Source organism: Canis lupus, chromosome 3, assembly GCF_011100685.1.
Source record: "Canis lupus familiaris isolate Mischka breed German Shepherd chromosome 3, alternate assembly UU_Cfam_GSD_1.0, whole genome shotgun sequence".
Taxonomy (NCBI): domain Eukaryota; kingdom Metazoa; phylum Chordata; class Mammalia; order Carnivora; family Canidae; genus Canis; species Canis lupus.
In genome coordinates, this window is record NC_049224.1 from 52479386 (window position 1) to 52621543 (window position 142158).

The window sequence follows — 142158 nt, forward strand, 5'->3', positions numbered from 1 at the left end:
TGAAATCAGGTGCATTCAACAGTTATGATCAGTCTTAAACTCACCACTCCTTCCATTCCAAACTTAACCCAGAAGGGACATTGCCCATTCATTAAGAGCCATCCATTCATTTATTCAATGAATATTTCTTGTTTACCTACTATGTGCCAGGCATTGTTCTAGGCGCTGGAAATATAGTAGTGAGCAAAACAGACCAAAGTCCCTGCCTTCATGGAGTGTATACTCTAATAGGGGAAACAGATAACCAACAAACAGGAAAGGACAATAATTTCGTATCCCATCATCATCTAACTAAAATTGGGTGGGGGTGAAGGAACAGGGTGGTCAGGGAAGGGACATTTGGGCTGAGCCTGGAATGCCGAAAAGTGGCCAGCTAGGGAAAGATCCACAGGTGTGTGCCAGAGAGAAGGAAGAGCAGGTACAAAAAGCCCTTAGAAGGAAACAAGATTTTGTGATCAAGGAACAGCTAGAATATAGCTGGAAATAGAAGTACAAGACATGATATGAGCAGGGACAGGAGCAGATCATGTAGGGCCTCGCAGGCCATGGGAGAGGAGGACTGGCTTTCACTCCAAGAACATTCATCCTGCCACGAAGTACATAGGCCAAGCTTCCCTTTGCCTTAGCCATCCCTTCTGACTTCAGCCTTCAATGTGATACAAGCTCCCTTTCTCCTCACCCCTCCTGCCGCCTCACCCCACAGGGTCAGACTACCTGGGGGACATAGACACTTCTGTTGTGATTTGGAAGGAACAAGAGGAAGTTTAGGATATGGTTCCCTCCCTCTTCTCCTAACTGGAAATAAGCCATTTCGAGAGACTTCATCCATGGATTTTTTTTGGCCAGAGATGCCAAGAAACTTGCTCATCTTCACCCAAAAAGCAAGTTGTAGGCCAAAGGTATGAATTCAAGTTGCATTTTCAAGGTATTCATCTTCTCCCATACCTTATATTTCCCGGAAAACTTGAGAAGAGGCCACTTCAGGAAACTGCACAAAGACTGTATTCACAGTAGACCCCAGAGAGCAGATGGAGAACAACATATCTCTTGTCACAAGAGATTCAAATCAGTTATCAGCTAAATGTTCCCAGTAAGGACATTTATCAGTGGGTCAAGGAAATCAAGGCTGAAACGCCAGAGAGGAAAGAAATGGATGTCTTCTAAGGTATTGTATGGGCTTCATTCCTTGACCAGGGCCTGCTCCTTCCACTTAGTTCCCTATTATGCTCACCACCTACTTCCACAGGCAAGGGTTTTGTTTTTTGTTTTTTGTTGTTTTTTTTTTTACTGTGGAACCAGCACCCTCCTAGCCCCTGGTGGGGGCAGTGAGGTTGGCCACAGATTAGCATTGGCAGAAACAGCTCCTTGGGCTAATTTCTGAAGCTGAAGTTCAGAAAGGACTTCCTTCCCTTAGCTGCCCCTTCCCTGTGATCAGAGGCACAGGAAGCAGCAAGGAGCTGGCCAGCTCTTCCAGCTGCCAAAGGTGAGGGTCCTCACATGGCATGGTGGGACATTAGAAAGATCCAGAAGACCCAACTCAACGGAGGGATCTGCTGGCGTTTCTTCTAAGTTGGCTGATGGGCATTCAGACACTGCTGAGCAAGTGATATTCATGTTTTTGCAGGTCCTGGCTAAGACATGACCCATTTAATCAGGAATGGCTTGGTTCGAGCTTTTTAGAAATGCATCCTGAAAATCCCTGGAAGGAGGTTAGCAAGAACTGCCTGCAGTTCTACAGAGCAGAAGTGGATTCCTGTAGCAGCCATCTTTTTCCCTCGGGCACCTGCTCTGACAGACTTTGGGGAGGAGTGCCATGCTGGGCTGCAGGAACCAGTCCTCTTTGGGCTTCTGGGGGTACCAGGAGAGCCAGGAGCTGGGACACCTGCAGGGTTCCTCCCTACTGATGGAAGGTCCAGGAGTGGGTTGGGACTTTTGCTTGGGAACTCACACCAACCCCCAGCTGGACCCTGCATTAATGATTGTCAAGAATTGAAGATGCTTCAGTGACAACAGAGCAGATAACAAAATAGGAATAAGGGAATTAATGATATGGAAAAAGACAAAGAGAGAAAACAAGGAATAGGAGGAAGAGGGAGAGAAGAGAAAATACAAAAAGAATATTTGCATTCACACACAAAAAAATACCTTCACAATTCCCACAGGGGTGAAGCTTATGTTGTGATTCTAGCTTACAGACGGGAAAAATGAGGGCTTCCATGAGTTCCCCAGTGACTTAGGACAGAGCTAGGACTACAATCAGCTGCCTGGTTCCCCCTTTCCACACCATCCTAACATGTCTGTTTAGAGTATGTGGAAAATTAGCAGCAGCAGTTGGGATCACTCTGGCTAGATGCGTCCCTGGTGTGGGATCCCTGCCCCTTTCTCTATGCTAGGTTTGAAATCCCAATCTCAAGTGCATCCACCATCATTACATGCATCATTACATGCAGATTTAGGATGGGTCTTGTCCATGAACAACCAGAAAAGAGGTGCTGCTGTGAAATTAGCCCGCAAATAAGTGATTTGCTGGAGGTTAATGGCTGGGGGAATGGGTAGCTTTGGTCATTTTAAATCCGTCCCCCAGGATTGTCTTGGATACAGAGCCACTCAGTTACTGACAAATCCTACTGGTCAACCAGTCTACCAAATTCCAATGTCCCCTGGTTCATCAATAAGTAGGTATTGAATACCATTTTTTTTGTATTTTTCCTGGCACTGCATGAGTTAACATGGAGGGAATTTTTTTTTTTTAACTTAGGCTTTGACTTTCAGCCCTAAAGAGGTCACAATCTGCGTGGTGAGGCAGAGCTAGCATACATAGCAGAAAAAGTAAGTGCTAACATGGCTATAGAAGCAGTCCCAGTCAGGAGAGGCAAACTAGCCTTAGTCTTTATTAAGTATTGTTACTTCCAGTAGTGTGGTGGTAAGCCCACTCCCAAAAAGGCAGAGAAAGATGAAAGCCCTCATTTGTAGTCTTTCCTCATTTCTGTGCTGGAAATAGTCCCATCGTGACCAATTTCAAGATACCAATGTGACATCACTGAACACAGAGTTGGGAAGAGATATCTAAAGTTATCTCTGACCAGCCAGTGTAGGCTGGCTCTGGTACCCTACGGGTTCTCCCTGGGGCCCTGGGAAGGGAAGGCCCTACTTGTTACACCCATGGGCGGCACATGGGCTGTGACCTTCCCAAAGTCACTGGCATGCCGGCTATGTACATCACACGCATGCAGTATGTATCTCTCTGAGATTTATTGAATGCAGAATGGGAGTGGTCAACAAATGTGAGCCTCTAGCACCCCTTCTCCTTCCTCAGAGGCCTGGGGTGCTTGAGCCTCCATTTGTTCATTTATTCACTCAGCACGTATTTCCTGATTGACCTCTCTCTGTGCTGGGCGTTCTGCTGGGGGGCTGTGGAGATGGAGAGGCATCAGACAGACGTGTTGAGCTGGAAACACAGGACAATGATGACTGGGGCTCTAGAACTGAGTACTGGTCCTGGCTTCATCTCCAACTTACTGTGTGGCCTCGAGCAAATCACTTAACTTCTTTGGGCCTTAGTTTCTTGATCTGTAAAATGAAGGAGTTGAACTTGACATTCACTAATGTCTATTCAAGCTCTGGCCTTCTGTGGCTCCAGGAAAGGAGGTGAGATCTGGAAGGTACATGAGGAATAGTTGAAGGAACAGAACAGCTCTGTGGAAGAAAGCAGACAGTCGAGCAGGCGGGACCCCTGAAGATCTGGCATGAGTCCCTTGAAAGAGGAATGGACCTCGTTAGTGTGGTTCTTGAAGGAGGAGCTCAGAGGTGGAAATTATAATGGGTTGGGTCATCCAACTCCAGCTTGAAGGATGTCGAACACCATCCCAGCCACCTAGCCACGGCATGAGCCACCTTGTGAAGGAATGGGCACCTCCTATTCAGTTAGAGACTACAGACCCCTGTCTCAGCCACGTGGACAGGATCTCTGGCAGGGAGGTCATGGCTGTAAAACCCCAGCCACAGGACCCTCTTCCAGTCCACACATCTTGAGAGGCTCCTCCAGTCTTGCCCCCAGGGACGTGAGGGGGCTGGCTGGCTGGATGCCTACTGAGTGCCAGACCCTGTGCCAGCTTCCAAACCAGAAACACAGTTCCCACTCTGGAGAGGGGAACCTGACTGGCCCATGATCTCACTTACTCAGGCTTGAAACAGCCATGGGGTTGGGTTCTGGGGTTGTTAAAGTAGTAGATGGCTGAGCCAGGACTGGAAGTAGGGGTCTCCCATTTGAGGGGTGGGGGCTCTCAGGTCTAGGGGCCTCCACTGTATGCTGCTGGAAGAGGAATTCAAAGCAAGTGGGTGAGCTTCCCATCCAGTCTCTTAATTTGGTGGAGTAAAGGAGGCCAAAGCCCTGCCAGGTCGGCAACCCTGAGACAGAGCCTAGCTAATGAAGAGGTAGAGGGTTTCCCTATCTCCAACTATGGGGCGTGCACATTTGCCCACGCACACATATGCATACACATACACACACTCACACACACACCCAGCTTAGTTCAAGAGCACTACTAAGCATACTCTCCCCTGGTCAGGTCTCCTAGTACTTCTCTCCTGAGAAAGCCATTTCCTTGGTGACCAACCCAAGCACACTCAGAACCCCTCAACCCCAGTCTTCATCCAGCACCCGATTCCTGCTCCCCTAAACTCCTGTTTTCACTTCATTTCAGACACCCCTGTCCCTTTCCTCTGCCACCATCCCCTTGCCACCACCTCGCCATGCTTCCCATGGAGAAAGGCCTCCCTGTCAACAGGCTGGCAAAGTCCATCCCCTCCCATGAAAGACTCAGTGAGTCCTGGAGACACTTGGAAGCTGGACAGAATGGGATTTCTCCCTATTTTCTTTACAGCTGAGAAAATACAAACACAAGAGCATATTTATTGCAATGTTTCTATCCCAAAGTTTGTCTTAAAAAAAGAAGAAGAAATAAAATTAGCTTCTCTGCCCAGTACCCCCCTACCTACCCCAAACCCCTGCCCTTTCCATTCCTGGTGGAGGCCAGGGAGAAAAACAGAGCAGGCCCAAGCCCCACAGAGAGGCACTGCATCCCAGACAATGTGGGGCTTGTTCACAGAGTTTGGGAAGAAACACAACTCCAAAAACATACCCAAAACTTCCCAGTGGAGCATGTTCCGAGGGAAGAAACAGGCGGGTCCTGTGTCTGGACATGGTATCGCTGAGGCTCTGGGAAGAGAGGAGCCCACCAGTCTAGCCCCCTCCCCAGACTGGAGGGAATGCCTCACCCTTTTAGCCTCTGGAGGACTCTTTCCTGTGACTGGTCCCACTGGGTCTGAACAAGAGTGCCACAACTCAGTGGCCCCTCCATGCCAGGCCCTGGAACCCCAGAGATCGCTGTTTGAAGGCAGCATCAGGCAGCATCGAAGGAGAAGACTTGAGGAGAAGCAAAGGGACTGCTTGTTAGGTCTTTGGTATTTTTCAGACTTCCTATGATGTGAGGGAAACATGCCTCATGCATTCGTCTCTGTCCCCCGAGCAGGGCCCACACAGCCAGCCCTACTTCTCTCAGGTGACCAATGTATGTGGCATGAATGGCAGCGATGGAAAGAAAGGTCACTTAAAACAACAGGCCAGGTCACCCAAATGAGTTCCCCAAAGTCCCAGGCCCCGCCCACCCCTCCACTGAGCATTCCTGGGACTGGAGCCCCCCAGCTGTTGGTGACTAAGCCAACAGCGACACCTGCTGGGCCGTCAGACTGACACAGCTGGGAACCCCCAGGAGCACCACTCCCAAAGCCCCATGCTTGTCTTTAGTTCCAAATATTCAATCCCCTCTGCCTCCCTCCTCTCCAAGGAGCAGTGTAGTTCCAACCTGAGTCTGAAGACTCAAGACCTAGGAAGAGCCCATGTTTCAGTTCAAATCAGAAGGCAGTTTTAAGGTCATCAGGCAGGAGGAATTTTCTCTCTCGGGGGAGGTTTAGTCTTTTTGTTTTATTTATGCCTTCAACTGATAGGATGAGGCCCACCCACATCATCAGGGCAATCTGCTCTAGTTAGTCTACCAACTTAAATATTCACCTCATCCAAAAACACTCTCACAGACGCACCCAGAATAGTGTTTGAACAAATATCTGAGCACCCCAGGGCCCAGTCAAGTCAACACAAAACCAACCATCACAGGATGGATCCTTCAGAATGAGCCTTTTCAGGTTAGAAGATGGGAAGCACCCTAAAAGAGACAGGAGGAGGTTTCTGGCCTAACACGTTTAATTAAACTAAGAAATCTGTGAAAGCTTTGTGAAGAGAGGATTCTTGGAGAAGACAACCCCAGAACTACACACAGCCTCTTTATCTTGATGCAATTTTAGCAACTTGCACATAGAATTGATCACCTTGTGTCACATGCCATGTGACCCTCAGCCTCACTGTATCTGAACCTCCAACTAACACCTCTGCCTCCCTTCTTCCAGGTGAACTATGACCACTTTACTTTTGGTGTTTGTGACTCTGAGGGTCATCACAGCAGCCAGCTCACTAGAAGCTTCAGGTAAGGACACTCCCATGCATGTCTCATGTAGCCAGCGGACACAAAAAACTGGATTCTGGGTAAATGGGTCCTGCCTGAACTTAGTGCTGCTAGTTCCGAGGTTATAATCTCCCCTCTCCTGGCCTTTTCGTGGCCCTGCTTGCCCCTTCTCTATCTCTATCTATCTATCTACCTTGCAGATCTGATCACAAGAGGAGAGTGCCCGTGCATGTGAACACACACACACACACACACACACACACACACACGTGTGTCTGGGAGCCCTTGCTCAGGTAATACTGCTCCCGACAGCCCTCTAGGATGGACAGCTGAGGGGGAGAGCTCCTGGCAGGTGCCCATCTTCCCAATCCTCCCTCTGTGCATCTTACCCAAAACTGCCACACACCAAGCTTGGGGCTGGGGCAGGATTATAGACAAGCCCAAAGAGGAAAAGCTGCCAAGAGAGGATCAGCTGGAACACCAAAGATGAGGAAATTCCTTGAGAAATGAAAAGAAGTCCCCAACAAATCACACAGGGCTTTGTTTTTCTTGGCAAGCCATCCTTGGGAAGACCCTGCATGGTGTCTTGCATATGGTAGGCATGAAGTAGGTTTCTGAATATCAAGCCCTAAACCAAATGAACAAACTATCCAGTGAGTGCAGGATGGGTTTGCCCCAAGGTGAGCTGTATCTCCCTTAGAGTGAGGCAAGAGAGGCCCCTGCTCTTCACTTTTAGAGACTTCCCTCTGGCCTTCCTCCTGCCCCAGTACTCTTTAAACAATGAGGAGTCTGTAGGGCCAATGAGACATGTCCACTCAGATCTATGCTCACCCTTTAGACCCCACCAGATAGCCAGGATGCCCAAAATTCCCTGCCCAAGTGGACCCAAGCCACTTTCAAGGCCACATAGGTCTCTCCTCTGGGCCCATCCTCCTAGAGCAGGGGGACCATGCCCTTGATGAGAGCCATCTCAGGCCTGAGAGAAAAGTCCAGGGGTGGCTGTTTGTATGTGGTGTGGACAGAGCTGAGGTGTGAGGCCTGGGATAAGCCCAGACCCCTCCCAGTCCAGAAAACTGGCAGAGAGAAAGACAGCCTCCTGCTTGACCACCATAGCCCAATGCAAAACTCTAAGGAATCCAAGACTTCTAAATTTGAATCTGGCTTTTCATTTTGAAAGGTATCATTGTCGAATAGGAAGATAGAACATATTTTATTTAACATTTTGTGGACTTGATTTATAACTTTTAAATATTTATACATAGGATATATGGGTCTCCATCTGTACCCTTGCTCTGGGACCCACAGATATCCAGCCCCTGGCTGTAACCTGGGTGGTTTGCCCACACAGGCAACCCAGTTCATAGGGTTGGTGAAGAGCTTTAAAAACTGCAGGGTTAGGCACTACAGTCACTTTTAGCTCTCCCCATAGAACCGGAGAACTGCCAGCTCTAAAACCATGCTGTATTGTGGGGCTAGGGCTGAGCATCCAGAGGGAGATTTTTGTGGAAGGACCTGGTAGTGATCAAAAGGTTAGGGCTGGACCCCCAAACATTCCTGGCTCCCTGTTCCTTGCCCTGTCATGGTATCTACCACCCACAAATATCTGAAACATTTTTATTTTCAACCTGTAAGCCCTCCTGGAACAAGAGTCCCCATAAGTGTGTGACTTACCATGAAAGGAACTATTTTTGCAAAAGCTGTCTCTTTCCCATTCCAGGAAGATCTTTTCCTTCTAACTGGATTTAGTAAAGACGTTGCATCTTCCCTACCAATACTCTCCATGATTTTTTGTGAAGCTAATCATACACCACACTTCAACCCCCACCCCCCTCTTTACCTCTAACTTTTTGGGGACCTTTTACATAAATATCTGCTCTTCTCTGATGCTTCTCCAACCAGCTCCCCTGCCCTCAATTCCCCAACAGCAGAAGAGAATGCCTTGTCCCTCAGCAAAGCCAGGATGGAGTCCAAAGCAGACCTCAAGTGGGACACGTCTGTGTAGTTTTGCATCTGAGCTTTAAACATTGTGTGGATGTGTTTATTCTTCCTCATAACAATTTTTCCTGCCGTAAAATGATTTTTTTCCCAAAATCTTTGAGTCAAGCCGTCACTTCAGGAAGATGGGTCCTGTTTCTCTTATGGTTTGGTATCTCCTGGGGTACCTGAGTTTGAGAAACAGAGAGTGGGGCAGGGTGGAGGGGCTCAGCTCTAAAGTTGTCCTCGACCTCCTCTGCAATTCTTTTCTGGTTCCATAGTTCCAGTCTTGGGGTACAGAGACCAGAGATCTTGAGAAATGTTGCTCTGGAAAAGGTGTGGCAAAGCTTCCTGGGAATTCTGGATAGAACAGGAGTATCCCCCTACAACCCTCTGCCATAATACAAACAGGGTCATGGGATCTGGTCATTTCCAGAAGGACTGACAGGGAGGCTGGGTGGTCTTCTCCAGGCACTAACAGTTCTGTCCCTGCCCCACAGACCCAGACAACTCACTGAGTGTCAGCATCCCCGAACCGTCCCCAATGCGGGTCCTCCTGGGGAGCTCCCTCACCATCCCCTGCTACTTCATCGACCCCATGCACCCTGTGACCACCGCCCCCTCCACCGCCCCCCTCGCCCCAAGAATCAAGTGGAGCCGCATTACCAAGGAGAAGGAGGTGGTGCTGCTGGTAGCCACTGAAGGGCAGGTGAGGATCAACAGTGCTTACCAAGACAAAGTCTCGCTACCCAACTACCCGGCCATCCCCAGCGATGCCACCTTGGAAATCCAGAACCTGCGCTCCAACGACTCTGGGATCTATCGCTGTGAGGTTATGCACGGCATTGAGGACAGTGAGGCTACCCTGGAGGTCGTGGTGAAAGGTGAGAACGTCCCACAGGGACACTGCTTTACCTGGGAAAAGAACCAGAATGGTAGCCTCACGAGAGTGGGCTGAGGCAGTCTGGTTTTCAAAGCCCAGTTCCTCCCCCTCCAGCTTGCACACATCTGAGTCAAGTCACTTAGCTTCAGTTGTGTTTCTGTAACTTGGAGCTGGTGTTTCCATTCTCTCTGGACTTTGAGGGAATTAAACACATCCTGGCCACAGTCACATGTAAATGAAAGTTTGTGTTTGTGCTTTGCAGCAATCCCATGATTTGGTAGGTCTTGCGATCATCCCCACTTTACAGACAAGCAAACTGAGGTTAAGTGATCTGTCTGAAGTTTTCCTGGAAGTGAGCCAGAGCAGTCTCCTGACTCTTCGTCCAGATAAATGTCTTTACCTCCCTCACCTCCCACCCCAGCCCCATTCTCAGTTCCAGAAGCCAAAGGGATGAAGCCTCCCTGGTTCATTTCTCTCAATGGTGCAAGGAGAGTGGTTGTGTCCATGGGTGACTTAAGGATGGGTTTCCCATTAGGATGCCCCAGGCTGAGGATACATGGGGCTCTAAGTGTCTCTTTCCCCCAAAAAAACATGGGGCCCGGAAGTGCCAAGAAAAAATTAACAGGAGGCAGATTTTAGTTCAATTCAAAGAACTTTATGATTATCAGAATTATCATAGATGTTGAAAAAAGATACTCTATGAGGTAGTGAGGTCCCCGTCACTGGAGGTGTTTCAGTAAAGGCAGAAGGAACACATGCAATTATGGGGAGATCTGTGTATCAGAGAGAGCCCAGACCGATGTCCCTAAGGCCCCTTTGACCATAGCCATAATTCTTCGAGGACTGATGACAGGAGGCTGTGCCTGACCTGCTCTCCCACCCACACGTGTCTTGCAGGCATTGTGTTCCATTACAGAGCCATCTCCACGCGCTACACGCTGGACTTTGACAGGGCACAGCGTGCCTGCCTGCAGAACAGTGCCATCATTGCTACACCCGAACAGCTGCAGGCCGCCTATGAGGACGGCTTTCACCAGTGTGACGCCGGCTGGCTGGCCGACCAGACTGTCAGGTGAGCCCCTGGGTGGGCGCTGGGCTATAACCCCGGCCAGCATGGAGTTGATGCCAGCGTGGGTTGGGGCTGGAGTAATGCCTGGGCCAACTCTAACAATCCTCATATCATTGCTCAGAAACAGACATTCATTTTGGGATTGTTCGGTTGTGCTACGAGGAAAGATATAATAATGTCTCATGTTTCGGGAATTCTGCAAGCAAAAAATTGATCATGTGCGTTTCTAGATAGCTCTAGTGCTACAGTGAGAATAATCTTATTAGCTGATAGGAATTTTAAAATAATATAGAACTTGCACAGTAGGCCTTTATGTGCCTTACTTATTTTTTTTTAAAGGGGGCTTATGGTATTCATTTGAAGATGCAGCCTGAGCAATAAAGCAAATGTGCCCCTTGTCTCAGACCATCTCAGACATGCTCAGGCGGGAGCTCCCCTGGGGCTAGGACACATTCCGGAGTGTCTGGTGTCTCTGCTTATAGAAATGACGTGGCACCCCATGACCTGTCCAAATCCTTGTTACTCTGCCCTGCAGCAGAGTGAGAGCTCCTAGCAACTTTGCCCTCTGTGTTCTCTGTGCAAATTACACATCATTACTCTTCCTGCCCATGTTCTCCTTTGCCACGGTTTCTTCACTGTTTCCTGAAAGTTTGGTGCTTTGTGTATTTTTATGTAAACCGCTTGCGGGTTTTTTTGTCGTTTTGTTTTTTAATAGGCAAAGCAAGACATACATAAGTTTAGCTTTTTGGCGTCTTTTTCCCTGAGTGCAGCTGCTGAGGGATGGGTAACCCAAAAGGACAGATAGCGCTCTGCCCTCAAGGGATCTCAGCCCATGAGAGAGAGAGCCTGGTAAGGCAAGATGAGACATTGCTTCAGGGTGGAGAGAACTCTGAACGGAAAAGCCAGAAGTGCAAAACCTCTGGAAGAAAACAAAGGAAAATATCTTTACAATCCTGGGATAGATCTTTGAGATCTTAGGACACAAAAGCTACCAAGAGGAAAACAAAATGAGACAGCAGCCTAGAGGAATGCAAGACCCACATCAAACCCACACAGAAAGAGCTGTGTGACCTTGGACAAATTGCTTAACGTCTCTGGTCCCACCCCCACCCACCCCCGTTTCTTCCAGGTTAAAATGGAGTGTTTATAGCACTTGCCTCATTAGGTTGACATGAGATTCAAATGATAGTCAGCAAATGACGGCCCACGGGCCAAATCCAACCCACCCTTGTTTCCTTACGTAAAGTTGTGTGGGAACTCTGTGGCTGCTTCACACTACAGTGGCAAAGTTGAGGGGTCAAGATGAGACCCTAGGAGCTGCAAGACCTAGAATATTTACTATCTGGCTTTTCTGCAGAAAAGGTTTGCAGGCCCGGGATAGAACATGTTCAGTATTGATAAGTATTCGGTAAAGGGAGCTGCCTGTAAATCACCTATAACTGTGGTAACATTTATCTCAATGAAGTGCAGGAAAAGGTGTAAAAATAAATAGTGTGCGTATCTAGGGCAGATACTGGCAAATGTGTCCATGAGTCACTGTTTCCTCCCACATGGGAGGAGGATACAAGGCCACAGACCACAGGCCCCTTTCTGTTCTCTTCTGTCCCCTGATGCCCACTCTGGGTTCCTGACAGGTACCCCATCCACACCCCGAGGGAAGGCTGCTATGGAGACAAGGATGAGTTCCCAGGCGTGAGGACCTATGGCATCCGAGACACCAATGAGACTTATGATGTGTACTGCTTCGCTGAGGAGATGGAGGGTGAGGTCCTGCCCTCCCCCCCATTCCCAGGACCCTTGCCTGTCCCCTTCCCCCCACAGATACCAGGGATCACATGGGCCTTCTCCGGGGCAGAGCACTAACCCAGGGCAGCACACACCAGACCTACCCTCTTTGCCATGCCCAGAGAGGGTGGGGGAGGGAGGAGGGAAGGAAGGGGCCCACAGATCCCTCACTCTCCACTTTGGGAAGGGCCTCAGTAGCCATGGGCACCTGCCAACTGTCTGGCATGACTGCTTGGCCCAAGACTATCTCTGTTTCTGGACTGGGACTGCCCCTCCCAGCCAGGATCCCCGCTGCTCTGACCAGCCCATCACTCCCGAGGTTCATTGTACCAGTAAAGCCCAGCCCAGTCTTGTCACCCTCACAGAGGACATCCCAGGACACTCCAGGGTGGGCCCATCAGAAATGGAGTTCTAGGGCACCTGGGTGTCTCAGTTGGTTAAGTGTCTGCCTTTGGCTGAGGTCATGATCCCAGGGTCCTGGTATTGGACCCCACAAAGAGCTCCCTGCTCAGCGGGGAGCCTGCTTCTCCCTTTCCTTCTGCCTGCTGCTCCCCTGCTTGTGCTCTCTTGCTCTCTCTCTCTTTCTCTGTCAGATAAATAATAAAATCTTTTAAAAGAAAAGAAAAGAAATGTAGTTCCCAGGAGAGCTGGCTGCCCTAGCACCCTCTCTGGCTTCCCTTCTTCCAGCCCCCAGCACCATCCAGTCTGGCCCAATGGGCTCTTCTGGAGAGCCCTGGCAGTAGCAAGAAGGAAACGAGTCTTTCTCTGCTTTGTAAAGGGTGCTATTTTGGTCCAAGCAGAGCTTCTCCAGTTACCCAGGCATGTGGGTGACGCCCCTTCTCCCATTGGCACCCATCACCCCTTTTGACATTCCAGGCTCTGCTGCCTCAGCCCCCACCCCCACCTAAGTTCACAGCTCTCCCCCACCCCACCCCCCCAGCTGGGGATAAGACCTGACAACCTGGCTCATTCTGAGGCAGGTACATTCCCCTGCTTTCTCACCCCCAGGCTCCCTTTCCTGATTCTCACCCCTGGGCCCAGAGCCTTTAAAGCAGCAAGTATTTGTGTTCCCACTCTTGACTAACCAAAGACACGACCAATCAGAGTTGCCACTAAGCAAGGACAGCCAGTGCCTTCCCCAGGAACAGATGCCCACCACCCACCCCTACCCCGCATACAACCTTCTTAGGTTTTGGAAATAGTACAAAGAGTTCGCAAGCCCCCACTATGCCCTTATGGACGCTTCGGGGCCTAGAGACCCTGTTTTGGGAACCACTGCTCTGAATGTCAAAGTCTAATGCCTGCTCTTCCCATCACAATTTGAATCTTTTTAAAGGATTGCTTGCGTGGGCAATGCTTAACACATAGGAAAGATGGAAAGATGCCCTGGGAGAGGGCATGTTTCACAGCAGGGCATGACCCAGGATGCTTTGGAGCAGGAGTATGGAACCTAGGAACCCTGTGGATTCGCTGGGGATGCACAGCAGGAGTGGGGATGGAGGTCCTCACCCTGGTGGCCATGTCCTTCGCAGGTGAGGTCTTCTATGCGACATCTCCGGAGAAGTTCACCTTCCAAGAGGCAGCCAACGAGTGCCGGCGGCTGGGCGCCCGGCTGGCCACCACGGGCCAGCTCTACCTGGCCTGGCAGGGCGGCATGGACATGTGCAGTGCCGGCTGGCTGGCTGACCGCAGTGTGCGCTACCCCATCTCCAAGGCCCGGCCCAACTGCGGAGGCAACCTCCTAGGCGTGCGGACCGTCTACCTGCACGCCAACCAGACAGGCTACCCGGACCCCTCATCCCGCTATGACGCCATCTGCTACACAGGTGGGGGCAGGAGCCAGGGGGCAGGCGTAGCACCACGGAAATTGGGGCCCAGAGGAGGGGAGCTTAGAATGGAGGTTGGTTTCTACCCCCTCAAGGGGCCACAGGGTAGCTGAACCCCATGTCTCAGCAGCCCTTGTTTTCACTAGCTCCTAGAAGAGCTAAGGTAGCAGCGCTGTAGGGGCAGGATCCAGCCCATCTCGTCTGCTCAGAATAGGGTTAAAAGCATGAGCTTTAGAGTCTGTATTTGCTCAGGTTTGAATCACAGCTCTGCCACATGCGACTGTGCAACCAGGGAAAGCCTCCCTGTCCCCCTCCATCTGAGGGGCAGGTGGCAGGGCCCTGATGCGAAACCATGCCCCACCCAGGTGGGCGCTGTTACCCATCCTCTTGAATCCAGTGTGCTTAAAAGAAGGGCCATGTTGTTATTGAAAAGAGTCAGTGTGGTGGGGAGAGTGGGGGGGGGCAGTTTTGACCAGCAACTTATTTTGAAAATTTAGATTACAACTTTTAAAAATAGAAGATTTTTTTCTTCTATTTTACACAGTCGAGGTTATAATTACAATTACATGCTGATTTTTAGAGGAAAATTTGGGTCATAGGGAGCTGCATCACATTTGTGACAAAATTGGTGACAGCCCAATGGCCTAGCTGACTTCATGTTTGGCTCTCGCAGCGTGACTTTACATGAAGAGGGGTGCTTTTGCAAAAGTAAGGAGGATTTTCCCCAAAGCCTCTCTTAACCTTTCAATATCCTAACCAGGCTTTTTGAAGTGGTAGCACGCTTGTGGGTTTCCTCTTTCTTAAATTATTGACTGGCTTGTGCCTGCCAGACCCTCATTTACTCACGACCGAGGCAGGCAATGCCCTTATGTCACTTTCATCCATGTCATGGGCTCCCACATCTTTGGCAGGATTTTTCAATTCTACTTTGTAACTGATTTACACTGTCCTGCTGGCTAGTTACAACTTCAGAGCCCAGAAGATAGGGAGGGAGGCGGTGGACATTGATCAAGAGGGGATGTTGGAGCCAGACTGGTTGGTTATATAAGCTGTGAGCCGCTTGGTCAGTATGTCATGCTATGATGACTTTGCACTATTTTGCAACATGGGAACTGAGGCCTTCTAGAATGAGTACTCTACGGCATAGTTGAGGCCACCTGCAATGGGCCCAGCCAGGCACACAGTAGGTGCTTTCCATCCCCGGCAGGGAAGGAGGTGGATCTGATGCCCATCTGCCTCAAGCCAGCCCCAGGTTGAGCCACTAAAGTTCATCTTTTCCCCTACCCCAGGTGAAGACTTTGTGGACATCCCAGAAAACTTCTTTGGGGTGGGTGGTGAGGAGGACATCACCATCCAGACAGTGACCTGGCCTGATGTGGAGCTGCCCCTGCCCCGAAACATTACTGAGGGTGAAGCCCGAGGCAACGTGATCCTCACTGTGAAACCCATCTTTGACCTCTCTCCCACTGCCCCGGAGCCTGAGGAGCCTTTCACATTTGTCCCGGAGCCCGAGAAGCCCTTCACTTTCGCCACCGATGTAGGGGTCACTGCTTTCCCTGAGGCCGAGAACAGGACTGGAGAGGCCACCAGGCCCTGGGGTGTTCCCAAGGAGTCCACACATGGCCCAGCCTTCACCGCCTTCACCAGTGAGGACCATGTCGTGCAGGTGACTGCAGTTCCAGGTGCGGCCGAGGTGCCCGGGCAGCCACGATTGCCGGGGGGTAAGTGCCCGCCCCTCGGGGGGCTGCATGGGGGTTGGGGGCCACATAGAAAGAAGTAAGGATCTATACCTTTAACTTAGCCTGAGACCTGGGCCAAATATTTCTTCTCTCATACTCAGTTCTCCTTGCTTATAAAACAAGGGGGTGGGCCAGACAGTGATTTCCATGCTCCTTTGCCACAAAGCATTTTCTTCAAATGAAGTCCTTGGTGGAAACCAGAGTAGACATCAAACCAGTAAAGATGCCACATGGGTCTAGGTGAAGTGGAGAAAAGAATTGGGGCTCTTGGGTCCAGGCACCATCCCCCATCCCATCAGTCACTGCCACAGGACAGAGGCCACTTGAGAACTGCTATGTGAGGTGACCCTGGGGCTTCTTACTGAGCTGACCTTCCAGGACAGGGGTCAGCAAACCAAGCTCTGACAGCCATATCGGCTTGCCACTTGTTTTGTTTTCTTTTAATTTAATTTATTTATTTATTCATAAGAGACACAGAGAGAGAGAGAGAGGCAGAGACATAGGCAGAGGCAGAAGCAGACTCCCTTCAGGGAACTCGATGCAGAACTCAATTCCAGGACCCCTGGATCACAAACTGAGCCAAAGGCAGATGCTCAACCACTGAGCCACCCAAGTGCCCCATTGCCACCTGTTTTTATATGGCCCACGAACTAAGGATAGTTTTACAGTTTTTTTTTTTAAGATTTTATTTATTTATTAGAGAAACAAAGAGAGAGAGAGAGACAGGCAGAGGGAGAAGCAGGCTCCATGTAGGGAGCTCGACGTGGGACTGGAGCCCGGGTCTCCAGGATCACACCCTGGGCTGAAGGTGGCGCTAAACTGCTAAGCCACCAGGGCTGCCCAGTTTTACAATTTTATTTTTTTTTAAAATAAATTTATTTTTTATTGTTCAATTTGCCAACATATAGAATAACACCCAGTGCTCATCCCGTCAAGTGCCCACCTCAGTGCCCGTCACCCAGTCACCCCCACCCCCCGCCCACCTTCCCTTCCCTCACCCCTAGTTCGTTTCCCAGAGTTAGGAGTCCCTCATGTTCCGTCTCCCTTTCTGATATTCCCCACTTATTTTTTCTCCTTTCCCCTTTATTCCCTTTCACTATTTTTTATATTCCCCAAATGAATGAGACCATATAATGTTTGTCCTTCTCTGATTGACTTATTTCACTCAGCAATTTTAAATAATTGGCAGACAGGGGCTTCTGCGTGGCTCAGTGGTTGAGCATCTGCCTTCGGCTCAGGGCATTATCCCAGAGTCCTGGGATTGAGTCCCACATCGGGCTCCCCGCAGGGAGCCTGCTTCTCCCTCTGCCGATGCCTCTGCCTCTCTCTCTGTGTGTCTCTCATGAATAAATAAATAGAATCTTTAAAAAAATAAAAATAAATGAATAGTTAGCAAAGTCAAAGTAAGAATAATATTTTGTGACATATAATGAAAATTACGTAAAATTCAAGAGTCGGTGTCCACAAATAAAGTTTGATTGGAACAAAGCCACACTGGCTTGTCAATGCGCTGTCTGTGGCTCATTTAGGGCTGTCACGGCAGAGTTGAATAGCTGTGACAGAAACCATTGAGCCCACCAAGGCTAAAATCTGTCCTGGCTGGCTCTTTCCAGAAAATGCTTGCCAGCCCCTGTTCTAAGATAGGGGCGTTCCAGGGATTTACTCAAGGTCTGGGGCTCAGGATGTCATGTCCCAGAGAGCCCAGCTGTTCCCCAGACTCCAATCCAAGAAAAGGAAGGACATTCTGGGGTGGCTCTCATAAGGGCCTTGGTGGTGCCCTCTTCTGGGGGAAGAGCAAGTGGACACTGCCATCCACCATCACATCCACGATGCCACCAAGTGGAATTTCAGCCTGAATTGCCAAATACAATGTGTTGGGGAAGTTTTGGGGTAACACCTGTGATGGCTGGGTCCCAGGATTAGCCCAGGACTGGAAAGAGTGCCACTGGCACCATGTGGGAAGGTGCCAATGGACAGATGAGCATCTGCTACAGGACAGGATAAGGGATTTGGGACAGTATCAGACCAGGGATATGAAGCTGTGACATAACCTGGCCAATCACCCAGGGAAGTGTCAGAAATAGAAACAAATGTGTATGTAGCCAAATACAAGAGAGGCAGAGTAAGTGGGCAGCTCAAGGAAGGGCTCTAACCCTTTGAGAACTTGGTAAATGCTACAAGGCCACATCCCAGAATGTGTCCAGGGCACACCCATAAAAACTCTGGCAGACACTCTTAGGGCAACCCCCACCCCCACCCCCAGGGCCCTGGGCCAGATGGAAGAAATTCCATTCATTGTTTGATGTATTCCTTAGCCTTTTCTGTATTTTCCTAATGTTCTGTAATGAATGTGCATTCTTTTTATCATGAGAAAAAATGCATTTGTTTTAAAGAGTAAAGGAACAAATGAGCAGCCTAGAAGTGAGGAGCCCAGAGAGGAGAGTTGGGGACACCCAGGGCAGAAGAGTCCTCAAAGGCTCTTTCAGGGAGATGGATTTCAGAAACAGCTTGAATAAGCAGAGGGAACCAGGTTGGTTGAGAATAGGAATGGAAGTAGGAAAGGAAGGAGGGGACGAAGGGAAGTCATTCCCTGAAGTCATTCCCAAGTCTCTCTCACTGCCCTCAAAGCCAAAGAACCATGCCCCACGGGCACCTGCATTGTGCTATCCAGTCCATGCCCTGAGCCTACCTTGTCTTTCCTTCTCTTCCTCTCCTCCCCACCCAGGGGTTGTGTTCCACTACCGCCCAGGCTCCGCCCGCTACTCACTGACCTTTGAGGAGGCTCAGCAGGCCTGCCTACGCACTGGGGCTGTCATCGCCTCTCCTGAGCAGCTCCAGGCTGCCTATGAAGCTGGCTACGAACAATGTGATGCTGGTTGGCTGCAGGACCAGACTGTCAGGTGAAGGACGAGCCGCCCCCCACCCCGACCCCTGCCAGCCCAAAGCCAACCATGAGAGGTTGGGCTTGGGGAGCCAGAACCCGTCACGCACCCAGCAGAGCGGGCACCTGCTACACTGCAGTAATTAATGACTCCATGGCTACTCCCCTAATTACCCCCCCCCAGAACCAAGCATATTCTGAGCTAGTAGGGAAGGGCTCCAGGTGACATTAAGTCCTTGGTCATTTACCCCCAAGAGACAGAGAGGGAGAATCTCAGAGGCCCCTGCCCTCGTCCCCTCCAGCTTGACCCAGTGCCCTTCCATATAACAAGCTCTCTTCTGAAGCCAAGAATCCCCTACGGGCTTCCAGACCCTTCCCCCAGCCACATAGGTTGCTTATTGCATGAGAACCTCCCTTCCGGTGTGAATCCCACCAGACAACTGAAGATACACCTTGCTTGAGCCTCCGAGAGACCTGCCAGCCTCTGCCTGGGCCCTGTGTCCCCCAACCCCTGGAATAGGCCTTCATGTGTCCCTCCTGCCCTCCATTACAGATACCCCATTGTGAGCCCACGGACCCCGTGTGTGGGTGACAAGGACAGCAGCCCGGGGGTCAGGACCTATGGTGTGCGGCCACCATCAGAAACCTACGATGTCTACTGCTATGTGGACAAGCTTGAGGGTATGGACCACATTCTCGAATTTTGGGGAGACACAAAAAGGAGGGGGAATTACCATCTACCCAGTTCTGTTCCTGTTTGAGAAAGGCCGGCCTAGGAACAGAAAAGCTCCTTTTCTTCTTCCTGCATGGTTCCTGTGGGTTCCCCCAGCACTGCAGGCAAGCATCGGTTCCTTAAAAAAGCAATGAGTTCTGCTGATAAATGAGTCTTTACTTATTACAAATAAATGCTACATATGCCATCTGCCTCATGGAGAGTCCTGATGGCCAGGAACAAATCAAAGGCTCTGAGAAGTCCTGCAGTAGAAAGCCTCTTTAACGCTGTTTAACCTTAACCACAGGCCTTTAATTTTGTTTCATCTCATTTCTTTTAATTTCAATTATAGTCACCAAATTACTATCCTAGTGAACCAAATTTTGGAAATGCTGGTGTTCTGGAAAGATTTCATCATACCCACTCACTTGTTTTGGGACCTGGAGCAAGTTACCTAACCATTCTGGGCCTTAGTATCCTCATCTATAAAATATGAGCTGATTGTGTGCATATCAGAGACTCTTGTGAACATTAAATGAGATACATATGAGAAGTTTCTGGTACAAGCAGGTATTTAGTAAATATGAACTTCCTTCCCCCGAATCAGTCAGGCACCTGGGAACCATTCTGGATGTGGGGATCCAAACCACAAGAGTGGCTACAGGACCCACTCTCCCCTCGATAAGCTCCCAGGGGTGGGGATGGGGGACTGCAGGCCCACAGCATATAGATGCTCCGTGCTTCAGTGCTGTGGTATAGGGGAGCACGGGGGGTCAGAGGGAGGGTTAGAGGGAGGGTGCCGACAATCTGCCGACCAGACAATCTAGAGAAGAGGGAAGGAGGGAAGGTTGCTTCCACGTAGAGTGACCAACTGGTCTCAATTCAGTTGTCCTGCACCCCACCCCCTGCCCCTGGTGAGCAGAGGCTGCTTTGGCAAGAGGGTCACACCTGCCACCTCCTTCTGCCCCCAGGGGAGGTGTTCTTCATCACACGCCTGGAGCAGTTCACCTTCCAGGAAGCCCTGGCATTCTGCGAATCTCATAACGCCACCCTGGCCTCCACTGGCCAGCTCTATGCTGCCTGGAGCCAAGGCCTGGACAAGTGCTATGCCGGCTGGCTATCAGATGGCAGCCTCCGTTACCCCATTGTGACCCCGAGGCCCTCCTGCGGTGGAGACAAGCCAGGCGTGAGAACTGTCTACCTCTACCCCAACCAGACAGGCCTCCCAGACCCGCTGTCCCGGCACCATGCCTTCTGCTTCCGAGGTATGTGTTCTCCCCTCTCCTCCAGCCTCCCTTCAGGCTGGGGCATGACTCCTCTGGGTTCACCCTTTCTGGCTCCTGTCCACTATCCCCATCTATCAGAGCAAGGAGGAAAAAGTCAGCCCCTCTGGAGCAGGGGCAGCTTTGGAGCTAGCATGACCTTAGCCATTGACCCCAAAGCAAGTGCATCCTTCTAAAGGTCCCCAGAGACAAGCAGAGAGAAATGAGTGAGAACTGGGGCTCTCAAATCAGGCAGACCTGAATTTTAATTATAGTTCTGCTGCTTAGTAGCTGTATAACCCAGGACAAGTTACTTAACCTCTCTGTTCCTCTGCTTCGTCTATAAAATAGTGATATAATAGTTTCTACCTCAAAGAGTTGCTCTGCAGATCAACTGGGGTAACGTACAAAACACTTGGCATTGTGCCTGGGACATAGTAAATTCTCGGTAATGTTAGCCTTAATATTAAAAATAACACACACACACACAAAAATAAAAATAACACACACACACACATACATATATACTGTTTTCATGTGTACACCCTTGCCAAATTTTCTCCTGCTTGTAAATATGTTTGTGGTGAGTTGAGTCAAAGTATTCTATGACTCTTTGCTAAGCGCCAGAAATTCAGGTTTTTAATTGACCCACGCTGAGGACCTTGTCACATCAGTCAATCCTCATTACCTGTCAGAGTTCTGAGAGTGATGTCATCAAACAGACCAGGGGGTGTGGCCAGGGCATGGCCAAGGCCGTGCTGGGCTCTGACCAGATGAGATCCTCAGGTCTTCACCTACTGGAATATAGATTGTAGTCACAGCTTGTGCCATGTTTTATATATTATACATCAAAACTGAGTGTCTTTTTAACTTCCTGCGAATGTATAGTTATTTCAAAACAAAGTTAACAAAAAATAAAACCTGAGCTGTCCCCAGCTTCTCAGACTTCCAGGGTCACCTTTTAAAACCCAATTCAAAGGAAGTTCAGCCCCACTCCGCCAGCCTCAAGAAAGCCAAACCCCTCCCAGAGGATGTGTTGAGGCTCCTGGCCAGTATCACTCTCCCTGCTCTGGACAGCAGAAGCCGAACCAGTTAGCCTCCCAGTACATTCTTAGCCATGCACTCTCACTATCCCCCGACCCTCAGAGCCCACCTGCTGGTTTTCCCCTAAATCCAGTTACCCACCTTCAATAAATCCTGCCTTCAACCTCCAGTGCCAGGATGGCTTCATGGATTTTAAATAGCAGCCTCCTATATTTGACCCAGACACGCTTGGTACATAATTTCTGTCCCCAAGAAAAGCAGCATCATGCCATAGTTGAGAGCAGAGTCTGGCACGGATGCTTGCGTTTGGAGACTAGATCTGCCACTATAAGCCACTGACCCTGGGCAAGTCATTTAACTCTGTGCCTTAGTTTTCCTATCTGCAAATGAAATCATAGTATCTGTGTCATAAGGTTGTTATGGGATAAAATGATTTAATTTACATAACACCTTTAAACAATGCCTGACATATGTAATACATTCTGCAGAAGGGAGATCCGGGACCACCCTGAAATAATGTGTATGTGCTGATGGTGTGTGCATATCAGTATTGTGCAAGTGAGGCAATCAACCCTCATTGAGGAAGATGAGAGCCATCTCACTAAGCTTGGGGAAGGGGCATTGAGGTCCAGCAAGGTTTTTGCACCAGTCTGATACCCCTCAAAATCCCCTAGTCCCCCTGCAGAAGGGCCTGGGATGGGTCACTGGCAGGAAGGAATGCTCACAGCCTACCTCTTTTTAGGTGTCTCAGCAGTACCCTCTCCAGGAGAAGAGGAAGGTGGCACACCCACCCCCTCTGTAGTGGAGGACTGGATCGCTACCCAGGTGGGGCCTGGTGTGGCTGCTGTCCCCATGGGGGAGGAGACGACTGCAATCCTGGACTTCACCATTGAGCCTGAAAACCAGACGGAATGGGAACCAGCCTACAGCCCAGCAGGCACTTCCCCACTGCCAGGTCTGTGCAGCTAGGTCTCTGGGGCATGTCCTGAAGTCTGTCCTATCTGCCTAGGATATGCCACAGGGGAGCTCTGTCTCACCAGCCCTGACACTAGCTGGATGTGCTGCCGTGGACAGTGTCAGCCACCTCAACTGGCCTCTAGGACAACCGCCAAGGGAATGGACACCCTTGTTCACAAAACACATCTCTCTCTCTCTCCCTCTCTCTCTGCACTCCCCAACTCACTGTACCCATCTTTTTCTTTCTCTCACTTCGCACTGCAGTGCCCATCACTGAGCCAATCAGAGGGCTCTCATTCTATCTTCCTACATTTACACCGTTACCCTCTAACCTTTTAAAATCTCTCTTTAGGAAGATCTTCAATAGAGGGGAAAGGGGAAAGGGGTAGTTGGAAGTATGACCTGTCTCCTTGCTTCACTCCTCCTTCTATGTCCTCTTTTGGGCCAGGCATCCCCAACCAGCTCTTCCAGCCTCATCTATCCTGTGCAATGGGACATGATGGGATGAAAGCTTCAGTCCCCTAGCCTTGTCAGAAAAAGTGTTTAGTGGTTATACGGTTTGGGACATGCTGGCTTACAGAAAGATTAACAGGTTTCTTCACTACAGACCTTCTCAGTGCCTTTGATATGCTAATATGTGCTGTAATGCAGAGGGGCTGATGTATTCAAAGTGTTCCAAATGAATCTGACCAAAGGCTTTTTTCTTCCCCATGGAACATTCATATATGGCCCAGTTTGGGTAAGGCTGAATTAAAGCAATGCACAATAATGTGTGTGTGCTTACTAAAAAGCTCCCCCAGGGGCATGTTCATTTGAAGAAATGGTATACCAGAGCCTTCCACTACTTTATCTAGTTGCTCATTCAGTGCACTGTTCCCAAGCAATTCAGCCACCCTGGGCACTCCTCTGGGTGCCGGAAATGCAAAGCCCACCGTCTCTCCATGCTAGAAGGTGAGGTGGGATTTAACCCAGAGACCTAGCCCAGCAGCCACACCTGCCTGTGACCTTCCTCACCCTCAGCAAGACAAGCACAACCGAGTCCTGTTTGCTTGAGTTTGTGGCTTGGCACAGGATCCTGGCAACAACTAGTAGGAGTTTCCATGGGAAGGGGCTCTAACGGGCCCATAGAAATATTTTCCATGCTTCAGTTCCCTACCACCCTTGGCCATATCAGGAACCATCTGTACTGTTGTTAATTCTATGTCTCTTTCTTTAAATTGACTTGCTTTTAAAAAGAACCCTAAATGTATTTAAAAGAGAAATGTTAGATCATGATTGTAAGTGGCCATCCCAGAGTGTTTCTGGTATATATATATATATATCTCCACCTAAAATCCTCTTGTCTGCCACCACTGCTATCCTGAACCCCCCACCCACTTCCAGTATTTACCTTTAAGCCAGAATAGGCTGTGAGCCTGCCCAGTGGACTAGCACCTGCTTGTCTCAGGTCTCTACCTAAGAAATAAGCCCCAAAGAACATGCAAGGTCCAATCCCAGCTAGGTGGGGTTATTTTTTTTAAGATCTATTCATTTACTTGAGAGAGAGAATGTGTGGGAAGTGGGGGGAGGGGCAAAGGGAGAGAATTTTAAACAGACTCTGTACTGAGCATGGAGCCCAACGTGGGGCTCAATCTTATGACCCTGAGATCATGGCCTGAGCTGAAACCAAGAGTCAGACTGAGCCACCCAGGCACCCCAGCCAGCAAGGTTATTTTTAAATGCCAAAGGAACAAGATGGAAAGAAAATAGCGCAACTGTGATTATTTAGAATGATGAGACTTTTTCCCTCTGTTTTCCAAATCCTCTGTAACAACACTCTCAGAATTGAAAAAGTTCATATATTTTTCCAAACAGCACTACCTGGGCTCCCCTGCCTCAGAGGGATGGCTTTGGATGAATGATTCTCAAAGTCAGGAGGGGCCTCAGCATTGTCAGGGTTCCAGGATGGGGGAAGTAGGAAAGGGACTTCGTAAAAGACAACATGCTGGGGGTACCTGAGTGGCTTAGTTGGTTGAGCATCTGACTCTTGATTTTAGCTCAGGTCATGACCTCGGGGTCCTATAATCAAGCCCTGCATCCAGCTCCCCACTCAAGAGGGGGGGTCTGCTTGTCTCTCTCTCTCTGCCCCTCTCCCTCCTTGTGCATGTGCATTTCTCTCTCTCTCTCTCTCTCTCTCTCTCTCTCTCTCTCTCATAAATAAACCTTTAAAAAAATTTTAAAAACAAAAGACAACATGCTGCCCCTACCCTAGAGTTCCTGATTCAGTGGAACTAGGATGGGGTCTGAGAATTTGCTTTATCTGCCAAGCTCCCAGGTAATGCTGGTGTTGCTGGTAATTCTGATGTTGCCAGTCCAGGGACCACACTTTGAAAATCATGGGTTTAGACAAATGAGATGATCATGTGGAGGTACTTGAGAGGTGATCTTGAATACTTTACATGGGAACCAGACTGCTACTTGCTACTTGCATGGGTTGTGTGGATGGTGCCCCCTGGAGTCTCAAAGAGCACAGTTTCCTGGTCCCCTCCCTCCTTCCTTCCCCAGACACTGTGTAGGGTTCCAGCAGAAAATATCCGAGCATACCTCTGAAGAAAAGTTTTACCGTAGAAGGAATGAGTGAGCTTAAAAGAGAGCAGAGTTACTAAAGACACACCTCATCTTTTTCCTTTCTTCCAGGGATCCCTCCAACATGGCCTCCCACCAGCACAGCAACAGAGGAGAGCACAGAAGGCCCTTCTGGAACGGAAGTGCCCTCAGTCTCAGAGGAGCCATCCCCCTCAGAGGAGCCATTCCCCTGGGAGGAGTTGTCCACACTTTCACCCCCAGGGCCCAGTGGGACTGAGCTGCCAGGCTCTGGGGAGGCATCTGGGGTACCTGAAGTCAGTGGTGACTTCACAGGCAGTGGAGAAGTTTCGGGACATCCAGACTCCAGTGGGCAACTCTCAGGGGAAAGTGCAAGTGGACTGCCCTCTGAAGATCTTGACTCCAGTGGGCTCACCTCTGCTGTGGGAAGTGGACTGGCCTCAGGGGATGAAGATAGAATTACATTGTCCAGCATTCCTAAAGTAGAAGGTGAGGGCCTAGAGACCTCTGCCTCTGGAGTCGAGGACCTCAGCGGGCTGCCTTCTGGAAGAGAAGGTCTAGAGACTTCTACCTCTGGAGTCGGGGATCTCAGTGGGTTGCCTTCTGGAGAAGGTCTAGAAGTCTCTGCCTCTGGAGTTGAGGACCTCAGTGGATTGCCTTCTGGAGAGGGTCCAGAAACATCTGCCTCTGGAGTTGGGGACCTCAGCAGGCTGCCTTCTGGAGAAGGTCCAGAAGTCTCTGCCTCTGGAGTAGGAGACCTCAGTGGACTTCCTTCTGGAAGAGAAGGTCTAGAGACCTCTACCTCTGGTGTAGAGGACCTCAGTGGGTTGCCTTCTGGAGAAGGTCCAGAAGCCTCCACCTCTGGAGTTGGGGATCTCAGCAGGCTGCCTTCTGGAGAAGGTCCAGAAGTCTCTGCCTCTGGAGTAGAGGACCTCAGTGGATTACCTTCTGGAGAGGGTCTAGAAGCTTCTGCCTCTGGAGTTGGGGACCTCAGTGGGTTGCCTTCTGGAGAAGGTCCAGAAGCCTCTGCCTCTGGAGTCGGGGATCTCAGCAGGCTGCCTTCTGGAGAAGGTCCAGAAGTCTCTGCCTCTGGAGTAGAGGACCTCAGTGGATTATCTTCTGGAGAGAGTCCAGAAGCTTCTGCCTCTGGAGTTGGGGACCTTAGTGGGTTGCCTTCTGGAAGAGAAGGTCTAGAGACCTCTGCCTCTGGTGTAGGGGACCTCAGTGGGTTGCCTTCCGGAGAAGGTCAGGAAGCCTCTGCCTCTGGAGTAGAAGACCTCAGCAGATTGCCTTCTGGAGAAGGTCCAGAAGCCTCTGCCTCTGGAGTAGGGGAGCTCAGCGGGTTGCCTTCTGGAAGAGAAGGTCTAGAGACCTCTGCCTCTGGTGTAGGGGACCTCAGTGGGTTGCCTTCTGGAGAAGGTCCAGAAGCCTTTGCCTCTGGAGTAGAGGACCTCAGCATATTACCTTCTGGAGAAGGTCCAGAAGCCTCTGCCTCTGGAGTAGGGGACCTCAGCGGGTTGCCTTCTGGGAGAGAAGGTCTAGAGACCTCTACCTCTGGAGTAGGGGACCTCAGCGGGTTGCCTTCTGGGAGAGAAGGTCTAGAGACCTCTACCTCTGGTGTAGGGGACCTCAGCGGGTTGCCTTCTGGAGAAGGTCCGGAAGCCTCTGCCTCTGGTATAGGGGACATCAGTGGGCTGCCTTCTGGAAGAGAAGGTCTAGAGACCTCTTCCTCTGGAGTAGAGGATCATCCAGAGACTTCTGCCTCTGGAGTAGAGGACCTCAGTGGATTGCCTTCTGGAGTAGAGGGTCATCCAGAGACTTCTGCTTCTGGAGTGGAGGATCTCAGTGAACTTTCTTCTGGAGGAGAGGGTCTAGAGACCTCTGCTTCTGGAGCTGAGGATCTCAGTGGGTTGCCCTCTGGAAAAGAAGACTTGATTGGGTCAGCTTCTGGAGCCTTGGACTTTGGCAGAATACCTTCTGGAACTCTGGGAAGTGGGCAAGCTCCAGAAGCAAGTAGCCTCCCCTCTGGATTTAGTGGTGAGTATTCAGGGGTGGACTTTGGGAGTGGCCCATCCTCTGGCCTACCTGACTTTAGTGGACTTCCCTCTGGATTCCCAACTATCTCCCTCGTGGATACCACATTGGTGGAAGTGATCACAACCACCTCTGCAAGTGAACTGGAAGGGAGGGGAACTATTGGCATCAGTGGTGCTGGAGAAACATCTGGGCTGCCCGTCAGCGAGCTGGACATTAGTGGGGCAGTTAGTGGACTCCCTTCAGGAGCTGAACTCAGCGGCCAAGCATCTGGGTCTCCTGATATGAGTGGGGAAACATCTGGGTTCTTTGGTGTCAGTGGACAGCCATCAGGGTTTCCTGACATCAGTGGGGGTACATCTGGGCTTTTTGAGGTCAGTGGGCAGCCATCAGGGTTTTCTGGGGAAACATCTGGAGTGACTGAGCTTAGTGGACTGTACTCTGGACAACCAGATGTCAGTGGAGAAGCCTCTGGAGTTCCTTCTGGCAGTGGTCAACCATTTGGCATGACTGACCTGAGTGGAGAAACATCTGGGGTCCCTGATATCAGCGGGCAGCCATCGGGGTTGCCAGAGTTCAGTGGGACAACCTCTGGAATCCCTGACCTGGTTTCTAGTACCATGAGTGGCAGTGGTGAATCTTCTGGCATTACGTTTGTGGACACCAGTTTGGTCGAAGTGACCCCAACTACATTTAAAGAAGAAGAAGGTTTAGGGTCTGTGGAACTCAGTGGACTCCCTTCAGGGGAGGTGGATCTCTCGGGCGCATCTGGGACAATGGATATCAGTGGACAATCTTCTGGAGCAACTGACTCCAGTGGGTTGACATCCCAGCTTCCAGAATTCAGTGGCCTGCCAAGTGGAGCTGCTGAGGTCAGTGGAGAATCCTCTGGAGCAGAGATTGGGAGCAGCCTGCCCTCAGGAACCTATGAGGGTAGTGGACTTCCATCCAGCTTCCCCACTGTATCTCTTGTAGACAGAACTTTGGTGGAATCTGTAACCCAGGCTCCGACAGCCCAAGAAGCAGGAGAAGGGCCTTCAGGCATTTTGGAACTCAGTGGTGCCCATTCTGGAGCACCAGACGTGTCTGGAGACCATTCAGGATCTTTGGACCTAAGTGGGATGCAGTCCGGGCTGGTGGAGCCCAGTGGAGAGCCATCAAGTACTCCATATTTTAGTGGGGACTTTTCTGGCACCATGGATGTCACTGGAGAACCCTCTACAGCCATGAGCGCCAGTGGGGAAGCCTCAGGACTTTTAGAAGTGACTTTAATCACTTCCGAGTTTGTGGAGGGTGTCACTGAACCAACTGTTTCCCAGGAACTTGCCCAAAGACCCCCTGTGACACACACCCCTCAGCTTTTTGAGTCCAGTGGAGAAGCCTCTGCATCCGGGGAAATTAGTGGAGCTACACCAGCGTTCCCCGGGTCTGGGCTGGAAGCGTCATCAGTCCCAGAATCTAGCAGCGAGACATCTGACTTTCCTGAGCGTGCAGTGGGGGTGTCTGCTGCCCCTGAGGCCAGTGGAGGAGCTTCTGGTGCCCCTGATGTAAGCGAAGCCACCTCCACCTTCCCTGAAGCCGATGTGGAGGGAGCCTCAGGCTTGGGAGTGAGTGGTGGCACCTCAGCCTTTCCTGAAGGCCCCAGGGAGGGCTCAGCCACCCCAGAAGTCCAGGAGGAGCCAACCACATCCTATGATGTGGGCCGAGAGGCGTTGGGCTGGCCTTCAGCCACTCCAACAGCATCTGGAGACAGGATTGAAGTCAGTGGAGACCTGTCTGGTCACACGTCGGGGCTGGATGTTGTCATCAGCACTAGCGTCCCAGAGTCTGAGTGGATCCAGCAGACCCAGCGCCCTGCAGAGGCGCATTTAGAAATCGAGGCCTCAAGCCCCTTGCACTCAGGAGAGGAGACCCAAACAGGCGAGACAGCCACCTCCCCTACAGATGATGCTTCCATCCCAACTTCTCCATCAGGGACAGATGAGTCAGCACCAGCCATTCCAGGTACTGTCAGGATTTCTTTCCTTTAAATGTGTTCGGGGCGTTCAGGCTATAGTGCAGTGGGAGGAGTGTAAATTCAAGCTCCACCGCAGAACAGCTGTGCAGCCTCAGGGCAAGTGTCTTAACCTCTCTGAGCCTCATCGGTAAGATGGGAATAGTAGCAGGGACCTGTTTATATTAAACAGGATATAAATATATGTGGAACAAGCACTTAGTATCACACCTTACACACAGCACACACTTAGAGATAAGTGATTACTATTGTTACAGTGGAATAACATCACAAGAGCATTTATATGTGAATCCAAGTATCTGTACTTGGTGCAGGGAGAGAGAAGGATGATTATTTAGATAGTGTTAGAAATTCTACTCACACTCCTTTCCCGTGGAGTGAGTGTGAGATGAGAGAATGAACCTAGTGACCTCTATGCCAAACATTGACTTCATGTAGGGTTAAGACCCTGCACAATTTAAGGAACTCTGAAGGATTATTTGGGGGTCCTGACTTTAGCCTTCACCCCCACCTTGGCACAGGTGACTGCTCTGCACCATAGAGCCTGTCTCACCAGGCACAGGAAGCTGATGATTGTCCTCTATTTTTTACCTTGGGATCCCTTGTACCTCCCTCTAGGCCAAGAAACCTTTCCCAGTCAGAGAGCCTCCCCCGACACCAGTGAGATGCTAGGACCAGGTGTTCAAGAGGCATAGAGTCCCTAGAAACATGCTCACCCAGAGCCAGCCTCGTAGGCTTCATGGGCCTTATACCCCAAGCTCGAGGTCTGAGTTCTTGATGCTCATAGTCCCCCTGGGAGCTGCAGCCCCCACTAGGTCCTTTGCCAAGGAGCCATGCGGGACCTGTCAGCAGATGAAGGGACACATCATAGGTCTGTGCCCCCCTGGCCACACTGGCCAGCACTGCAATGTAGGTAAGCCCCTCACTGGCCATGGGGGGACAGGCAGGGGAAGGAGGGGCACAGGACTTTTATCCTCAGAATGGGCCACAAGCAGGAGGAGGTGACCAAAGGCAGCTGAGGCCCAGGCTTCTCAGACCGAGAAGGAGGGGTACACAGTGATGCATCAGTGTAGAAGCCACAGGATAATCGTGGTGCATCTCTCTAGAGAGTCTATTCTACATGGCACTTTAGAAGAACAAAGTTCAAGTAATTAAACTGAGAAATAGTTCATTTTGTGTTAAGTCAATGGTCATTCTATGAGTCAAATGCCAAATATGCTTGAATTTCCTTTGAAATTCAAAACTTGTGAATTTCAAGAAGTGGGGGAGCTAGGATGTAAATGAGGTAGAGCCGGTTGTACCTCACAGGCCCTGGGAGGGTAACTCCGAGGGGGGCTGGTCTTGCATCATGCAGAGCTTCTCCAGGAAAGCCCCTCCATGCTTGGACCTGGGTGAGATTTGGGTCCCCTTCTTGCCCTGGAGGAAATGACAGGCAGTGTCTGCCACCCGCAGCTCCAGGATTCACGGCTGCGGGTCAGCTGTGACTTTGAAGTGCCCTGCCCCTTGGCACCCACCACTCTGGGGTCTCTGTCCTTAGCCATGGGTCAAACAGCTTGTGGGGTAGGTGAGGAGTCTGGGAAGTCCTCTAATTGGAGGTGGCCCCCAGAACGAGAGATGATGAGGATCTTCCTGTGTTCCCTGAACACTTTGAGGCCTGTGGCCATGAGGACGTTTCATCTCATCAGATGACCACCCTTAAGAGAACTGATGCCCTGTTACCTCCAAGCTCATATGCTTGGGGGCAGCTCTCTGCACTGCCCCCACACCCTCACCCCAGCCTCTGTCCCAGAATCGTTCATAAAAGGGCTTCATTCCTATGACACAGGCAGAATCAGAGCCACAAATCCTGGGGGAAGGCAGATGCCACCAGACAAATAGGCCAGGCAGCTATCTTCCAATAGCCATTGCATCATACACAAAGAAAGATTTTGTGTTTGTGTATATTAACATATACGCAAATTAATATATATGTAAATAATATATGTGCAAATATATGTGAGCAAAATAATACATGCTTACATCATATAAATATGCTGTACACTTGGCACTTACACAGGAAATGCTCCATGTAAACAGGCAGTGGGGGTGACTGTGATTCACTCTTTTCCTCCACTGGGGTCAGCGTCTGACCTTATGTATGCTTTCCAGCAAGTGAGGCTCCGAGTCCTCAGTCAGCAGGGGGAATGGCTCTGCTGTTTCTTCCCAAACAGCTCTGTGGGTAGCTTGGCAGTTATCCCCATCTGAAACTGCGGCACAGAAAAGTTGAGGGATTTGCCTAGCTCCTGACTCCTCTGGAGTCAAATCCAGAACTGGGGTCTTCATTCACTTGTTCAACGCACTCAACTAAATCAGAAGCTCCCTCTTGAACATATTCTCAGGTGCTGGTCTTAACTCAGGAGGTGAACTTCAGGGCAACCAGAACAGAGAGAGGTTCTAGAAGTGGGGCTTAGCCAAGCCCTCAGGACCTCATTTGTAATAGGGTCAAAGGTGCTGGTTCTCAGCTTTAAGAATATCCTGATGCCTGGGGTCTCACTCCAAAGATTCTGATTGAAATGGTCCTGTGGCCATGGCACGGGGGTTTTTAAGGCTGCCCAGGTGAGTCTAGTGTGCAACCAGGGCTTAGGAACTGCTGTATGGGTTAAGAACAATTTATGTACAGCACCTGGCCCCAAGACGCATTAATAAAGATTACTTCCCCTTCCCGATCTCTCACTCCAATGTTTAGGAAAAACAGATCTTTTTAGTGGTTGAAAAAGCAGGGCTATCCTATTCTGATCCACTTAAAAAGCACCAGCATACTCCCCACCTCTGTTGCTGACATTTGCAGAGACATTTCCTGGCTCTTAGGTTTTAATCCTCATTGCTCCTTAGAATCAGCTGGGTGCTTGTAACTAGCACCACACCTGGGCCCCACCTGGACCTACCCCAATGCAATTGGTCTGAAGAGGGACTCTGACGCTGGTATATTTTTTAAAACCTTTAAAAATTTTTTTGTTAACTACCGCAGTGACTCTGATGCACCGCTAAGGTTGAGACATTCTCTTCTAATCACATCTCACATCCAATTTTCCAGCAATCAATGGTGCTGGGTAGATTTCTTCTCTAAACTCCTGGGTTAGAAAGTCATGAACTTAAAATTCAGCCTCTTTTCTATCTTACTGCCATTCTTCACTTTGTAGGCTTGAGGCTCTGACCTATGATCTGACACTGTCTCTTCCCCTAGAGTGGAGAGGTTTACGTTTCAGTGAAATCTTACCCCCAGGGCAGGTGGGGGTGGGGGGTGGGGACACTTTCAAAGGGAGTGAAAATACAGGGTTATAAGTACAAATACCAATCACACCTTCATGACTTGACAGAACCGAAAATTCTATGGGCAGATTTGAACAGGGAACTATAGTCGACCCTTGAACAGCCCTGGGGGGTTAAGGGTGTCAGCTTCCGCAAAGTCAAAAACCTGCATATAAATTCTGACTACCCAAATACTTAACTAGTAATAGCCACCTGTTGACCAGAAGCCTGAGTGATAACAGAAAGTCCATTAATACTTATTTTGTAAGTTGTATGTATCATATACTGTATTCTTATAATAAAGTAAGCTAGAGACAAGAAAACATTATTCAGAAAATCATAAGGACGGGCATCTGACTGGCTCAGTCGGTAGAACATGAGACTCTTGATCTCAGGTCATGAGTTCAAGCCTCACAATGGAGATAGAGCTTACTTAATTAAAAAAAAGAAAGAAAATCATAAGGAAGAGGAAATACATTTATGATACTAAACTGTAAAACATCTGCATAAAAAATCTGCGTATAAGCAGACCCACACACAAACCCATGTTGTTCGAAGGCCAACTGTCATTGATTTAAGAAGCATGATATTAAAGTTACATTCAAGATCAAACTTTAAAAATATAAAAGACTTAATAGTATAATTATAACATACTATTTAATTTGATGATGTTTATTTTAAAAGCAAATTGGAACTGATAAATATGTTCTTATAACCCTTCTGTCCATTGTGATACACCAGAAAGCAAATGTATTTACTCAGGTCTGTCCATCTGATTGATCCTAGGTCTTTGCAGGGTTTAGGACATCCACTGAGCTAAGAAATTGTCTCTGTGCTTCTTGAGGGGATTTTCTCTCATCTTTGTCTAGGAAAGTTATGTCCAGGGTCACCACATACAACTGCACAGGTTGTGCACTGAACTTGAGTACCCTTCATATCATGCTCTTTATGATTGGCAACCTTTTTAGTTGGGTGTCATTTGAGTCAAAGTACCTGCTGTCACTCTTCCTTCAGCCTTTTCTATGAGCCCAATAAATTCTCACTCCAATGTCCTAGGCTCTGACATAAGCAAAAGCCCAGCAAGACCTAGTCAGGGGGAGGCCTGAGCTCTCCAATTCAGATGCCAAAGTGATCATTTGGAAGTATCTTATTCCCCTTGCTTTCACCAGGAGGCTCTCAGTTATTTTCTCCCTTAAGTTAGATCTGGTTCGGGAACAAATCATCCCTTTTGGTTATAGTAATAGGAAGATTACTCACAGTGCCGACACTCGCCAGGGTCCCTGCTCAGAGATGAAAGGGGAGCCCTTAGCCCTGGTTCAATGGTAATGAGACACCCGAGATTCAAGACTTCAGTGTCCCTCTCCCTCCATGGGGGACAGAGGCCCAACTTTTAGGCCATGTCTGATTCTTTCCTCCTGATTCTTCCGGTCTGTCTCCCTGGCTTACCAGCATGGGCAGGCCACTTGTTTCCTTACCTGTCTCACGGCCCATGGCATCTGTGCCCTGGGGCTGTTGGGCTGGTGAAGTGTGTGGGAGTCATAGCATCTGTCTCACGGAAGATTCGTGAGAGAGTGGGTTTTTGTCTTTCCTTTCTTCCTTCCTGCAGTCTGCCCATTGCCCAAAGCCCTTCCCATCCCCCACCTGCTGGCACCTGTCTGGGGTCCCCCGTACTCTATGGTAAGCCCAGCTCAACTCCTCTCATGGTTCCAGGAGACCAGCAATGTCCCAGGTGCCCTTCACAGAAAGAGGTGGGCACTGCAAGGGTGCAGTGGCTCTTTCAGTCGGAGGGAGAGGACATGAGGCCTGGCAGGCCTGAGCAGCTCTGGAGACAGCCCCATGCAGAATGCTCAGCCCCCTTCCTACAGTTGAAGGCCTCCCCAAAGTGCCCTACTGGCACCCACAGGCTCTCTGGTCTTCAGCATGTTGACCCTTCCTCCCCTTCTCATCTGTGAATCCAGGCCCTGCACAAAACAGCTTCTGAACCTGGGAACGGATTCCCTGAGTTTCAGTCCAGAGGTGCCAGGGTTACCATCTGGCTCTTGTGCCCACAGGCCACTCCTGTCCCCTGCTCTATACAACCGCTTTAGCGCCTACATTTGCTTAATGCCCCCTCACCCGGTGCTTCCCATGTCCCATGAGGACGCTAGTGGACACGAGAGAACAGTGTCTCTCCTGGAGCAGGAGAGCAGCCCCCAGCTTCTGCCCAGCCGACCAGCCTGACCTATTGCTGCTACTGCTGCTGCTGGGAATCCTGGTGCATGCTGGGACCAAGTGCATGCTGGGACTCGCATCAGTTCCTCCATGCATTTTGGTTTTGCTTGGAACAGTTCCAGCCTTGGAACTGTTGGTCTCTAATCCATGGTGCGCGCTCCCTGAGCTGAAATGAAGAACTCCATGGGAACAGAGAGACACCTGAGGACTTGAGATTTTCAGGCCACCCACTGCCCCAAACCCAACTCTGGTCCAGAAGACATCTATCTACTATGCACCAGCTGGCAAAAAGGAGCCACAAGAAAGTGCTTTTGCCTTCTTAAAGAGGGGATTGACTTTAAGGTCTAGTCTGCTGTTCTGAGAGGCAAGAAGTAATCCTGCAACATATTTAGGATGCTGCTCACGTGGACACCCATAGACAATGTCAGGTCCTGAAGGTTGTATGAACGCAGCTGCATACACTGAGGCTTAACCATATATCATGATGCCCCATGAGCCAGTGGCACCCATTCATTGAAGAATCTTATTGATCTCCTGGGAAAAAGAGCTTCACAATACCTTTCATCATGTTCCCAGGGAAAGTAACCCAGAGAAAACCAGCAGGAGCCTTTGTAGTACAAACATGAAGAGAGTAAAAGATCCCCAGGTCTCTGGCTTCTCAGAAAGAGGCAGAAAGACAGGATTAGGAAATTCACTTCTCACTTTGGCTGATGAATAAAAATTGGGGCAGAAGCCAATGGCTTACCAATTGCAGTCCCACAAAGAAGTTGGATTAGAAAGAACATCTTGGGCCAGAAGAACAGAAGGGAGGAAGAGTCTGCCTGGGAAGAAGAGGTTGATGGAGAGCTGCCTGTACCCCAGTGTGGTGGCTGGCCACTTACTAAGTGGCTCACCAGCTCCAAATATTGGTCTCCCACTGGCCAGAATGGAGCTCTCTGGAAATTGTGACTCACTGGAGATGTCTACGATCTAAGACCCCAAGCTGGAAGGAGCATGGGGAAATGTTGGGCTGGTTTCTCTTCCTCCTGCCAAGAGAATGATGCCGCCTTCATCTTTAAGATACTCGAGGATTTACTGAAGACAAAGATGTCTGCGACCCCCAAGAATTGAATGAGTCTCATGCAGACATCTCGTGCTGCCATTTTCTCATGGTTTTATACTCTCCAGACCACTTCAGGCTTATTCATTCTAGTGCTTCATGGACTTGCCCTCTTGCCTTGGTTCATAACTACAGAGGAAGATAAGAAAAGAAAATTTGATTTCCAGTATCCCTTGCTCACATTCGGAGCCAGTGGAAACCCTAAGGCCTCTTGAAATATTCATAAGAGAAGGCATCTTGGAGGAGCTACATGCTCACTCTTACAGTGGGCATTTGCCTTCAGAAGCACCAGACCTCTTCACTTCACCTGCTGGGAAACCTGGCCCCAGTGCGCCAAGCTTGCCAGTCAAGAATCAGACACATCCAAGAAAAGCCTTGTTGAATCTTTGGCTCAGTGCTCCAATATGGCGGCAGCAGCAGCAGCAGCAACAGCTCTTAGGAAGTCCAGCCACCCCTCCCAGGGCTCTGGAGAGCAGCAGGGCTGGCCACCCATAAAGCACCTGCAATGCTTGCAAAGCAGGAGCTACTGGCAAGAGTCCTAACAGTGGCCCTTGGTTTCTTGCAGACATTGACGAGTGCCTCTCAAGTCCTTGTTTGAATGGAGCCACCTGCGTGGACGCCATCGACTCTTTCACATGCTTATGCCTTCCCAGCTACCGAGGGGACCTGTGTGAGATCGGTACGGCCGTCTCGGCTTCAGCTAATGTTACTAACTGCTGCACCCTCTCCTCCTCCATCACCCTTCCTTCTAACCACAGGCTCTAGGCCCTGGCTGGGGCCCCCGCGGTCCATCCAGACAGCCATTCCAGGGCCTCAACTGAGAAGTCTGCCTCACTCACTCCCACTCTTCTTGCTGGTCCTTGTGGAGACCCTCCTCTGGGGCATTGGCTGATCTGACCGCAGGAGAGACATTGCGGGCTGGACATGCAGGCCTGGCCAAGCCTACACTTTGGAAGGTGGGGCTCTGGGGGATCTTTAAAACACTAACCTTCTTCAGGGCTTCCAGACCTGCTGATACCACCCTGAGGTCGGTGCATGCATCAGAATAAGAGGACAAGGCTGATCTCGTGCATTTGTCTTGAAGGAAGCTATGGGTGGGAGTAACTGGTTCTCTCTCCGGATGACACCGCAGATCTTCCAGCAGGGTCGTGAGCATGTGTCTGCCTGCCGTATTGCCCATGGGACCTTTGTGGTGCCTCCATGGCCTTGGGAGCCACCAGGCCATGCTGGCCATGCTACCTCTTTGTTCTCTGGCAGGAGCTCTGTTTTGTTTGCCTGACAGCTCCCGTGTCACCAGCATGCTCAACTCATGCATGAGTGGGGACTGCTGCATGTCAACCTCTGCTCATCACCAATGACAGGTGATGTCAGTGCCATTCCATCCATTCCCATGCTTCCTTTTCCCCACTCTTGTGCCAAAAGGCTGGCCAGGGAGAACAGAGCCTCACAGGGGGGACAAGGGGCTGAGTTTCCCCTCTTGGGCCTTGCCAACCTTTGCTTCTGTACCCAGACCAGGCTCTGTCAAGGGAGCTGTGTGCCAGGAATGTCCCAGGGCCAGCTGGAGCCCCCCAACTCTCTCACCTCTGGTGCTTCTATTCTCCCCCTGCCATCCTCCTGGGTCTCAGGGTCATCCCAACTCAGAAGGGGGAGATGAGGGTTGACATTACTAGTAGCAATAAGCCATGCAGAATGAGAAATCATTTCCTATGATCTGTCAAGTTGGATATCCCAGAAACTTCCAGAAAGCAGATTAAACTCCTGGGAAATCTCCCTTTGGCCCTAAGCAGGGTGGGGAGGCCGTTTTGGGTATTGCATGTTCCTTGGAGGCACTGCCAAGATTACAGACTGGTGGAGGACCATAAGTCTTCTGGAAGAAAAGGCCTAGACGCTCTTCCTTCCTTGCAGCCTCCCACCCTCCACCTCCATCCCAAGGCACCAAGGAATTGGGCATGGTCTTGGCTGGGGAGAGAGTGGAGAGTCATAAGGATCTCTGCCCAGGATGCCAAAATATTTGCCCCAGGAGGAGTGTCTAGCATGTCCGCACGACAACAGCTCTTGGATGCCAGACTGGAAAGGAGGCGCTCTGCGGGCATGGAGGCAGGGCCCTCACTGGGCTCTGTGCTCTGGTAGCGCACAGAGATGGTGCTCGTGCCACCTAGCTGGGTGCTGGGTCATGTGCCCAGCTAACCAAAGCAAAGCTCCACCTCTTCTCCCATTTTGGTCGGGCGGGTGTTTCAAGCTTGGTTCTGGGCCTGCTGTGCCTTCCCCCCTGGCTGGAATGCTGTCCCTGTTTCCCCAGAGCCTCCATCCTGCATGCCCTGGCCCCTCCCAGAGCAGTTAAACCCTCCAGGTTGGCCTCCTCAGCCCAACCCTCGGTATGGTCAGCCCTGAAATGATGTCTCTGGCCTCCTCAGGTGCTGAGCTACCTCTGAGGCCTTGCTACCTTCTCTCCAGACCTCTGCCTTGCTCCCTGGAGGAGGTGTTGGCCACAGGGGATAGTGGCCTCTTCCTCAGCCCTCCTGCTGCTTGGCCTCTTCTCCTCGGGCTGCTGGCCTCTGCATGTCCTCCGTCTCTGCCTTCCCTAAGTGTCTCTCTTCCAACCCCGCCAGGCATCCACCCCTTCAACTGAGCCTCCTTCCTATCAGGTACTGGTCCTCCCTCCCTGGGTCTGCCAGCCTATCAGTGGCACCCAGTAAGGGACGCTCCACGCAGCCTGAGGGGTTCAGGCCCTGCACTCGGGTCCCCAGGCAGGAGGAGCAGCCCCTCACCTGGGAGGCCCCAGGGCAAGGAGGAAAAGAGGGTCTCACAGCCCCCTCCATCCAGTGGTGTGCTGGCTGATGTTTAACAACCAGCTCCTGAAGAGGAAGGGGGAGCCCTGATGTGTGGCATCTGCCAGTTTCTGAGCTCTAACACTCCCACCAGGACCATTTTACAGCTGCCAGCGTGATGTCACTGAAGGCAGAGATGAGAAGACACAGTCCTAACGGCTCCCCCAAGCCTGAAGGATCCAGGTCCTGCCCTGCCTCTGTCCCTCCAGGCTGCCCAAGAGCTCCAAACCAGTCCCTTCTCCCAAATTCAGAACCCGTAAACCCAGATAGGTTTGTGAGGAGAGAAGCTCCTCCCTCTGCTCATCTGCCACCAACAAGTTAAATCAGAAGCTGAGGCCCCTGGGTCGTGGACACCTGGTTGGCTACCTCATCCTCCAAAAGGGAGGCATCATGTGTCCTGCCAGAGCCAGCCCGGATGGACAGACTTAGAGCTCTGACTCTTCTTTAGACCCAAAGCAGACTTATTTCTGCTCTTCTACACCTACCCGAAGTGCTATTTCATGCCCCCAGGGCTGCCTGCTGCTGCCACCTTTACACACACACCAAAACTACCCCCCCCCCACACACACACACAGCTCCCTTCCCAGGTCCTCTGGGAGCCCTGAACCATGTTGGCCTTAATCTCAGCACCTCCCCTCTTCCCACTTATTTTTCCTGGCCTCCTGAACCCTGCCAGCTCCACAGAGCAGGTGTCAACAAGGAGGAAAGCTCTGGGGCACTGACATCAGGGAATGTGCCCAGAGGCTCTGGGGCTCCAGGGCCAGGCCTTCCTGGCTTCTGATTTGAGTCGCATCCAGATGGGCCTCTCCCTTCGAGGACAGACGTTGAAGGCGGGTGGATGTTGGAAACGGCATAAGACTGGCCGCACCAGACATCCCCAGTTGGCCTCGGGACCTCTCTCTTCAAGACTCTGACCTGTGTTGCAGACCAGGAGCTGTGTGAGGAGGGCTGGACCAAGTTCCAGGGCCACTGTTACCGCTACTTCCCCGACCGTGAGAGCTGGGTGGATGCGGAGAGCCGGTGTCGGGCACAACAGTCACACCTGAGCAGCATTGTCACCCCTGAGGAACAGGAGTTTGTCAACAGTGAGTGTGGGAGGCAAGGGGTCTGTGGGCAGAGGGCCTCACTCACCAGGATCCAGAGATGCTGCAGGGGTGGGGGTGGTGGCAGGTGCAAAAAGGGGAGGAAGGGGGTTTTCACAGCCAGGACTACACCCCAAAGCCCCAGGCTAACACTGTGCCTATCGCTAGGCCATGCCAGCTTGGATGGTGGGCCGAAGTACACTCCAGACATGCGTGTGCTGAAACCCTTGTCAGGCCATAGAAGCAGGTGGCATGCTCCTAGGAGCCTACCCACCTCCTGACACCGCCCCCATCCCCTCTGCCTTATCGAGCTTGTTTCTCAGACCCCCTCAGGGGGTCCAGAACCATGCCCAACACCCATGCCTCTCTCTAGACAATGCCCAAGACTACCAGTGGATTGGCCTGAATGACAGGACCATCGAAGGGGACTTCCGCTGGTCAGATGGACACTCCTTGGTGAGTTCCGCCAGGGGCACTAGGGGGAGTTGGCGGCCCAGAGATGGGGAATAGCGATCGCCATAGAGAGGTGTATTCAGACCACATACACTCACTGAGCAGCTGCCGGTCTGGGAGCCCTGGGTGCAGAGACTGCGTCTCCGTCATCTCTGCCAGGACTGGGCCAGTCGAGGGCACCCTGGCATGAAGGAAGAGGGAGGTGAGGAAGACCATGAGGGAATGCAAACACACCACCAGAAGGGATACATGGGGGCTTTCGAAGGCTTCCTTGCCCACAGAGGACTCTGTCTACTAAAGGAGGCAGGCAGACAGAAAGCAACATAGACGCCAAGGGACAGTGCACATAGTAAATGCTGCAGATCAGCAGGGGACGTCAGGGAAGGCTTCCTGGAAGAGGTGAATGGGAACAGGGTCGTGGGTGGGGGAAGGGGACTCTGTCCCATGGCGCAGCAGGAGGGAGAAGCCTAGGGAGACAGTTTGGACTTGGGAGCCATGTCTCTGCCATGGGGGCCTATCCAAACGAGGGAACATATGAGACCAGCCCCTGCTGGCCTGACTGGAGGAGGAGGGGCACGGACTCTCACCATCAGGGACTGAGAGGGCGGGGCCAGGCCTAGCTCCTGCGGCATCCTCACCCCTGCCTCGCCCCCACCCCACCCCCCACCACAGCAATTTGAGAACTGGCGCCCCAACCAGCCCGACAACTTCTTTGTCAGCGGAGAGGACTGTGTGGTGATGATCTGGCACGAGAAGGGAGAGTGGAATGACGTGCCTTGCAATTACTACCTGCCCTTCACGTGTAAAAAGGGCACAGGTGAGCAGCTGCCCCAGAGGGGCCCCGCCCAGATAGAGTCACAGAGTCAAGACGTTAGGCTCCTGCTGTGAGACCTGGGGCTGGTGTCCTGGCTGAAGAAGTACCCTCACCCACCCAGCAGGCAGGGCTCTGGTCTGGGAGGGGGGGGCGGGGGGGGGCTCTCCCAGGGTCCCCTTGTCCCAGGGCCAATGGCAAAAGCCTCGCCCACTCCTAGGGAGGGTGAAGGTCATAGGCTAGAGGACAGACAGGCCCCTACACACACAGTTCCCCTGGGTGCCAGCACAGAAAGTCACCCACAGTGACTTTTCTGGGTGAGGAGCCCCCCTCTTTATGGGGTCCCCTAGAGTGTCAGTTGTCAGGTCCCGATCCTCAGCTTGGAGTCTGTGGACATGGAGGTGCTGGTAGAACAGGCCCCTCTTGTTCCCTCTCCTGGCCTTGCACCCTGCCCAGGCCTCCTTCTGTCCCAATGTTTTCATAAAGTCACAGCCAATCTGCCTGGCTCTTGCCCCCTTTCCCACCTTTCACCCTTCCTGTTGTCTTTCCCTCATCCCCTCAAGACCCTCCTTTTATTCCCACCCTGCTGCTCTAAATCACGGAGGAACCCAGACATCAGAACCCGTGGTTTCCAGACTTTTAGTTCAGCATGAAAATGCCTCTTTGCCAGCAGCCAGGGCTCGTGGCCGGGTGTCCAGGTGCGGTGCCCCTTCCTTGGGCTCTGGGCTGTCTCATCACAGCCAAAGGAGAGCACACGGGCTCATCACTTGCCTGGGTCATCTCGGGGGACCCTCCCAGAGCCCTTTCTCAAGAGCTTGTGCCCCTCAGTGGCCTGCGGAGACCCCCCTGTGGTGGAACACGCCAGGACCTTCGGCCAGAAGAAGGACCGCTACGAGATCAACTCGTTGGTACGGTACCAGTGCACTGAGGGTTTCGTCCAGCGGCATGTGCCGACCATCCGGTGCCAGCCTAGCGGCCACTGGGAAAAACCTCGCATCACCTGCACAGACCGTGAGCACTGCCACCCCCACCCCCCACCCCTCGCTGGGCACAGCATTCCATCCCATGACCCTCTGGGAGGGAGGGGTCCTGAACACCTGCTGTCTGCACTACCCCTGGGCTCATCACACTCACTCCCTCGGCCCTCAGGGCGGGCTCATCACACTCACTCCCTCGGCCCTCAGGGCAGGCTCACTTTCACTGAGGACAAGGAAAAAGTGGCTGGTCTGCTTTCCTTTTCAACACTCAAAGACCCTTTTAGCCCAAACTGATGCCAAGAAAAATCAAAACCAGGGATGTCCGGGTGGCTCAGTCGGTTAAGTGTCTGCTTCAGCTTGGGGCATGATCCCAGGGTCCTGAGATGGAGCCACCGCATCGGGTTCCCTGCTGAGCCTGCTTCTCCCTCTCCTGCTCCCCCTGCTTGTGCTCTGTCAAGTAAATAAATAAAATCCTCTTTTAAAAAAAGAAAGAAAAGAAAAATCAAAACCAGAAAGTGGGTAAAGCCTCAGGTTACTACTTGAACCCATGGTTTCTGCAGGGAGGGGAGCCAGCAGAGGAGGGGCAAGTGGGGAAAGGTTAGGCTGCTCTCCCCCAGCACTGCCATGCTTCCTTCCTTCCGAGCTTTCAAGTGTTTGAGATTTTGCGGTCTCCCTTCCCCCCCAGCCTCCACTTACAAGCGCAGACTACAGAAGCGGAGCTCACGGGCCCCACGGAGGAGCCGCCCCAGCACAGCCCACTGAGAGGAGCTTCCAGGACGCACCCAGGATGCTGAGCCCAGGAGCCCCGCCAGGCTGACATCCCACATGGATGGTGTCCTCTTCTTGCCGCTTTCTGTCATATAAGGAATTCCATTAAAGAAGGAAAAAAAAACAAATCCCACATTGTGTATGCACCCACCTCTCCCCACCCCACCCCCAAATCGCCAAAACCGCATCTGATTTTTCCCTCCTCGATGCCAAAGCAAAGCAAACCTATTGTAAGCCATGGACTGAGTTTAGAGACATTTCTCCAATCTCTCGTTGTGCCTTTCCAGGGACCAGAGCAGGGACAGGGGGAGAAGGGGAGGGGTTAAGTTAAATAAAGAAGATTATTTTTTGTTTCCTGACTTTATCCAAGAGCAGTGCAATCGTTGGTTCTTTCACTCCAGGAAGAGTTAGGGAGGAGGGAGGAAGGGGCGTGAGGAGCTGGAACCTGACCGCAGCTGAATGTATTGGATGAGGAGCCAGGAGGGCGGCACCATCTGTGTCAAGAAGAGGCCTGAGGGCGAGGGGGTGGCTTCCACTCAGAGTGAGGGGGCAGGAGAGAGCCATCGAGGGATCTTCCGTTGTGTGGGGGTCGGGTTCCCTCCCAGGATCCCTCTTCCAGTGTCCACTCACCCAGGTCTGCCACCCTGAGCAGGTGTCCATCTCCGGCAGGGCTGGGTTGGGGGAGTGCCGCCCCGCCCCTCCCCCCTCCCCCACACCCCCGGGACCGTGCAGGCACCAGAGTTCCGTGCACCTATTTATATTTTTGAAAACTGAAGATTATGATAATTATAATAATAAAGACATTGGAAGAGATCTATTTCTTTTCTTTTCCCTTTTTTTAAAGAGAAGGCAAACAGGGTCTGAGGTCTACAGAAGGGGCTCTTAGGAATGGGGGGGTAGTTGGGACATGTTTCAACCCAATGACCCAAACTAGGTGAATCTTTTCTGTTCATGAAGCCTGGAACAGTCACACCAGTCACACCAGTACAAATATGTTGTACTTCATATTTTTGTGAAGGTACCTGTGCATTTGATGGAGTGTGTGTGTGTGTGTGTGTGTGCGACAGCCAATGGGTTTTGTGTGTGATTTATGAGTTGGCACATTGTCAAAAGACAAATGAGACATCTGGTTACTTGGCATAGTTCGGTTCTTTGATAGCTCATGCTCATATAGGGAATGGTTGGTACAGTGAGTCAAGAGCAGAGGTAAGGGGCACCTGGGTGGCTCAGTGGTTGAGCCTTTGGTTCACGTCGGGATCCTGGGGTCCTGGGATCAAGTCCCATGTCAGGCTCCCTGGAAGGAGCCTGCCTCTCATAAATAAATAAATAAATAAATAAATAAATAAATAAATAAATAAATAAGGAGAGGCAAAATCAGGATTTATAAGAGGGAACACAAAATAGTTGCAGACAGCCTAGGAACAGTGAATCTTGCTTATGCATATTTGTGGTTAGCTAGTTCACTGGCCACTAGCAAGAAGGTCTGGGCATCCTGCTCTCAAGAATGGTGAAGGCTATCGACGAAAACAATTCCGATTGCTCTCCAAGAGACCCTGAGAGGAGCCAGAATGTGCATTGGCCGGGCATTGGCTCCCCACTAGCCTGCTCCTTAGGAGGCCAGGTAGGTGCCACCCTGCTCATCACTTGCTCAGTGGGCCCTGGTGACTGTGTTTGTGAAGGCGTCTGGGTGCCAGCTGGTGCATGCTGCTGTGAGTTTGCTGGTATCTTTTTGGGTGTGCTTATGTATGCTGAGGATTCACTGGTGACTAGATACATGTGTCCAGATTCCCTACGAGTCTGGAGGCAATGAGTGGACAAAAGTAGGAGGTCCAGTGATGATCACATAGAAGGGGCTCAATAATTAGGTAATGAATGGATTCACTGGTGAGTTGGGACTGCAACTATGTGGTGTTCAAACTTGAGTCTCCATCAGAATCAAGAGGATTTGTGATAACACAGTTTCTCACTGAGAGAACTGAAGTTTGGCAGGTCTGGGGTGGGGCCCAGAGATTTGCATTTCCAATAATTTCCCAGGATTGCTGCCTGGCCACATTCTGAGAAGCAGGGACCCCACGTGAAAAACTGACTCTGTAACAGTGTGAACAGCAGAGGAGTGCCTGAGCAGAGGCAGGTCTGGTTTCCCAAAGATGGGGTGGGGACAGGGGGCGGAGGGGGAGACACAGAGAGGGCCTAACTCTGAGATCCCCTGGGGCTGGGGTAGGGGACAGTCATGGCCTCCTCTGTGTCCTCCAAGGCACCTCCTAGTGTTCTGGGCTGACACTGACACCCAGCCTGGGAGGGGAGACAGTGGGAACACAGGCCGGATCCTCCCACTGCTAGGCCAGCCACCAGAGGCAGGTCTCGGCCATCAGGCAAGCCAGAACCACAGCAGCTTGCAGGTGCAGCCCATGGAGCTCCCCAAAACAGAACTCCCCACCACTCTCCGTGGGGAGGGAGCTGGGCCCCAGGACTGAATGAAGCAGAAGGCCAGACACAGGGATGGGGGTGGGTGGTCACAGCACCATTTATTGTCCAGAGAAAGTACAGACACCTGAGGGCCACTCCCTGAGCAGGGAAAGATGAGAGAGAAAAAAATACACTCTTCGGAGAGAGAAGGAAAAAATGGAGAAATTTCTCCGTTTCCTGGGACTTCACATAGAAGTCTAGGGACCCGCTTCCAACCCTAGCTCCACAGCTGTGCTGATCTGGGCCAGCTGCTTCGCAGAGGAGGACAGGAGGAGGAGGAGGTGGTGGTGGAGGAAGAAGAGGAGGAGGAGGCAGCAGCAGAGGCAGCAGGAGACCATAATGTCCAGGGCCCAGCTCCAGGGCCCCCCTGGACACCCTCCCCTCCCCCAGCCTGAGAAGAAGGAGGCAGGAGACTATGATGCCCAGTGCCTAGCTCCAGGGGCCCCCTGGTTACCCTCTCCTCCCCCAGGTTGAGGGGGAGGGGCAGCTGCAGCCACCATGTGTCACTGTCCGCTCTGGGCACCAGCCTCCCTGGAGCAGGGAGCAGGGCTACATTCGGTGATGGCAGAAAGCACTTGTGGGCCCATGAACCTCCAATGTCCTAGAGGGAGGCAAGAGGGATTCCTGGGAGAGCCTTGGGGTGTCCACCTGAGCAAAGGGAAGATTTGGAATGTTGGATTTACAAAAAAACAAACAAAAAGCAGTAATTAAAAAAAAATTAACGTGAGAATAAAAACAATACAAAAAACTTGCCCCAAGCTGCCAGGGAAAATGAACCACTCAATAAATAGAGCCCGAGAGGGGAAGGACCACAGGGCGGCGCAGAGCCGGCGTGGGGCTAGCTCAGGAGTGGCGTGGCCGGTAGCAGTAGACACCATACTCCCGGCTCTGCGGGTCTGGGAAGCCAAAGCTTCGGACCCCAGGCTCCAGGGGCCCGCAGTTGGGACGCGGGTGAACAACAGGGTAGCGGGCGCTGCCATCTGCCAGCCAGCCAGCATCACAGCGGTCCAGGCCACGGAACTTCCAGGCAGCAAAGAGTTGGCCCACCTTGGCGATCTGGGCACCGTCTTCCTGGCAGGCCTCCTTTGCCTCTGCCAGGGTCAGCTTCTCAGGGTGTTCTAGGTAGTACACCTGCCCTGTGGGAAGGTGGGGCATGAGGGTTAGGCACTGGGTGGGGGGAGGCAGCCAGAGAGGACAGTGGGGCCTGCAGGAACGGCAGCCCATTAGACCTCACCAAACAGCCCTGGCGATCAGGAGCCCAGGGAGACATCAGGCTGTGGGCATTTGCCACGGATGCTTCTGGGAGGTACCTTCCCCATTCTGACCCCCTCTCTGAGAGCTTCATCACCCCTGCTATGGGGCTGGGTCCTTCCTGTCATGTCTGTACTCTACCTCACTCACCCTGGGTGGGCACCCCACCTAGCCTGGACCAATCAGGGTCTCTTGTCCACTCAATCATTTACTGAGTACTGGGGCACTCGGTTGGCTCAGCTGGTGGAGCGTGTGACTTTTGATCTTAGGGTTGTGGGTTTGAGCCCCACGCTGGGTGCAGAGATGACTTAAAAATAAAAGTTTAAAAAAAATCATTTACTGAGTACCTACTATGTGCCAGGACACTTTTCTGAATGCTTGTGATGTGACAATGAACCGATTTCTATTTTTATTTATCTTCCCCCAAAATGATCCTCTTCACAAGGACGGGCTGTGCTTTATTTGTCTATGATGCCCAGCACCTAGTCTTGGCCCCAGCACGAGTAGGCTCTCAAAAAATATCTGATGAACAAGTAAACCAGTGATTGGTGTGAAGCGCAGCAGAGCACTCAAAACTCTGCCAGACGTGGCTCCAATGCCTTCAATGCCTACTCCAAGCCTCCAAGAGAAAGTGCCAGCAGGGTGGACAGAGACCTCTCTGGATCCTAACACTTCCCAGATGCCACCCTCGGACCCCCAGGCCTGTGCTTGGCCAGTGCACTCACCCCTGAGGGCAGGAGCAAAGCAGAATACATCATAGCGGTGCAGGCGGTGGTGACGCGGGCCGTAGCTGCGCACACCAGGCGCCAGGCCCAGGCCACCGCAGGGCTGCCGGGCCAGCGTGATGGGGTACTGCACCGAGGCGTCCTGCAGCCAGCCTGCATTACACCAGTCCAGGCCCTCCTCCCAGGCCCGGAACAACTGCTCGAAGGATGCCACCACCGCATCCTGCTCCTCACACGCCCGCTGGGCCTCATGGAAGTTGAGCTGATAGCGCCCCTGAGGGTGCTGGTAGGGAAAGACCACACCTGGGGAGGGAGGAGAGAGAGGGGCTTGAAGGGGGTGGGCAGGGAAGGATGCCCACTGGGAAGGAGGCTCCCCTACGCACACAGAGAAGCAAACCTGTCATCTCCCGTCCATTCTCCAGGTCCAAAGCAGAGTCTATGTCTGCCTTACAGCTCCCTCCTAGAACCAGGCTGGCACACAGCAGTACTCAGAAAACACTGATTAGCTTGGTAAGGTCATGAATGAATCAGCCAATTAACGTCCCCAACTCTAGAATGGGAATGCCACCTAATTCACAGGGCTGTTGCAAGAACCCCAGTGCTAGGGTCTCAATGTGTCCCCCTAGCTCATGTGCTGAAATCCCAAGGCCTAAGGTGATGGTATGAGGAGGTGGGGCCTTCAGGAGGCACTTAGGTCACTTAGGTCATGAATGAGATTAGTGTCCCTCCATAAGAGATCCCACACAGAGATCTCTCCCCGCTTCCACCATGTGAGGACACAGAGAGCAGTCTGTGACCTGGCAGAGGGCTCTCACCTGATCATGCTAGCTAGCACCCTTACGCCCCAATCATATCCAGCATCAGGGATGAGGAACGGGGCCCCTCTGGTCACCATCTGGACTAGATAGGTGGATGCTGATGCTAAAAGTAAGTCCCTGACTTGCACTTTATCCTCATCTCCTCACAAGCAGGTAAAGGAGGCACTCATTTCATACTGTAGGGGATGGGGTGTCTACCCACCCCACCCACAGCTAAGTCAGGGTGGGCCTGGAGCCAGAACACCGTTCTCTATCCATCCCACCTCCTCCCTAACAGGTAGGAGAGGTATGAGGACACATAGCCCCATCCTAGAAAGAGAGAAGGTCAAAGTCACTAGAGATCACCCACAGGAGCCCACACACAAGGTCTGGCTGGTTTGGAGACCATTGAGCTGTGATTGTTTTTTCATGAGAATATTTTTACATAAAAATCCAGAGATTAAAAAAGAAATCCAGAGATTTTGGGGTGCCTGGGTGGCTCAGTGGTTGAGTATCTGCCTTCAGCTCAGGGTGTGATCCCTGGGGGTCCTGGGATCAAGTTCTGCATCAGATTCCCCCACTCTGTGCCTCTGCCTCTCTCTGTGTATCTCTCATGAATAAATAAAATCTTTAAAAAGAGAAATCCAGAGATTTCACAGAAAAATATATGCTTCTCTTATCAAATCAGAAAACCTGGCTGTGTGAGTCTGCTCCTGGCCCCAAGTAAGGCACTCCTCTGGGACATGATGAGGGCTCAGCCGTGTGTCCAGGTGCCCACCACTCCTGCCACCCACACTGGGCGGCCCCCTTGGTTTGTGCTGCCTGCAACCCTGCTGGAGTCAAGGCAGGGTTGCAGTCCTCCTGTTTTCCTCTATCTAAATAAAGTGTGACCGACTGCCTGAGGTCAAACTCCTACTCTGCCATTTATGGGCAGTATGGCCTTAGGGAAGTTCGTTTGACCTCCCTGTGCCTCTGTTTCCTCATCTGTAAACCGGGGGTGATGGGATGCCTGGGTGGCTCAGTGGTTGAGCATCTGCCTTCAGCTCAGGGTGTGATCCTGGGGTCCTGGGATCGAGTCCCACATCGGGCTCCCCACAGGGAGCCTGCTTCTCCCTCTGCCTGTGTCTCTGCCTCTCTGTGTCTCATGAATAAATAAAACCTGTAAAAATATACATATTAAAAAAATAAGTAATTAAATGGGGGTGACGATAGCAGTAGCGTCCCCATGGGGTGGTTTCAAGGACCACGTGCTGGTCTGAAGCACAGAGCTCTAGACGGTTTCTCGGGGCCCTCTCTCTCCATGGCTCAGGCCCCCCATATCCCCCTGCGTGGGGGGCCTCACCCCGTAGCTCCAGCTCCACCAGGCCACTCTGGTCCTCCAGCCCATCAATGACCTCACAGCGGTAACGCCCAGAGTCCTCCAGCCGCAAGTCCCTGATCTGCAGCGACACTTCGTGCTCCCCGTTCTGCCACAGACGCACTCGGCCTCGGTAGTCTCCGAAGGAGCGGTGCCTCTGCCCGATGGCCACCAGCACATCCTGCTCTGGGGTCCCATTCTCCGACAGCTTCCACCACTTGATGCGTACAGTCCTCGGGGCCAGCAGGGTGGGCTCGTAGTGGTAGCGGCAGGGCAGGGTCACTTGGGCCCCCTGGTGGGAGAACAGGGTCTCCTCGGGCGTCTCTACCACCAGCTTCACCCCATTGAAGACGCCTGCGAGAGAGGAGGTGCCAATGGGGATCTGCAGCAGCACACCCGTACCCCTGCAAGGGCCACCCTGAGCCTCATCCCCGGCTTCTGCCAGGCTCAGCAGTTGCCCATTGCAAGAATGGCCGTAATGCTGCACCCACATGCCCTGCATTGTGACTTTGTGGCCCCTATCAAGAGGGGACTCTATTTCTCCTCCCCCTTGGCTGGCCTTGCCACTTGCTTTGACCAAATGAATGTGACTATTCCACTGTGCCTGCTCTGAGTCTGGGTTCCATGAGGCTCTGCTGCTTCCACTCCACGACAACAAGCCTGGGCTCACCTGCTAGAGGAGAGCCCACGTGGAGCAGAGACAAGCCCTCACTGACCTGTCCTACTGACTGCAGGCACAATTAAGTCAGTGAGCACAGCTGGGACCATGGACATAGAAGCCAGTCCAAAATGCTGACCCATGAAATCACAAGCCAACCCCCCCCCAAAAAAAAAAAAAAAAACAGCTGTTGTCTTAAGCCATTAAGTGTGTTGTGTGTAAGCAGCTAATTGACATAGCAGGCAATATGAGCATCCCCGTATCAGGCAGCTGGCTAGGACTCAGATCTCCCTGGGGTCCTTCCCTGCCATGCTGGCCACAGGAGAGCACAGCTTGCCCTTCACTTTTTGTCTCACCATTCTGATGTTCCCGAGATACCTAGAAACACAGGTGAGATGCGGCAGGACTTCTATAGGAGACCATACAGTAACACCGTACAAATAAACCCAGAGCCTACCATGGCGGCACAAGCACCAGGTTTATGGCTGAAGCTGGCTCATCTTTAACTTGAGACCCCGTATAGAGGTCTCACTATCTCATGCTCTTGGGCCTGGACTTAGACCCCTGGAGGTACAGGGTGGGGGAGAAGTGTAGTCTCCAGGGTAAGGAGATAGGAGGCTCCCTGCAGAGGCTTTCATGCTGAAAAGGCCAGGAGCTCTGGTGCGGTGGTTGTCAAAGTGGGGTCCCCAAGGCAGCAGCAGCAGCAGCAGCATCACTGGGAACTTGCTAGAAATGCAAACTCCTAGACCCCACCCCAGACCTCCTGAATCAAAACCTCTGGGGGTAAGGCCCAGTGATCAGTGTTCTAACAGCTCTACAGGTGGGTGATTTTGCCAGTCACTCAAGTTGGAGAAGCCTGCTCTGGACAGGCTGTAAACACAGAGGCTTGGGGACCACAGGCCTGGAGTCAGAGAAGCCCGGTTTGAATCTTGGCTCCAACTCTCCACAAGCTAGTCTAGTCTAGAGAAATCAGCTGATTCTACAAACCGCTCTCCTTATTTGTAGCATGGGGTAACATCGGTACCTATAGCTGGCTGTGGTGAGTCTCAACACAGATAAGTGTGACACCTGGCACATGGGAAAAGCTCAACGGACATGAGCCAGGACTCTCATGTAGTGGCTTTGTCCTTTGTTTTCACCTAGTACTCTTTATGTTTTTTTTTTAAGATTTGATTTATTTGAGAGAGAGAAAGCACACAGAGCAAGAGAGAAAGCATGAACAGGGGTGGAGGGGCAGAGAGAGAGGGAAAAGCAGGCTCCCAATGGAGCCGGGAGCCCGACGTGGGACTAGATCCCAGGACCCCGGGATCATGACCTGAGCCGAAGGCAGACGCTCAACCACGGAGCCACCCAGGTGCCCCTCCTTCATGCTCTTTAGTAAAGCTGTGTTTGAAGCTTTAACCCAAAGACGATGAGAATGTTTAGCTAAATCATAATGTCTCCGTATGACAAAACACTATACAGCCAGGTAAGATAACCTGGCAGCTGGATATCCACTCATCCTTGGGAGAAAAATTGTATTCTATGAAGTGACACGGAGATTCCCAAACCACATGTAGAGCAAGAGGTTAAAGACAATTTTCTCAATCCTATATCAAAGGCTGGAGGGAAATGTTAGTAAGGTTTCCCCCAGGTAGGGGGGATTATTTGTGATTTTACACATATTCATGGATAGAAGTGGTAAAATTATGGGTAGAAAGTTTAAGTTTTTAAGTTTTCTTGAATCTCATTAAAGTCGTGATTATTGGGACACCTGGGTGGCTTAGTGGTTGAGCGTCACCCTCTGGCTCAGAGTGTGACCCCAGGATCCTAGGATAGAGCCCTGCATTGGGCTCCCCGCAGAGAGCCTATTCTCCCTCTGCCTGTGTCTCTGCCTCTCTCAGTGTCTCTCATGAACAAATAAATAAAATATTTTTAAAAAATAGAATAAAATCGTGATTATCTAACAAAATAAACTCGGTGGGGGAGGGAGGAAGGTTGGAAGCCAAATAATGATGCCCCGAGATACCTAGGTCCTAATTCCTGGAACCTGTGAGAGTTACCTTCTATGGCAAAGAGACTAAATTAAGGATTGCAGTCACAAGTATCTTCTTAGAAGGGGGCCAAGCGAGATGTGACCCCGGGGTCAGAGACTACAGTGACACAGCCACAAGCCCAGGCCCATCAGCAGTCAAAGGACACCAGGAGAGGTAAGGAACACATTCCCCCCACCCCTACCCCCAAGAGCCTGAGGGAGGCCGGGTCGTGTTCATCAAAGCAACCCTTCCACAAGCAGATCTCAGCACGGGTTCTGCAGATCTGTGTGCCCCGGGAGGCTGGCTCAAGTCTGAGCTTCGCTGTCCTCATGTATGAAATGAAATAATCCACATTATGTGCTTTCGGGGCTGCAAGGACAGCCAGCACTAGCTTGGCCTGGTGGAGTCCTCACCGTGCCGGCTGTTAACCTTGCCCATATATCAGGCTTTTTGTGAGGATTGTCTGAGGCAATGCTGGGAAGGCAGCTAGAAGTGTGCCTGACACAAAGTAGGTGCACAACTGCTAACTAAAAAGTCACCTGCCCAAAGGCGCTGAGGTGGCTCAGCCAGTTAAGCATCTGACTCTTGATTTCAGGTCATGATCTCAGGGTTTTGGAATCGAGCCCCATGCCCTGCATGGAGCCTGCTTGGGATTCTCTCTCTCTTTCCCTCTCCCTCTGCCCCTCTTCCCCAAAAAAGTCACCTGCCCAAAGCCATGTAGCTACTAAGTGGCAAAATTAAGATTCAAACTCACATCTGTCTAACCTCAAACATCCTTTCCACTTGGGACACCAGGCAGGGGCGATCACATGTAAGTTGGATCTTGGAAAATGGGCAGGAGGGTCCCATTTTGGGAGCGTCCTTAAGTACAGAAGTGATTGTCTTTAAGCACATTTGGCTCCGATGCACTCCAAGCCCGAGGGACTAGCAAACAGAGTAACTGAACCATCCCTTGCACTCGTCTTAGAAAGGAGCCTGGCCTGCTACAAGGGCCCAGACAGGGAAGGGGCTACTGGCTCCACGCCCCATCCCCTGTCCCGGCCTGGAACCTGCATATCACAGCAGGATCCAGGAGAGGTCTCGGTCACCCCAGTGGAACATGGAGCCAGAGCCAGGAGGCTGCCCACCTTCGCTGTGGCCATTGCCCAGGTTCCAGCCATTGGGATTGTTGGAGTAGTAGAAGCCATTGTAGAAGGGCAGCCCGGAGATGCAGGGCAGCAGGAACAGCAGGACGAGGAGCAGCAGGCCCATGACGCCAGGCACGGCCACAGGGCCAGGGTGTCTGGGGCAAGGCTGGAGTCTGGGGCAGGCTGGAAAGAGGAGAAAATAAGCCAATTAGAGAAGCCTGCTGCAGGGGGCCCGGGGACCCCTGGGTTCCAGCACTTGTTCACTAGCTCAGTGGGTGATTACGGAGCATCTTCTGCCTGGCAGGCCCAGGGGACTGCAGGCCACAGGCAAGATGGGCAGTAAGCAAGCCAACAAAGCCGAGGGAGGGGTTAGGAGGAGGCACCTAGTCCTCGGAGAAAATTATATAGGGCAATAGGACAGGATCAACAGTTTCAGATGGCACGTTTGAATTTGCAAGGTTGTGAGCAGCATTTTTTTTTTTTTAGTTTATGATAGTCACACAGAGAGAGAGAAACAGGCAGAGACACAGGCAGAGGGAGAAGCAGGCTCCATGCACCAGGAGCCCGACGTGGGATTCGATCCCGGGTCTCCAGGATCGTGCCCTGGGCCAAAGGCAGGCGCCAAACCGCTGCACCACCCAGGGATCCCGTGAGCAGCATTTTTTAATGACATCGAGAAAACCAGACGACACAATCTCAGGATATATTTGTTTAGCGAGAGGAGTTCTGCATTGTCGAGCTTCTGTTTCCATCCAGAGAGATCTGCAGGGGTGATGGGGAAGCCACAATGCAAAATTTGTTTCTTACCCTGAGTCAAGGTCAAAAAAATTTTTAAGCACCACGCTTAGGGTACTTCTAGGGGTCATTCCGGTTTCAGAGGACATGCAAATAAAACAGGCAGCTAGCCCATGGGCTATAGTTGGTTTATTTGATTTTTAAAAAATATATTGCATTTCAATATTATATGGTGATTACCAAGTTTTCTTGGCGCGCACACCCTCTCCTCCCTTGATGTATTTTGCAGCCAAGGCTAATGCCTCAATCACCTCCTCCTCACCTCCCCCCGCCCTGCTCATTGCCATTTGCTGAGTGCTTAATGATTAAAAGACCAGCAGCCTTGGAGGAACTCTAATGCAGAAAAGGGACAGAGTCCTGGGCAAGGAGTCACGAGCTATATGGGGAGTGTAGACATGGGGTACAGAAAAGACACAAAGGCCCAGAGACCAAAGAGAACACGTGGTGGGGCAGGTGGCGGCGGGGGGGTGGGGGGTCCTGGGAATGTGCTGGAAGTACTTCCTTTGTGTGTTTCTTTGCCCTGATCCTGGGATGGCTTCTTCCAGCACCCTGGCCTCTGGCTTTCAGTGGGATTCAGCCCCGGGGGTTTGGGGGAGGCACCCACAAGAGATGGGCAGGAGGGAGAAGCTTCATCTCTGGAATACTGTGTCTCCTTGTGACCACAATCCTGTTGGCATCTTCTCATCCTCACCCCAGGTGAGGTTCTTGTGAGGTGTGTAACACTGTTCCCTCCCCTCCTCCCTCTGCACCCCCAGGCTTCGAAGGGTGACTGCCATTGCTTGTCTCTATGTCTTCCACCCCCTCGTTCAATGCCCCATCCCTGAACTCTAGAAGCCAGCCATTCCTTCCTTATTAGAGTCTCTTTATTGGAACCACCCAGGGTGAATTCTGCTTCCTGCCAAAACCCTGGCTGATAAAGGGGAGAGGTGGTGAGAGGGGTCAGCAGGCCGAGGTGAGCAGCTAGATGCCCTTGGGTATCTGGCCCAGGCTTTTCCCTCTCTCCTTGGTCCCAAAGGCCCCGGGGTGCGAGTGGTGGCAGTAAGCAGAAGAGCCACAGGATCAGAAGAACATCTCAGAAGCACCCCTCCAGGGGCGGTGTTGACGGTGAACCTGGTGGGGCAGGAAGGCCAGGGTGGCAGCGGGCATCTGGAAGTACAGCTATGATTACCATGTAGCAATGTGGAAAAATGCTTAGGGTATAATTTAAGATGGACAAAGCAGAACACCAGAATTGCCCCTCTGCTATGATTGCAAGCCTGTGGCCCCATGAATGCCTGTTGTATGAAAACCAGAATGGAGGGAAGAGCAAAGAGACAAGGGAAGGAGGAGGGTGGGAAGGGAAAAGAAAAAAAAAAAAGAAAAGAAATGAGGCGCCTGGATGGCTCAGTTGGTTAAGTGTCTGACTTTGGCTCAGGTTGCAATCTTGGGGTCCTAGAGTTGAGCCTCACATCAGGCTCAGGGTAGGCAGGGAGTCTGCTTGCCCCTCTCCTCTCCCACCTGAACCTGGCTCGTGCTCTCCCTGTCTCTCTCGATAGATCTTTTAAACAAAAAAGAAAGGTGAGGAAAGCATGGAATCTGTAAGGAAGGGTGGTGAGATTGGTGAGATTCGAACAGAGAACCTTCTTGTTTCCGAAACAGTTAGGAGCCCTTGCTGGAAAGGAAGGAGCAGATGTAGAATAAGCTGGCAGGTAGAACCCATTGCTCCCATAGGCCCCTTGTGGAGATCCTGAGGCCCAGACCCACCCTCTGTGCCATGTACTACAGTAGGACACTGCCGGCCTGAGGTCTCACTTCTCATCCAAGAGGAGTCCTCAGGCGACACCCATAATGCCTCATGGGGACTTGGATCTGGGCAGCCCAATCAGGCAACCTAATAAAGAAGTTCGGAGGTAGGAAGATCTGGGTTCAAATCCCATCTCCACTACTTACAAGCCTTGTGATTCTAGGCAGGTTTCCTCATTTGCGAAATGAAGTTCATAAAACTCACCACCACATATTTTTCACCCATACGTCTACTTCTTTCCTATGGTAGCCTGGTTCTAGATAGCGCACGATCAGTCAGCTGAAAGCTGTATTTGCAGTCTCCTCACCTACAGCGAGGAGAGGCCGTGGGACTTGTGCTGGACCATGGCAGGGAGCAGAAATAACATGTGCCTTCTGCAGGTCTTGTGTTAAGACAGGGATAGGTCTTCCTGGTATTCTCCTCCTCCACCTGCTGGCCGCCAGAGTAGCCACCTTAGTCTCAGAAATGTAAACCATGGGTTGAATGGCAGAGCTGCCCCATCAGCCCTGGAACTCCCCCATCTGCACTGTGTCATGAGAGAAACAAAGTCTTACCGTATTTAAGTCACCACGTTTTGAGTCTCTTTGTGAACACAGCTTAGCCACACTTGGACTGCGATCATGGGCATAAAAATAGTAACAGCTGAGTTTAATGAGCACGTACTACCTCATTTACTCCTTATCACAATGCCTGGAGGTGGAACCTCTTAGTATCCTCATTTCACAGCTGGGAAAACCAAGGCACGGACATATTAAATCATCTGGCCAAGGTCATACAGCAAGGACATGGTGGAGTTGGGATCTGAACCCACTCCAGCTCCAGAGCCTGGAATGACCATGTCAAATTCAGGGAGGTGACATGTGCAGAACACACACCTCAGAGCCTGGTACACAGCAGGACCTCATTGGAGATCATTTCTTTTCTCTTCCTGAGGTCTCTCATCTGGAACCAGGAAGGAGAATGAGGACCAAGAGGCTGTTGATATTGAGCTGGATGTCACAAGGCCCACCTTGTCCCTGGGCACCCGCAGCCTCCTCACAGCAGTTCATCAGGCCCAGATGCCCTCCTATGAGAAAGGGCTTCCCTGGGATGAGCAAATGGAGGTGTTTCTGCCACTTATGTGCCTGAAACAAAATGCATATTTTTGCATTAAATGCATTAAAAAATAAGATGAAGGGGAGAATAAGGTTGGGGCCATTCAAAACCTATGTGAGGCACCTCAATGGCTGTGCATCCGCCTTTGGCTCAGGGTGTGATCCACAGAGTCCTGGGATCAAGTCCCGCATTGGGCTCCCTACAGGGAGCCTGCTTCTCCCTCTGCCTATGTCTCTGTCTCTCTGTGTCTCTCATGAATAAATAAATAAAATCTTTAAAAAAAACATGCAGCTTTGTAACCAGAGTGTTAATAAAACCAGGAACAGTCCTAATAAACACCACCAGTACTGTTCACTCTCCACTGACCTTGGTACCCAATGCCCTTTGCAGCCCTCAGCACAGGGACAAGTGGTTCCTCCTTTGAGATGTAGGTTTCTGGGAGCATTGGATTCCAAGAGAAACCAGAATTAAGAATTAAGACTCTGATCCATCCAAGGTGGAGCCATCTTCTTCAATCATTTTTGTTTTTTAACTCAAGGGAAATGTCTTTACAACTTCATCATGCGATTTCTACATTTATCAGAAAACTTTGTGGGATCCCTGGGTGGCGCAGCGGTTTGGCGCCTGCCTTTGGCCTGGGGCGCGATCCTGGAGACCCGGGATCAAATCCCACGTCGGGCTCCCGGTGCATGGAGCCTGCTTCTCCCTCTGCCTATGTCTCTGCCTCTCTCTCTCACTGTGTGACTATCATAAATAAATAAATAAAAAGTAAAAAAAAAAAGAAAAAGAAAAAAAAGAAAACTTTGTGAGAAGCTGCCAAACAGGCACCTCTCTCTCCCCAAACCTATTGCATCCTTGAGTTGAGATGGTGCAAGTTTGGATCTTGAGAGCTGGGACAATTTGGTAAGAAGGGATGCTGCATTATCCAAATCTATTTGGTTCCTGAGTTTTCAACACTGAACAGCAAGAGCCTGGATAGGGAGATACATTTGTATGTGTACTTTCTGCAGGACTGTCAGCACTTATCTTAAGGAATCCAGCACTTGCAAAAAGCTTCCTCTTTGATTGTGAGAAAGCCTGTTATGGCCGCTCCAATACGTCAGCATGTTGAGAAAAATCACTGCCAGACCAATGCGGTGTTATGCTGACATCAGTCCCCCATTGTGTTTATCAATCGTGATGAAGTCATTCATTCAGAAACGTGCACTGAGGCAGGAAAAACCATGGCATCTTCTGTGTCTTCCAGCAAGCTCCTAGGTACCCTTTCCCAGCCTCAGAGACTGCACCCAGCACATGCTCCCAACCTTGAGCCTGGGCATCACTCACTCCCTCAGTTTTAAAGGGCTTCCATGTCCAACAGCTCCCTTGACCCTTCTAAGAAACCCTCCTCCCCCCAACTGTCAGTCAGCAAGAATTTTATTCTCCCCAATTAATCCACAGGTAAACAGAGGCACCAAGACATGAATTGTCCAAAGGTCACATGGCCGAGAGGGTAGAGGCAGGGCCCTGTTGTAAACTCTTCAGCCAGCCCCCTTGAGGATCTGTCCTATATAAGGACTGCCTTCCACGTGACAATGCATTTGCATGGATGATGTCACTATCAGTTTCACAATGTCAAAATTTTTATCTCCATTGTACAGACAAGGAAACAGGTTCAGAAATGCTAAGATGCAGGGTGCCAAGGTGGCTCAGTTTGTTGGGCATCTGACTCTTGGTTTTGGCTCAGGTCCTGATCTTGGAGTCACGGGACGGAGTCGGGTCCCCGGGCTCCACGCTCAGCAGGGAGTCTGCTTGAGATTCTCTCCCTCTATCCCTCCCCTCCCCGCAAAAAATAAATAGGAACACCTGGGTGGCTCAGTGGTTGAGCATCTGCCTGTGGTTCAGGTTGTGATTCCAGGGTCCTGAGATCAAGTCCTGCACTGGGGTCCCCACAGGGAGTCTGCTTCTCTCTCTGCCTGTGTTTCTGCCTCTTTCTCTGTGTCTCTCATGTCTCTCATAAATAAATAAATAAATATCTTTTAAAAATAAATTAATTAATAATTTTTTTAATTAATAAAATTTTTAAGAAGAAAAGAAATGCTAAGTTGCATGGTTAAGGTTACCCAGGTAATAGACGGGCTGGAACATGGCCTCACTCACTCAGCAAGTATTTATCAAACATCTGCCATGTGCCAGGCACAGTTCTCAGCATGCGGGAAACAGATCACAAGTCCTGCCAGAGCTTACATTCCAGGGAGGGAAACAGACACCAAATAGGATATGGGACATCCGTGTTGTCAAGGTGCTACATATGATAGAGGAGGCTGAAGCAGGGGAGGGAGGTGCTTGTGGAGACAGGATGGATTGGGAAGGATTCTCTGAGAAGGAGACTAACTGAAAGTGTGAGCTTTGAGAATCCTAGGGAAAAGCATTCCAGGGGAGGGAACATCCAGTGCAAAGGCCTTTGGCAGGAACAGTTTGAAATCCAGTGAGGAGCAAGAGGGAGAGAGGTGGGACAATTTGGTTGTCCACCATGATGCAGCACTGAATGAAAGGCACTGACACGAATCTGATTTACATTCTAAAAGAGCCATGCTGGCTATCTTCCTACCCCAGCTCCAGATAGTGTCCTCATCCTTGGCTCCTCCTTTCCAGCTAAAAACAGCCTTAGTTTTTGGTGTGTGTGTGTGTGTGTGTATGAAAATAAGATTTTATTTATTTGAGAGAGACAGCACATAAGCAGGGCAAAGGAGAGGGAGAAGCAGAGTCCACGCTGAGCAGAAAGCCTGATGCAGGCTCTATCCCAGGACCCTGAGATCATGACCTGAGCTGAAGGCAGATGCCTCACTGACTGAGCCACCCAGGTGCCCCCAAACAGCCCTAGTTCTCTTCATTACATCTGGCCCTTCTCTGGTCTGGACACCCACGTTGGTCTGCTCTCTGGTTTAACACTACTGCGGGGACGCCTGGTTGGCTCAGTCAGTGAAGCATGTAACTCTTGACCTCAAGGTCATGAGTTCGAGCCTCAAGCTGGGTAAGGAGCCTACTTAAAAAACAAACCACCACCACAAATGGAGAGGTGTGATTTGGTCAACACCCCTCTTTGCTGGATGCTAACCCAGCAACTTTAGAATGAGCAGAGGGGTGCCAAGAAAAACAGTGAGTTCTGAAGGGAAGATTGACCTTGTATCCAGGAGCTATGACCCAGGTGGAAGCTAGCCATCTGCTCTTAGGCCTCTCTAGAGCAGGGGTGCAGCACACAAAGCCTGAGGTATCCAGTTAGACTTGTCAACTGCTGGCTGGATGTTTTGATTTCTATGAACAGAAGTTTCCCTGCCTCCAGAGCAGACTAATAAGGAAGCTCAGGGGTTGAAGATAAATGACCACTCTGAACTTTAGGTGACAGTATAAAGCTGAGACCCAGGTGTGAGCCAGCAGTGGCAATTGCTACTTACTGCCACCCTGCCCCAGGCCCATTTCTGACCACTAACACTCAGGGAAGCCATGGTCAACCTCAGCTCCCTGACCCTGGCTACCCTGGCCTCCAGCCCCTCAGAGCCACCACAGAGGTGCCATCAGCTGGAAGGCCCAAGATCCAGTCCAACGCAGTCATCTCGGCTGTGGGAGACTCCCCATATCAGCTGGAGCCTTGCCTGGGCAAAGATACACCCGTACCCTGCTGTGTGACCTTGGGCAAGTTACTCAACCTCTCTGTGCCTCCATGTCCTCATCTGGAAAAAAAGGCTAGATACTCACTGTAGGGCTGTGATGAGGATTATATAAGATGAATCATGTCCAGCCCCAACATATGGCAGGTGCTCAAAAAACAGTTGCTAATACGTACTGGCAGAAGAACATAGTGGCAAATTTCAGGTTCTAGAATGAGACTGGTCACCAGGATTCAGCTCTGGTTCCCCCAGTTACTAACAGTCTATCAGTGGACGAGTCACTGAGCTTCACTTTCCTCATCTTGTAAGATGGGAGTCACAACAATTACAACCAGAAAACATTTCTGTAAAAATTAAGGGAGAGAATGTCTGCAAAGCACTTAGAATGCTGCCTGGCAGGAGGGTAAGCACTCACAAAATATTAGTGGTTATTACTATTGCTTTTTCAAAAAGATTTTATTTATTTACTGGAGAGAGAGAGAGAGAGACAGAGAAAGTGAGGGAGAGCACAAGTGAGGAGGAGAGGGGGGAGCAGGCTCCCCACTGAGCAGGGAGGGAGCCTGATGTGGGCTCAATCCCAGGACTCTGGGATCATGACCCTCCCGGAAAGCAGACACGTAAAACTGACTGAGCCACCCAGGCACCTCCCGTTACTGCAGTTGTTAACAATTCACAACCTGCAGTCTCAGCTTGTTTCGGTGGATCTTTCTCCCCTCTCACTGCCTAGAGCAGCCACTACTGCCTTCTCTTTACAGTTGGTGAAACTGAGGCCAAGGGTGGGGAGGTGAGTGAGGTACCAAAGTATCTTTGGTAAACAGGCAGAGGCTGGAGAAAAGCCAAGTCCCCTGGCCGCCCAACCTTCGCTTTCCCAGACCCCTTGCCTCCGCCCCCCTCCCCACAGCAGAATGAGCGAACCCGAATTCGGAGGAACTGGGGGGGCGGGCCCAGGCGCTCCTCACTTGTGAGGCGGAGAGTAGGGTTCCCCCCTCCACCAGCAGGGAGCAGCATTGCCCTCCCGGTCTCCACCAGCCCCAGCTCCCGGTGAGGAACTGGACTTCGGTGCCCGCAGTGTAGACGAGGCTCATCGGCGGCCCCCGCAAGTAGGAGCGGAGGCGTTTCCCACCAGCACCAGCACCCGCACCCGCACCCGCAGCCCGCTGGCCCACGCAGGGCCTCGGGGGGAGGCCAGGGCGCCTCTCCATCACCTGCCGCACGGAGCAGAGCCACGGCCCGGGGCGGCGGGGGCGGCGGGGGCGGCGGGGGCGGCGCGGTCCAGGCCGGGTCCCGGGCTGCGGGGACACCCGGGGAGTCGGTGACGCCGCCGGCGGGGCCCGGCGCCCGCGACGGTCCCTTGCTGGCCGCCCACCTGCCCCAGATGTCTCCCCGCAGGGCGCCGTCGCCGCCCTGGCTCTGCGCGTCCGCTCGCCGCCGAGGGAGACCGCGGGGAACCTGGGCCTGAAGGCGCCGGGCGTCCTCTGCCTCTCCCTGGGGCGGCGGGGGGGGCGGCAGAGGCCAGGAGGCGCCCGCGGACCCCGCGCCCCGACTCGTGCTCCGCACCGTGCGCGGGGGCTGCTCGACCCCGACCCGACCCGACCCGACCCGACCCGACCCGACCCGACGGGCCGAGGCCACGCGGCTGCGCCCGGCGGCGGCCTCAGGGGCATCGGGTTTCGCTGGGGCTGTGCCCCCTCGCGGCGCGCCCGCGCTGCTCCCCAAGCCGCCCCCGCCCCCGCCCCCGCCCCCGCCCCGGCCCCGCGGGGCCCAGCGCCTCCCCCGGCCCCGACGCCGCCCCAGGAGGCGGGGGGTGGGGGGGCGCAGGAGACCCAGAGGGGGTGGCCGGGCCCGCAGGGCGCCCCAGGAGCCCGGCCACCCGCAGCCACGTACCGTCCCCAGGCGGCCCTTGACGGCTGCAGCGCTCCCAGCCTCGCCGTCAGGGTCCCGGTCGGAGGAGGCGCGGATTTGGGGGATCTTGAAAGCCCTGAAAGGAAGCGGCGGCGGACAAACCCCCGCGATCCCGCCGGGCCAGCCCCTTAAAGGAACACACGCCCCTTTCCCTCCCAAGGGCTGAGCCCAAAGGAAGGCGTTGCTGCCTCCTTGGGCCGGCTCCAGGCGCCGCTGGGGACCACCTCCAAACCTCAGAGATGCTGGCGGCGCTGTAAAGGGAAAGACCAGGAGTTTCATGCCACATCTTGAAGAGGGTAAGTGGGAGATGGAAGAGACGCGTTATTGAGGCGGGACGGTCCCATTAGATCACTCCGGCTTACCAGAAACAGTGGGACTGAACAAGGGGAGCCCTCTCCAGCACTCTGCAAGGGGGCTATGGCCGGCCCCCACTTTCAGGAGCAGGAAGGGCAAGCGTTCTGTATGCTTACCCTCCATATAAGGCAAGGGGGCACTGTCCTCCCTCCTGCCCATGATTTTAGTCATCATGAAATCTCCAGGCAGACTGTTAGGTCAGTGTTGGGCATAAGGACACAAGGACGCTGACCCTAAGAGGTGGGGCTTGAAACAGCGGTCTTGGGGGAAGGGAAGGCAAAGTTAGGGGTGCCCAGCAGCCAGCAGGGGCAACCAGGCTTCTGACTAGTGCTCCTACAGGGGTAGGAAGACAATCCTGACATCCAGCAGGCACCACCTCCCAGGACTCCTATTTGGACAGGGTGTTTTGTTTCTGGCCTGGCCAACAGGGGTCCTGGGCTGGACAGTTTCCCTCAGCAGAAAAGCCAAGAGGTCCTTCAACCCTGGCAGGGAGAAAGGCCACAGGTCACGGGGTCAAGTCCAGAGCCTATTCCTAGACACACTTCAAAAGCCTGAGTGCATACATGTGCATATACGCGTGCGCATGTGTGTGTGTGTGTGACATCCAGGATGTCAGAGCACAAGGAGCTGCAGTGAACTAGAAGGTACATTGTGTCCAAAGTGAATGCCAGGCTTCAGAGACCTGTCTGACCTTTGCATGGAGATGGATTGGAGGAGAAATAGACTCAAATACCAATTAGGAAACTCTTGCAAGCTTCTCTGACAATGATGTGGACCATGTTTGAGGCCTCTAATGAGCCAGGCTTTGCATCCAGGTATCCTCTCCATTAGTCTCCACAAGGCCATGGAGCTGGTCCTATTATTTCCATTTTACAGATGAAGAAATTGAGGCCCAGAGAGATTTAGGGTAGATTGCCTAAGGCCACTTAGAGCCAAGATGTGATCTGGTTTCCCAGCTTGGGACCCTAAGTTTCTAATGACCCCACTCTATATAAACCAGAATTGGAAAGGAGACCAGACTCCTGGGAGACATGAGTCACCAGGTCTCAGTGCTGACACCCACACATGAAGGGGGAGGGACCACAGCAGGAAGAAAGTCAGTTTTGCCGCAGCAACACAAGTTTCATGCTCTGGCCAGCATGAAACTCCACTCACCCCACCCCCCCACCCCACCCCACCCCTGCCATTCCGCTGGCAGGTGGAATATCAGTACTGGCTCCCCAGACAATGGTTAGGAACAAAAAAAGCAAATTTGGGGAGGAGATGGTGAATGCGTGTGGAAGTAGGGGAGGCTGCCCAGGAGAATGAGGAGGGTCAGGAGTGAAGGCCCCAGGCTCTCCAGAGGGGCACTTTCAGAAGGCTGTGGCCAACTCATCCAAGGCTACAGAGATGAGCAGAAGGGCATGGGTGGCTTAGGCCATTCCAGAGTAGCCTCAGGGCTCCTGGGCCTGGTGGGGACCTCATGACTACAGCTGATGAGACTGGCCCAGAGCAAACATTCAATGCCATGAACAGGGATTGGTGGACAGTACAAGTGAGGCTCCCAGCTTCCCCTGATACAAGTAGGGGATTCCTTGGGTTCTAGCAAGGCTCAGAGACGCAGCTTGTTACTGGGGAGGCACATCCTGAGGCACAGGTATAGAGGAAAGAAGCTTCTCCACTGTCCGCTAGCTCCCAGAAGAGACCAGAACAGGGCTGTGGATGGAAAATGCTACCAAAAGTGAGTGCAGAGGTCAGCAACCACCTGGAAAAACTGACTCCAGACACATAATCCATGCAGCTCCAGGGAAGAGATCTCTGATACAGGAAGGAGTGGGCTGAAAGATCCCCAGGGGTAGGGAGCCCCAATCCCCTGGTTCACTCAGAGACCACAGCCCGGGCCTTTTATTCTGTCCTTGCCCAGCTAAGAATCCCTGGCAAAGGCAGCTCTCAGGAAGGAGTCACTTCCAGACTAATTTTCCTCATGAAGTTCCAGCAAAGCCACACCCTTACTTTGGCAGCCACGTGGCCCAGATCTGCTGCCCAGAGTCGCCTATGTTTATCACAGCATGGCTCCCAAAGTTTGTTCCAGAAAATTCACCTTGTACCCCACAGTCTGGGATACTAGGGTGGCTTCCTACACCCCCTTCCCAGCTAGTCAGTCCCTCCTCTACTTGCCAGCAACCCTTCCCAGATCACCAGGATGCTGGCCTGTACTGCCCCCCCCCAACCGTTACTTCCTGATGGTCCCTGCATGGGGGGTAAGGTGGTGAGGGCAGAGGGGTACAGCCCCCTGCAGCCCTGCCAGTAGCCTCCCAGGAACCAGTGTGCTCAGCCAGGAGGCCTCGTGATGACTTCCTTCCCACCCTGGAGCCTCCCACAGGTCTGTAAGCAGCCCAGGTTCTCAGAGTTTCTAGCAGTTTCTCCAAGGCCACCACTCCAGATGCAGAGAAATTGCCAAAGGGGAAAACCAACAGCCTCGGCACTAGTTGTCCAACTGGTGCCGGAAGACAGCAAAGGCATTCGCGGAGACAGCCTCTGTGTCACGTCCCCCCGGGGCCCCTCACCTGGTAGAGCTACGGGCCCCAGGGCAGTGTGGGTCTGGCAGGTGGCAGTGGAGAACTGAGGGCAATAGATCGGGCCTCGGAAGTGGGACTCCTCAGAGTCTCCTCCCTTCTCCTGCTGTTAAGCTCTCCACAGCTGGCAGGTAAACAAGAATGCTGGCCTCTGGGAGGACCGAGGGCCCAGGGTGGGGGCGCCAGCCCAGGCCAAAGCCCATCTGGACGGAGCAAGTGATGAACCAATAAACCACAGCAAGAGTTCCAGGGGGTGATATAAATATATTTTGGAAGCTGCCTGTGTACTCTGGGGTAAAAAAACCAGCACAGAGGGTGCCCCCCATGCCCACCCACCTCTACCCCTCTCTCTCCATAGCCTGCCCCCCCCTCCCGCCTCCTGTCTCGTTTTAGGCCAAGGGTCAAGAGAGGTCCTCCAGGGAGATAAGGGGGAAGTGCTGGAGGCTAGGTGGCAGCGGCAGGAGTGGCAGCATCCTGCCGAGGGACAGGACACTGTTATCTCCAGCCTGGCGCCTCAGGGCCTTCTTCCGGGCCGTGGGAACGTAGGGTGTGGCAGAGAGTGTAGGGGAAACACAGGAGACTAGGACCAGGGATCTGGAGAGGTGCAGGTAACCCTCGCTCCCTATTTCGCCCTGTTCTGTCCATCCCGGACCACCTCAACTCCCACAGTGCCTAAGAAAATGGGATGGCAGGAGGGGTGGGTGCCAGGGCCACGTGGGGGGGAGGGGAAAGAGGAGGGAAGGAGAGGTGGCTGAAACCCCTACCCCCGGTCGCCTACAATCAGGAGGTGGGGTGGAGGAGACAGCAGGCCAACAGAAGGCTAGGAGGACCAGATAAGGGGCAGGTGCCCCACGGCCCTTCCGGGCACTCCGGCCAGGCCTACCACTAACAGCCCAGCAGTTCCACACGCATGGTGATACGGTTGTGCCAGGCTACGGGCAGGATGCGCACAAAACGAGCCAGGAAGGGCATCTCAAACATGTTCTTCTTGTGCGAATTATTGTCCAAGTTGCCAGGGAAGATCTGGAGGCAGAGGGGGTGTCAGGAGGGCCCCAGAGCCAGCCCCCCACCCCACCCCTGCCCTCAGAGCCTCGGGCCAGACTCAAAGGGCACCCCTGGAGGGGTGACAGGAGGTCAGCCAGCCAGACACTCACCTTGCCTTCGATCGCCCCCTGGTCCTTGTACTCGGTCCAGTTCTTGCTGTCATTACTGTAGGCTACCTTGTAGGCTGCCACATACTGGATGTGGCCAAAGTCTCGGGCCCCCTGGGTAATGATGCCAGTCACTTGCCTCTGGAAGCCCAGGTCCACCTACAGGAAAAAAGCAACCTCACTTTCTTTGTTGAGACCGTCCTCCAGTAAATGGGAAATGGCAGACATGCTGGGGCACAACTTCTAGTACTGGGAAAGCTACTTCATCTGGCACAACCTCCTCATCCGTAAGATGGACATAAATCACAACACCTGCTTTGTCAGACTCTGTTAGACACTTCACTGCAGTGACGCTAGACATCAGAGCCTGGCCCTTGGCCAACCCACAGCCAGCCCCCACCCCACCCCTGGTACAATGGGAACAAGCAAAGGAAAGCCCGTGGATGGGTTCCTGAGGTGTCCTGCAGGGCTCTGCACAGCCTGGCATTAATCCTGCAGGAGTCCAGCTCCTCACAGAACCCGGCTCCACAGGTGAATGGCTCCCCTGGAGCCCAGAGAAAATCCTCCTGCCCCCAGTCCTGAGCATCCGGGGAACCTGCCAGCTGCTCCTAGACAGGCAGTCCCCAGACACCAGGCCTGCACACCTGATGTGCTGCCAACCAGGAGGTGAGGCCCAAGCAAATCCTCACGCTGCCAGGGCTGTTTCCTCACCTATGAAATCAGCAGACATTCTGGTTTTGTGTGACTGTCATGTTGCCCCAATTTCATGAAATCCAAGAACTGTCCCTTGTGTCTCAGACACCAAGGCCAGCAGAGAAGTCCTGGGGTGTGCGGCCCTACTGGCCATGGGCCAAGCCTTGTCACCCCGGGCAGCTGGTGGAGATGGCTGTACCGTTACATGCACGCACCTTCACCTGGGGCTCAGGGCCCTGTCTTGGTGGAAGCAGCCCTGCGTCCCCCCACCCTGCCCCTCTGGAGTTGCAGAGGGTGGGGAATCAGAAGAAGGTGGGGCATGTAGGAGGAAAAAAGAAACCAGGCTCTTGAGACACTCCCTCCTGGGGAACAGAAGCCCAGGCTGGGCGGAGGCCAAAGATCAGCAGCCCCGTGCATCCCACTGACCCCGGCCGAGTGGGCCCCGCAGCCCCGCATCCAGACCCACCTGCAGCCACTCCGAGGCATCATTGGTCTGGGCAGTCCAGGCATTGAACTTGCCCTGCTTGTCCAGCCGCGCGTAGAAGGGATACCAGCTGAAGGCATTCAGGCCCCAGGTCCTGTAGATGCTGGATGCTGTGATCTGCTTGTCAGGGATGGTATTGTCCTTCATGCCCAGGGGTTCGGCACATCCTGCCAGCAAGGAGGTCTGTCATGGAGATCAGGACCCACAGCCTCCCCAGAAGCGTGTGCATGAGGTGACCACGGGGAGGGGCTGTGGACCCTGACCAGCCCCAAGCATCCTCGACAGAGAAAAGCCGCTTCCACCTTTTATTGCCCACCGTTCTGCTGTCCCTCCACCCACCTCACCGTCTAGTCTCGCACAGGCATGGCACCATGCCTTGCCGGGGCCAGCTGCCCTCAGTTCCCACCCCCACCCTGACTTGCCCTTCCCAGGTCACCCATCACTTTTCCCCTCTGCACGAGGCCAGACCCTGCCACCACCTCCTCCAAGCCCCTTCAAGGCCTGACTCATGAGAGACCTCCTCCAAGAAGCCTGCCCTGACTACCTCACTCAGGCAGGACTTGTGCCTCCACTGGACTCAGCGCTTCTCTCTCACTCCTACGGGACAGCTACTGAGGCCCGTGATCATAGTTGGGAACATTTGCTAATGCAAGCATCCCACTGATCCAGTGCTCACTTCTCTCATCTAATCTACCACAAGAAACCTCAAAGCCCGTATCAGTAACCCCATTCTACAGGTGAGAAAACAGGCTGAGACCTTAAGCCTTGTGCCCAAGTCACACACACACACACACACAAACTCCCAATCACCACACCAGGCTGTGACATCACCACCATCCATGCCCCCTCCCAGAACCATGGAGGCCTGCCTGGCGGTGGTGACCAGGTGATGACCGGGACAACAGTGCTGCCCTCCAGCAGGTAGAAGTCAGACAAGTCAGAACCCCCAGGGCTTAGTATGGATCCTGTCTCCTTGCCCAGCAGCCCCTCCCTCGGAGCCCTTCCCCCAGGGGGCCTTCACACTCAACACCGAACACGAACACGTAGGGTGCTGTCACACACAGCTGGGAAGCTGGCCCAGCTGTTCTGCCCTAGTCATCCCCACCTGCAGGTGGCCTCAACAGTTAGGGACCGGCAGGAGAAGAGGAGACTGCCAAGAGAACGATGGGTGTGTTTCACACCTCACAGAATCCTCACTGTGCTCGGTCCGTCCTTTTGGGGAGCTTGGGAGTTGGGGAAGCAGGCCCTGGAAGCCATGCCTCCACCTGGGAGCAGGCTGTAGTACACAGTGCTTTACATCACCAGCTCCCCAGACACTTGCACTCCTGCTACCAAAAGACATCTGCCTCCAGGTGTGATGTCTGCTAATCATACCACCTCCTGGTGCTGGTGATGCACCAGGTAATCCCCAGGCTCCTCCCACAAAGCAAGGCCACTGGGCTGGGAGGCCCGGGGCAGCTTTGCAGAGGATGCCCTGTTGGCGTCATATGCTCAAGGTAGACCCTCCTGCAGATCCACTGCTTCCCCACAGCTTGTGCCTCCTCACTTCTGGGCCTCCTGGGGAAGTCAGACAGCCTTCCAGGGGAAATGCAGTTGGGAGGGGCCCTGAGCCAAGGGCCAGGACTCTGCTCTACTGCTTGCTGTGTGACCCTGGGAAGCACCCCATGGAGTAGTGCTTCTCATAGAGCAACCAAGGATTTTGTTAAAAAGTAGGTTCTGTTTCCAAAGTCTGGTGGGGGCTGGAGCCCACACTGCTACAAGCTCCTAGGTGGTGCTCATATTACTGGGTCCACAGAGCTCACTTGGAGTTGAGGGCTGTAATCCACCCAACCCAGTGAGTCTAACACCCTGATCCAAGCCACCTTACCTTCCCATAGACTCCCTTCACCCACAATGGTCTTTTGCCCTCATTCTCCCACACAGCCCAAGGGATCCCTTCTAGACACACTCCAATCATGTCCTACTAGCACTCCCCCTACCCCTGAATGGCTGCCCCCTCTTCTGAGGATAAACACCTGAATCCTTAAACTGAATCACATAGCCCAACTCCTCCACCCAGCTCCATCCACCTCTCCAGCCTTACCACCCAGCAAGCTGCTCCTCACTCTCTAGGCTCCAGCCCCAACGGCCTGCCTTCTATCCTTCAATGTGCCCCAGGGCCTTTGCACTTGCCAGCTCCACACTTGCCTAGAATGCTCTTTCCAAGTTCTTCATGTGGTTCATTCTGTCATTCAAGCCTCCACTGAAAGCCATCATCCCAATGGGAGAGTCCTCATACCTAGACCTCAGCGTCACACATGTACACACATGTACACACACATGCCCATACATGCACACACCAATACTCTCATCAGCCCACTGGGATGCTGACTAGGGAAAGGAAGAGATCCAGACCTCAAGGAAAGCAGACAGGACAGCTTCCACAGCTTGCCAGGCTCGGCCTCTCTTGGCCTAGGAAGGAGCCGGCTAGGATAGGACCATGCAGACAACTTTAATAGCCAAACGCTGCCCAGCCCCTAGACCTGCCCTGTACCAAGAGCCTAAATTTCCTTTTAGCAGAAAGCAGTCTTTAACTCTCCATTTAATCAATAAGGCTCAAAAAGCAATGACCCTGGGAGAGGGAATGCGAGGACTTAAATTCATACTTTAAAAGGACAGGTCTAGGGTAAGACAAGAAAGGTTGCAAGAGCCACCTCTCTGCTCTGCAGCGCTGCCTAGCGAGCCCTGCAGTTCCAACAGTGGCCAGCAGGTGGCGCCATGGCCGCAAAAAGGGAAAAACCAGCCCTGTGAGAGCTTAGGCGGAGACAAGCTACTCAAGCCAACACTCCTCCCACCCCCCCACTCCCGGCTCCCGCTGCACCCCTCCTCCCCCCCCCCCCCCCCCCCCCCAGCAGCCTGACCTGACACGCAGCCTGACCGGCAGCCTGACCTGTCTAGTGATGACTTCTTCCTGGCTCATCAGAAACCTGTCCCCTACTGGCAACCCCCTGCCCCATCCCTCCATTGGGGCTCTCTCTGGAAAAGGCAGCAGAAAAGCACCACCTCTGGTGCACCTGGGTGGCCCAGTCAGTTGGGCATCTGCCTTCCCTTCAGGTCGTGATCCCCAGGGCCTGGGATGGAACCCTGCCTCCCGCTCCCTGCTCAGTGGGGAGCCTGCTTCTCCCTCTGCCTCTCCCCCTGCTTGTGCTCTCTCAAATAAATGGATAAGATGGAAAGGAAAGGAAAGGAAAGGAAAGGAAAGGAAAGGAAAGGAAAGGAAAGGAAAGGAAAGGAAAGGAAAGGAAAGGAAAGGAAAGGAAAGGAAAGGAAAGGAAAGGAAAGGAAAGGAAAGGAAAGGAAAGGAAAGGAAAGGGAAAAAAAGGAAAAGGAAAAGGAAAAGGAAAAGGAAAAGGGAAAGGGAAAGGGAAAGGAAAAGGGAAAGGAAAGGGGAAAGGAAAGGGGAAAGGAAAGGGGAAAGGAAAGGGGAAAGGAAAAAGGAAAAGAGAAGAGCACCAGCCCAGCCCTAGGACTCTAGGAAGTCCCCACATTTCTCTTGAATGATGAGTTACAGGAGGTACAGGAGGGTGGAGGGGAAGTAGTAGGTGGGTGGGTGTCAAAAGCCCAGGGATCAAGTTTTAATACCTACCAGCCTGTGTGCCTTTGATAAATTTTTTATCAGGGCCTCACTTTCTGTATTCGTTCACTCGTTCATTAAATGTTTATTGAACATCTACAGTCCAGGCACTGTTCTAGGTACTGGGGGACTATAGCCGTGAACAAAACAAACTCCCTGCCCTCAGGGAGCTGACATCTGCAAACCAGAATGCTACAAGTTCTAGAAGCTCAAGGAACCAATCAGAATAATAGAAAATTCTTTGGAAGCTGAAGGGATGTGTTTTTCTTTTTTTTTCCTCCTCTCACCACCTCGAATACCAACAGTTGGCAGACAGCAAACACAGAGGGGAGCATGCTGAGAGCCAGGTGATCCCTCCACTGTGCATCTCCAGGATGAGCCCAGCCCCCCTCCCCCTCCCTTCCGCCTTGCTCCTGTCCTACCCAGCTCAGACAAACGAGGGCAGGGAAGCCCATTATGTAGCATTGACCACAGCCCTCAGCCCCGTACTCACCATTCAACTCACAGCCAAGGAGCTCAAAGCGGAGGGTACAGCCCCGGTGGCAGATGATGGGCACCAGTCTCACATACTGCACTTCCAGAGGGAAGTCAAACAGGTTGACCTTCAGACCATTGTTGTCCATGTTACCAACAAATATCTAGGAGGAAAGCAGATTGGAGGAATGGGTTGGTGTGGACAGTCCACCTTCCTGGGGTGGCCTGACCTCCCTCTTCAGGCCTGAGAAGCAGAGGCAGGGCTCAGCCAGGCCAGCAGGGGGTCAGTTCTTCCTCTGGCCACTCACACCCCTCAACACAGATTCCCCTTCTCACACCTTTCTTGGTCATCATGGGGCCTAGACATAATAAACCCCTGTCTTCCACACAGGACCACCTATCATCTATAGGGTGCCCTCTGCAAATTAGGAAAATTTTCACTCCTTTCTCAAGACATTTTATTATAATAATTTCCCAAATGACAGAAGTACACAAACCCATGATGCCTGCCATTGTGAACGACACTTGCTTAGTAGTGACATCTATGAGCAGTATATAACCTGCACAACTGTACATGGTAGCCCTGAAGGCTCAGAATGGATCCCACCTCCAGCACTACAGCCACCCTCAACAGGTCACTGAACCTTCTGAGTCTCACTATTCTCCTCTATAAAGTAGGAGATATCACTCATAACCACAGAACATGGGCATAATGTGGGATTCCCTATTTGTGGGATCCAAGAGGCAACTGACAACCTACCACATGGCTCATCATTCAGCATACCCTCACTCCATCGGGAGCCCTTACTGGGGCCCCAGAGGGTGTAGCCCCAGTGCCTCTTTAGAGTCCTCACCTTGTCTCCTGTTCCCTCTGCATCCTGGATAAACTGGAACTTGCGTCCATTGACGCTATAGGCCACCTTGAAAGTCTTCAGGTACTCAGCACTGCCTGCACGGCTGGCACCCTGTGTCACCACACCTGTCACACGCATCTTCCGCATCAGGTTTACCTAAACCACAGACAGGGAGGGCAGTACCCTTATTCCCTGGGTTCTTACACTCCCTCCACCCTACCCCTCACCCAGAAAGGGAATGACCCAAGTAGGACAGAGAAAGGGGTATTTCTCATCAGGGTGTCTCAGAGGTTTGGGCCTAGTGCTCAGGCAGGCACAAAAAGTGGGACAAGGACCCCAGAGGCTTCGTCCAGTGCAAACAACCCCTCCACAGCCTGGGATCCACTCCCCCACCCACCCCAAGGCCTTCCTCCTGCAAGCCTGCCCTCCACTTACAGGTCCCTCACCTGTGGGAACCCACCCACCCTGCTACCTGGACCTCAGTGATGAACCCCCACGGGCAGGCAGAGTGGCCTTACCTTGCCCCCCTCCCATCACTCTGCCCATCCCAGAGCCATTCCTTCCATACCTGGATCCAGGGGTTCTTATCATAGTTGCTGGCTGTCCAAGCATTGACAATGCCCGTGCGGTGCAGACGAGCCAGCTCTGGGGCCCAGCGCTGTAAACCCATGAAGCCCAAGTGCACAGAAGAGGCAGAGATCTGCGAGTCGGCAATGGAGCCCGTCTCCATGCCCAGCGGCATGGCACAGGCTGCAGAGGGGAGGGGAAAAGGGAGAAGGGGCCCCCAGAGGACCATAAAATAACAGTGTGGCCTCTGCCGAAGACCCAGAGCAAAGACCACGAAAGGACTCTCAGGGCCCAAGATAAGGTGCATGGTGAGGAAGAGAGGGGTGGACAGTCATGGGGTGCCTAGAAGGCTCAGTCAGTGAAGCGTCTGCCTTCGGCTCAGGTCATGATCCTGGAGTCCTAGGACCAAGCCCCAGGGCAGGCTCCCTGCTCAGTGGAAAGTCTGCTTCTGTTTATCCCTCTCCCTCTGCTCCTCCCCCCTACTTTAGCTGGAGCTCTCTTGCTCTCTTGCTCTCTCTTTCTCTCAGATAAATAAAATCTTAAAGAAAAAAAAAAAAAGCAAACTTGCCTAGACTTTTCTACAATCCCACTGGCAGGACTTTTCTGGGTGTGGTATGAATGCCATTCTGTTTTCTCTCGGACTGTTTGCCCCTTCCAACTCTTGGTCCTAACCCAGCCATCTGCAGGGCTGCCCCTGGCCAAGGGGGCTGTCCCCTTCACCATTACCCCAGGGATGTGGCCCTAGGGGGCTGGGCCCCTCTCATGCCCCAGAGACCCCCCGCAGCAGAGAAGCCAGAGGCAGATCTACTCCTGCTGTAACAGCCCAGGTTCATGCTGAGCTCCAGGATAGGACACTCACAGGGAGAGTGTAGCCACACAGCCAAGATCAGAACTGGCAGGGGCTCAGCCGGGATTTGCAATCAGGTCCTCACACCTCACAGGTCCACACCCTTTGAGTCTGTGGGGTCCTTGTGGGCTCCAAGGAAACACACCGCCTAACAAGGAGGGGCTGCAGAGGTCCCTCTGGGGGCTCCCCGCCTTTGTGGCTGCCTCCTGCCTCCTGTCCCAGGAGCTGCCATATCCAACCCGGGACAAACCCAGGCTGCCAAGCAGGAGGCAAGGTGGCAAATCCCAACTCAGGCATACCCATGGTTACCTTGGCTCCCAGCATGGTAATTAGTGGGCACACCTGGCCCCACCCAGGGCTGTCTGCCTTAGAGACCCCCCAACTGCAGACACACACACACATTCCTCCACCCAGGATCGCAAACGACATTGGCCTCAGCCCAGAGCCCAGGGGACAGGCCCTCGGGGCCACCTCCTCTGAGGTGAAGGCCATCAGAGGCCCCCTGCCTGCCCTCCCCTGGACTCCAGCACCCACCCAGCACCCTCCCTTCTGCAGATCAGCAGACCTCAGACAGCATCCTCACAGCTGCCTAAAGGGGAACCCACCTGCGCCCACCAACAAGATGCTCAGTGTCAGACCCACTAGACGCAAGAAACTGGACACCCTTCAAAATGTGGACTCGCCCTCCTGCAGCAGGCGGGGAGGAGTCCTGGTTTGGTGGGAGAGGCTCCAGCTAGGCCCAAAGGGAGGACAGTGTGGACAGCCACCGCCAGCACCCGAGGCTGGGCACCCACCCAGGGCCATTCTGTGGCTAAGTGGATCACCAAGCAGGGCAGGCGGGTCAGCCCCTCTGCACACGCTGGGCCTCTGACCGCCTGACCGTGAGAGGACGGCCCAGCCTGCCCAGGCCTCTCCCTCCTCCCTGAGCTCTGCGATGAGGCCATAGCCTGGGCCAGGAACTGTAGACTCCAAGTCCCAGGCCTAACCTATGGACCTCCTGAGCCCTAAGATTAAGAATGTGTTTGTTTTTCCCTCTTGGTAGAAAACTCTTGAGACTTAACCCTGATGCTGTGTGTCTGGTTCATGGTGACCCAGGCGGCAATACTCCCATGACCTCTGGGGTCACTACCACCCTTCGCCTCCCTGCTGCGACATCAGGCCTGGCCCACTGTCTGAGGACAGAGGCCAAGCAGGAATTAATCCAGGACAGCAGCACTAACTGAGGCTCTGTCTTAGCCTCAATTGACTAGCCCCTGCTGCAGAGAAGGAGGCCAGCCCGTTGCCTGGGCTGCTCAGGACCTCCCTGAGAAGAGCAGGCACCCCCGGATACTCACTGATCTCACAGTGAGTGCCTATGTAGCCATGAGGACACTGGCAGACATACTGGGTGAAGACGTCCCCTCTGTGCAGGTCATCGATCACCTGGCATTCGGCATCATTGTGGCAGGGATTGGGAAAACAAGGGCCTAGGGATGGAGAGGCAGGTGAGGGGGGCCAGGGATCAGGGAGGAGCTGGGGCCAGAGCCAGGCGGCAGCAGATGCCCAAGGGGACCCTCTGCACAAACTCAGCCCAGGGCCTACCTCCCCCCACCATCTCCTCCCTCTCTCCTCTGCCTGCGGGGAGCCTGGGCCAGCCTGGCACCAAGGAGGGTCATGTGGAGGTGAAATCAGTCCCCAGGAGGAAAGCACCCAGCTTTCCAAGCAGCACAGGAGTTTCCAGGGAAATGCTGGCTGACCGTGGGAGAAGTGCCGGGGACTAGGGCTGCAAGTGTGAGCCGGTCGTGGGGCAGGAGGCAGGGCCCAGGACACATACCTTTCTCAGTCTCATTGCAGATCAGGCCTGTGAAGCCTTGGGGGCAGAGGCAGTAGAAGGGAGTGTTGTCCTGGCCCAACAAGCAGGTCCCACCATTCAGGCACTGGCTAGAGTCACAGAAGTCACCTGCAATGTCACCAGCTCCGACTCAAGAATAGCAAATCATTCATTCAGTAAAGACTGGGGGCCGGGAGAGATGCTACCATGTGCATGCTGGGTTACTGAGCTGGGGAAACCAGGTATGGTCCAAGCCTAAAGAGCCATTGGAAAAAGCGGGACAGTCCCTGGATGATGAAGAGGTGTCCCGAGCTCTGCCAGAAGCCTACACACGAAGGCCCACTGGAGGTATGGTTCGCACCACAGTTGGAAGTTTCGAGGAAGGGACATGTGAGCTAGGTCTAAGAGATGGACTGTACCAGAATGGGGAGCAGGGAAATAATGTTCTACAGAAAAGCAAGAGCTCGGGGGCTTGGTAAGCTGACGAACAGGAAAACAGAGGAAAAGGTAGGTAGGGGCCAGACCCGCAGGGACCTTAGGAAGGAATGACGACGAGCTCAGACTTTCTGCCCTGTAAACCAGGAGCTCTTAACCTTCCTTCAGCTGCCCACCAATGTCCACCAGGGAGAAAAAAAAAAATCAAAGATTGTCAATTGTGTGGTAGGAGTGGGGAAGGCATTTCCCGTTCCGGGATGGAGAATATGGAGAAAAGGCCATCTGCAGAGTTGTGGATAGGCTCCCCTGGGGCAGGGAGGTGTCCCGGGGCTACAGCTAAGATCCCTCCAGAGCCCAGGAGGGATGGGACAGGAGTGGGGCGGTGAGAAGCTGCCACGGGCCTCCTGGTGAGAGAGGAAAGTCAGGTGAAGCGGTGAGGAGGAAAGCAGACTTGTGAAGCACTGCAGAGGTCAGAGGAGGGCCGCAGAGGACCACACTGCTTCAAGCTGCAGCCCTGGGTGACAGCTGTGAGCCCTGAGTGTAGCACACCAAGTCCCCCAGGTGGGAGGGGCTTCTGCTAACTGACCTCAGCACCTCAGAAGGGCTTAGCCCATCATTTGGGGTAAGACACAAGAAACTGCTTTTCCTCCCCTGCACAGAGTCATGTCATCCCAGGCTGGAGGTGGGGATAGGGGGAGCAGTTCCTGAAATCCCAAAGCCCCAGAGTGCCGGGCCCAGCTCGGGAGGAGACAGAGGGAGCAGGGAACACACCGTTAATGAGCGCTGGAGCCCTCAGAGCTCCGCCTGGGCCACGCCTGGGAGCTTAAGGCGGCTCCCAATGAGCTATTAGTCATTGGCTTTAAATAGCAGGTTAATCCCCTCCCCTGACCTGGCAGACTGTGGGCACTGCCACAGACAGACTCTTGGGAATGGCCAGAGTCCTGGGATCCCATTCCAACAAAATCCAACTCCTCTTATCCCAACCAACCGCAACCCTCTCTCCATTCTGCTCTAGGGCTAAGCAGTCCACTGGGGAAAAAGGAAAGTGAAAGGTAGCCCCCACCCCACAGGTCTCAGGCTGACTCACCTGCGCACCGCAGCCATGGTGCTTCCCCTTTCCTGAAAAAGCCAGATCTCCTTCTACAAAACCACCTTCAGGGCCTCAGTGTCCTGCCTTTTGGGAGATTTCCCCAGGAACAAGTTGTGGGGACAGAGAGGAGTGGAAAGGGACTCCGGAGACCCAGCTGCCTCTCTGGGTCGCTGGACAGTCACCTGCCGGGAGTCCCCAAGGGTGCGGGAGCTTGGAGGTCCTAAGGTCTGGCTCCAGGCCTAGGGGTGACACTGTCCCAGGAGGGCAGCACCAGGGCTCACCTTGGCCCCCCCCCCACACACACACACCGCTTTCTTTGAGAAAGCGATAAAGGGGGTGCCTGCAGTGCACCAACCACGGGCACCTCTTCCCAGCCCTGGAGGCAACCGCGTGGGCCCCACGGGGAAGAAATGGGGCATCCCTGGGACCGGCCTGCCGGAGGCCCAGCTGTGCGCGGGAGGCCTCCGAGGCGGGGGAGGAGGAGCGAGGAAGATACAGCAGCACGCCAAGGCCGCGGGGGGCGGGGGGGGGGGGGCGGAAGCCAGCAGCCCAAGCAGGCAGCCCTCTCCAAGTCCCTCCACAGGCTCTGGGTCCCCCTCCTGGAGCCCATCTGGAGGCCGCCCTTCCTCGGCCACCCCGGCCCTGGCTTATCCCCGCAGGCACCTACACTCGGGGATGCAAAACTCAGAATGAGCACAGCAGCCGCCAGAGCTTGGGAGAGCTGCGGAGAAAGCTGGCCGGACGGGACTTCTCAGTACAGGAGTCCTTAGAAACTTCCAGGTGGAAGACGCGCGAGAGGCGGGCACAGCCTCATTTTACAGATGGGAAAAGAGAGGCCCGACACAGCAGATTCCTTTGTTAAGTGTAAGCCGCCTCCCGGGGGGCCGCGGGGCTGTCCCCCGCCGCCCGAGTCCCCGCCTCCCTCCAGCGCTGGCCGGGCCGCCCGGGCGCAGGGAGCGCGGGAGGGGCCGAGCGCATCCCCGCGCCCGACCGGGGGCGGCGGGAGAAGCGGCCCCTCCGCACCGCGGGGCTCTCGGCTCGAGTTGGTCCACAGTGGAGGTGGAGGGAGGCGCGGCGGCGAGCTTCCAGCGGCGCGCGGAGGAGGGGCGAGGGCCGCGGGGCGGCGCGGTCGACTCACCCGAGGCGGCGCGGAGTCCCGAGGCGCAGAGCAGCGCGCCGCAGAGCGCGGCCAGCAGGCGGGGGCCGAGCATGCCGTGCGGAGCGGGCGCTCGGGCCGTGCGCGCGGGGCTCTCCCTCGGCTCCTGCACCGGGATAAATCAGGCAGCGCGGCACCGCCCCCGCCCCCGCCCCCGCCCGCGCGCTCCGCCCCGGCCCTCGGGAGGCGGCCCCGGGGCGGGGCTCCGCGGCCCGCGGGGGGAGAGGGGGCGCCCAGGGGTCCGCCGCCCGCCCCGGGCCACGCCCCTCGGCCAGCGGGGTGCTGGGGCCCGGGCGCCCGGTCCTGAGCCGACCCGACAGGCTTGGGCTCGGGGGGCGGGGGGAGGGGGGAGCCGCTTGGTGTTTCGGGTTTGTTTTTTGTTGTTTGTGGGGTTTTTTTTCAGACTTCAGAAAAGATGCTTCGCCCTCAGCCGTCAGGGGAAAAATGCAAATTAAAAGTACAGCGAGGGCCGGGTTTCACCTATCAGATTGGCAACTGTCGAATTATTAGCACACTTGTTAATGGGAGGCTGCGGGAGCAGGCCAGAGCATGCCATTGTTGGGGGGAGTATAAATTGGTTCACTTTCTAGAGAGAGCTACTTGGTAATACCTATCCAAGTGACCAATGCCGAGGCCCTAAGACCTAGCAATCCCGCTCACAGGATTCCTGCCGTCCAAATTCACTGTGTAAAATGACATACATACAGAGATGTCCTAGCATATCATAGCATATCTTTGAAATGATAAACTAAAAAGGGAATTGGCAAACTTTTGCTATAAAGGGTCAGATAGAAAAATATCTTAGGATAAGCAGGCTATATACGGTCTCCAGGGCAAACTATTCACCTCTGCCCGTGTAGCGGGGAAAGCAGCTACACACAGTCTCCCAGGAAATGAGCATGGTGGTTGCCTAAGGGGAGGGAGACCAGGGGGCCTGGATAGGGAGAGGTTTGCTGGTCACATTGACCTTCATCTAAATGACTCTTTTGTATCATAAGGAAACATTACTCATTTACAAATGAATAATTTTAATAATAGTATTGCAGTCAGATTAGCCAAAAAAGAAAAAACAAAAACAAATGAGACACCTCCCCTCCCGTCTATTTTGAGTACTAGGTTAAGACTGGAGTCAGACTTAACTACTGGCAGGAGGCTCTTAAAACTGTTCAGAAAGAGGGGGAGGGGGGTCCCAGGATGGAGTCCTGCATCAGGCTCCCCACAGGAAACCTGCTTCTCCTTCTGACTATGTCTCTGCCTCTCTCTGTATGTCTCTCATGAATAAATAAAATCTTAAAAAAAAAAAAAAAGCCGTTCGAAAGGGAAAAAATTCCACAGATGATCAAGCCAATAGCCACAGAAAAACCGTTTGATAAAATCCATCACCCCTTCATCAACAAACTTGGAATAAGAGGGAGCTTCCTCACCTAATAGAGTATCTATGAAAAACCCACAACTAATATCATACTTAACGATGAAAGGCTAAATGTTTCCCCTAAGATCAGAAATAAGACATGGATGTCTGCCCTCACCCCTTCTATTCAACACCGCTGTGGAGGTTCTAGCCAGGCTGGAAAGAAAGAAGTAACACTATCTTAATCTTTATTCACAAATGACACGATCTTATATATAGAAAACCCCAGAGAATACACACACACACACACACACACACCTATTAAAGCTAATAAACAAGTTCAGTAAGGTCGCAAGATTAATATACAAAAAGCATTTGTATTTCTTACACTAGAATTTAATATACAAAAATGTAATTAAGGAAACAGTTTCTTTTTTAAGAAAATAATTTTAGTAATTGTAAGTTTTTAAAAATAATTTATAAGATCATAAAAAGAATAAAATACTTAGGCATAAATTTAACACGCAAGACTTATATACTGAACACTACAAAACATCACTGAAAGAAATTAAAGTACTAAATAAATGGAAAGTCATCCTTGTTCATCGGTTGGAAGACTTCTCTTGTTAAGATGACAATCTCTCCCCAAATTGATATACAAGTTCAACATGATCCCCATAAAATTTTTAGCTGTCCTTTTGCGGAAATTCACAAACTGATCCTAGAACTAACTAATAAGGAAATGGATGGAACCCAGAATAGCTAAAGCAATATTGTAGGAAAAAAAAAAAGTTGGAAGAATTAAACTTCCCAATTTCAAAACAGAGTACAGAGCTACAGTAATCAAGACTGTGTGGTACTGAGATAAAGATAGATATATAAATCAATGGAATAGAATTAAGAATACAAAAGTAAATCCATACATCTATGTCAATTGATTTTCAACAAAAGTGCCAAGACAAGTCATTTGGAAAAGAGCAATTTTTTTCAACAAATTGTGCAAGAAAGACTGAAGAACCACAAAAGAATAAAGTTGGACTCCCAAATCACACTTTATATAAAAATTAACTCCAAATAGGTCAACGACCTAAATATAAGAACTCAAACTATTAAACCTCTTGAAAGAGAGCAGATGTAAATCATCATGACTCTGTATTAGGCAAAAGTTTCTTAGACATGACGCCAAACACACTAACAACCAAAGGAAAGAATAGATTAATTGAACTGCAAAATTTAAAACTTTTACATGTCCAAGGACACTATCAAAAAGGCAAGACGACAATCCACAAAATGAGAAGCAATATTTGCAAATCACATGTCCAATAAGGGTCTAACATCAAGAATATTAGAATATTAATAGCTCATAACAGCAAAGGACAACCCAATTTTAAAATGGGCAAAGAATTTGAATAGATATTTCTCCAAAGAAGATATACTAACAGCCAATAAGCCCACAAAAAGATGTTTAACATTAGTAGTCATCAGGAAAATGAAAATCAGAATCAAAACCATATGAGCTACCACTTCACACACCCACTAGGGTGACTATAATAAAAAAAAATCATAACAAGTGTTAGGATATAGAGAAATTGGAACCTTCACACATTACGATGGGATTTTAAAATGGTGCAGACACTGAAAACCAGTTTGGCAGTTCCTCAAAAGGTTAAGCAGAGAGTTATCATATGACCCAACAATTCTATTCCTAGATATATGCCCAAGAAAACTGAAAACATATGTATATACAAAACCTGACACATGAATGCTCATAACAGCATGAATAGCTCCCAACTGGGAACCACCCAAATGTCCATTAGCTGATGGATGGATAAACCAAGCAGTATATCCATGTAGTGGACTATTATTCAGCCATAAAAATAAATGAAGTACTAATATTTGCTGCAACATTGCTGAACCTTGAAAACATGATGCTCAGTGAAAGAAGCCAGACACAAAAGGCCATGGTTCCACTTATATGAAATGTCCTAGGCAGGGACATCGGGGTGGCTCAGCAGTTGCATCTGCCTTTGGCTCAGGGCGTGATCCCAGGGTCCAGGGATCGAGTCCCGCATCAGGCTCCTTGCAGGGAGCCTGCTTCTCTGTCTGCCTATGTCTCTGCCCCTCTCTCTGTGTCTCTCATGAGTAAATAAATAAGATCTTTAAAAAAAATGTTCTAGGCAAATCTATAAAGACAGTAAGTTGATGAGTGGCTGCCAGGGGCTGGGGTGAGGGCAGAATGAGAAGTTATAGCTCATGGGAGCCAGACTTCTTCTAAGGGTGATGGGACCATCCTGAAATTTAATAGTGATAGTGATTGTATAACTTTGTGAGTATTACTAAAAACCACAGAACTTCGCATTCTAAAAGGACAGATTTTATGTTGTGTGAATTACATCTCAATAAAAAAGGAATACAACTCTCAGAAATCTGTCTCAGATGACGGAGAGGTGTAGGAGCATTGTGTCCCTGCTGGTTAATGCCACTTGCAGAATAAAAGGTCCTGTTCATCCTCACCAGTTGCCTGGCACAAAGGCACAGTTACTCAGTTAGGTCACATTCAATCATGAAGTCACTCAACAAGCATTTATTGAGCAGTAACTGCAGTGAGCATTAGCTGGAAACCCTCACTACACATCGATGCCACTTGGGAATATTTTTATGGAAATACAGATGACCAGGATGCATTTCAAAGCAAATAAATCTCAATCCCTGTGGAGCCCAGGAATGAGTATTTTTTAAAAGCTCCCCAGATGAGGCTAATGTGAAACTTATAAGAGAATCACTGACTAGAATCACTGTGGAAAAAGACAAAAGACCTAGGCCTTGGGACCAGGAGCTGACTGGGTGAAGGAACGATAGAGAAGGAGGGGATTTTCTTGTAGTCCACTTAAAAGCTTCAGATTTTTGTTCATATAAATGACAAGAAACCAGGTATACTTTTATTTTTTAATCATGCCTCTACACCATCAGAGAACATATTTTGTCTTCCAGAAACTTAACAATTAAGTCCATTAAATTGGCAAAAATCGAAGCTGATAGGGTTATGGGAAAATATACATTTACACCTACTTGGTGGTACTACAAGTTGATTCAGCATCTAAATCACAGTCTGACTTTTTGTAGCAAGACCTACAAAACTACAAAACTTGTAGCAAGACCTAAAAGACCTACAAAACCTGGTATTCTGCTTTGGGCGAATTCACTGAAAGGAAATTACCCAAATAAAAAAGTAATGTACAAAGATGCACATGGTACTACTATTTATGGTTCCGAAAAATTGATAACAGTCCAAACTGCCCAGAGGTGAAGAGCTACACAAACATGCTAAGACACAGCACAGTATAGTTTTAACAAGTGAAAAGGATGTGTAAGTTTGCAGGTGAAAGAACGTGCCTTGGCAAAGCAGGAGGCCTGTCCATAGCCTCCGTACTCACCAAAAGCATACCTAGGTCAAAACTACCTCACACAGAGATATGTATCTAAGTACAAACAACAATCGAAAGACAACGGAGTCACAAATGAACAAAAAATGTTTGATCCCATGGTTCCCCTCATATGAGATATCTAAAGTAGTCAAATTCATAGAGGAGCGCCGGGCTGGCTCTGTTGGAGGAGCACACAACTCTTCGTCTCAGGGTTGTAGGTCGAGGCCCACGTTGGATGTGCAGATACTTTAAAATATAATCTTTAAAAAAAAATAAAGTAGTCAAATTTATAGGAAGAAAAAGTGGAATCGTGGTTGCCAGGCGCTGGGGGAATAGGGGAAAAGGAGAGCTGCTCTTTAAGGCATGCAGAGTTTCAGTTCTGCAAGATGAAATAGTTCTGGAGATTCGACTTCACCACAGCACAAACATAATTAACCCCACAAAACTGTATACTTAAGGATGATTTATATGATAAATCATATATGTGCTTTTTTACAACAACAAAAAAATTAATTTAGAAGAGAAAGAGAGAATAGGGTGCCTGACTGGCTTAGTCGGTAGAGCATGTGACTCTTGATCTTTGTTGGGGGATAGAGTTTACTAAATAAATAAATAAAATTTATTTTTATTTTTATTAAAGATTTTATTTATTTATTCATAGAGACACAGAGAGAGAGGGGCAGAGGCACAGGCAGAGGGAGAAGCAGGCTCCATGCAGGGAGCCCGATGTGGGACTCGATCCAGGGTCCCCAGGTCAAACCCCAGGCTGCAGGCGGCGCTAAACCACTGCACCACCGGGGCTGCCCAAATAAATAAAATTTAAAAAGAGAGTGAATTAGGGACACCTGGGTGGCTCAGTGGTTGAGCATTTGCCTTTGGCTCAGGGTGTGATCCTGGTGTCCTGGGATCCAGTTCTGCAACAGGCTCCCCACAGGGATCCTGCTTCTCCCTCTGCCTGTGTCTCTGCCTCTCTGTGTCTCTCATGAATAAATAAATAAAATCTTTAAAAAATAAAATAAAAAAAGAGAGAATTAAATTATTATTTTATCCTACTACTAACAGTGAGCCAAGCACCATTCCTGGCACGAAGGGAAGAGCTATCCACTTGGACCTTATATAGGTAAGATAAAAAGATCATTAATATAATGTTACATGTAAAGTACATTTCAGTTTATTTTTTTAAGTTTATTTATTTAAGTCATCTCTACACTCAAGGTGGGGCTTGAACTCACGACCCTGAGATCAAGAGTCACACACTCTCTGGGATGCCTGGGTGGCTCAGTGGTTGAGCATCTGCCTTTGGCTCAGGGTGTGATCCTGGGGTCCTGGAATCGAGTCCCACATTGGGCTCCCTGCAGGGAGCCTGCTCCTCCCTCTGCCTATGTCTCTGCCTCTCTCTATATATCTCTCATGAATAAATAAATAAAATCTTTAAAAAAAAAAGTCACATGCTCTCCTGACTGAACCAACTAGGTTCCCCAATTATACCTCAATTTAAAAAAAGAAAAAGAGGGGTGCCTCAGTGGCTCAGTTGGTTAAGTGTCTGCCTTCAGCGCAGGTCATGATCCCAGGGTCCTGGGATGGAGTCCCACATGGGGTTCCCTGCTCAGCAAGGAGTCTACTTCTCTCTCTCCCTCTACCTGCCGCTCCCTCTGCTTGGGCTCTCTCTCCCTCTCTCTGTGTCAAATAAATAAACAAAATCTTTTTAAAGAAGGAAAGAAAGAGAAAGAGAGAAAGAAAGAAAAGAAAGAAAGAAAAAGAAAATATTACAGTGCTAACAAGTGATACAAAGACAACAGGAGAGGATCGCGTGACATAACACGGAGGAGAGAAGGGAGACCAGTTTAGGTAGGTGACTAGCAAAGTCTTCTCTGCAAAGGTAATACTCACACTGAGACCAGAGCAGTAAGAAGCCAGCCTTACAAGGATCTGAGGAGGCAAAAGTTCTGAGAAAGAAAGAGAACCCGGACCTCAGAAACTGAGCAACACCAACAAAGTCCACTAAGTTTCAACAAAGGGGCTGTGCAATATACGTGAAGAAAAGGGAGTCTTTGCAACAGATAATGCTAGAATAACTGGATGTTATTCTATGCCAAAATATTCTATGCCAAAAATAAAGTCAAAAATAAACTTCACACCTTGTACAAAATTTAACTCAAAATGGATCATAGGTCTAACTGTAAAACACAAAAACATAAAACTTCTAGAAGAAACAGAAGAAAATCTGCATGATCTTTGGTTTGGGATCAGTTTTACATACAATACCAAAAGCAGGATCCTCAAGAGAAAAATCAATATAAATTGGACTTTATCAAAAATAGAGGGTGTGCTCTGTGAAAGATATCACTAAGAGAATGAACAGACAAGTCACAAACTGATAGAAAATATTTACTAATCACATATCTAATAAAGAACATGTATACAGAATAAATAAATCTTAAAACTCAAAAATAAAAACACACGCAACCCACTTTTTTAAATGGACAAAAGATTTAAATGGGAAAAAAAAAGACCTATGCCTGGCAAATAAGCATATGAAGAGATGCTCAATATAATTTTCCATTAAGGAAATAAAAGTGCTAATAATTGGGCACCTGGGTGGCTCAGTGGTTGAGCATCTGCCTTTGGGTCAGGACATGATCCCGGGCTCTGGGATCAAGTCCCTATGAGGAGCCTGCTTCTCCCTCTGCCTATGTCTCTGCTTCTTTCTGTGTATCTTTCATGAATACATAAATAAATCTTTTTTACAAATTGCTAACAACTATTAAATATCACAACCTATCTATTGGGATGGCTAAAATCCAGAAAACTCGACTACACCAATGCTGACAGCAATGCAGAGCGACAGGAACGCTCATTCATTGCTCGTGAGGAATGCACAACGGTATAGCCACTTTGGAAGACAGTCTGGCAGTTTCTTATAAAGTTAAACGTAGACTTACCATATGACCCCGAAGTAATCACACTCCTAGGTAATTTACCAAGCAAATCGAAACTTAGGTTAACACAAAAATCTGTTTCCTTAAAACAAATGTGTACCACAGCTTTGTTCCTCATCATCAAAAACTGGAAGTCACCACGTCATCTTTTCATAGGTGAACCAATAAACTATGAAACCCTCATACAATGGGATACTGTTCTGTGATAAAAGAACTGAGCTATTGACACACAACAACATGGATAAACCTTAAATGCACCTTGCTAGGTGAGAGAACACAGATCAAAATGCCTACATGTTGTATGATTATATTCACGTGACATTCTGGGCCAGAAAACCAGATGAGTGGTTGACAACAAGGGCTTGGGGAACGGAAAGAGGTTGACTGCAGAGGGGAGACACGGGGTGATTTTAGGTGATGGGACCATCCTGTAGGATCCTGGGATGGTAAATACAGAATGCTAAGCAACTGCCAAATGCATGGAACTTAACAGCCCAAAGATTGAGCTTTAACATACACACATTCAAAAAAATCACCCAGAATGTTGGAAGACTCCAGACTGTGGTAGAAGAATCTAAATGTATTGCAAATGTATGACAAAAATTTACTGTAAGTAGTTGCAGGGGGTGGGGGCGGGGAGGGATGTGCAGAGGAATTTACCTAAATAACTTTGGGAAATAGTGTTTTAACTAGAAACCATAGGGCTAAAGAGAAAAGGAACTGTACATAACCACTGACTCCCTGGGGCAGTCCAGTTGTTCCTCACAGGGATATGGGTTAACAATTCTGACATTGCTTGTGCCCATCTCCTGGGTTGAGACAAGGAAGTGGCTGGTGAATGGGAGTAGTCAGGATTCTCACTGCTGGATAGGGAAGTTCTAGGGCAGCAAAGGAGGGAGGCTGGAACAAAGCAGACTGTGCTGGGTTTATCACAGACATCACTGTGCATTCCTGCTTAACTTCATTTAGAAATGGATGACACCTACAGAAATAATTATAGATACGAGTATAGGCACCCATAGGTTAGAATGCATGCGCGTATTTCCTGGCTCCGTCTGCTGACAAGGACTAGAAGCAGCAACAGCGCAGGGCTCAGACCTTGGTCTGTATTACATGTTTCCAATGAAAGAAATCGGGGTTCCTTAGAGAAATGGCCAATTCTAGGGTTAGGGCAAAGAGAACACAAAATGAGCCTGGGGCATCCAGAAAATGTTTTAACGAACAAAAGGATGAAGTCATGTGAAACATAAAAAAACTAAGCTAAAAGAGTTCCCAGGGGCACCTGGGTGGCTCAGTGGTTGAGCATCTGCCTTTGGCTCAGGTCATCATCCTGGGGTCCTGGGATCGAGTCCAGCATAGGGCTCCCTGCAGGGAGCCTGCTTCTCCCTCTGCCTGTGTCTCTGCCTCTCTCTCTGTGTCTCGAATGAATGAATGAATGAATGAATGAATGAATAATCTTTTTTAAAATTTAATAAATAAAATAAAAGAGTTCCCACTCACCAGAATGGGAAAGGTAAGCAATAAAATAAATAATGTGTTATTGGAATAGAACCCAAAATGTAAAATAAATATCCATGAGTCCATAGCAGTACAGATGAATGAATGATTGAATCCAGAAGAAATGCTAATAATTTATGTAGCTACTCCCTCCCTCCAGCAAGAAGAGCTTACTGGCCCTCCCCACACTTTGAGCCTGGACTATGCTCAGTGAATAGTTTCCAAAAAGTAAAGCAAGGGATGGATGGAAAGAGAAGTAGCTTTTCAGTGGAATGATGTTTCAGAAAATGTATTTTCCCAGGTGGTCAAGATGAACAGAATCAGTGATAAGTCCCTCTGGATAGCATTGCCCAAAATGATATGATAAGAAGTGTACTTTGCCTCTCTAGTCTTTGTCCCAAGAGCCCATAAACCCAGTCCAACCATTAGAAAAACAGCAGACAAACCTAAGCTGCAAGGGCATTCTACAGAACCCTAGGGGTGTCTGGGTGGCTCAGTTGGTTAAGCGTCTGCCTTTGGCTCAGGTCATGATCCCAGGGTTCTGGGATGGAGCCCTGCATCAGGCTCCCTGTTCAGTGGGGAGCCTGTTTCTCCCTCTCCCTCTGCCACTCCCTCTGCTTGTGCTCTCTCACTCTCACTCTCTCAAACAATTAAAAAAAAAAATCTTAAAAAAAAACAAACAAACCTTAGGCCAATCCTCCACAAAACTATCAAGACAAGTGTGAGAAATTGTCCCAGGCCAAAGGAAACAAAAAGACATGATGATAAGTGTCTGTGGCATTCTGGATGCCATCCTGGAATAGAAGGACATTAATGGAAAAGTTAATGTGAAACCCAAATAAAATATAGAGGCTAGTTCTTGATAATGGGCCAATGTTGGTGGCTTAGTTATGACAAATGTGCCATGATAAGGTAAGGTATTGACGATGGGGAAACTAGGTAAAGAATTGATAGGGACTCCCCAACTGTCTTTGCAAATTTTTTTTATAAATATGAAAGTATTCTAAAATTTAAACATTTTTGAGAAAGGCACAAGCCTAGCTGATCAGCCAAGAGCACAAGGGCCAACATATCACCACCGACAAAGGGTGAAGGGAGTGGATGGAACCCAGAGTCAGACCAGAGCCCTGGCAGGGCCTTGTCAACCTGCATTTGAATCCTGGTTTGGCCTTATGCCAAGTGGGTGATCTTGGGCAAGTCCTCTGCTTTCAAATTTGTATGTTGAAACCTAATGCCCAGCATGATGGTGATAGGAGGTGGGGCTTTGGGAGGCGCCTCGGTCAGGAGAGTGGATCCTCATGAATGGGATTAGTTCTCTCATAAAAGAGGCCAGAGAGCTCTTTTGCCCCTTCCAGCACATTACAGGCTCATGGAGAAGGCATCATCCACGAATCTGAAAGCAGGCCTCTGCTAGACACCGAATCTGCTGGTGTCTCAATCTTGGACTTCCCAGCCTCAAGAACTGTGTGCAGTAAATATCCATTGTTTATAAACTATCCAGTCTCTGGTACTTTGTTATAGCAGCAAGAATGGGCTTAGACATTCTTCAATCTCTCTGAGCCTCTGTTTTTCTCATCTGTAAAATGGAGCAATAATAATGCTTTCCGGGCAGCCCGGGTGGCCCAGCGGTTTAGCGCTGCCTTCAGCCCAGGGCGTGATCCTGGAGACCCGGGATCGAGTCCCACGTCAGACTCCTTGCATGGAGCCTGCTTCTCCCTCTGCCTGTGTCTCCGCCTCTCTCTCTCTCTCTCTCTCTCTCTCTCTCTCTCTCTCATGAATAAATAAATAAAATCTTTAATAATAATAATAATAATAATAATGCTTTCCTAATGGTTTCCAGTTTGAGGCTGATATGAACATCTTTGTACATGTCGTTAGGTGAACATGGGCACACATAACTGTTAGATATTTATCTAGGAATTGCTAAATCATAAGGCAAGGCACGCACATACTCAGCTGTAGTAGATCCTCCAAACTGTGTCCCAACATGGCTATAACCCTTCAACAGATTTCATGTATTTACTTTTGCACATAGACTAAAATCCACACTCTTCACCACTCAGAAAGTGGAATGTTGAGGAAAAGAAGCCAAACACAAAAGAGTACATGTTCTGTAATTATGTATATCCAAAGACAAAACTAACCAATGGCTTAGAAGTTGGAACAAGTGGTTACCCTTGCCAGAGGGCTAGGGACTGAGGGCCTCCTAGGGGCTGGAGATGTTCTGTTTCTCGCCCTGGTGGCTAGCTACATGGGTGTGTTTACTATGCGAAAATGCACCAAGGTGTGTGTTTTGAATATACATTGCATTTTAGGAAAAGCTTACATTAAAGAAAATTCTACTGAAGGACTTTAGGAAGAAGAGTGCCTTTATTTTTAAAGGTTGGGCTGCTTTGTGGAGAATGGGTTACAGGGAAACAAGAGAGAGATGCAGAGACCAGCTAGGAGGCTAAGGCAGTGGTCCAGGGGAGGGACAGTGGGTGTTTGGAGCTGGGGGATGGTGAGTGACAGGGGGAGTTGGAAAGGATAAATCCTGGAAGTATTTCGGAAGTAGAGCTGACAGGACAGCTGGACAGGATGTGTGGGGTTAGGCAAGAGAGCAGTCAAGGATGATACCCAGGTTCTGGCCTGAGCAACCAAGTGGATGGAAGTCACTTTTATCAAAACAAATTGCCTGTCACTCATGTATCTCATCCATACTGGGGAGGCTTCTTATCTCCAGGCCTGGGCACAGTGCCCAGCAATAGGAAATGAAGCACCCCTAAAATATTTATGGAATGAATGACAAGACTATCCCCTTTGGAAAGAACCAGATCCAGGGCATGGAGGTGACAGCAAAGCAGATCATATATGAGAGAGATGTGTAAGTCGCAAGAACAACAAGGACAGAATAGGGAATACGGTGAATGATATTGTAATGATGTTTTGTGGTGACACAGATGGGGACTGTCCTTGGGGCGAGCACAGCATAGTGTAGTGAAAAGCGGACTCACCGTGTTGTACACCTGAAACTAATGTAACATTGAGTGTCAACTATACTCAAATAAAAATATTTTTTTTTAAAGAGAGAGAGAGAGAGAAGGAAGTGCTCCCCAGGGATGGCAGCTATGTATTCAATAGAAGATGGACTCCCCTTCTTGGTGGTGGGCTCCCTGTACTGGAAGAGTAGGCAAAGAGCCTGTGTCAGAAAGACAGTGCAGAAGCAAGACAGTGAGGACAGGTGACCTCAAAGGTCTACATCACCTCCAGGCTGCTGGTTTGTGATTACCTGTCAGCAATGCCCAATGCCATCCGAGTGCACGGAGTCAAGGGGTGCCTCGGCTGGCTCCCTCCTCCTCTGCTTTCCAGCATTGGTGACATCACTTGGGCTTGAGCAGAGCCAAGCGGTGGGCCCACCCTCACACCCTCCAAGAGCACACCCTCTTTCCCAAACCAGATGCTCTGAACACACATCATGATCTGTGAGCAAACATCCCGGCCCAGGACCAAACAACCCCCTTTTGTTTCCAAGCCAGAGACCAAGGGCCAGGGGCCAGGGCTGGCGAATAAATATGCTTTCAGTTGAAAAAACGCTAAAGTGTTTTCTCACTGAAATTAAAGGCATTGGCCAGATTCTGAGGTTCCTTTATGTGATTTTCCATACTTTGGCTGAGGCTTCAATGGACTGCTGTCCTCATGGGTTTCTCTGGCGACTCCCTCCACCCTGGCAAATTTCTCTTCCTCTGAACACCTGAAGCCCCGACACTCAGAACCAGCCAAGATCTATTCATAGGGGAGCCTGAGATGTGTCCTCACCTGGATCGTCTGCTCCTGAGATGGGCAGCCGGGTGTCAGGCAGAAAGAATCAGACTGAGCACCTGGATTCAAGCTCCAACTTTGCATCTTACCTGGTGATCTTTACCAAGCAGCTACTCAGGCACATTTATTTTCTTCCTGTAAAGCTCATCTCCTTTCCTCCTTTCCAGGAGGTCAGTGACATGAGGGAGAATTGATTCCTGAGCCCAGAGAAGTCCTAGCGGTCTTCACCTGCGAGGGAACTTGTCTACATCTGGGTTGGGTTTTGGTCTGCAGAATCGAAAGGATGTGGAAGAAATGCCTTAGAAAGATCTATTTGTATGGAGCCCTGCTCAAAGCCTTTCTATGCAGGCCAGCTGGACATCTGGACAACCCATCTCATGAATGAGACCGGATTGAGGCCATTTCCGGAAGAACATCAAGTTCTTCCCTGGAAATTGTTAGAAAAACAAAATTAACCCCAGTAAACTTGAAGATCTAATGGGCTTTATTAAATAATTCGTGAATTGGGCAGCATCACCTCTAGCAAGCAGAAAGGAGCTCTGTCACGCTATAGAAAAGGTAAGATTTTTTTTAAAAGCACAGAGGGAACAGGAAACAAGGAAATTATTAGCAAGGAATGCATTGTCTTAGGCAAGATTTTCCTCCTTGTAAAGGGTCTATTAGTAAATTTCCTAGAGCTGACTGGGAAATACCATGTTGGCTGGTTGGTTAAAGGTTACATTCCTTGGAGGATTGAAAGTGCACTTAAGTTAGGTATTAAGTGTTGGTTTTCTGATGTGGGGCCTTAACCTAAGAGACTCCATTTTAGGCCTGTGGCTTTCTTTTGAACAATATCAAACCCAAGGAGGGCTGGAGGCAGAGCCCCAGGAGGGCAGGATTGAGGGGTGGCCAGCAAACTGCAGGTCCAGGAGGGTTTATCACTGGCTAACCACTCAACACTCTGACATTGCCCCAATACCCAGTCTCCCCTCATCTCATCCCCCAGCTGGAAGGGCCTCTCTTTAAAGCTCTGGTAGCCTTGGGGCATCCGGGGGGTGGCTCAATTAAGCTTCTACCTTCAGCTCAGGTCATGATCCCACAAATCCTGTATCAGGCTCCCCGCTTCTCCCTCTATCCCTACCCCCTGCTCGTGTGTGTGTGTGTGTGTGTGTGTGTGTGTGTGTCTCAAATAAATAAATAAAACTCTTAATAAAAGGATCTAGTAGACTTGTCTAAGCACAGATCACGGACCTGTTTGGGAACTGGTTGTCTTCTTTGTCTTACTACAAGAAAGTAGCAGTAAGCTCCCCACCTTTTGAGCCAGCAGCTCTGCTTGGCAGACCCTCCTCTTTCTGCCATTTGTCCCAAGAAAAACTTAACCCTCTCCATGAGCTGAAATAGCAGACTTAAAATGTCTGACTTCTTTCCCCAAACCTACTGCTCTGTGGCTCTCGTCTCAAAGCCTTCTGAGTCCCAGGAGATGTGAGATGAACCTCCACATAACTACCAGGGGAGCAAGCTGATCGGCCCAGCCTTTGCCAAATTTCACATATGCCACCGAGCCTGGTAGGAGCCCAGTTTGGCTGTCTGGGGCAACCTCCTCACCAGAAAGGGGAATTTGGACTTTATTTCCTGTCCCAATTCCTGTGCCACACACTTGGCTATCAGGCAATAGCCTTCCTACCTAACCCTTCCTGTGTTCATTCATTCATTCAAAAATATTTATGGAGCAAATGCCAAGTTGTGTGGTGTGAGAAGCCACGCAGAACCCCAGAGTTGATGCAAAGAATTTTTTCTAATTTGAATTTTAATTTATTAAGTAAACTACACCCAACATGGTTTGAACTCATGACTCAGAGATTAAGAGTTGCAAGTTCAGGGCAGCCCGGGTGGCTCAGCGGTTTAGCGCCACCTTCAGCCCAGGGTGTGATCCTGGAGACCTGAGATCGCGTCAGGCTCTCTGCATGGAGCCTGCTTCTCCCTCTGCCTGTGTCTCTGCCTCTCTCTCTCTCTGTCTCTCATAAATAAATAAATAAAATCTTCTTAAAAAAATGTTGCACGTTTCACTGACGGAGCCAGCCAGGTGCCCCAAGAATATTTTTTTTTTAAGATTTTATTTATTTATTCATGAGAGACACACACAGAGAGAGAGGCAGAGACACAGGCAGAGGGAGAAGCAGGCTCCATGCAGGGAGCCCGAAGTGGGACTCGATCCCGGGTCTCCAGGATCATGCCCTGGGCCAAAGAGGCAGGCGCTAAACCCCTGAGCCACCCAGGGATCCCCCCCCCCCCAAGAATATTTTAAACTGAAGACATTTGAGATTCAACAAATGGATATCTGACTAAAAGCAGAAACTTCTAAGAAATAAGGATTGCCATAAATTTCTTCTTTGGGGTAGGTCTACTCCCAGGAAGGAGTAAACTACCAGAAATCCCCTCTCTGGAGGAGTTTTAGGGCCCCAAAGACGACAGAAAGACCACTCATACATTTATAGACAAACATTATCACAAACATTCTTCTGTCCACTTTGTTCTCCTAAAGAAACTTCTTGTTCCACCTTTCCTTTTCCCTACTAAGTTAGATATATGAGCCCCTAATTCTGACCCTCCATTTTGAGTTACTCATCATTAAACACTCCAGTGTGTACAAACTCTTTTCATTTGTTAACCAGTTTTTTGTCAGTTTAAGTCACAAGCCTCCAGGTTCAGATCTTCTATCCTTAAGAGGATAGAAGAAAGGGGTTTTTTTTCCCTCTCCAGCAGTAGTTTGTACTGAATCTTCTTTTACCCTTTAGTTCTCAGCAGGGCCTGAAGCCCCTGAGCCCCTCACCTAGCACTGCCAACCTCTTGATCCTAAGACATCAAACCTTCCCATGGGCCCCTGAGGGTGTCCCTGCTCCTAGCCTTACATACCAAGTATCTACTAACCTCAGCAGAGTAACTCCCTGGTATGTGAGTCTTGGGCTCAGAATCCACTCCTTCCCCAGCACAACCATGGGCCTAGCCTATTTGTCTTTCTAGAAATTAGATTCTAGACTCTATTTGTCTTTCTACAATCTAGAATGTTGATTGATGCCCTGAGGGCTCTTACCAGACAATATGGTGACTTTTGGCCAAAGGAGCTTTGGCACAGAGTCTAGACCCCTCAAAGTCTCACCATCAAGGTGAATGACAGAAAAGCCTCTTTGTTTCCCCAATAATCCAGCCCATCATTGCTATCTCAGATACCCCCACATTCTTAAAGGGCAAACTTTCGTCCTCAGTGATAGTACCACCTACTCCTTATGGAGGACAGGACAGTGTTCCTAAGGACCCTGTAATCAGCTGGGCTGCCCCTCTGATAATGAGTGGAGTATTTTACGGCCACCCTGCCCCCACCCCTTGGTCCTGCCAGGAGCAAGAAAGGGTCCCAGTGAGCCCAGACTTCTTTCAGGCAGCTCTCAGCTACACACACAAAGACCAGCTGAGGCTTTGAAATGATCACTCAGTAAAGGCCCAGTTGCATTCTAAGGGAGGGTAGCCCTCCCTCTCTGCCACTGTCTGGGGGTGGGTATGGGGGGCAGTGAGGGGAAGTCATTCTTCCGGTGATCTGTGTGTTTGGGAATGTAAAGTTGAAATGTCCCAGGAGGCATCCAGGCAGTTGGAAATAAAGCTCCTGGGAGCTAGTTAATCCAAACACACAGTTGTGAAAATGTCAGTTTTAAGGTGGCAAACCCACCAGTGAAAATGGGGGTGCCTCCCTGGAGGCGCATGCAGGAGCGAGGCAGAAACTGTGTGTCTTCACCTGCCAGGCTCTGTGAAGATGACCCCCCTCATCTGGCCAACTCCCCCAGGTGCTTGAAGCAGAAGAAGGGACAGGACCAAACTAAGAAGTTCTGGGTGCCTATGAGCCATAAGGCAACATTAGGACGCAAGCAGGCCACGGCGTTCCGAGTCCTCCAAATGGGGATCGAGCCTGGCTCTGCCATTTTTGTAATGGGACGACCAGAACCAGCAAATAATGTGTGGGGCTCAGTGCAAAATGAAAATACCAGGCAATGAAAATACTTTGTTCAAAAATTATAAAGAATTTCAAAATGACGGCAGCAGAGCTTTTTTTTTTTTTTTTTTAAGATTTTATTTATTTATCCATGAGAGACACAGAGAGAGAGAGGGGCAGAGACACAGGCAGAGGGAGAAGCAGGCTCCACGCAGGGAGCCTGATGTGGGACTAGATCCCGAGCCTCCAGGATCACGCCCTGGGCTGAAGGTGGTACTAAACCGCCGAGCCACCGGGGCTGCCTGCAGAAAACCGAGCTTTAAGCCAAGGGCAGGTCCTTCTCAGTGAACAGCCCCATGAGACAGGTCTGCACACAGGAAGGAGGCCTGGAGCAATCTGGGGCATGTTCTTTTCCTTCCCTTTGATTCTCTTGCTTCTCCAAAGGTCGATGTTAAAAGGAAGTAGTTGTGACCTCCACCGGGCCAGGTACCAGATGGAGCTAAAGTTGGGTTGTTCCCATATCCTTTCTTTATCCACAAGACGATTATTTCCTTGAGGGAAATGGTGATCTTTTCCATCTTTTGTGATCACAGCACTTGGCATATAGTAGGTGTTCAATAAATGTTACAGAAGCACGATGTTCTCAAGTTCTTGCTGATCCTTGAACCTGCCTCCCTTCCAAAGATGACTGGTCTACCAGCCGCTTCTCTCGATGTCCTAGTTCCTTCCTTGGGTCACGGGGACCTTAGACCTTGACCCCCAAGTCCCCACACCTACGCCAGGAATTAGATTGTCCACTTCTCTAGTTTTCTTACACAATTGCACTCTCAAGCATCTGCTTGGGTGTAACTGTATCCTCCAGTTACAATGCTCAAGAAGGTTATACAGATACTGCCCCTTACCTGGAAAAAAAAATCTTATTGGTCAATCCTGAATTTCAGAGGATGGTACAAAACATTACTTTTCCTGTGAAGGCAAGGCTTGGCAAGAGACCAAGACACCTCCTTTTCTCTCTGGTAACCCTCCTGTCCCCTATGTGTCCTCTCCACACTTCCTGAAAGCCTGGCTTCATCCTGGCAGCTGCCCTGTGTGGTCCAGACACCTAGGATCTTGTTTCTGCTTCTATCCTAGGAGGGAGGTGGAATGGGGGCTCCAGGAGCCTCAGGCTCTCAGATTCATCAAGGTGAGGGTCAACAGGGCAGGCAGACCTTTCTGTCACCTCCCCTGACTTGACCTGGCTTCATTATCATGCTACAGAGGAGCCTGGGTAACTAAGTCAGAAAAGCTTGTGACTCTTGATCTCAGGTTCCTGAGTTTGACTCCCATGTTGGGTGTAGAGGTTACTTAAAAATAAAATCCTAAAAAATATATATATAGAAAGAACCGAATTATGCTACCGAAGCTCTTTTACCAGGTAGGAGGAAAGCAACTTAGGCAGGGAGGCACACAGAAAACCAGCCAGGCCCCTTGAACTACAAGCCACAGTTGATCCAGACACTTATTCACGCTTGTGAGTGGTGGCCCTGGAAAGTTATAGATGCTTTGTGAAATTCCCTGTCTTCATACTGAGCATTTAGGATCTGCCAGGCCTGATGCTGACTGAATGTCAGAGGTGACCAGAAGGAGCTCGAAGCCCAGTGAGGGAAGTAGGACAAAGTGCAGTAAGGGCCGCATGACAGGTTCTAGCAAAGACCGCAGCAGCTCTCAGAGACAGGACAGATGGCAGACCCCACACTCCCTGCCTCTCTCTATAAGGGCCTCCAGTGGCAGCTTCGATGCCTCTCAAAGCCAGAGGTACCAGCAGAGCTCTAAACTCATCTCCTCCCTGAAGTAGCAAACGGATGCCCCCTTGTTGCGGGACCTCCCTGGAATGGGCAGGAGGGGCTCTCCCAAGGCCCTCTCCTACAGAGTTTGCTCCTGGCACCTGACTTGTGAGTCCTTGGGGTGGCTTCCTCCACACGTCTCAGAGAACTGTCACACCCCTGCTGTCTTGGACTTCCTGGGGAGAACCATCAGCCCCTTTCTTGCTCACTCCAAGCCTCCCAACCATGTTCCTGAGGCTGCCATTGAATCTCCAAGCCTGTGCCACCTCCACAAGCCTGCCACCAATGGGCCCCCCTCAAGTGGGCTCTGACCCTACCACGCTGCTCAGTTCTTGGGGTGCAGGCCCTACACTCTGCATACTTCATGCCTCTCTCTAGGACACCGCTGGGGAGCAAGAATTTCCTGTCCCCTTCAAGGTCCTTCTACCTAGACTAAGAGTCAAATTGACATGGACAGGTTAACAAGGAGAAAGTCGAATTTAGTTCCATACATTCTCGGAGAATCCAAGCAGCCACAGACATTCCAAAGATGGTTGGGCAAAAGGAGGTATACACGTGGTCATTCTGAACTGAGAAGAGGGCGGGGGTCCAGGCTTCAAAGGGAACAGATGCAATTCATAGGAAGAGGAGAAAGAGTAAACGTGTTGTAAACAAATGTTTGCTGGCGGCAGCTGCTCAGAAACAGCGGGACACAAAGGACTTGGATCAAAGGGCCTCCCTGTCTGCCGTACCCAGCTCATATTATAACGTAGGTATCTGTGCTGATAGCACTCTTCCTGAAGCAGCTCCTCTATCTACATTCTTTTTAGGCAATGAGGGGGAGGGAAAGAGCTTTTCTGGAATCTACCAGATTTCAATTGCTTTTTAACTCAAAATAATCTTTATGCCAAAGTGGCCCATCTTGGGGCAGCCTGCCCTATGCCCCTACGCCATCCCCCAAATGGCTGACCCATTGCTAAAGATACCCTGGGTCATGTCTCCACCATGCCAGGTTAGGGACCCATGTCCCCCCAGGAGGGAGGGTGGGACCCAGCCAACACAACACCCTCTCCGCTCCCCAGCCCCCAGCAGGCCTTCTATTTCTGCTCTTCCAACCAAACTTCTCCCAGTATAGACTCCAGCTGTAGCCCCTCTTCCTGCATCATCAGAGCTCCTTCCTTCATCAAATCTTCTCATTGTGCCCATCTCACAGTAGGGAGGATGAGGCACAGAGAAATCTCTCACTGCTATTTGCTCAGGGGCACAGCTGCTGGGCCTTTTGCCTGGTAGCCTAGGCCCTGAGGGCAAAAAGAGTGGATCCTGGCTTGGGACACTGGCTCTCCTGGGAAGAGAAGTTGTCAGAGCCAGCTGCAGTGAGCAGCTCCCAGGCTCCCAGCACTGCCTCCAGCCAGGCCTCCCTCACTCCCTCCGCCAGCAAGCTTGGACAGGGAGCGGGCACCCAGGGGGCACCGGAAACTGCTCACAGCCTCCCAGGGGACCTTTCAGACCGAGTTGTTTTTGAGGATCAGAGAGCCTGGAGGACACCAGACAACAGGGAGGCTGCAAATGGAACTCTGCAGAGAAAAGCGTAAATACGCACTTAAGCACCGGTGACATTTCCTCATCAGCCCACGCTGGCCAGCTCTCCCTGTCCCCCTGCCCCCACGCGGTCCCAGAAGGCCGGCTGGCACGGAGCACGAGCACGGAGAGTTCCTTCCCAGCACGGCAATTAGCTCCAGACACGGGAGCAGATGCACATTCTCAGGGAGGCGGGGTCCCGCGGCCTTGGCAGGGCCCGCCGCAGCTGCCCACCGCCAGCAAGGGCATCCAAGGGAGTGAGGCGTGGGAGCCGGGCCCTTAGAGGGGCCACCACCAGACCCTCCGGGCGGCCATCAGGCCTTGGCAGGAGGAGAAAACATCCTCCTCTTAGAGAGAGGAAAGAGAAAGGCAGCGTGGCCTGGCAGGCCAACTTCTGCCAGTCTCGAAGGGGTGGAGAACAAAACGCTTTTTCTCCAGGGCCTCGAATCTTCTGCCAGGCTGGGCCATTGGCTGGTTCTTTCCCAGCTCTGGGGAGGTGTGGCGAGCAGAGCTGCCCAGGGCCCATTGAGGAGAGGTGCCGAATAGACCTCTCCTGGAGGCCCGGCCAGCGGATGAGACCTGCCCCCGGAGTCAGCCTCGCAGGCTCTGCGTCCCGGGAGAGCCACATGCCCCGGCCAGGCCACATAACATCTGCGAACGGCAGGGTCCTCCTGCTAAAAATGATAAAGATGGGGTACGTCATGCGGTGAAAAAGGCAAGGTGCAGAGTGCGTGGACAGTGTGCCACCATTCAAGGAGGCGGGAGAGGGGAGCCACAATGTTTAGGCGGTTTGTTTGTGTGCACCCAAAAGCATCTCCGGAAGGATAAACAGAAAATGGGCCGTTTGGGTTACCTCCAGGAAGGAAAATGGGTGACTGGCTGAGGAACAGAGGAGGGAGGGAGACTTTTCAGGGCATACATTTTAGAGCTTTCAAGTTTTGAATTGTTTCAGTTACTATATATTTAAAAATATTATTTGAATTAGATGCACAAAACACAAGCGTAACAGTATAGACCTCACTGGATGGCTGTGAGGGTGAGTTAATATCAATGAAATGGCAGGAGGATGCCCAGTGCATGACAGGACCTCAGGAAGTGGTGTTAGAGCCCTAGAGCTTATGAAACATGTGCACAAGTCCATATAGCTTGGTAGGGAAGGGTGAGACCAGGCACAGTGGTTCTGGCCATGCAAGTAGGACCTGGAGGTTCAGAAGGGACATGCCCAAAGTCACACAGCTATAAGTGACAGATGTTGGATTTTGGACTGGATTCTTGTTCTCAGGAGGAGCCTGGGAACGTGTAGAAACTAGAAAAACTAAGATCTCTGGAGATACCATCACTAGGTGAAAATCAGACCCTTCCAAGAAGGCATGACTTGCAAGGTCAGCCTTCAGAAGAGCAAGGGGACCCAGCCTTGGGTGATCAGGGCAGAAATTTGAGCTGGGGCGTAAGGGTAGGGAGGCTCACCCAGAATCTAGCCTCTGGCCAGAGCGGATCCATTCGTAGAATGAACACACATTTCTGTGCTTTCTCTAACCAGCCCCCTACTTGGCATCAGCTAGAGAGGAATCCCTTCTCAAAATGCCCCTGGCCCATCCCTCACCCAGCAGGCACCCCCTCTACCAAGAGGCACTCAGCCAGGCCATGGGAACAGCAAGAGGTCTAAGGAACCTCTTGAAGCTTCTAGGTTAATTTGAAGTTAAGAGCAGACAAGTATCTGTTCTTGGAGCCCTGGGTCTGTCACTCCCTAACTATGTGACCTTGAGTCAGACACTTCACATCTTGCAGCCTCTGCTTCCTCATCTGTAAAATGGGCATTAAAAAAGCAGCTGCCTAGCTTGTTTTGAGGATTGAATGATAGTCCATAGAAGGCTTGTAAACTATATATGGGAAATGCTCGACTATAGCTCTATCAGCTATACTGTCACGCAAGAGAGAAAGGGAAAAAGTGCATTTTAAGACAGACAGGACCAAAAGTTGGATGAGTGATGAAGCCTACACAGCATTAACATTATTGAGATTCCGGGAGGGGATGCGGGATAGTCTAGAAGGGCTCCATGATCAAGTAGAGCTTGAACTGGGCCTTGAAGCAGAGGAAAAAGAAGACAACATTCCAGGGACACCTGGCTGGTTCAGTTGGAAGAGCCTGTGATTCTTGATCTTGGGGTTGTGAGTTCAAGCCCCATATTCAATGTAGAGATTACTTAAAAATAAAGTCTTAAAAAAAAAATAGAGGAGATGACATTCCAAGGAAGAGGCTCAGTCATGGCAAAGGTGGGAATAAAGGCATGAGATCCATACATGGGGCCGAAGGGAACCAAGACTGCAGACTTGTCTTTGGGGAATTAGCCCCTCATCCTGTAGATGAAACACCAGGATCCGAAGCCAGCTTCTGCAGCCCTCTCCTGGAAGCACCCAGGCTGGGCCAGAGGCCACCCAGAATTCCTGTACCTCCTCTCTCTGGGTCCTGCTGCCAAGACCAAGACTGCCTCAAAGGATTCAAAGTCAGGGATGCTCCATTCCCAATCCTGGGAAAGGCCAGTAGGTACAGGCAGCCTGACTCTGTGCCCACTGTCTTCACAATGACGGTCCCCATCACAGTCAGATTCTTCTATGCTTGGGCAGTCAGTAAAACTCAGTACCATCTGTTCATAACAATACATGCTCATTATTAGAGCTTCAGAAAATATAGGAATACTTTAAGAAGAAAAGAATCAATACCTTCATCCTCCAACCCAGAAAGAATTTCGGTAATCATTTGACCATGTATGTCCTTCAGATCCTGGTCCTACACACACTGTTTTGACAAAGTCAAAAATTGGGGCATGTGTGATCAACATCCTTCTAAAATGGCTTCACTGATCCTCACCTCCTTGAAGTCACACCCTTGTGTGATCCCCTCCCTTTGAGTATGGGCCGGACTTGGTGACTTGCTTATAAAGAGAATATGGTAAAAATGATATAATGTCATTTTTGAGATGAGGGTCCATCTTACTGGTCCATCTTTCTCTCTGGCTCTCCTCACAGGCTGCCCTGATAGGAAGGATCACTCAGCAAGGAACTGATGGCACACTGATTCCTACACCCTTGAGGTCCTAAATCCTACCAACAACCATGTGAGTGAGCTCGCCAACAGACCCTGCCCCCATAGTCCTCAGATAAGACTGCAGCCCCAGCTGACACTTTATAGCCTTGTGAGAAACTCAAGAAAAGAGGTCTCACCACTTGTGAGAAGAGGTGGACCAGCTCAGCTGTGTCTGTGTGACACACAGAGTGTGATATAATAAATGTGTATTGTTTTAAGCTATGTTTTGGAATAATGTGTTATGCAACAATGTATAATAATAATAAGCTATGTATATAATTTTTTAAACTAATTTTAAAGCCTAACATGACAACATAAGCATTCTCCTTCATTATTCTCTCTGCAAACATTGTGCTTGCATGTTGTGGAATGCTTCATCCATAATTTGTTTAACCATCCTGCCATGATAGGACATTTGAATTATTTTTAGGTTTGCACTGTGTGGTTAACATTGTTATGCACAAAACATCATCTTTTTAAAACGATTGTATGTATGTATGTATGTATTGAGAGTGAGCATGAGCAGGGGAAGGAGCAGAGGGGGAGAGAGAGAGAGAGAGAGAGAATCCTAAGCTGATGCCCCACTGAGCACAGAGACAGACATGGTATTCAATCTCACAACCCTGAAATCATGACCTGAACCAAAACCAAGAGTTAGATGCTTACTGACTGAACCATCCAGGTGCCCCTAAAACATCATCTTTAAGAAGATTTTTTTAGAGTGTATTTCCATAAGAATTATTGTGTTGAAAAACATCCACACACCACTTAACAGTATGAGTTATGATAAACTCACCACCTACCTCTTTAAGGTACATCTTATCCTTTTAAATCCTGCCTCTCTAGACCAGACTTCTCAACAAAGTTGCCATAGGTCAAGCTGAGAGCCAAGGATTTTGCTGGGGTCAGAGTAGCTCTTAGAGAAGTCATGAAGCAAGAAGCTCAGGTTCAATTTTCCTTTTAAGAGCATTTGGTACTGAAGGGGCCTGGGGGTATGCATTCTATTTAATGCAAGCTCAAACTGTATGTCTCAGCAAACCCATTCTCATTGTCTCTTAGGGTTCCCATTGACTGCTGTGTAACTTTGAGCAAGTTATTTAACCTCTGTGCCCCAATTTCCACAACATCATACATAGTGTTGTGTGAGAATGAAATGATGTTAAAATATGTGAAGTGCTTAGAACAGTGCTGTACATAGTGTGTGTATACACTATGTACACACTATGCGTGTGTGTTCTCATTCTCAGAGAAGGATAACATGATGATGAAGAGCTGAGCAGAACTGCCTTTAAATCCCACTGATGATGAGCTGTGTGACCTTAGACAATGACTTATCCTTTCGGACATTCAATTTGTGCATTTGCAGACCAGGCCATGAAAGTAGGAACCCTTATTTGCCAAGGTTCTGTATCTAACTCTGTACAGTGTTTATAATCATATAATTAAAATTTACATATAGTTTGCAATTGTATGATTACAGAAGAGGGCCTCCAATTTTATAAGTTTCTGAGCCTCAAAAACCCTGGTCCACCCCTAAAAAGGGTAATGCCATATGGAGTGCTTATAAAAATTAAATGAGATAATGTGTTTAATGACTTAAAAGAGTGTCCAGCACATAGTAAGCCCTGACTAGTATATAGTAGCTACTTCTTTGGAACATACAAGAACAGAACTTGCTTTCCTCCTTTTCTTCCTTTATATATGTAACCACTTTGGGAAACTTCATTTATAAAAACCGAAATTTTAGAAGAGACGATAAAACAGGATGATCATTCTAGTTATAAAATGACTCACTGACTTTACTTTTTTTTTTTTTTTTTAAGTAAGCTCTATGCCCAACATGGGCTTGAACTCACAACCCTGAGATCAAGAGTCACATGCTCTACCAACTAAGCCAGCCAGGTACCTCTCTGGTTTTACATTTTTAGTTGATGTCTGAAAAGCAGGGATCCATCCACCAGACAAACATGATTATTGAGACACCAGAAGTGCTTTGAAATCCTGAGAGGACAGTCCCTGCAGGGAACAAAGAAATAAACACACCGTAGGTACCCAGCACTGCTGTACCTGCAGAGCCAAAGCAAGAGGATGAGGTGTGGCTGGCCACACCTTTCCAAGCCTAGAGGACCGGACCCTGCCTTGTTTTTGTTTTTTGTAAACATCCAAATGACCTTCTTTAAAAAAAAAAAAAAAAAAGAAAGAAAAAAAATTTTAAAGAAAGTCATGAAGCAAAGAACCAGAGAAGGTAGGTGTCACTCACAGCAAAACCGCTAGTGATAACACAAGACGATAACACAAGGCAATAATGAGGAGGTTGAGACTGGGTAAAACCAGGAGTAAACACCAGCAAAAGGAGCAGCGGCTGATGGAATGTGGGAGGGAGAGGATCCAAGACAGGGGTGGCCAGGCAGTGAGTCAGCCTGGACACTTGGCGGTCCCTCCTTCCAATGGCCCCTTGGGGAGGCAGGGCACAGACCAAGGACATGCCAGATAAACCCGCTCAGGATCCAAAGGCCCTGGAAGCCCCTCCTGGATCCCTTGTTCTCTGTCCCTCTTGACTATGGCTCCCTCCTCCACATCCAAGCTATCCCTTGCTTATGATTCCAGCTTCTGTATCCGAAACCAGAGCTTGCATGAAGGACTCATCTCTTAACTGGGGGCATTTCATTCCCAGCATCCTGTAGCTTGTGTGGCTACCTCCTGACATGCCCACATGACCTTGGGCTGTACCCACATTTTCTAGACCAAATAGATCCTCCAAAAGCAATGATTCCAAGCTACGGCAACTCTGGGTAACAGAGTGGCAAAGGCAATGATGCCTTGGGCCTGCCCAGTGTTCTCCCTGGTATGACCTTGACAGTGTCAGTGCCATAATGAGGGGCATGATAGCCACAAGGCCTACCTTACTTGAGCATCGTGAAGATGAAGTGAGCTGATATGTGGGAAAGTGCCTTGCAGGAGGAAAGGTATGTCACAAAGATAGATTATGGTGATAAACTTGAGAAATTTCAAGCCCCAGCCTGACGTGGCACATTCTCCTCTGTCTCCTGCAGTTACCTGGAAATACCACATGGGCTCTTTCCCTAACCCCTAGGGCCTGTCTGTACAGGCCAGGCCAATCAGTGCTCAGAGAGGTTTCCTCAGTGCTGGGTTGGACAGTGCTTAGGGCCTTGTGAGCACGTCTCGCTGACTGTCCTCCCCCTGGGACCACGTCTCCAACTTCCTGTTGATACCTAGCCCAGGACAAGAGCCACCAGGAGGCAACTCTGATGGCTGAGCATCCTCCCAGAATGTGAGAATCCCCATCTCATAGGGGAGGGAGGAGGAAGAGGAGGAGAGAGAAAAGGAGAAGAAAGAGAAGTAGTTTTATGGTTGAAAAGTTCGGGAAATTCTGATGACCAGATCCAGCCCTCTCTCCCTTCCCATTCTTGACCATCAAGAAAACGCATAGTAACCTGTGGGGTTGGGACAACACAGTGACTAAGGGTGTAGTTGGGGTTTTTGTTTTTGAAGTTGTTTTAAAGGCAATTTTCAAATACATAGAAGTAGTGTAGATAGTAAAATAAACCCTTTGGATCACCTTCAATAACGATCAATACTTACGAACATGAGGGAGGAGAGATTTAGGGACCAACTCAATGTCCCATTTCCAGTCCTACCACCAATTAATGCTGAGACTCTAGGCAAGTTGTTCAATCATTCTGTTTCCTGATGCATTTAAGTGGGAATGATAATTGCGAATAATCACCTTGAGAACTCCTTGTTCTGTAGTAAATGAAATAAGATAGTTCTAAGGCACTAGCTGAATGTCCCCAACAAAGTAAGTGCTCAATCATTAGCGATAATCTGTGCTAGAGGCAATGTCCTAGAAGTTAGGAGTGTGGGTTGTAGGGGCCCAAGGCAGACTGCCCCAAGATAGACCACTTTGGCATGCACATTTGTTTGAGTCAAAAGCAATCAAAACCCAGCAGATTCAGGAACAGCTCTTCACTTCCCCTACATGGCCTGCTTGTACCAGGAAAATAGCTATTAATAGAAATTCCTGTTTACCTAAGAAATGTATCTGCATAATAGGGTAACTTTTGTTTAACAAACATGTCCTCTCACCTTCCTGCTAATGGTCTTCCTCCCCTTTGTAGCCTCAGTTCCCTACCCCTCTCTGTAGCTCATACAAGCATCATCTTGCCTGACTGTCTTTGGAATTTTCATGTCTGTGTGGATTTCCCATATGTATGCCATGAAATCTGACTTTCTTCTATTAAACTGTCTCATGGCAATTTGATTTAGTCCAGCTAGAAGGACCTTGAAGGTTAGAGGAAATTCTTCTTCCCCAACAGGGTTCTGGAGCCTGATTGCCTAGGGTTCGAATCCCAACTCTCAGCTTCTAGCTATGTGACCTTGGACAAGTTGCTGACCCTCTCTGTGCCCCAGTGTTTTAACAGCATTGTCTAACACCTAGGTGTTTTGTTCGGCAAGTACATTTAGAGCACTGGGAATAGCACTTGGTGAGTAGTAAGGGTTCAATAAAGGTTGGCTTTGGTACTGTTAATACAGCCTTTGAACTTATTTTGGCATTCCATTCACACTATACACATCCTCCTTCTGAGGTGGAATCTCAGAGTATCAGCTTTAGGAAAGCCTGGAAGAAGGAAAGAAGGAAAGTCTCAGAAGTTTCACCTCCATTGGACCACGCCCCCAAGGCTCCTGCCATTTTCCTAGCAGGAATGTCAGCCCTTCGAGTCCGCGAGTTATGTTCTGATTTGCTTGCTCTGTGTGTGGGTCACAGATTGTTCCCAGAGTATTCGGAAATGCTTTTGGGTTAAGTTGGCACAACCTTGAGAAGCTGGAGTGACAAACCAGGAGGGCTTCACAAGTGACAACGTCCCTCCCCCCCACACTAGCTGAACAGGAGGAATCTTCTCCTTTCTGGAAGACCTTGAACTGCTGCCTGACCCTCCACTGGAGCCCTGTCACCTAGAAATCCTGGAGTGGTGTCCATGGACAAGTCCATTTCCTCAATCTCCCCTCATGGAGCAAATATTCACCAGCCACCCTGCAGATGCTGGGCCTGGGATGAGGGGATGCCACATGCCCAGTTTTCCCTGGGGGACCTTGGGCTCCTCACTTACCACATCTGGGCTCTCTTTTTTCCAGAGGGGGCACCCAGATGATATCTATAGTTCCTTCCAAATCTTGCCTTCTGTGATTATATGATTCTATTTTTGATCTGAAATGCTACTATTTGAACCATCTGATTCTTTTGACAAATCAGAGGGGAGAGAGAAATTGGGGGCCTGTGGCTTCTGGAGATGATGGTTCACCTCTCAGCCTGCATCTGCCTGCCCCACCTCCTACATGTTTACAGCAGGCAAAACCACAACTCTTCCGTAGGTTTCAGACAGTGGCCAGCTCATCCCAACTGACCCCTGACTTTGTTTATTAGGAGGGGAAAGAAAAACCACCAAAAAATCCGACTACCAAGATCCCAGACAGGCTGAACCCATGACCTAAGGGAACGTAGTGACCTGAGTCTGTGCCCAGAGGAAATCCCAGTGGCCTGGAGAGGGCTGGGCCTCCTTCTGATGCTGCGGATTGAATACCATGAACTGGCAAGAGACCTTCTTGTCAAGTTCTGACCTCTTCACCTCAGTGCCTGTTCTTATTATTGTGCTCCCATGGCCTCCTTGGCATAAAAAGACTCTTACTGTTAGCTGCATTAATTAAATAATGCTGTGAAGAAGGCCAGTTGTCAGGCACCTGGCTGGCTCTGTGGCTGAGCATCTGCCTTTGGCTCAGGACATGATCCCAAGGTCCTAGGATCGAGTCCCACATCAGGCTCCCCACAAGGAGCTTGCTTCTCCCTCTGCCTATGTCTCTGCCTCTCTCTATGTGTCTCTCATGAATAAGTAAATAAAATCTTTTAAAGAAGACGAAGAAGAAGAAGAAGAAGAAGAAGAAGAAGAAGAAGAAGAAGAAGAAGAAGAAGAAGAAGAAGACGACGACTAGATGTCACTCTGAAAAGAAAGCTGACCAGGAGTGGTAGGTTGAAGCATGGTCCCCATTATCCATTGTGCCCCTTCCTGTAAAAGAACTGTTTGTCCCTGCCATGAGATTTGCATGACTTCCCTCAGGACAGACCTTCCCCACCCCATCATCAGGCCTGGCCATGTGATTTAGTATGACCTGAGAGATGAGGGTAGAAATAACATATGCCAGCTCCAAACAGAAGCTTTAAGAGCCATTTTACATTTCCTCTGGGGGCCTTGCACTTTCCTTTGGCCTTGAGAACACCAAGTTCCAGAAAGCAGCTCCCTCAACTTGGGTCCTGGGCTGAGAATCATATGCGGCACAGCTACAGCCACCAACATATAATGTAAGTGAGAAGTAAGCCGTGCTTGTTATAAACCACTGAGATTTGGGAGTATTTCTTACTGCATCATCACCTAGCAGAAGCTGACTAATCCAGCAATATTACCCCAGGTTGGTGTCAGGACCTGCCTATTTTTCTAGTTTGCCTATTCATGTTAAAATTTGAACACTGCCTACACCAAAATTTAAAGCTTTTGCTCAGCAAAGGAAATCATCAATAAAATGAAAGGCACCCTATTGAATAGGAGAAGATACTTGCAAATGATACACCCTATAAAGGATTAATATAAATGTTACATCATTAATATATTATTAGTAGTCTATAGTTATATTAATATAACCAAAATATATAAAGAATGTATACAACTCAACATAAAAAAAGAAATAATCTAAAAAGAAAATGGGCAGAAGACTTGTATAGACATTTTCCCAAAGAAGACATAGAGATTACCAACAGACACATGAAAGATGCCCAGCATCACTCATCATCAGTGAAATGCAAAACAAAACCACAATGAGATATCACCTCATACCTGTTAGAATGGCTAAAATCAAAAGGGCAAGAAAAAATGTTGGCGAGGATGTGAAGGAAAAGAGATCTTTGTGCACTGTGGGTGGGAATGTAAATTGGTGCAGTCACTGTGGGAAACAGTATGGGGGTTCCTCAAAATAGTAAAAATAGAAATACCAAAAGATCCAGCAATCCCACTCCTGGATATCTACCCAAAGAATAGGAAAACACTAATTCAAAGGGAGACATGCACTTCTCTGTGAATTGGAAGATTATTTACAATAGCTGAGATATGGAAGAAACCCAAGGGTCCAACAATAAACAAATGGATACAGAAGATGTGGTGTATACACATGATGGAATATTACTTCATCATAAAAAAGAATGAGATCTTGCTATTTACAACAAAACAGATGGACCCAGAGGGTATTATGCTCAGTGAAATAACTCAGAGAAAGACAAATACCATGGGATTTCACTTCTATGTGGAACCTAAAAAAAAAAAAAACAATGAACAAACAAGAAAAAAGAAAGAAAGAAACAGATTCCTAAATACAGAGGACAAACTGGAGGTTGCCAGAGGGGAGGAGGAAGGATGAAATAGGTGAAAGGGATTTTTTAAAAAAAATTTTTTATTGGAGTTCAATTTGCCAACATATAGCATAACACCCAGTACTCATCCCGCCAAGTGCCCCCCTCAGCGCCCATCATGGTGAAAGGGATTTAAATATAAAAGACAGGACCCCTGGGTGGTTCAGTGGTTGAGCATCTGCCTTGGGCTCAGGGCGTGATCTCAGGGTCCTGGGATTGAGTCCCACATCTGGCTCCCCACAGGGCTCCCCTCTGCCTATGTCTTTGCCTCTCTCTGTGTCTCTCATGAATGAATGAATGAATGAATAAATAAATAAATAAATAAATAAATAAAATCTTAAATTAAATAAACATAAAAAACATGAATGCCAAAATTCATCTCTGAGTCCCTGTCCCATCATTATCCCACCCCTGGTGGGAAAGCATCAGGACTTCTGTGAAACCAGCTCTAACCAGTGTTCTAATCAGCGGGAGCTAGACCTCAGGAAACAGCCGGACTTTGATTCAGAAAGGTGAGTCATGTGAAGGCAGTGCTGTTTCCACACGGCATGAATCTCTACATTTGTGGAACAAGCAACACCAAACCTGGTTGCTCTGGTTTCCATCTTACCTACCGCAGCAGCCCTGGGCAGGTGGCCCCCAAATCTGTCACAGTGGTATATTGATGTTTTTTAGTTTAAGTTATGGAAGAAATGGTCAGGGCAGGAAGAATGCTCTGACTCCCTTTCCCCTCCAGAAAGCAAGATTATCCATCTCTGATGTGAACAGTACGTCCCTGCAGCATGAAGCAGAGACTTCCAGACATCTGTACCATCAGAGGAGGACAATCCAGAGCTGGAGAAGTCTTGATACACACACCTTGTTATTTTTACTAATTTCCTGTCCTGAACCAAATTCTGTTTAGAATTCCTCACTAATTAAAGCTCCCAAACATACATGGTTTGGGATTGTTTGTTGGTTTGCTTTTATCTCGTCAATTCCTCTCAGGTGGTTGTTTGTCTCAAAAGTAGAAAAGCTGCCCACCTTGGTCATTTCTTTGGGTCTCAGTCTCACTATTTTGATGGTAAGTTTTAAGCATCAATTTGGGTAGGCTCTAGTACCTGGTACTTAATCAAACACCACCCTAGGTGTTGCCGTGAAGATGCCTTGTAGATGTGGCTGCCTTTCAGGAAAGGATATGATCTTTGATTATGTGTGTAGGCCTCACCCAATGGGTTGAATGCCACATGGGTAAAAAACAGAGGTTTTCTGGAAGCAGGAATTCTGTTTCGCCAATTCCTGCCTGAGTTTCTAGCCCGCCCTATGGATTTCAGACTAACCAATCTGGTCCTTAAAATCAATCAATCTCTCTCTTGCTCTCTTTTGCTCTCTCTCACCCCATTCTTCCCCATCTAGACCAATCCAGATTTTGCTGTAATCCCAGATGTGACCCGTTCTCACTCTTTGTGGGGCTTCTGGGACTGAGGCCTTTGGTCTCAGCTGGCACTCTGAACACTGGGGGAGGTGAGGGAGCATCTGAGAAGGAGGTCTCCCCTCAGCTCATCCTCAAAAAGCTCAGCACGGAGTGAGCTGGGGAACCCCTCCCCATCTTCCCTGCCCCTTCAGAGTCCTCCCTTCACATTCACCCCACAGCATGACAGTCATCCTTTGTTGACTTCCTTTCCCCTTTAAAACTGTCCCAGAGTGTGACTTCACCCTAATTTCATCAGTATAAAAGCAATTCTCTCTCTTCTCTCTTCTCTCTTCCCTCTCTCTCTCTCTCTCTCTCTCTCCATTTTTAAAGTAGTCTCCATGCCCAGCATGGTGCCCAATTCAGGGCTCTATCTCATTACCCTGAGGATCAAGACCAGAGCTGAGATCAAAAGTCCGATGCTTAACCAGCTGAGCTACCCAGGGGCCCCTTAAAAGCAAAGATCTACTGGCAGTCTTTATCCTTTCAGAAATGACCTATTCTTTGAGTCTCCATTCTTTTTTTTTTTGTTTTTTTTTTTTTGTCTTTCCCTCCCGTACCACCCCCACTCCTGCACCTTGCCCCTTTCCCCTTCTCTTCCTCACTCCTTTCCCAAATTTTCTCTCATTTACACAAAAGTAAGGACAATCAATATGGTGAAAAAAGTGGAGTGCTCTGGAAGGTGATTGTGAAGAACAAAGGTGGGAACACAGCCAGACCCATGGCTCAGAGAGGCAGGGACAGGAACAGGTACAAGATATCCCCCAGAGACCCTGTGGGCTGAACCCAGGGGGCTGGCAGTGTCTGAAAGCCTGGTTGACTGGTGAAGCCACTCACTGACACAGGAGAGGGAGAGAGTTGGGGAAGTTACGTGACACAGCGATTTATAAGAAGAAGATATATTTTGTCTTCACTGGTTCTGGCACCTAGCTCCGAAAAATCCTAGGAGTTTCCTAAGTGATAAGAGCAAAAAAGTTGCTCTTTGTTATTCATAGCAATCTGCTTTCAATCACACAAGTTTACATCAATGAAGGACTTATGGAAAGCCCCTAAGGACAAGGGGGCTGGTAGCTGGAGGAACCAACCTTGAGGGTTAATTAGAGGGTTCAAACTTTCAGCCCAACCTTCCCGCTCCCACCTCCCACAGTTGGGGAAGGGAGAGGGCATGGTGACTGAGTTTAATCACCGATGGCTAAAGATTTAATCAATTGTGCCTACTTAACGAAGCCTCCACAAAAACCCAGAAGGATGAGTTGGTGAACAAGAATGCATCCACACACCAGGAGGGTGGTACTGGGCTCCACAGGCTCCAAAGCTCTGGTGCTCAGAACCCTTCTGCACCTCACCTATGTATTTCTTCATCTAGCTGCTCCTTTATCCTTTCTAAGAAACGAGTGATCTAGTAAGTAGATCCCTGTTTCCCTGAGTTCTGTAACCCACACAAGCAAATAATCAAATTTGAGGAAGGGGTCGTGGGAACCCGATTTATAGCCAGTGGGTCAGAATCACAGGTAGCAACTGGACCCATGATTGGTGATTGGTATCTGAAGAGGGGGCGGTCTTTTGGGGACTGAGCCCCCTAACCTGTGGGATCTTATGCCACTTCCAGATAGACGATGTCAGAACTGAGTGAGCTGCGGGACATCCGGTTGGTGTGTCAAGATTGTTCAGTGTGGGGATCCCTCGTTCCCCACTACCCCACCCCACACATATTTGGTGATCAGAAGTGTCAGCAGTTGTAGTGTACAGTGAAGGTAGAGGAGACACCAGGGGTGTTTTATCTTTACAGGTAGGAGAAATTGTGATTTAAGACTTTTATCCTTTCTGATTGATTGATTGATTGATTGATTGATTGATAGTAACCTCTACGCCCAAAGTGGGGCTCAAACTCACAACCCTGAGATCAAAAGTCTCATGCTTGGGGCACCTGGGTGGCTCAGAGGTTGAGTGTCTGCTTATGGCTCAGGTTGTAATCCTGGGTACTGCATCGGGCTCCCTGCATGGAGCCTGCTTCTCCCTCTGTCTATGTCTCTGCCTCTCTGTGTCTCTCATGAATAAATAAATAAAATCTTGAAAAAAAAAAAAAAAGTCTCACCCTCCACCAACTGAGCCAGTCAGGCACCCTGATTGCGGTTAAGATCCTAAGTCATTTGTGAGACATCTGTGTGGACTGAACAGGTAGAGGAAAATCTGGGTCTGAATCTGAGAGTTGTGGAGAAGGTATGTTTGGACAGACCACAAAATACAGCTGTGGGAGGGGATGTGACCAGCCAGCGAGGACAGGTGAGTGCCTGGAGGCTTTGGGGCTGGCTGCTGGGGACATTCTAGCCCTGAAAGGACTAGCAGATTACACGGAGCCAGAAAAGAGAAAAACTAAAGCACAAGAACAGCAGCCCGGCTGGAAGTTCCAGAGGAAGAGAAGAAGGGAAGGAAGGAAACAGAGAGGCTGAAAATAACAGAAGAAAATATCTATATAAACTGAAGAAAGGCCTGAATCTTCAGATGGAAAAGGCTCAGGTATCAAGCAAGATGAACAAACAAAACAAAACCAAAGCCCAGCAAAACCCCTAGACAGAGCCTGATGATACAGTTCTCTAAGGATCATGAAGAACATCCTAAAATTTCTGGAGAGAGGAAATCAGGTCACCTGCAAAATAAATATCCAGTCAGCCTCAAACTTCTCATCAGCAATATTAGATTCTAGAATATAATTGAAACAATACCGTCTGACTTCTCAGGAAATGTTGTTTTGACCCTGCAAGCCACTGTATGCCCAGCCAAAAGATCAAATAAAAATGTTTTTCAAAAAAAAATTTTTTTTCAGATGTAGAGGGACCCATCATTGACTCCCCATAGCCTTTTCTGGGGCGGGTGGGACAAAAACAAAAACAAAACAAAACAAACATAAAACCACAAGGAAATACCTTAGTGAGATGAAATTGGAATTCAGGAGAAGGAAAGTGAAATCTACTAAGGAATACAATGGGTTCGTTGGGGGGGGGGGGCGGGGGAGAAATCCCAGAATGGCAGCTATCCACAGACCTGTAAATTAGTGGCTCATTTGGCATAGGAAGTCAGGGAGTTACACTAAGAATGCTTTCAAGGAGAAAGTGGATTTAAACCGACAGGTCATATTAGGGGCACCTGGCTGGCTCAGTCAGAACAGCATGAGAGCCTCTTGATCTCATGGTTGTGGCTGAGCCCCACATGGGGTGTTGAGATTACTAAAAAAAAAAAAAAAAAAAAAAAAACTTAAAAAAAACCCTAATATTAATTGGTGGATGATCTTTTTCTCTACCTCAATTAAAAACAGAGGGACCTGGGGATCCCTGGGTGGCGCAGCGATTTGGCGCCTGCCTTTGGCCCAGGGCGCGATCCTGGAGACCCAGGATCGAATCCCACATCAGGCTCCCGGTGCATGGAGCCTGCTTCTCCCTCTGCCTGTGTCTCTGCCTCTCTCTCTGTGACTATCATAAATAAATAAAAATTTAAAAAAATATTTAAAAAAAAACAGAGGGACCAAAAAAAAAAAAAGTCTGGGGAAAAACAGTCATGACCCACATATGTTTGCTTTTTTTAATGTTTTATTTATTTGTTTGTTTGACAGAGAGAGATAGAGCGCAAGAAGGGAGGGCAGCAGGCAGAGGGAGAGGGAGAAGCAGACTCCCTGCTGAGCAAGGAGCCTGATGTGGGGCTCAGTCCCAGGACCTTGGGATCATGACGTGAGCTGGCAGCAGATGCTTAACCAATTGAGCCACCCAGAGCTCCAACCCACATTGTTTTAAAGATTTATTTATTTACTTGAGAGAGAGAGAAGAGAGTGAATAGGTGGGGGGAGAGAGGGAGAATCTCAAGCAGACTCCTCGATGACTGCAGAGCATAACATGGCGAGCTTGATCTCACCACCCTGAGATCATGACCTGAGCCATAATAAAGACTCAGAAGTTCAACCAACTGAGCCACCCAGGTGCCCTGTCAAGCAAGCTACTTTTTTTTTTTAAGAGTTTATTTATTTATTCATGACAGACACAGAGAGAGAGAGAGGCAGAGACACAGAGACACAGGCAGAGGGAGAAGCAGGCTCCATGCAGGGAGCCGGACGTGGGACTCGATCCCGGGTCTCCAGGATCACACCCTGGGCTGAAGGTGGCACTAAACTGCTGAGCCACCCGGGCTGCCCAAGCTACTTTTCTTTTTTAAGATTTTATTTTTTTAATAAAGATTTTATTTATTTATTTATTTATCTATTTATTTATTTATTTATTTATTTATTTGAGAGAGAAAGAGAGCACATGTGCAAGCAGGGGGACAGAGAGGGAGAGAATCTTGGACTCCAGCGCTGGGCACAGAGCCCCATGCAAGACTTAATCTCATGACCCTGAGACCATGACCTGAGCCAAAATCAGGAGTTGGCCACAAACCAACTGAGCCACCCAGGTGCCCAAAAAAATTTCATTATTAAGTAATCTTTATACCTAGTGTGGCTCGAACTCACGACCCAGAGATTGAGAATCACATGCTTCACCAACTCAGCCACCCAGGTACCACATGCTTTCTTCTTTTTTAACTAAGGCATAAGTTATGTAAAGGAAAATGCTCAGATCTTAAGAGTACTACTCAGTGGGTTGTGACAAATATGAATGTTTACTTACCATCACTCATTGACACCACTATCAAGATGAGGAATATTTGTATCACCCAGGAGATTCTGTTGTGTCTCTTCCTCGTAGAGTCTCTCCACCAAAAGCAACCACTATCTGAAACAAGGCAATATTGGGAAGCAGATGGTGTGTAACAAACAAGAGTCCATTTGACCTTGATTGTTAGAAAATCTCTTTCAAGCAACACAAGCATAGTGTAAAAAAACTACATTTGCTTCTCTAGGGATCCAATAACAATTATTTGTCCTAATATTATAAGTGATATTTATTGGTATATTGGTTTCCTAGAGCTGCTACAACAAATTACCTTCAACTTGGTGGCTTAAGACAATAGAAATTTCTTTTCACAGTTCTGAGGGCCAGAAATCTGAAATCAAGGTGTCAACAAGGCCATGTTCCAAAAGCTCATCTTTTGGGCTCCTGGGTAGCTCAGCTGGTTAAGCATCTGCCTTCAACTCAGGTCATGATCTCAGGGTCCTGGGATGGAGTCCCATGTTGGGCTCCCTGCTTAGTGAGGAGCCTGCTTCTCCCCCTCCCCCTGCCCTTCCCCCTGCTTGTGCTCTCTGGCTTTATCTTCTGTCAAATAAATACATAAAAATCTTAAAAAATTAAATTAAATTAAAAAAATTAAAATAAAACAGAGCTACCCTATGATCCTTCAATTCCACTTCTGAGTATTTATCCAAAGGAAATGAAATCACTATCTTAAAGAGATATCTGCACCCCCATGTTCACTGCAGCATTATTCACAATAGCCAAGACATGGAAACAATCTAAGTGTCCAACAATGGATGAATGGATAAGGAAAATGTGGTATATGTATACACAAAGGAATATTATTCAGCCATAAAAAAGGACATCCTGACATTTACAACAACACAGATGGGCCTTGAGGGCATTATATGAAGTAAAATAAGTTAAGAGAACAGAACTGAGAGTCTAGAAATATATTCATGGGCAATTGATTTTCTTTTTTTTTTTTTTTTTTTTTTTTTTTTTTTTTTTTTTTTTTTTTTTGGGCAATTGATTTTCAACAAGGGTGGCAAGACCATTTAATGGGGGGGAAAGAAAAGTCTTTTCAACAAATGGCACTGGGGCAGGTTGACATGAAAAACAATTAGTTTGGACCCTTACCTCATACCATTTACAAAAATTAACTCAAAATGGATCAACATCTAAATGTAAGAGCTAAAATTATGAAATTCCTAGAAGAAAACATAGTAGTAAATTTTTGTGAACTGGGGTTAAACAATGATTTATCACATATGACAGCTAAAGCATAAGCAACAAAAGAAAAAATAGATAAATTGGATTTTATCAAAACCAGAAATTTTTGTATTTCAAAAAACACTATCAAAAAAGTGAGGGGTGACTAGCTGGCTCAGTCGGTGGAGTATGTGACTCTTGACCTCAAGGCTGTGAGTTCCAGCCCCATGTTGAGGGTGGAAATAACTTAAAAATAAAATACTTTTTTAAAAAAGTGAAAAAAGTTACAAAATGGGAGAAAATACTTGGCAGATAACATGGCTGATAAGAGTCTAATATCCAGAATATAAAGAACTTTAAAAAAAATTTTAAGTAATCTGTATACCCAATGTGGGGCTCGAACTCACAACCTTAAGGTCAGAGTCACATGCTCTCCTGACTAAGCCAGCCAGGAGCCCCCAGAATACAAAGAACTCTTATAACTCAACAACAAAAAGACAAACCAGTTGACAAATGGGCAAAGGATCTGAATCGATATTTCTCAAAAGAAGACATCCAAATGGCCAATAAGCACATGAAAAGAGGCTTGACATCATCATCCATGGGAGAAATGCAAATCAAAATTGCAATGGGAGGGGGTACCTGGGTGGCTCAGCTGTTGAGCCACTGATGGCCTTAGCCTTAGGGTGCCATCTCCAGGTCCTGGGATTGAGTCCCACATTGGGCTCCCCGCAGGGAGCCTCCTTCTCCCTCTGCCTGTCTCTACCTCTGTGTGTGTGTGTCTCTCAAGAATAAATAAATAAAATCTTAAATAAATAAAAAATTCCAATAAATAAAGCAAGCAAGCAAGCTTCTTGACTCAGTAGAGGCTCTGAAGCTGCTCATTTATCCAGAAGGCAATAGGGTGGGGAGTGGCACCTGGCAGGCTCAGTTAGAGGAGCCTGGGACTCTTGACTTCCTAGTTGTGAGTTTGAGCCTCACCTTGGGGATAGAGATTATCTAAAGGTAAAATCTTTAAAAAAAAAAAAAAAGCAATGGGTTCTGCTGATGTAGAAGAGGGTGGGATTGAGGATTTAAAAGGGATTCCATTTCTGTCGACCCTTTCAAGTGCAGGGGAGCACCCTTGGTGGGTGAACCGTTCCCAGCCATGTTCTGTTACCCAAAGGGCTCTTTAAGGGACAGGAAACCTTCTCTGGGCCGCTGCAGTGGGTCACCTTGGCCAGTGCCAAACAACACCAAAGCAGCATCGGAAAAGCCCCAGGCTTCCAGATCCTGGGCAAAATGTCTCTGTGGTTTCGGCAAATACATTCTTTTGCCATTTTACCAGTGAGTGACTCATTCTGCTGGAGGCGCCTCGGTGGGTACTTCCTGGACACCCACTCATCTGGAAAAACTGAGGTGGCTGCTGCCCAGAAGTGGGTGTCCCGTTGCCTGCAAGGGGAGACAACAAGATCATTGTCGGGAGAAATGCTTGTCTCCCCTGTCCTCTCCCCGTCTTACCCTGATGCCCTCAATGCCTGAAGGAGCGGGAAGGAACACAGCTGGCTCAGGGGCTGGAGAAGTGGCCTGGACGTAGAAGCCCAATTTAGAAGTGTAATGAAGCTAAGAGACATCTCTGGGGCTGCTTACCCCCCTCTCACTCCGGGGGGGTGCAGAACTTCCCTGGCTTTTCCTGGTAGCGGAAGCCGGGAAGAACCCATAGCACGAGACTGGGCGACGCAGGTCTGTCCCCACCCAGTCCCCACGGGCCACGTGCCTTCGGCTCGGTCTGGAAAAGCAGCCCCACCCCAGGCCTCTGAGAGCCGGCGAGGGAAACGCGTTGCCCAAATTTAAGGTGTCCTGCTTCCCCAGCACCCCCTAGCGGCTAACCAGACCCATTGCTTTCTAGCCCCCCTCCACCACCATCCAAGCAGTGGTTCTGGGATGTCAAGGACGCTCCTTCAAGTCAAAACACTTCCCTGGTGGTATCACACCGTCACACATCCACCCCCAGCTCCCCGCACGTTCATGACAGTAAATGTGCTTTTAATATCCATTGCTTGAGAACATGTCTTTGGAAGATTGCAGTTACGTAAGTAAATAAAGCATGCTATTTGTCTGCTAACAACGTCCCTAGTGTAGGGATGGGTGTGCTATGTGTGTACCCAGCTCCCTTGCTATATATAATTGCAGGAGCTTCCCAGGACCTCAGGACAGGGACCCACTGGCCAGGCCAGGGGCTCCCAGGTTAAAAACAGACGGTGATTGTGGCCACTACTGTCAGTAATTAGGCTCTCACTGCTGGTGCTCTGTTTCACTGGGGGAAGTTCCAGAAGCTGCTGTCCTCCTTAGCCATGGCTGACTGGGATTCCCAAGGGAAGTGGGATATTGTTGGGAGTCACGTGTGCTCTCCACTTCCAGGCTGGACCCTGGGACTCCTGGCAGGAGGGTCTCCTTTGCCTTGTGACCTTGTCGTCATCCATGAGACTCAGGCTCTCAGTGCTGCCAGCATTCATGGCATGTTTGTTTTTTTTTTTTTAATTTTTATTTATTTATGATAGTCACCGAGAGAGAGAGAGAGAGAGGCAGAGACACAGGCAGAGGAAGAAGCAGGCTCCATGCACCGGGAGCCCGATGTGGGATTCGATCCCGGGTCTCCAGGATCACGCCCTGGGCCAAAGGCAGGCGCCAAACAGCTGCGCCACCCAGGGATCCCCATGGCATGTTTAAGAGTGTCACAGTGCATGAGGTTAGTGGGCTCCTCTCATGATGCATCCATCCTGTCCTCACAATTCCCAGCATTTTGTGAGTTCTACTATGTGCAAAGCACTTTTCAGAACTTTTTTCTTTTAAGATTTTATTTGTTTATTTGACAGAGAGAGACACACACAGAGCATGAGCAGGGTGGAGGGGCAGAGGGAGAGGGAGAAGCAGGCTCCCTGCTAAGCAGGAAGCCCGAACATGGGGCTCCATCCAGGACTCTGGGATCATGACCTGAGCCAAAGGCAGATGCTGAACCAATTGAGCCACCCAGGCACAGGTTCCTGTCCTCCAAAACATAGTCTTATGGGAAGGGAGGTGAAAACATGAAGTACATAGAAGATAATAACTAAAATTCTGTTTGATTTCAGCAAAACCAGTTGAGCCCTTGTGTACAGAGTTACATAACACATTTTAAAGGTGCGTTAAAAGAAGATAGACTTTGGGAAGACAACAAGGACAAGGAATGGGACAGTATTGAAGTATAAGGGTTGATGGTATAAAAGATGCTAATGTTTAACCTGTACTAACCAGGATTCATTTTGCTATAAATGTCAGTTAGTCAACTCAAACTCACATAAACAAAACAAAACAAAGGAATTTATTAGTTCACTGAACCAAATGTTTAAAAAGGTAGAAATGGGTGTCAGGGACAGCTAGATACAGGACTGAAATACCAGGAGAAATCTCTCTCCTCTTCCCTCCCAATCCCTCAATCTCTGAGCCTCTTTCTTCCCTCAGGTCTACACAGAAAGGCTTTCTTTGCAAAGCAGGAAAATGGCCCCAGGCAGATCCGGATTCATACCTTTGACTTTCTACCAAAGAGGAAAAAGAATCTTCCTTTTTGGTTCCATTCAAAAGAAGAGAAACAAACAAAAACAGAAAAGGACTTGATATGCCCACTCTTCTGCACAGAGTTGGGGGGAGCACTTTTATTGGCAGCTCATCTAGAACCAAATTGTTGGAGTGGGGAGAACTGTCTTCTAAAAGAAAACATAATGCTGGTCTTGGCAAATGCAAGTGCAACAAGGTAAACTAGTATAAGCCATGTAATCTTTTTTTTTTTTTTCTGAAATAAGGATCCACAGATTTTTTTTTAAAGTTATCTCTATGCCCAATGTGGGGCTTAAACTCACGACCCTGAGATCAAGAGTTGCATGCTCCACCAGCTAAACCAGTTGGGCACCCCAAGTGTCCATAGTTTTTAACCAATTGTCAAAGATCCCTAACCCAAAAACCTCGCTGTAGAAATAAACTTGAAGACCACCCAGTTGAATTCTCTCACTTTGTAGAAGGGAATATGGAGGTACAGAGAGTTTGGGTGACTTTCCTAACATCACACAACTATGATAGGACTCCATATTGATTTGATATGAATTGAGGAAGGGATATATGAGAAAAAGCGGTCAAAACCTGGTCTGAATTTAGAGTCAAGACAAACATTGTTTAAATGGTGATGGAATACTGTAACAAGAGAGTTTGGGAAAAACCTAAGTGTAGAATGAGGTGAGGCTTATTTTTAAAAAGTAGAATTTTTTAAAAACCAATAACTTCTAAAGTCAACAAGGGCCTCTCTGGTTAAGTTCCAAGGCCTCCTCAGTGTTTGTAATCTTTGAGGAATTTTTAAGAACGGGTGAGGCTCCACCTGACTGAAGATGGGCAAATGTTCTGACTTTCCAAAAGAGGAACAAGCATTTTCTAAGAAGTGCAGACTGGCGAGCTGGACAAGGCTCCAGTATGGGCTTGCTAAGAACAGGTTATGCCAGACAGGCCTCGTTTCCATTTTTGAGGAAGTTCTCACCCTGGCAGGTCACTCAAGGGAATACTCTAGACTCCAAGACTCCTGGCTTGTTAAATCTGAAAAAAACCTTTTTGGCCCTAAAAAGCCAGGGATGGCAGACTTGCGACCCCCAGCTGAATTCAAACCTAAGACATTTTATTTTTTAAGATTTATTTATTTATTTGAGAGAGAGAGATAGAGCACGAGTGAGAGAGAGAGAGAAACTTCAGATAGACTCCCTGCTGAGCACAGAGCATGGCACAGGGCTCGATCTCATGATCTTGAAATCACAACCTGAGCCAAAATTGAGAGTCAGGTGCTCAACCAACCCAGTCACTCAGGTGCCCTGAATTCTCAGACATTTTAAGTAAATGGGGAACTTTCCTATTAAATCTACCGTTCTGGCTTCATGATAACACTGGTCTACATCACTGCCCGGCCATGAGCATCACCACCCTCAACAGATAAAGCAGGAATGTGCATACTCCACTTGACCCCAGACTCCCTCATTCCCTCTTGCCTCACCCTTAGCCAGCTTCATTCATTATAGTAATCTGTTTACAATCAAACCAGAGGGCGTTTGAGTGTATGACCCTGACCTAATCTACCCACATTATTTTATAGATATAATATATCTATAGAGGAAAGAAGTTGAGATGGAAGAGTCTCTTCGGGGCAGCCCAGGTGGCTCAGCGGTTTAACGCCGCCTTCAGTCCAGGGTGTGATCCTGGAGACCCTGGATCGAGTCCTGTGTGGGGCTCCCTGCATGGAGCCTGCTTCTCCCTCTGCCTCTGTGTGTGTGTGTGTGTGTGTGTGTGTGTGTGTGTATGAATAAATAAATAAAATCTTAAAAAAAGAAGAAGAGTCTCTTCGAATTTCCCATGAACCAGCAATCTAGCATGGGCTCCTGTCCACCAAGTAAATGCTAGAGAAGCTATAGAAGCAGAGAGAAGCTTGGATGTGAGAAGCCTCTCTCTGTGACTCACAGGGAAATGCAATATCCCCAAAAGGCATGAGCATCCCCAACAACAAAAAGGCATGAACATTCCCAAAGACAAGGAAACAAAAGTTCATGGGCCAAAATACCAGATATTGGAGGGATACATATTCCATTTTAAAAAGAACACATACATACATACAGAAAACGGGACAAAGCATATCACGTGAAGCAAAATTAATAAATACAAAAAATGTATTATTTTTTCTCTTCAAGAAGCAGCAGCAGCAATATAGTAGTAGTAGTAGTAGTAGTAGTAGTAGTAGTAGTGTGGTCCTTAGACCAGCATCATCAACATCACTTGGGAACTTGTCAGAAATGCAAATTCTTGGTCTCTATCCTGACTTAATGAATCAACTCTGGATATGGGGCCCAGAAATTTGTTTTAATAAGCCCTCCAAGTGGCTCTGATGTTTGAGAACAGTGGGCCGAGAGTTTTAGACCAATGGGCTGCCACCAACAGCATCCTATTTAACAAGGATAAATGTTAACCTCCTCCCTCACTCCACCCATCTGTCCACACCCAAAAAAGAATTAAAAAACCATTATTTACAAGGGACATAAGTCATTTCACAGCCCTTGCAAAAAAGGCTTAGGAGATTGAAAACAGAGGATTTGTTTTCTTCTATAACCTTGAAATGAACTATGGGTGTATGATGGAGACTTCCAAAAAGCCAATCTATTGAAGAGCATCTTAGTTACTTCCAAGTTTTGGCAATTATGAATAAAGCTGCTATAAACATCTTTGTGCAGGGTTTTGGGTGGACATAAATTTTCATTTCCCTTGGGTAACTACCAAGATGCACAATTGCTGGATTGTATGGTAAGGGTATGTTTAATTTTGTAAGAAACTGCTGAACTGTCTTCCAGAGTGACTGCATCATTTTGCATTCCCACCAGCAATGAATGAGAGTCTGTGTTGCTTCAAATCCTCATCAGCATGTGGTGTTGTCAGTATTCCGGATTTGGGTCATCCTAATAATATCTCATTGTTACATTCTGTTTTGTTTTGTTTTTTAAGATTTTATTTTTAAGTCATCTCTATACCCAACATGGGGCTCGAACTCACAATCCCAAGATCAAGAGTCACATGCTCCACTGATTGAGCCAGTCAGGCACTCTGCCGTTGCTGTTTTAATATGCATTTCATTCATGAGGTATGATGTGAAGCACCTTTTCATATGCTTATTTGCCATCTGTATGTCTTCTCTAGGGAGATGTCTTTTCAAATCTTTTGCCCAATTTTAAGTCAGATCGTTTGTTTTTGCATTGATGGGTTTTAAGAGTTCTTTGTATATTTTGGATAATGGTCCTTTATCAGAACTGTCTTTTGTGAATGTTTTCTTCCAGTCTGTGCCTTGTCTTCTCATCCCCCTGGCAGTGTCTTTCACAGAGCAGAAGTGTTACCTTTCATGAAGTCTAGTCTATCAACGATTTCTTTAATGGATTGCATTTTTGGTGTTATATTTTAAAAATTATCACCATACCCAAGGTTCTCTAGATTTCCTCCTGCAGCATTTTCTAGGGTTTTATAGGTTTGCATTTTACATTTAGGTCTATGATCCATTTTGAGTTAATTTTTCTGAAGAGTTTAAGGTCTGTGTCTAGATTCAATTTTTTGCATGTGAGGTCCAGTTGTTCCAAACCCATTTGTTGAAAACATTATTTTTCCTTCATTATATTGCCTTTGCTCCTTTATCAAACATCAGTTGACTATATGTATAAGGATCTATTTCTGGGCTCTGTGTTCTGTTCCACTGATGAACTTGTCTATTCCTCCACACTACCATGGTGTCTTAATCACTGTAGCTTTATAATAAGTCTTGAAGAGGGTAATATCAATCCTCCAACTTTGTTCTTCTTCTTCAAATTGTATTGGCTATTCTGGATCTTTTGTCTCTCCATTTGGCAGGCTTTTTTATGTCTTTGTCAGATACAAAATAACAAAACATCTTGGGATTGATGACACTTTAGTTTTGATGAAATATAACAGTTTCTTGTGGATATTCCCAGAGATATCTTGCACATAAAAAAGCAAATACATAAATGTATTATTTTTCCCCTCAAGTTTATTATTAATGTCTATATTGTGAGAGAGATTTTAAGTCTTTAAAAGGACCTGAGAGAATCTAAAAATAAATAGGGATGTCTGTCCCCTGATGGGTGCTGAGGGGAATTTTTCCACGTCAGATATGGCCTTTTTTTTTTTTTAACATTTATTTCACACCTACCACAAGCAAGGCTCTGAAGATAGAATTCCTGACCCTCTTAAGCTTGCAATCTAATAGAAAAGACACAAACACATAATAGATTCTGGTTTGATATGTTCTCTTCTCCAGACTTATACCAAATACTGTTATAGCATAAGGAAAGGAGCAATTAATCCTTCCTAGGGATGAGAGCCAGAGTAGAACTCACAGAGTAAAGTGCCATTCCACTGGGGTCTTGAAGTATAAGTGGTATGTGGAAGCAGAGAACGCAGGAGAAGCACTGCACACGAAGGGAGTGTATTATCAAAACATCAAAGGGATGAATGCCAAAAGGAGTGCTAGGAGCTGATAAAGGTGAGGTTGAGTGTGGAGTTGGTGAGGGAGAAAAAAGAAAAAACAGTAATCAAGGTTGGAAAAGCAAGTTGGGGCCTGTGAGTCTGTAAATGGTCTTGAATGTTATTTTAAGTGTTTAGATTTTAACCTATAAGCACTGAGTTCTGATGAAGAGTTTTTATTTAAATTTTTTTTAAAAATATTTTTTTTATTTGAGAGAGAGAGAGAACACACATGAGCAGGGTGGAGGGGAGGTGCAGAGAGGGAAAAGTAGACTCCCCACTCAGCAGGGAGCCTAATGTGAGACTATATCCCAGGACCCCAAGATCATGACCTGAGCCAAATGCAGATGCTTAATCCACTGAGCCTCCCAGGTCCCCTATTTTTAAATTTTTTTGAAGGTTTATTTATTTATTTGTTTAATAGGTCCACACCTAACATGGGGCTTGAACTCATGACCCTGAGATCAAGAGTCATACGCTCTACCAACTGAGCCAGCCAAGCACCCCAAAGAGTCTTAAAATCGGGTACAGAAGAGCTCAGATCTGAGCATTAGAGAGATCCTATTGACTGTGCCATGAAGGGCAGACAGGGGAGAGAAAGACCAGGGAGACTAGTGAGGAAGCTACTGAAAAAGTCCAGCTCAGATGATAGGGAATGGCAGAGACTGGTAGTTGTCTCTAATGCCCATCCTTCCCTTCTATAAGAACAATAGTCTCCAAATGTTAGCTGGGCACATAGCTATCCAGGATAAAGACTACATTTCCCAGCCTCCCTTGCAGCACAGTGTGGTCATATGACTAAGTTCTAGTTAATGGAATGAAAGCAGAAGTAATACACACAATTTCCTGGAGATCTCATTAAAGGACCACCTGTAAATTCTCCCCTGCCAGCTAGCTGTGATCTACCTGTGAGGGCAAGTCAAGCTAAGGAAGGGCCCATGCTAAGGAAGATGACTCAGTGGTGGCCGAACAACAGAATGTTAGGAGGAGGCTAGATTCCACCACCATAAAGCTCCCAGACCAGCCTGTATTGCTTATTCCCAGCCGGTTATGGTTATGTGACAGGGAAATAAATTCTTACCTTGTTTTAGTCCCTGTTACTTGGGGGTCTTTGTTACAGCAGCTGAACTTCAGCCTTTCAAATATAAGAACCTAAAAAAGAGTTGGAAGGCATTAGGCACTGTGGGAAAATGAGGAGTAAATAGAGAGATAGTCAATTAATTTGGGAACACAGAAAAATAAGGAGGTTTAGGAGAAAATATAAACTTATATTGGAGGGATCCCTGGGTGGCGCAGCGGTTTGGCGCCTGCCTTTGTCCCAGGGCACGATCCTGGAGACCCAGGATCGAATCCCACATCAGGCTCCCGGTGCATGGAGCCTGCTTCTCCCTCTGCCTGTGTCTCTGCCTCTCTCTCTCTGACTATCATAAATAAATAAAAATTTTAAAAAAAAATAAATAAATAAACTTATATTGGGATATATTGGGCTTGAGTTGCCTATAAGGGTTCTAGGTAGTTTCTTTTTTAAAAGATTTATTTATTTATTTATTTATTTTTTTTTTTTTTTTTTTTTTTTTTTATTTGGCAGAGAGAGAAAGCACAATAGGCAGAGTGGCAGGCAGAGGGAAAGGGAGACGCAGGCTCACCGCAGAGCAGAGACCTTGATGCAGGGCTTGATCCCAGGACCCTGGGATCACAATCTAAGCCTAACGCAGATGATTAACTGACTGAATTATCCAGGCACCCTGGCTCTAGGTTGTGTCAATGTAAGCATTTTGCTGCAGAATTTTCACGACATAATTGGCCATAAGGCAATTCTGACCTAAAAGATAAATAACTGTTGATAGTTTGTTGGTTTCATCAACTGGTTAATAGTTTGCTCTCACTTCTCCATTGACTCAGTACTCCCATTCTTAAAAAGAAATCTCTACACCCAACATGATGCTTGACTCACAACCCTAAGATCAAGTGTGATCCTCTGCCAACTGAGCCAGCCAGGTATCCCTACAGGAGCTGGCTCCCGTTTTTATATTATATGAATATTAGTCCTCAAAATGGTCTATGCAATGATGCACAGTATGGAACCAACATTTCCCATATAACTTTGGAATGTCTATCAGTGGATATTTGACAATACACCAAGGACAAGCAACACTGTGGAAGGCTCTCACAACATAATATAAAGCTCAGTTACAAATATGCATCTAGTATTTGAAAACTGATACCTCTTTTAATAAAGGAAAAATTTTAGCAAATAAAGGAAAAGCAGGATGCCAAATGAGGAAGACAAATCAAGCAAAAGGGAGAAAAAGTGTAATACTCTAATACTATGAAGGAAAGATTTTGAAGACAAGTGCTTAGGTACAGTCCACAAAATAAAAACAGTTATTTGCACAGTACTGCCATGAATCTACACTATACATTTTGAATGTACTCAAATATTTTGTAGTTCTCAATAGTGTTTTTAATTTTGTCATTCATTTTTCATGTTTCATTATGTCCTTTTAATGAATGCCCCTCTTTATTTTTTGTGATTTTATCTTTTATGGCAAAACTGTCTTACAGCCAATTAGTTATGAAGCAAAAAGGCTTGCAGCAAAGATACTGACAGTAAAAATACCAGACATGGCCTGTGACACAAGCCTGAGGCGGTGTGGATACACATGAGTAGAGCTCAAGAGAAAGATAGGGATTTGGTCTAAATCTGCATGTCTAGACATAATAGGCTGTATGTAAAGTCATGGGAATGCCTTGTAAGAGTCTGTGGAAAAATAAAAAGGTCAAGGATAGAAACCTGAGTATATCAAATGTATTCAGCTGCAGGTAACAAAAAGAACCTGACTTTCACTGGCTCAAACAAATAGGAGTTCATTTTTCCTATATAATAAGAAGTTTGGAGGTGTTGGATGTTGGGGGTTAAAGTGGCCCAGTGATGTCATGACTAGCAAGGATCTCTGTAATCCTCTTGGCTTTCCCTCCTGCTGTTTCTTCATGGTCACAAGATAACTGCTGTAGCTCCAGGTATCACAACCATGTTCAAGATAAGAAAAAGGAAAGCAGGGACACTTGGCTAGCTCAGGTGGTAGAGCACACAACTCTTGATCTCGGGGGTTGTGCATTTGAGCCCCACTTTGGAGGGACAGATTACTTAAAAATGAAATCTTTGAAAAAATATTTTAAAAAGAAAGAAAGAAAAGAAAAAAGCAAAGCAGAAGCTTTCCCTGGGGCCTTCAATAGACATTTGTGTCCCTTTGGCCAGAAGTATGTCACATGGTCACCTTTACCCCTGTAGTGAAAACAGCATGCAAGTAATTGAAAGCATCTGTTGGCTTAGCCAGTGAACAGTGTCTGGGGAACACACCTAAGGGATATCGAAGGTAGAGATGCTAATGAAGACTGAAGAAGACTTTGGCCCCTGTGTTTGTCATGCTTCTTCCCATCTCAAGGCGTTTCTTCTCTGCTTGGAAGCTCCACTTGCTCCTCTTCACCTACTTAACTCCTACTTATCCATCAGCTCTAGCCTCCAACAGCAGCCCTTCTGAAGGAGAACAACCCCCAACTCTCACCTGGCAGATCAAACCCCATAATATAGACTGTCAGGGCACTAAGTGCCTCTACTTGGTAGCACTAGTCATACTTGCAGTTTGATTGTTTCTTTTAAACAATCATTTGAGTCACAATTGCCTCCCCTATTAGACTGTCAACTCCGTGAAGGCCTGGGCCAAGTCTGTGTTTGATTACATTTGTCCCAAATGTTGGGCACATAATGACATTCAGTAAATATCTGTAGGATAAATGAATGGATGAATGGATGGATAGATAGATGGATGGGTGGGTGGATGGATTAGAATTTTTCAATTGAGGGATTTGTACCAATTTTGGCAAATTCATTAAAAACTAATTTTGAAGAAAGTTTTCCCAACAAAACATGAGTGTGTGTGTGTGTGTGTGTGTATAAAGATTTTGTTCATTTATTCATGAGAGATACAGAGAGAGAGGCAGAGACACAAACAGAGAGAGAAACAGCCTTCCTTCAGGGAGCCTGATGCCAGACTCGATCCCAGGATCCCAGGATCATGCCCTGAGCCAGAGGCAGACGCCCAACCACGGAGCCACCCAGACATCCCATGAGTATATTTTTTTATGGAATATCAATTTACTGTAAGCCAAGGGTCATAGCATAGTTTAAGCCTCTTATGAATACATTTTTCTTTTACTTATATTCATGAAAAGTATATTATTGAATACATTCATTAATACATTAATAGAAAGTATATCTTCATATTCATTGAAGATATTAAAGATATTTTTTAAGTGAGCAAATCAGAATATTCAGTAAACTGACTTTAGATTATTTCTTCTGCTTCCAGCATCAACAGCTCTTTGAAGAATTTTGAAAGGGAAGGAATGGAGAGGGTCAAGGGGAAGCAAGGCTGAGGGAAGCTGTTTGGGGACAGCTGTGACTCAAGTGGTTTGTTGGCTGAAAAGGGGCAGTTCAGTGAAGAGAGAACAATGGCTGAGGGGAGAAAGAGGAAAGTGGTTGGGAGCAAGGATTTGGGGGCGGTACTGGCAGAGAGGAGGTCAAGAGTAGGAGGGGTGAACCTTAGGAAAAATAAGTGGAGGTGGACTGCCGCTTTGCTGACTCTCAATAAGCTGCACCGTCTAGTGCTCATGCCTTTGTGTAGTCCCCCTTACATGGACTCTGGGCTTGGCCAAGTGACAAGCTTTGGCCAGTGCAGCATTAGCAAGAAGATGCCAGCAGACGCATAAGAAATGCTTGCACACTGGGCTTGTCCTCTTGGGGTCCTCCCTCTTGGAACCCAGCTGTCATGCTACAGAAATTGGACTTAGCTTTGTGGAGAGGCCACAGGAGGAGGGTCCCTGGGCTGATAGCCCCAGCTGTGCCCTCAGCCAACAGCCAGCATCAGTTTCCAGCCAAGTGAGTGCATCCTCCTAGAACTACATCCTCAGTGGAGTGGCCCCAAAGAATGCCATGTGGAGCAGAGATGAGCTGTTCCTGCCAAGCTCTACCTATATTGTAGAATCACAAGCAAACATGAGTATTGTGAGTTTTGTTTCATTCTGTTTTGTTTTTAAAGATTTTATTTTTAAAGTCATCTCTATACTCAACATGGAACTCAAACTTAAAACTCCAAGACCAAGAGTCACATGCTCCACTGACCAAGCCAGCCAGGTGCCTGAGTTTTGTGGATTTAAGTCAACAAAGTTTTGGAGTTGTTTGCACTGGAATAGAAGGAATTGATTTTTCTGAGTTGGGGCCTGAATTTTTGCTTTTTTATAATTTATTTATTACATACTTATGGTAATTCCATTTAGGCTCATCAGCATTGACCTGGCAAGACCACTCAAAGTTTCAAGATTCAAGGAACTTCCTTGATACCTGGACCCACAGCAGTGGCTTTTAGTGCAGTGGTGAAAGATCAGACTCCCTGAGTTTGAATCCAGCCTTGGCCATTCATTAGCTGTGAGATCTGGGTCAAGTTTGTGCCTCTGTCAGGGTAGATGTCACTAAGTAGAAAGTTGAAGCAAGTAAAGGTGAAGTCAAGGGCAAGGGCCACTGCCCTGCTGGGGAAGCAGCTCTGCCTTCAACCTGCTCTGATGACCATGCATGACATACTGCCTCTATCAACAGGGCTCGCCTCTCCCAGACCCTACTCCTGAGGGACAGACAAGCAGAAATAGGAGATAGGGGTTGGCAACAGGGAGATGGTCACAGAATTAGGGACTTGAGACCTGGGAGGCACGAGCATCTTCTCCTGCCTGAAATCGGAGGCATAGCTGGGATCTAACATTGGGAGGTGGGGCTGGGAGTGGATTGGGGACAGAGGTACCCTAGAATGTTTGATTGGTAGGGGAGCCCATCATCACCTCCATCACCACCACCATCATTGTCACCAACATTGTTGACATCCACTGAGCCATTACTATGTACCAGGTACCAGTCTATGTCTTTTACGTGTGTTAACTCATTTGCATACCCACTTTATGAAGATTATTATTATCATTTTATTTATTTTTTGAGAGAGAGAGAGTGCATGAGAGGAGGTAGAGGGAGAGGGAGAGAATCTCAAGCAGACTCCATGCTGAATGCAAACTCAACTAGGCGCCTGATCTCACAACCCTGAGATCATGACCAGAGCTGAAATCTAGAGTTGGACCTAACCAACTGGCACCCCCATGAGGATTATTATTATCTCCACATTGCAGCTTGGGAATCCATAGGATAGAGGGCTTTTGAAATTGGTGAAGGGCATGCAGCTGGTCAGGAGCACAGCCAGGATTTGATCCCTGGCAGTCTGGCTCTCAAGCCTGCTCAGAACCACTCAGTGATACCGTCTCAGACTTTGAACACCCTCCCTATAATTCCATGGTCTTGCTTTTCCTCTGCTCCCTCACACATCTTTTCATAAGGTCAACATTTTAGCTTAAAAATTAGAAAGCTTCTGCTTTTGGAGCAAATTCTCAGGGTACAATACACCCCATCACCCCTGCTCCCCAGCCAGCCACTCTTGCTGCCCCTGCCTCTTATTATATCTATTGGCTATCTACATGCCTTCTTTAGAAAAATGTCTACTTGTGTCTTCTGCCCATTTTTATTGGATTATTTGCTTTTGGAGTGTTGTTTTATAAGTTCTTTTTATATTTTGGTTACAAACCTTTTTAAGATATGTATCTTCTTCCATTCTGTAGGCAATCCTGTAGTTTTATTGATTATCTCCTTTGATGTATACATCTAAATTCTTACACTGGGGACATCTGGGTGGCTCAGTGGTTGAGCATCTGCCTTCGACTCAGGGTGTGGTCCTGGAATCCTGGGATCAAGTCCCACATCAGGCTTCCCTTGAGGAGCCTGCTTCTTCTTCTGCCTGTGTCTCTGCCTCTCTCTCTGTGTCTCTCATGAATAAATAAATAAATCTTTCAAAATAAATAAATCCTTACACTGAATGCCACCTCCTCCACGAAGACTTCCTGCTTGCTCTCCTCCTGGAAATGTATCCCTTCTTTCTTAACTTGCCTAAACTCATTGGTTTTCCCACTCTCATTCCAGCGCTTGCCATAATCTGCTTTTGTGCCTGTGCTGACAATTGGAATGTGAGCAAGGGCTCTTCCCAGCAGCATCAGGGTGTCCCAGAAAGAGTGAGTGACATGGCTGGGGACAGACAACAGTAAGACATGAAGTCCCTGAGAAGGTGGCAGTGCACCCTACCCAAGCTGTTCCTGGCACCTAAATCAAGGCATGACTGCTATTGGTGAAAGAGTTGATGTTAGGGGCAATCTATAAGGTTGGGATAAATATTTCAATATATTTATTGATTAATTTTTCCCCTGGTCCTTGTATTATTATTTTTGCAATCCCTCCAAATGTACAGCAAGTGCACATTGTCCAATCCTCCAAATGTATATTGTCTCTGGGCAGGGCTATTGCAGGGCAGAAAACAAAAGTCATTGAATATCAGTCCAGAGCCTGGACTGTCTCTGTAGGTCTAGCCAAAGTCCTTGAGGTTGAGAGGCCTTCCTGGAGCAGATAAAATGTCTTCAAGACAAGTGAAGGCAGCTGGGCATCCCCTCCCCTTGGACGCTAGCCCTGCAAGGACGGAGAGGTCCTGGGTCCCAGGAGCAGCACAGAGCTGACCTGGCTCCCTGACACACCCCTAAAGCTTCATGTGCAACCCCTGGGAAGGATGGCAAGAGAGCAAGTCTAGGTGTGGGAGGTAGTTTAGACAGAATTTGCAGAGTTTGAGGGCATAGGGACCAGGGGCCAGGGACTATGAACATCTCAGTAGTAACCATGTGGAATTTGTCCAGTGGGATGGCTTGGCACAGTCTAAGATTTGGGGGGCTGGAGCGCAACAATGGTGTGGGAGCAGGAGAGTAGGGAGCTCATTTCTAAAGGGAACTGCAATTAGGTGCCCCCCACCCCACCCACTTCAGCAGAATAGTCGATTCACGAAAAACAAAGTTAAAACCTCATGTGCACCTGTGTTTGCAGACTGAGCTTTCTACCCAGTGCACCTGTTCTTACATTCTGAGTCCTGGGGATCCAATCTGTTCCTGTTCCCAGCAAACTCACTGAGTCCCATCTGCTGGGGCAGGAGGTGGAGAGGAGGGGCCAACTTACCCTGAGACACCAGATGACAGTTCCCCAGGGAGCTAATCCTGCCATTTGCCTGGTTCCCTCAGCCTCATGCATCAGGGAGCTTGGGAGAGTGTGCTTCAGTGGCCAGAAGACCGAAGGAAAGGAGGCCGCATGGAAATCATCATAGCAGGGGATTTTCAGTCCATTTCAGGGTTATCTACTGAGCATGCGTTATATGTTAGGTCCAAAGCTAGGTGCTGGTGGGTAAGAAAAAGAAAGAATGCAGGAAAGCATTGTGTCAGAGCCTGGTATACAGTAGGTGCTTCATAAATGCTATATCCCCTGTGTTCTTCCTGGAAGGATACAAGATAAAGAAAATACCATTTCACCCTCAAGGATCTGAAGATCCTATAAGAGGTCAGGACCCTTGTGGACATTTTTCTACAACACAGGCCGAACACAGTAGCAATGTAGCCCAGGCCCAAGGATCCAGGGGTTCAAGGGAGGCTTCACAGTAGAGGAGCCATATGAGGGTCCAGCGTGTATACAGGAGTGGTGGGACATGTGGAGGGAGACAGGGGACACGACTCATGGGAAGCTGTCAGGAGACTGAGCCACAAGAGAATACATTTTGGCAGTTCCTAACCTCCAGAGTGAAAGTTCATGTACAAATCAGTTGTTTGGAATTTGGAATTCATTTTCCCATGGGAACAATACCATAAATGGAGGCTAGGTTCTCAGGCCAGAGGATGGAAGCTGGTTTACCCCACAATGTTATTTGGCTAGATTAGTCATAGCTATTCCCCAGATCAGGGCTCAAAGAGATGGGAGACTTGTGGCATAACTCCTTTCTGGGGGGCGGGAGTGGCCTTAGACCAACGTGGTCTTCTGGTCTGTGCTTTGGTATGGTTTAGGAAAGGATTAAACTTAAAAAGGCATTAGGTTAATTTCTATTTAAGATTTATTTATTTATTCATTCATTCATTCATTCATACATAAGAGACACACAGAGAGAGACAGACAGAGACATAGGCAGAGGGAGAGGCAGGTTCCCTGCAGGGAGCCTGATGTGGGACTCGATCCCAGGACCCTGGGATTGTGACCTGAACCACACAGACGTCCTGGCATTAGGTTAGTTTTAATTGTATTTAATAACAAAGCTCCCCACTGACATACATTTATAATTGCATATTAAAGAAATAGTTTGCAGGAAGTAGAGAAGAAATAAGTTCTAAATTGCTAACAAATCAGCAGCTGGGCTAGTCTTAGAATTTTACAGTCGCCAAAACAGTTCTGTTTGATGTAAAGGCTTCTAATTCCTAATCCAGCACGACTGATGTCCTTATAAAAAGAAGGAATGTGAACACAAACACTCACACAGGGAAAATGCCGTAAGAGAGGACGGTGTCCATTATGGTTATGCTTCTAGGAGCCAAGGAATTCTCAGGATTGCCAGCAAACCACTCAAAGAGACATGAGCCAGACTCTCCCGCATAGCCTTCAGAAAAAAAACAATCCTGCTGATTATCTTATACTCAGTCTTCTGGTCCCCAGAACTGTAACAAACTACACTTCTGTTAGGTGGCCATACTTTGTCACTGCAGTTCTAGAAACCACTACTGCCATTAGAGTGGCAACAGATAACATACAATGTAACCCCACCACCTTTGTAACAGCTGGGCCAAGGATCCCCAACCAAGGCTGTCATCTGTAGGACCAGTGCCCTATGACATGGCCTGCTCCTGGAGCTATGCCCAGCACATGCTTCCAGTACCAGGCACCCAAGCAGATTAGCTTTCTTGAAGGGTTTAAAGGAAGTGCAGGAGGGTGGTCCAGCTGGCTCAGTTGGTAGAGCATGCGACTCTTGATCTCAGGGTTGGGAGTTCAAGCCCCATGTGGGGTGTAGAGATTACCTAAAAATAAAATCTTTAAAAAAGGAGGGGCATCTGGGTGGTGCAGTTGGTTAAGTGTCCAATCTTGGTTTCGGCTCAGGTCGTGATCTCATGGTAGTGGGATCGAGCCCTAAGTCAGGCTCCACACCTGAACTCAGAATCTACTTGAAATTCTCTCTCTCCCTCTCTCTCTGCTGCTCCTGTTCTCTCTCTTTCTCTCCTTCTCTCTCTCTCTCTCAAATAAATCAATCTTATAAACCAATCTTTAAAAAGAAGGGAAGTACAAGACCCTCAGAGGAGGGGAACACGGGTGGCAGAGAGGAGATGAAACAAAGAGCTCCATGAACAGAAGCCGTGGAAGAACTGTGCATGGTCCCCCGCACCCCTGAAGAATGAGAAGATGCTCACCGCCCCCCCCCACATACCTAGAGGTTGGCAGAACCCCATTATCCTGGATAATGGGCCAGTCACCCAGATGCCTGGCATCCTCACCCACTCCCCGTAGAATAATCTCACCCCTGCTAAGTGAAACATCTGAGCTGGGCTCTGACCCCCTGCAACCCAAGGGAGCCTAACACATTATGACACACAGCAGGCGACCCCTGTAAAGAGTACAGGAAAAACAGACCAAGCACAACAAGAAAATAAAGGTCATCTATAACTCCACCACTCAGAAATAACCACTGTTAGTATTTCAGTGTTCCTCCTTCCTCGGTCATTTATTCAATGCACATATTTTTACAAAATCAGGTAGTACTCGTATGCTGTTTTAGAACATGGCACTTATCTAAATAGCTTCTAATAACTATTCTTCAAAATCAACAAAATTTTGTCATTATCTGTACGCTATGTTCTGTTGTGTGGGACGTGCATTGACCAATCTCCTGTTGTCGGAAATTTAGCTTGTTCCAGTTTTCACGTTCATGTCCTTTGAGCTAATAATTTTACCACTGGAAATATATCCCACAAGAGTGAAACACTGGTTTCTGAGAGCATAGTTACATAAATATTTATTGCAATATTATTTTTAAAGATTTTATTTATTTTTTTGAAAGAGAGAGAAAATGTGTGCAGGGTGGAGGGGAGCAGAGGGAGGGGGAGAAAATTGTCAGCAGACTCTGCGCTGAACACAGAGCCCAAAGCAGGGCTTCATCCAACAACCCTGAGATCAGGACCTGAGCGGAAACCAAGAGTCGGATGCTTATCTGACTGAGCCCCCAGGCACTCCACAATATTATTGATAAAAGCACAAATCACCAGGACAACCTAGATATCCACCAATAGGGGAGTGGCTTAATAACCTAAGGCACATTTGTACGAGGCAATTTTGGACTGCTATTAGGGATGAGATGGGTGAATATTATTTGTACAAATGATCATGATATATTGTTAAGTGAAAATGTAGGTCACAAACTAGTTGCATAATGTGATTTTTGCTTCTGATTTAAATTTTGCAGATGGAGGTGGGGAATCTCTACATGCATTTTTCCAAATTTGCATCTATGTGTATCTCCGTAGGGAAAATAACTCACAAAACTGTTAATACTGTTCACCCCAGGAGATGGTGTTGGAGATATTTGACTAGTTACAATAACTATGTATTGATTTTGCAACTTGAGTAATGTAGTAGGAGACATTTTAAGAAGTAACAGAAAAAAAGAATGCCATGCCCCAGTGCAGAGATGGCAGGAGGAATTTCAACGTTTAATCCTTTCAGAGATGCTTGCAGAACAGTGCAACAATGACAACACAAAAAACATAATCAGACAGAGCCGGCAAAGCCCCTTACTATTCCCTAGCCTTGAGATCATTAATCTCCCCATGCCTCAGTTTCCTTGTCTGTAAAATGGGGATGGTAACCATCTCTACCTGTCAAGGTTGATGTGAGAGCAATGCCAGGGATAGTGGCAAATAGGCATTAACATTTTTGCACACTCAATCCAGTTTAATCTATAATTGGTACAATTTAAAATAACGCTCAGTGAAGGGGGAGTTATTTAACCCCCTCTGCAAACATGTGAATTCTGCTTCAGTGGCTGCCCCCAGATTAGCTCTTCTAAGCTCCTCATACTTAATTCCCTTCTTTTATCTCTGAACTGTGACGGTGATTGGTGATTAGCATGGTAGGCCCCTATCTGGGGATAGGAGCAGAGAGGTCACACAGGGGCCACATTCCTTGGAAACTTCCAGGATTGATTTTCACCATAAGAAAACAGCTGAGAGTGCCCAGGGATGTTCTAGGAGGAAAATGGGATTGGGGGTAAGAAAACAAGAAGTAGAATCTCTAATAAAGCTGTATGGAATCCCAGAGGACACCTGTCTGATGCATCAGGCTCCTGGAGAGGCAAGCCTCCCTGGGGTCACTCCAAGATTCCTGCTGTCATTCCCAACCTGGCCTCAAGATGGCACTGCTTCCTCTGCAACAGTGGCCTCTCTCTGCCTCTCAGGGAGATGAAACCCCAGCTGGAACCTTCCAACAAGACCATCCTAAAAGCTGGGTAAAAGAAAATAGACTCAGAGGGCATCACGGGCTAAAACTCTAGCTTGCCAGGTCTCGCTTGTGTCCTGCAGCTCACAGTCCATTTCAACCAGAGGGACTAGGATTGCCTGGTCCCCACCTCCAGATTTTAAGCCAACTACATCTGCAAGAGCTCTGGGCAAGAGGACAAGTGAAAGCTGATGTACACTGTGTCCAAATACTTTTAAGTTATTCAATCAAGCTAATAAGCTCTTAAATAAATTATGTTCCATCCACCCACCTTGACATTTATGCCCTTTCATGACAACCGAGAAGGCTGGGTTCAGATTGTTCAGACTTAGGATTTTTCAGATTCTTTAGGGATTGATGTCAGAATACAGTGGCTTGGGAGAATTGGCTCCTCGCTTCCCATCTCTGGCCCTTGATCCACCCCTTGTCTTTTCAAATCACCCCTGATCTTGCTATATTGTGAGTAACCTTGCATGCATGGCTATGGACACTCCAGCCCATACATATAATCTTTAGCCACCCCATATAATAACCAATTATATATTTATATTATATATATTATATATAGTAATATATATTATTGGTTATATATAGTAATATATATATATATATATATATATATATATATATATATATAGCAACCAACTAATAACCATGACCTGAAAAAATGCCACCCCTTTGCTATTCTGAGGACCTAGGGCATGAGCACTGGTAGTGAGGAACACCCAGAACAGACAGACCCAGAGCCCTGCAGGCTTTGGCAGAGGGCATGGTACCATCAGGTAGGAACTTGGGGTTCTGGTACCAAGAGTCTAGGCTGGGAGTGTGTATTAGTTTCCTGGTGCTACCATGATAAGGTACCACAAACTGAGTGGCTTAAGACAACAGAAATATTTTTTCTCACAGATCTGGAGGCTGGAAGTCCAAAATCCAGGGGGAGCAAAGCGATGCTCCCTGTGAAGCCCACGGGGAGAACCCTTGCTTGCCTCTTCCTAGTTTCTGGTAGCTCATTGGCAATCTGTGGCTTGCCGTTCTGTGGCTTTCAGTTTGCGGCTGCAGCATCTCTATCTCTCTCTGTTCACGTGGCGCTCTCTCCTCATATGTCCATGATTCATGTGAACTAATTACATCTACAGCAATCTTATCTCCAATTAAGGTCATATTCTTTTTTAAAAAATATTTTTATTTATTTACTTATTTATTTGATACAGAGAGAGAGAACAAACAGGGGAGTGGCAGAGGGAGAAGTAGACCCCCCGCTGAGCAGGGAGCACCATTTGGGACTCGATCCCAGGACCTTGAGATCGTGACCTGAGCTAAAGACAGATGCTTAACCAACAGAGCCACCAGGTACCCCTAAGGTCACAATCTGAAGTACTGGGGGTTAGGATTTCAACATACCTTTTGGGGGATATTATTCAACCCATAACAGGGGGTGAAGGGATCAGACTGAAGAGGTACAGAGCAGGGCTTCTCTTGCTCTGGGGCAGGAAGAGATGACGTCTTTAACCCCGCCACCATTTGGGCATGCCCCTAGGCATCTAGACTCCTAGAAATCTAAATCGTGAGAGGTCAAGCCCCCCCCCCCCACCTTGGTTCCTCAGTTTTAGCGTGGATGTTCAATGAGTGGCACCAGGAAAGAGCCTGCTGCAGGTGAGACCACAGCAGTTGCCCCCCAAAACCTTTTTCTCTGAGCCCTCAATAGTATCTCAGTAAAAACAGCAACTTAACATTTACATGAACCATAGAAGCCTACAGTAACCGGGGTGGGGAAGGAAGGGGTAGGAGCTGTCCTTTCAAAAGCACAGAGTGCCCTTCGTTTCTCAAGGGACAGATAATTCGTGCCTTAATGCAACTCTTCATCTGCCCAGTCTCCAGCTGATGGGAAAGCAGGCTCCTGAAGCAGCTCCAGTGAGAGATAAGGCTCTTTGCCTGAAATAAAAAATTCATGAAGAAAGACTAGGGATCGGGCATTCGGATAGCTGCCAAGTTACTGTCCTCTGGGGACATGGCAAGGAGCTTGAAAAGCCAAATGGAAATTTTCTCTTCTCTGCCATCATGCTCTCCTTGTTCTGCAGGGCTCTCTTTTCTGCTATGCCTGGTCATACCCTTTCCATCTTATTTCAGCCCCCTGGAACTGCACCGCCAATATCCATGTGCTAGGACATTCAGGTAGAGGGTACCTCTCCTTACCCAGACCAGGCACCCACGAGCAATGTCAACAAAATGTGCATCCTAGAGCAAGCTCGTAGGCTGACTACCTGCCAGACCTGGAAGGGCCCCAAACTATATGGCTATTATTTGTCTCTTGGGGGGACCCTACAGATTACTTCCTGTTCTAATTCCCTAAACCACACTTCTGATCAAAATTCATATGGTTGGTCAGATGGTCATAATTCAACTTGTGAAGGAAGCCTTGGATCTCTTGTCACCACGCAGGGCATGTAATGGTTTGGATAAAGTTAAAGGGAAAAAAATTTCTCAAACTATAAGAGTTGGGGAATTTGACTCTCATGTAGGGATGGGCTTGAGAAGTGTGAGTGGTTAGCCTATGATATGCAAGATGGCAGAAGAGTCCCGGATGCTGTCCCAGAGAAGGTGAAGCACTGGGGTAGAAATGGGGTAGGACGGCAGGTTGTCATTGGACAGGAATCTGCCACAAAAGAAGTCCACCAAACTACTCTCAGTGAGAAGACCCAGGGGAACTTGGGTCTCTTACTGTAGAGCTGCCATGCCTCCTCCCACCCACAGGAGCCACTGTCCATGGCTGACGGAAAATCTCAGTCCACTGTCCCCTGCAGGCCAAGTGGGGCCCCCACCCCAAAGGAACACAGCTTGGGGACCTCTCTCAGGCTCCCAATGCCTTGGCTCTTGGTTACCAGTTTTTTTAGACATTCATGAAGCCCTTCCCATTCCAAGAGGGATGTGACTAGGGCAGCTGCCTCTCATCACAAAGCAATCCTGCCCCACCTTCCTGTCCCTGAGAACTACCTCTGGCTTTTCAACACCAATTCTCCCAAGCAAAGGATTTGTTCAGCCATTTCCTCTGAATTAGAGATCTGCAGGGGAGAGAGAGTGCAGGTAAAGGGCTCAGTCCTATAAGACCAACCTCCACTTCAGATGCCAATCACAAGTCCAGATCCTGTACTTCTGACCAACTGGCTCTCTATTATATAGAGATTCCCATGATCTCCTTAGGTTCCATTAACTTGCTAGAGCAGCTTAAAACACTCAGATATAAACCTGGTTACTCACTAGGTTACTAATTTATTACAAAGGATATTAAAAGATATGAGTCAGCAGCCAAGTGAAGAAATACTTAGAACAAGGTCCCAAACAAAGGAGCTTCTGTCCCTGTGGAGTTTGGAGTGCAGCATGGTTGCCCATGGAAGCGTTTTGATTCCTCAACCTGGAAGTTCTCTGAATCCCCTCATTTGGGGTTTTTAGGACGGCCTCATTAGCTCCCGTGACAGGTTAAATCATTGGCCATTGGCGATTGAACTCAACCTCCAATCTTCTCCCCTCCTGAGAGATTGGAAAGTGAGACTATAAGTTCTAGCTCTCTAATGACAGGGTTGGCTCCCCTGGAAAACAACCCCCACCCTCAAGTGCTTCCCAAAGTCACTCATTAACACACACAAAAGATACTTTAACCTCTTTCATTACTTAGGAAATTCCAATGATTTTAGGAGCTCTATGCCAGAACCATGGACAAAGACCAAATATATGTTTCATATTATAAATCACAATAGCACACTAAGACACCAAGTTCAAGTGTATTTTGATTATTTTTTCTTCTACATGCTAGAAGTCTGTGGGGCTTTTTTCCTTCAGATTATAAAAGTAAGGGGCACCTGGGTGCCTCAGTGGTTGAGTGTCTGCCTTTGGCTCAGGGCATGTTCCTGGGGTCCTGGGATCAAGTCCCGCATCAGGCTCCCTACCGGGAGCCTGCTTCTTCCTCTGCCTGTGTCCCTGCCTCTCCTTCCCTGTGTATCTCGTGAATAAATAAATAAAATCTTTTTTTAAAAAAAGTGATTTGTACTCACATAGAACACTCAAAAACTGTAAGTATAAAGACAAATGGCAGGGGGGAGATTCTATTATTTCACTACAGAGGCAAATCATCAATATCTTGATGTATTTCTTTCCTATTTTTGCTCTATGTCCTTTTTTTGCATTTGAAATCATACCAAATACATTGTTTTGATCAAGAGTATTTTTCCAAAAAAAAAAAAAGAGTATTTTTCCATGACATTAATAATACTTTGCAAGCATATTCATGCCTGCACAACTGTACATAATTTATGTATGCCATAATTTGCCTGATCAATTCTCTGCTCTTGGACATCTAAGTTGCTCCTCTTGTTTTTCTGATTTAAATGATCTGATTCATATTTCTGTATAAATCCTCATCCATCAGTTTCATTTCCAAAGGAAATATTCCTGGAAATTGAATTATAAAGTCAGAGTCTCAAAGGCTATGAACATTTTCAGGGCCTTCTCTCATATCGCCAAGTGGTTGCTCTGGAAGGTTTTACTCACCAGCTGAGCAGAGGGCTGTGTCTACAAGACTTTTAATTCTAAGCCCCCTACCCCGGATCATAGGGCAAAGCCACACCAGCAAGGGGTGACTGCTGCACTTGCTTGAGGAAGGAGAACAGGCAGGACTCTCTCGAGGGTGAGGCTCAGGTCTGCCAGAGCCTGCGCTTAAAAAAAAAAAGAAAAGATTTTATTTATTTATTTATTTATTTATTTGAGAAAGAGAGCACAAGCAGGGGGAGCAGCAGAGGGAGAGGGGCTCCCGCTGAGCCCGATGTGGGGCTCAATCCTCAGATCCAGGGATCGTGACCTGAGCTGAAGGCAGACGCTCAACCACTGAGCCACCCAGGTGGCCAGACT

General features: G+C 49.1%; 3 protein-coding genes and 1 long non-coding RNA gene across 13 annotated transcripts; 1 reads left to right on the forward strand and 3 right to left on the reverse strand.

Moving 5' to 3' along the window:
* Positions 1-6469: 6469 nt before the first annotated feature.
* On the forward strand, positions 6470-42894 carry ACAN (aggrecan). Its single transcript, NM_001113455.2, is given in 17 exon segments — positions 6470-6539; positions 8993-9376; positions 10273-10447; positions 12079-12206; positions 13762-14055; positions 15345-15776; positions 18520-18694; positions 19229-19356; positions 20359-20652; positions 22436-22648; positions 25327-29271; positions 36445-36558; positions 39634-39792; positions 40163-40245; positions 40915-41059; positions 41882-42064; positions 42716-42894. Coding segments are annotated over 17 exon segments (6999 nt in total). The 3' UTR covers positions 42793-42894.
* A 2404-nt stretch (positions 42895-45298) lies between these two features.
* HAPLN3 (hyaluronan and proteoglycan link protein 3) lies at positions 45299-62581 on the reverse strand. Of its 7 annotated transcripts, XM_038532805.1 has the most exons (7): positions 56648-56727; positions 56327-56384; positions 56080-56201; positions 53195-53377; positions 49380-49748; positions 47241-47543; positions 45299-46400 (listed from the first exon to the last, which is right to left on the reverse strand). In XM_038532805.1, the coding sequence occupies exons 4-7, from the start codon at positions 53316-53318 to the stop codon at positions 46108-46110; spliced, it is 1089 nt and encodes a 362-aa protein (XP_038388733.1). In that variant the 5' UTR covers positions 53319-53377; positions 56080-56201; positions 56327-56384; positions 56648-56727; the 3' UTR covers positions 45299-46107. The 7 variants fall into 7 exon arrangements, with proteins under 7 accessions (XP_038388733.1, XP_038388731.1, XP_038388736.1 ...); XM_038532803.1 differs by lacking the exons at positions 56080-56201; positions 56327-56384; positions 56648-56727 and adding exons at positions 56782-56896; positions 62399-62581; XM_038532808.1 differs by lacking the exons at positions 56327-56384; positions 56648-56727 and adding an exon at positions 62399-62515.
* Positions 62582-65569: 2988 nt separating this feature from the next.
* Positions 65570-91776, reverse strand: MFGE8 (milk fat globule EGF and factor V/VIII domain containing). 3 transcript variants are annotated; one of them, XM_038532810.1, is made up of 9 exons: positions 78482-78605; positions 75822-75947; positions 75343-75474; positions 73163-73344; positions 72595-72750; positions 71760-71904; positions 67636-67820; positions 66480-66635; positions 65570-66348 (listed from the first exon to the last, which is right to left on the reverse strand). In XM_038532810.1, the coding sequence occupies exons 1-9, from the start codon at positions 78552-78554 to the stop codon at positions 66211-66213; spliced, it is 1293 nt and encodes a 430-aa protein (XP_038388738.1). In that variant the 5' UTR covers positions 78555-78605; the 3' UTR covers positions 65570-66210. The 3 variants fall into 3 exon arrangements, with proteins under 3 accessions (XP_038388738.1, XP_038388740.1, XP_038388739.1); XM_038532812.1 differs by lacking the exons at positions 75343-75474; positions 78482-78605 and adding an exon at positions 91599-91776; XM_038532811.1 differs by lacking the exon at positions 75343-75474.
* Positions 91777-95648: 3872 nt separating this feature from the next.
* LOC119871204 lies at positions 95649-133131 on the reverse strand. 2 transcript variants are annotated; one of them, XR_005357045.1, is made up of 6 exons: positions 132922-133131; positions 125863-125933; positions 118045-118151; positions 115506-115610; positions 105536-105697; positions 95649-96369 (listed from the first exon to the last, which is right to left on the reverse strand). It is a non-coding gene; the product is annotated as an uncharacterized LOC119871204 (long non-coding RNA). The 2 variants fall into 2 exon arrangements; XR_005357044.1 differs by lacking the exon at positions 105536-105697.
* Between the last annotated feature and the right edge of the window lie 9027 nt (positions 133132-142158).

What these genes read in the sequence shown, in the direction of transcription:
- HAPLN3 (XM_038532803.1), bottom strand. Translation starts at nt 56,821, where the DNA reads ATGAACTGCTGTGAGGAGGCTGCGGGTGCCCAGGGACAAG. An exon ending in TGCGGGTGCCCAGGGACAAG is followed by an intron (nt 53,378 to 56,781) that starts GTGGGCCTTGTG and finishes TCCTCTTTCCAG; the next exon opens with CCTGCCCCAGACTCCAGCCT. An exon ending in GGTGGAGCTGGAGCTACGGG is followed by an intron (nt 47,544 to 49,379) that starts GTGAGGCCCCCC and finishes CTCCCTCCCCAG; the next exon opens with GTGTGGTCTTTCCCTACCAG.
- MFGE8 (XM_038532810.1), bottom strand. Translation starts at nt 78,554, where the DNA reads ATGCTCGGCCCCCGCCTGCTGGCCGCGCTCTGCGGCGCGCTGCTCTGC. An exon ending in CAGAGGGAACAGGAGACAAG is followed by an intron (nt 71,905 to 72,594) that starts GTGAGGACTCTA and finishes CTTTCCTCCTAG; the next exon opens with ATATTTGTTGGTAACATGGA. An exon ending in CCTTGGCTGTGAGTTGAATG is followed by an intron (nt 67,821 to 71,759) that starts GTGAGTACGGGG and finishes CCTTGCTGGCAG; the next exon opens with GATGTGCCGAACCCCTGGGC.